This window comes from Plectropomus leopardus, chromosome 12, assembly GCF_026936395.1.
Source record: "Plectropomus leopardus strain MGB_pleo_1.0 chromosome 12, ASM2693639v1, whole genome shotgun sequence".
Taxonomy (NCBI): Eukaryota; Metazoa; Chordata; class Actinopteri; order Perciformes; family Serranidae; genus Plectropomus; species Plectropomus leopardus.
The window spans coordinates 5,213,449-5,335,344 of record NC_142187.1 but is presented as its reverse complement, the minus strand read 5'-3'; the positions used below and the strand labels follow the sequence as shown (position 1 = coordinate 5,335,344).

Sequence of the window (121,896 nt, the reverse complement as noted above, 5' to 3'; positions counted from 1 at the left end):
CATAAAACTTTGAGGTACTCAACACTTCCGCATTCACCATGGGGCTCTATAGGCTCAAATGGACAAAGGTAAGGTACAAATGTCCATCAGAATGGCCTACGACTTCTCTAAAAAGAGTTAAATGATGATTTGGTCATTTTGTTCAGGGAAAAATGTCTATCAGAATGGCCTGCCACCTATACAGTCAGTTATGTAAAAATATTGTTTACAAAAATCTTTTTTTTGATAGCCGTATTTATTTTGTCCTCACAAATATGCAGTTTGTGTATTGATGTGGCTTCATATCTTCTTCTCAAATTACTTTTCCAGTTATAATATCTCATTTCATTATGAAATCTTGTGCTGTGAAAACATTTATCATTAACTACTTGAGTCTTTTATATTCTATAGAGACACAACATGATAATGAGTCCAAGATGAATGACTAACTAAATGAACTCACTCACTGACCTTTAAAAAAAGGTCTATATGACACTGAAGACTCAAGCAGTTGCTATGTATTGCATGAAGATGTAAAATGCCAGTAATTCATTTGTAGGGTTTGCAAAAAAGCAGTCCTTGTATCTTAATAGTGTCAGGTCCGGTCAAGTTTATTTAAAGCACTGCCTTGATCCCTGCCATTTTTTAAAAATAAATTGTAAAAAATAAAGTGAAGATATTGTTTAAAAAAAATGAAAAAATAATTAGCATTAGTTATTTGGACAGCAGTAATGGTTTTATAAATGCTGGTGTTTTGATGCTTTTTCCCAGCAGTTTATCATGACAACGTCCTTACAGCATCCAGAAGCGTTGTGGATAGATGCAGAAGGTGACTTTTGGCATCAGGCTATTTGAAAAGTTCTGAGTGACAACGGGCTGGTTATTCATGCTGTATTACCTTGAATTCATGAGAACTGTTTACCTCACATTCTGCCAATGAACACCGTTGATTCAATGAAATAAATGGGGTTCACATTTACCAATTGCAAAATCATAACAAAAATTATGTTTAAAAACTCACACATCTCACAACGTCCCGGTCAGAAAGGGCTGAAGGCAAAGCAGTACAGTGTGTTTGGGAAGCTCTGAACAAACGACTGGATAAATCAATCAATTAATCAATCAAACTTTATTTGTATAGTACTTTTGTACTTTTCAAACCAGTGAACTATAACACCAAGTGCTTTATACAATACAACCAAGGTGAAGTATTCCTTTAATCTTCCTCTGTGCTTCCTGCTTCGAGCTTTTTAGTAGATTTGTTTTTATTTCATGCCAGCTGTACTAAGTAACTTTGTCAGGCAGACCTGGCAGAGCTGGAGCGTGGGTGAGATAGATGTTTGAAAGTACAATACTGCGGATTTAATTGAATTAATTATGAAAAGAAAGACAAAATTGTAGGAGGAAGAGGGGTGAGACTGAAAAATGGAGGTCCAGTATTATGGGCATATTTACATACTAATGAGTGATTACAGCTCTGATGACAGGTAGTCTAAAGGATATTGAGTGAGGATGTCCCAAGCCAATCCACAGGATCGTTACGAGGGCCAATCAGGGCTTTTTTTGTTTGTTTGTTTTGATTGATCAGCATTGGTTGCATGATAGATGATATGACTATGATGCATTTCTAATCTAAGTAACCTGAGCTTAATTCATTGTGCTCCAGGGACTCAAGCCTTTAAAGATTATCGTTTGTAGTCACTGGAACTATTTCCTTACACGCCCAATGCTGATTCAAGCTGTGAGCAAAGCTGCTTTGTGTTAAAAAGCCTCTTTTTGTCTATTTCAGCTACACTTCTCAGGTGTACTACAAATTGCATGAAGCAGTGCTCAAAGTATATTTCAGCTACAGTTTTATACTCATTGGTTGTCCAAATCATGTTCCTAATTTGAAATACAATGGTAAGTGACTTACATCATACTGTGGCAACTAAAAAGCCAAAACCGCAGCCAGAGCAAGGTGGACAAATGAACCTCCCTGCCAAAATTCCTTCTACAGTTGTACTTTAATTTGAATGGAAATGCAGTTCAACAGAAACTGACAGCATGATAAAAAGTAATACCCAGAACAGATACTGCTTCATCTCCCTCACAGAATGAAAGGCCCTGCACTACAGAGTAATTGAAATGTTGTTCTAAATTTTAAGTGCTTATTAAAGAGGATAAACATTTAAGGAGTGGGCGTCATAATGAGCTCCGCAAAGGAGGTTTTGTCATCGGTCCAATTTGACTCTTTTATATAAATGAAGTTTAATGGAAAATGTGACGTGTCAGAGCTAATTTGTTTTGGGTGTTTGTGGCACCATCATGTGGAATTCACTTGGCATGTAAACTCATAACTCCTGGAGTGGAAGGCTCACTGAGACTCCACAGCAGAAGCAAGACATCAGCTGCATGCACCATTACTGAAGCACCCATCTGGTCAATGCACACTGACCTATGTTCAGCCATCACTGTCTACAGTGCCCGAAGTCTTGTCACGGGCATGAGAGGACAGCTGGTAGTTTGAAAAATGCAGGGGATCCCATAGTGGCACATGTTACATGCACGTGTGTCAGGATGTGTGTATAGTTACATTTAAAGAAAGAAACCACTTTTTTTTTATTGTGTTAATTGCTGGCCGACATTGACTTTTAAAGCTAGAGTGATGATACTGGTATCATATTAAACTAGAACACCTAAGAAATCCAAAAGGGCTAGCAAAAGATAAGGTCAAAAACCAAAGCTAGGATCTAGAAAACGAGGAACAGTAACACGGGAAAGAATGTCTGAATGCTTGACATAAGGTGCAAAGAAGGGCTGGCACAGGGAGCACACAGACTAAATACACAAGGACAGTGGGGATGATTGGGCACAGGTGAAGCGCATCAGGGCGGGGCAGACAATTACAGAAGCGGGAAAACACACAAGAGCAGGAAGTGGCAAACTGAGATGTGAGGAGAGGTGGAGGAAATGAAACTAAATGTCGAAAACTATTTTAAAAAAAAAACATAAACTGGGTAACTTAACCAGAAAAGACAACGTCTTGCCCCAGATGTCTGCTGACTACTCTGCATCTCCTGAGAGACGGGCTGTTGGGTTTTGACAAGTGCCCTTAGGTCACTTCTCCTTTTTCCTTTTTTCAGTTTTCTGGTGGATGGCAACCAGCATTAATATGCATTGTACCTACCTAAAACTCAGATTACTGGTGTGCTAGGCAGCTTTTAAGGAAATCTTTAGAAAATAAACCTCCTTGAGTAGGTCTGGGTATCATTTAAGAAATTATGATACCAGTACCTTTAATGCAATGCCGATACCAATTGAGTATTTCATTCGATACCCATAATTTGAATTGATTGGTGTGTATAGGCGTCTGTCTATATGAGTTGGCCCTGCGATAGTCTGGCGACCTGTCCAGGGTGTACTCCGCCTTCCGCCCAATGACAGCTGGGATGCCTCCAGGCCCCCCGCGACCCTTACAAGGACAAGCAGTTACAGAAAATGACTGACTGACTGACTGGTGTGTATAGGCAACAGGCAACTTTCTCTATAAACATAAAAAAAGTTGGGTTTTATTGTGTGTTTGTTTGTTTTTTAATTAATATATCACATTACATTACATTTCCATCTTAAAAAAAAAATTAAAATGGTCTGTAATCTCAGTCCTCAATAATGTTTCTGAATATTGCTTTGAAGATGTTCTTCCTTTGTTCTCATGTAACATTGCAGGAATGTTTTATAAAAAAAAATTCTATGATCTCTCACCTCTCAACGTCACCTAAACATCCTCAGAACGCTGCAGTTGAAATGTCACGTCTTAGTCAGCATTTAACCTTACAGGAAACATTCTTTGAACAGTACATTAAATGTTTTCTTTGAAACACTATTGAAATTTGTAAGTAACATTGGACAATGTTGTTGGAACGTTCCTTTCTAGCTAGGATACCCCTTGGACACCTACAAGACTTTAAGCCTATGTGTTGAGGTTGAGCCCGGGACAGTCCCATCCCAATTTATATCCTGTATATACCTACTGTGATATATATAAATTCTGTCCATTATAACAGATACATAGGAGTGTATGGTAGCCTAGTGTCAAAGAAATTACATCTTGGATGATTCTGCACCTCATGATTCATGTTCAATGCTAGCACAGGCAGTTGTTTACCCTGTATCTAATGAGGCTGGAGTGTGAGTGAGGTTAGGGTGGTGAATGGTTACATAGCAAATCCAACCATTGCCACAGACATATTAAGAAAGCAGGAATTTTAAAGACATTGGTTAAAAAAAAAAAAAAAGTGTCTTAATCATCCAACACTGAAGTTCTTTTCAACATGGCAGGATTGTATGAATGCCTTTGATATTTTGGGCTTCCTACCGCATCAGCTTGTTTCTGCCTCTCACTTAGTCACTTCTACTTGGTTGTCAACATCATTTTGAATCATACAAAGTAATAATAATGATAATAATAATGATGATAATGCAGCACTTTGGAGGGAAACATCTTTTGTATTGAACCATTAATTTACATTCAGGTAGCATCAGCATAAATTCTAATGGAATCCTTTTTTAGTCTGGCAAAACAACAGCTCCATCTTTCGCATGTCTTTATGAAACTGTCAGTCTCTAATTCAGTACAGCTGCGTGCGTGTGTCTGCACAAGTCATGTCCAAAATGATAAACAGATTTCTGCCAATGTATTTTTCCATTGCCACAAAGCACATTAACGAAGCACTTTCTACTGGACTGGAGTACTCAGTCTAATTTAGTAGAACTCTCAGGAAAGCCAAGTGGCTGTTAAGTTGCCACTTGGCTAAAACAGGGAGAGAAGACAGGCGTTTTAATGTAAACCTACTCAATGAGTAATTTTTGCATATTTAGCATGTAACCAGATATAGCTGTATTACCACAGGGGCAAGGATTACAACTTGGAATATGTACTTTGCAATGCACTTGTAATTGTATTCAGAAAATGTGTTTTTCTTTACCACAAACCTCCTCACTCATTGCCACACGGTTGTGCTGCAGGTGTGTTGGCTTGGTTCAGGTTGGTGGAGTCGTACTGTTTCTCACCTTGGCATCTTACGCCGCTTTGTGCTCCTCCAGTTAAGGTCCATTGAACACTGCTGTTTGTGCTTGTAAGCCTTTCATGCCTTTGTATTTTGAAGAGATCATTGTTGTCCTCTCTACCACAGGGAGTAATGAAGGAGAAGCCAAGCAAAGGAGGAGGAAGGAGATCTGGTCTTTCACTTCACTGTAGTTGGAGTAGTGACGGGGGACATATTACAAGTTAGGTATCCCGCTGAGTCTGCTATTCACGTTATGGGCAACCTTGATGTAAACAAATGCACAGGGTGGGATTATGCTGCACATGCTTATGTTTAGGCAACAAAAGCACATGACAACCAACGTTGGAACGTCAACAAATGAACATGATGGTTAGAATTAGGGGAACGTGACACTTTATAAGGTGTAGAAAAACACCCACCACATTCACACAGGAAGCAGACTTCAGCATTAAATTTGAGGAACTCATCCAGTGCCCCTCCTACCTGTCCTTTAGGCTCACTCCTGCTGCTAATATTATGTCGTTTCTGCCAGCGTTTCAACCTGACCCTGTCCTGCCATGTTTCTTGAGCATGTCTGGCCTCTTTCTCAAGTGACACCACCAGACTCAAAGGACAAAATCTATTATTTTAGCTTGCTGAACACATTAGTTTATGGTCACTGAGTTTGTTTGTGTTATTGTGTGACTTTGGTTAATTCAAACTGAATATTTTAAGTGGTTGAGAGGGGAGAAATAAGCAGTGCAGTACCAAAATCTTGATTCTTATTTGATCAGTGCTGCCTAGTTTGACACACAGACCACAGTTCAAGGGCAATGATTGACATTATAGAGAACTGGGTTTGACCCTGCTCAGCTCCGACTGATAATTTTCACATATGATAGGGCCATTGGAAGCATTACAAGGAGGGTATTATAAAGAGGCATGGAATATGTGGGTTTGGGTTTTTTTTTTCGTACAATATCTGTCTAATACTGTGTGGTCAACTGTGTGGTTACTCTATCACAATTTCAGCAAGTTTGACAAGGAGTCAAAAAGTTATTTTTCTGAAAGTTACCAGCTGTAGCTTAAAAACTCACTTGTTCAGACAAGCATTTGTCTCAAAGGACTGCGGTGCCTGAGTACGGCCTCACAGAGCTGCTGCCGTAGCTGTACACTGTTTGTCTTGTTCATAAATGGTTTAGTCACATTCAGATCTTTGTGCCAGTGTCTCTTGTGAGTCTTACATTTTCAGTTATGACAGGAGTCTACAAATAACCTTTCACGGACACTGAGTTTATAACAGTCACCCCCTGAGCCGCATATATTTTGCTAACTGCTATTCATCTCAGCTGATTTTGGAAATATTATAATGTGTTTGGTTTGATTATGACCATCAAAGTGCCCCCCTTGACCCTGAATTACTGCATGTGATTCCTTAGAGAGGAACAGGGGAAGTGTTTCCCCAGTGTTTCCACAGGGGGATCAGTTGCCAGGGGTAACATTTTCATGTAAGAAGTCTCTCATCTCTGCTTTGACTCAGCTGCTCAAACTTCGCAAAGCCCTGCTGGGATTCACTCCTGTATGAGCACCAACACCCAAGGGACGCAGTGCTTGTGGGCTTTTCTCTGTTTGGTCCAGTCACAGCTGAGATCCTGAAAGTTGGAAATTTTTCAAATCATTTTTATGCCTTCACTCCAGCAATAGCCATGGCCAAAAGCATTAAGTTTTCAGGTTGTCTGTTCCATTCTTGTGAACGCGATGTCCCAGGGACGCTTTGGTGGAATTTTTTCGAATTTAGCACAAACATTCACTTGGACTCAATGACGAACTGATCAGATTTTGGTGATCAGTGGTCGAGGTCACTGTGAACTTGTGTCCCTCTCATTCTCATGAATGCAATATTTCAAGAACACCAAGAGGGATTTTTTTCCAAATTAGGCACAAACATTTACTTGGAATCAAGAATGAACTGATAAGATTTTGGTTGTCAAAGGTCAAGGTCTCTGTGACATTGCATCCATTGCATGATTGTGGAGGTAATATCTCAGGAACGCCTCGAAGGACTTTCTTCAAATTTAGCACAAACGCCCACTTGAACTCAAGAATACACTTAATACTGTTGCCTGTTGAGCACTGTTGCCTCACAGCAAGAGGGTCCCTGGTTCGAAACCCGGTTGGAACGGGGTTCGGTCCATGGGCGGGGGCCCTTCTGTGCGGAGTTTGCATGTTTTCCCCATGTCTCCGTGGGTTCTCTCCGGGGTCTCCGGCTTCCTTCCACAGTCCAAAGACATGCAGCACAGGTTGATTGGTGACTCTAAATTGCCCTTAAGTGTGACTGAGAGCGTGTATGGTTGTCTGTCTATATGTGTTGGTCCTGCGATAGTCTGGCGACCTGTTCAGGGTGTACCCCACCCTCGCCCAATGACAGCTGGGATTGGCTCTAGCCCCCTGCGACCCTTATGAGGACAAGCGATTATAGAAAATGACTGACTGACTGACAATTTGGTAGATAATGGTCAAAGGTCAAGGGGCCTCATGTGCAAAGACTTGTGAGGATTTCCTACTGAAGCATGACGTATGCTTAAATCCAACATCATATGCACAAAAAAATCCAGATGTATGAAACTGTGCGCACGCATGAATCCAAGCACATTTCCTTTGTACATCCCAATCAACATGGAATTGAGCACACCTGTAGGAGTACCTGACTCCTCCCTCTCATGCCTTCATTTAAATATGAAGATTCATTTAAATAAGCCCTGCACATAGGATTCGCCTCTCTGCACCATCAGATAACACAAACATAAGAAATGAGTAAAACTGGGAAGAAGAATTTTTCAGAATGCCAGTTGGAGATGCTCCTCAAGATATATTTTATGTGCAAAATTGATTTACAGTTTCCATTTGTTAATTTTACACACCACATACGTGGATCACATTCTATTGTAAATGAACGCAGCAGTGAGGTTGATCAAGTCATTTCAAACTTAATGCACCTGTTTATACACGATATGCTTACTTTACACACAGAGACAAACAGGGGCTTGCTGGAAAGCTCGTAATCTGTAGTTTAACCAAGTAATATGCTGTAAAGACAGGGTGATATTCGGAGGAGCACATGCTCAATGCATGTCAGGGGGATTAATATTAGGACAGTTAATCAAATAAATAATTTATTCACCAAGAAGCCACCCATCGGACACCATGCCAGCTTGTAGCCTGTTCCCAACCATACTACTCGTTAGAATGAATGCATCGTGCACTGATCCAGGCCACCTTGCCACAATGTTGCACAGTTCAAAGAGGATTGTCCTCACAAACCTAAAGCAGCTGATGAGCCAGTCATTGTCGTGTGCCCATTAAAACACATCTTTCCCTCTATACAATCAGCACAGTTTCAAGATTAGTGTCACCAATTCACTATTGCTCCATATTTCCTCTTCTGTTCCTGAGAAAAGAATTGTTGCATTATGTTATGATGTCACACTGCACTTGACCTATGACCTTTTGTCCAGTCCTATTATGTCCTGTTGGACATTTGTGTGAAATCTTGTCACAATTTGAGTTATGGCAAAAAACATGTTTTGTGATGTCACAGAGACCTTGGGCCTCATTTACAAAGGGTGCATACGCACAAAAACATGGCTTACCTCCTTTCCCACGCTAACGTTCAGATGTATCAACAGTGAAATGACTGTGGAAATGTGCGGTGCCCCCCCACAGTTCATGGGTGGCATACGCACGTTTCTACTGCTTTTGATATGTTGGCAAAACCTACAAATGATACTGGGAAACTGTTAATAATGTCAAAACAATTACTCCTTTGAGTGATATGCACATCAGAGACACACTGATGAACTTTTAACACGTCCACCTGTTGGCAATTAGATGAGTGGATATAAAAGCATGCGCAAAACGGTGCAGCATTATCAAGATATTGCAAATGGCGCAGTGTGAAGACAATGCATATTTAGAGACCAAGAGGATTTAAGACATCCATGTGTTCACAGACATGGATTTAAATTTGTAACTACAACTTCAGAGGTGCATGGAGGCGTACATGCTGCAGTAATTCTAGTTTCCTTGATTGTCTAAAAAGGGACAAAAATATGATAGTTGATGAGGTGGTTGATTAGAAATGACCTGTGTCCTTTTTGAGGTGTTGAGATTTTTGACTTTTCTCTAATATGTGAAAGGGGATAAACATTTTTGTCTGTGTGCTGTCATGAAAAGTGTAAGGATGTTATGGAACATAGTTTGTAATATGACAGTGGCAAGCTCTTCTTTACTGGCTAGTAAGATGTGAGACACTAGAACTGCGATATTTAATGAACGTTATTTACCTTTGCACAATCATACAGTCAGGGTAAAAACCTAATTATACCATATCATAACAGAATGAAGAACAATAGAAAAAGAGACGTTGTTACTTTTTCTATAATCCTCTCTCCTGCTTCCCACTTCAGTCTCAAGGTCAGCATCCAATCAATTAATTTAGAGAGGTTAAACTACGAGTTTGCTGATTTTTGTACTTTCTCTCCCTTTATCCCTGAAACCTAAAGAGCAAATAATACCAGGCATACATTGATTGCCATCATTGATTAGCCCAGTGGTGCTGCTCTCACATTGATATACTATATAATGTATATGAAATAAGAGACTACAGGGAAAAGAATTATTACCATAAAATACAATGAATAAATATCCATAAATTCCACCCGTGTTTTATGTATTCATAAAAAATAAAAATAATTATAATTTCAATGTTGAAGAATTACTTATAAAAGTAAGTTTACATGGGGCCTTAGTGACAAAGAATAATAAGTTATTCCAGTGAATGCCCACACTACTGAGTATGGTTCTCTTTAAAGTGACAGTTTGGGATTTTTGAAGTGGGGCTGTTTGAGACACTTATGTATAGTCAGTGTATTAATACACTGCATATACATAAGTATCTTATACAACCCCATACAGTAGCTGGTGGTGGGCATGCTCCCAGTTTGCATCATATTTCATCATAATCATAATCATAATTTAGCCACTTAAAAAAAGGCCAACCAAAAAAAAAAAAAACAATACCACACTAAGTGGGCGCCATATTTAGAATATTTTAACTGCTTTACCTCACCGTCTCACAGCCTTTCTTTTGGCACTATATTTCTCATCCGCTGCTGGTCAGCTGTTTGGGTCAGAAAGTGCTATTAGCAGCTCTTACGTTATTCAACTGAAATGAAACTTATATTGTATTTTTTAGGTAGGTTTTTGAAGTATCTAAATTACATTTTGATATCAACCCCTCTATACAGCATGGTAATGCTTAGCTATAAGATGTGCACCCTGTCTGTTTCTGCAAAGCAGGGCCGTAAGATCGCCAGCTACTGTATGTAATACACTGACTTTACATAAGTGTGTCATATAGCCCCACCTATAAAATCCTGAACTATCCCTTTTAGGTGTTAACGAGCACGCAAGCATGCCTTCATCAGATCCTTGATAACACACTCATTAACCTTTGGCATTAAGGCCTCGTCCCTTAATTAGATATGTGCTATAACCAAACTGTAAGTCAGTTTCATGGATGTACAGCATGTTGTGTGCCAGAGTAGAGTTGTTAATTTTGAAGACATAAGCTGACGTTGTTAAAAACAGTGAGAGCACACGTGTGATAAAAATGAGTGATGAGAGTACCTGAGCAGCAGAGGTACAGCGGACAGAAGCCAGAGCGATGATTGAGCTGCGAACAGTGAACGGGTAAGGAAAGGGGGGGCTATTCATTCAGCTCTGGAATCCAGGTCCCTTCTCTCATTACTGGATCAAAAATGAAACCACATTCTGAAACGATCCTCCCTGGTGACCTTGAGCCGCCTGGCGCTTCCCACCTCAATTTGTATTTATCGGCAATTGCTCCTAAGCCCGACCGGCAGTTACTTCGCACTACATCAAAATGGCATGTAGGGGCACAACACCTCATTCAACCACTGTGGAGTGCAGAGGGGATGGAGGTGAAACAGAGACAGAGTGAGAGGATGAAAGAGAGAGAGCAAGGTGAAAGGTGAGCCGGCAGATTATGAATATTGAATGCTTAATGTAATTTCCTTCATCTGAGCATGTGTGTGTCTACACTGTGAAGGGGATATCAGCGGCTGAAAAGATTCACAAGGGGCCCAGCTGTAGAAAATTGCTTGAGACCTTAAACTACTCCAACATGGCCCCTGCACCCCAACAACACACATTACTGCATGAACTGATGCTGTACAGTGTTGTGATTCATTTTACTGTACACCCTTAACCCTTCTTCTCCATTTAAGATTCTTTTTTACTGCATGCACCTTTCCACTTGAACATAGATTTCCTCATTTCTTGTCAGTACTCCTGTGTAATAACATCAGTGTGTGTTTCATAATTACCTTATGATGCGTTGAATTTAGGGTCGTCCAAAAAGAGCGTGCAAAATGGTCAAGGGAGCAATTCAAATCTTGGGTTATGCTAGCAGCATGGCTCTAGGGATGCTAAGGTAGGTCTTTCAGGAACAAACAAGGTAGCAGGAAACACACATCCAAAGGACTTCTACAGATGCAGGATCAAAAAAGTCAAACAAGTGTAAGAATCAAGCAAAAGATCCACACACTGTATTTAAAGCTCCCAATATGTTTTAATCTTGCAGCGTCTCAATCAGAGATCTTTATCAGCCATTTTAAAATCATGATCACAGAGCAAACAATATAAAGGCACAAGCAAATTCATTTCTCAGGTGATTTTGATCTGCTTGATTAAGAGACATTCCACTCTCAGGCTGAGACAATCTGATTGGGCCAATCAGAGCAGAGCTGACAGGCACTCTCTGAAGCTGGGAGTATTTTTGCCAAAATACACTAAATACAACCCATCAAAAGTACAATATACTGAATACAACACATCAGAGGTACAAGAGTAACAATACAATCAGATGACAGTGGAATGTCTCTCTTTTTTGAATTCTTCATTCACCTTACAGGGATGTTTTCTTCAGAAACTGAGGTAACTCACAGTTAGTAAGTGGTTAACAAATCGTTATTATGCATGTAAAGAATTTTGTTAAGCTATGTAAAGATCATTTGTATAAATGATACACAACAATGGTCCTGGTCAATTATTTTGAATGAGTTAAGCCACAAATGCATAGTTTACCTGAACAATATAATGCAGTCCAATACAATGCCCTTTCAATGGATCATATCATTGTAACTATGTTCTGTCATGTATTTGGTTTAATGTTGTTTTAATTTAAGAAGAATTCACCTCTATGGCAATTTTTCAAGTTAGCAGTTGTGACAACTGCTAAGGAGAGACATCTCCAAGGGAGACATCTGTAATTAAGGGCGAAGCATGAGAAACACACACTAGTGTTGCAGGAAGCGGGAGAGAGTTGTTACTTCCAGCCTCATCATCGGCTCAGTTTGTTGACAGACTGACCTACGGGTGCAGCTGCCGTCTCTCCTGCTGGTTTGTGCTGAGATGCTCCATGGCATGGATGTTAATGATGGTGATGAAATGACTTATGCCTTGCCCGAGATGCCTTGCCACCAGAAAAAATCAATGATTACCCTTCAAGCATTTGTCCATACATTTATTGACTTGACTTCAAGTCAACACACGGATATAGTGAGGTAACAGCAACTTAATGCTCAGCCTAAATAACTCCAAACTACGTAGATGTATAGCCTTACAGTATATCTTTACATAACAAATCCCCAAACGGTTCAGTATATACAGTACAGGAAGTATCAGCCACTGCTGCCTCTGGAGCTACAAGTTTGCAATAAACAAAATTTTATATTGAAAGTTGCGGTCAAGTTTGATCAAATACAGCAAAGTGACCAGTAAGGTATTCTCCAAGTTGAATTACTTCCCCAAAGTTTTTTACTGTGCATATCTTGTATACAAGTCCCCCCAAAAACGGCTTTAATAATGGTATTTGTACAGGAATGCACGCTGTGGAACACAGATGTATTTTTGATCCTCTTTGCAGGCTCTCAGAAGTGTGTTCACACACGCACACTTGTCTGAAAACCCTCTGAAGCCTCAGATGTTCTACACCACAGGGTTTGCGTGGGTATTTCTGGACTGCGAGGTGATAATTACAATTTGCACTCTGCAGGCTGCTGCAGAGACCAGTAGGAGGCGTGATAGCAAGCAAAATACAAGTAGAGATAACCACAGGGTTCATATGAAGGCCTGGGAGAGAAACAAGTACATGAAAAAAGTTGTTCTACAAAAGCTGTATAAGACACAGAATAAAAGCAAGCAATAAATGTGAGAGAATACAAGTGTCACTATTTCTTTTTCATCTGAACTTTCCAATGTGAGGTGTCTGAGGTAAATTACAATGGAAAAACTATTCATCAATAAGGGGGACTAGGTGTCATATTAAATTGTGTTGCCATCACTTCATTGAAAATCATTATGTCAATAGTTCTGCAGCCCCAATAAGACCAATAAAGGCATCAATATTTACAGCATCCCATTAAATGAAAATGCTGAGTACAAACCACATATTAATGTTTTTGCATTTGTTTTAGGGGGAGATCATCTAAATAAAGAATATGTTACATGGTGTAGCAAAGTTCAATCAATACTTGTGAATATGAGCTCATCTCTCAAAGCCGAAAACCAGAGAAGAAAGTTTCAAACTTATGATGTCATCAAGTATAAAGTCTGAAGTGGCTCCATAAACAATGAACAATGCGTTTCAGCTGTGAGTCACGTATGTGCATGGCTATAACACGTGACAAAGCATGTAATTGACAACCTAGGAATGAAAAATGCTGTGCTCTCAGTCTCATCTATAACATCTTTCCCAATTCGTTGTCAATGGAGCAGTTCCAAACTTTGCACCCGATGACATCACTGTTTTGAGATTTAGTACTCTAGTTTTTGGATTTGGGAAAGAATTGTTCATGTGTACTAATATGTGGGGATTTTTTTGGTCTTAAACTATAGGAGTAATATGTATAAATTCTGAAAATGGGTGCTTTTCCTCTTTGAGGTGTGCTCAGATTGAACCTGGAGTGGGCGTCAGACGTGACTGCATACAAAGTAAATGGGCAGACATGAGCTTAAATGGACATTAGCTTCAAGTGAATGTGCAAACTGAGGCAAAGGCACAGCCGTGCATGTTGAAAATGTTTCACCTCGAGTGAACTTGATGAATCAAGCATCACTTCAGAAACAAGAGGAAAACGAGAGACTGGAGACAAATAGAATGAAATGGAGTTTCTGGTGAGTTCAGAGCTGGCACACAAAACACACACCCAGGCATACACATTGTTGCCAATTTAACTGTCATGCTAGATTTAGGTACTTTTAAGGCCCCTTTGTTTAAAAAAAAAAAAGCGCCTGGTAACATATAATGATTTTTTGGAAGGACCTACATTATTTTTCCTCAAAAAGTGATTTGCTAGTACTATTCCATGAATCTCTACATTCACTCAGTTCACTTTATTTAAACTATTTAACATGAATGTTTATCTTTTTTTAAGTTTTATTTTAATTTTAACTTCTTTCTTGTAAAACATGCTGGACTGCATTTCTTTCTGTATGAAAGGTGCTATACAAATAAAGTTTATTATTTTTATTTATTTATTTTTAATTTTTTCATGTGAATCACTATCTACAGTTGACTTCCACAGTCAACTAACATTCGACTTCCACAATTAATTCCTATAGACAAGTCTATAGCCTACATACACACAATTTCACATCCATACAAAAAAAGTGCTTGTCTTTATTGAAGGTTGGGAAGACACAAAAGTAAAGCCAGAGCCTGGCAAACTTGCGCAGGTTCAGACTCTTGAATCCTCTCCACAGAGCTGACAGATTCATCTCGCATCATAACAGGAAACAAAGCTTTCTCTGACTTTTGCATCGCTGTGTGCAGTCACCAGGGGTAACTGCATAGACTGCATTTAAAGATGGATGAGGCATCTCCATATATTTCCACTGTACAATGCTGAAGCCAAAATCTGCTGCCAAGTTGCACTGGTGACATTTGGCGTCAGAGTCTTTGCTATAGCAGACTTACATAGAATCAAGTTCCTGCCATATACCTGTCCAACCAGTGGTGAAGCAGATGGTATACGCAAGTATACGAACCAACACTGAACGAAAAGGACCTGCATCCGGAAAGATCCAACAGTATACAAGTTTTGGATCTGTCAAATATCCATAACATTTTTCAGAGTATCCTGGAAGATCTGATCTGTAGCAGATCCATAAATATGATGTTTTACGCATATGATATCTTTGACATATCTGTTAGTATACCAGATTTGTGTATCACAAAGATTACAGATCTGGAAAAAATACCATCAACAGATTTTCAGGCAACTGCAGATACAAAGAAATTTGACTGTTACGGTGTTCTGAACCGAGGACGAGGGAGGACCCAGGAGCAAATACACAGACAGGTGGAAGGAACAATCAACAGGGTTTTTATTGGTTGTAATGAGTTAGGAAGGGAATGGTGATTGGGGAAGGGATCCAGGATTCGTGCAGGAGGAAGTGGCTGGTGAGGCTTGAAGCGATGGTGAGGCTGGTGAGGCGGTGAGTAGTGGATATCTAGAGGTGCAGGAGGAGGCGAGGGACTGAGCACGAAGGTGAGGGGCTGGGCAGTGCGACACAGGAGATCGGTGACGGGAGGCACTGGAGGAATACACAAAAAGCACAATGAGCAAAAATAGTGAGACAAAAAGTTTTCTAAAAAGCACAAGAAATAATCTCGAGAGAGATGGACCATCTACCACTTGTGAAGTGGAACAACAATCCGGTGCTGAAGAGACATGAGGAGTATTTAAGCCAGGCATGTCAAACATACGGCCCGCGGGCCGGACCCGGCCCGTTGGATGATTTAATCCAGCCCGGCATAAATTTCTGAGTATGTCAAAAAAAGAAGCGAGTCTCTTGCTCATTTCTATCAAAAGTTGTGATTTTACACTAAATGTGTAAAAGCGCTCACGTCCAGCATGCGGCACTGACACGAGTTAGTCACAGAAAATAAACATTCGCAACGTGATGTGTCCAAGTAAAAATGAAACTGGCAATCTTGCTTCACCATTCACCGCTACTAAACAAGTTATCGGTCAACACACCCTTCCCAAAATGGCACTGTCAAAAAAAAGAAAAGTGGACACGGAGTACAGAGTTTTCCAGGAAAAATGGACTGAGAAGTATTTATTCACAGAAGTGAATGCAAAACCAGTGTGCGTGGTATGTAATCAGCAAGTTGCAGTGTTCAAAGAGTTTAATATTCGGCGCTACTATGAGACTCATCATAAAGACAAGTATGACCTCTTGAAAGGACAAATAAGGAAAGACGAGATAAACAAATTGGTCGCTGGTCTGAAGAAACAGCAGTCTACTTTTACGCGCAGCCGCGATATCGCTGATGGGGGTGTAAGAGCCAGCTACATTATTGCCAACGAGCTGGTGCAGGCATTCAAGCCATTTTCTGATGGGGAGTTTGTAAAAACATGCATGCTGAAGGCTGCAGAAGTCGTGTGCCCTGAAAAGCGACCTGCCTTTGCCAATATTAGTCTAACGAGGAACACTGTCGCAGATCGGGTGACAGAACTCTCAAGTGACTTGAGCAGCCAACTGAAAGAGAAAATCAAGTCATTTATCGCATTTTCAATTGCAATAGATGAGAGCACTGATGTCACAGATATTGCTCAACTGGCTATATTCATTAGAGGTGTTGATGAAACTTTGACCATCACAGAGGAGCTGCTTGAATTGGTGCCCATGAATGACACCACAACAGCAGATGACATTTTCAGCGCTCTCGTTGGAGCGCTGGACAAGGTGGGAGCGGACTGGTCCCGTGCCGTGAGCCTGGCTACCGACGGTGCGCCATCAATGGTCGGGAGAAAGGCAGGCATTGCCACAAAATTCCGGACAAGAGTTTTGGGCATTTCACTGTATTTTGCATCAGGAGGCGTTATGTTGCAAAACACTGCAAATGGACCATGTTATGAGTGTGGTTGTGAAAACTGTCAATTTCATCAGAGCGCGCGGTCTAAATCACCGTCAGTTTGACACATTTCTCAGTGATAATGACATTCATGCTGGCCTACCATACCACACTGACGTGCGGTGGTTAAGCAGAGGTGCAGGACTCAAGCGCTTTTTTGAGCTACGAGGGGAAATTGGACAGTTCATGGAGAAGAAGGGACGCCCAGTAAAGGAACTTAAATGCAAGGAATGGGTGCAGGATCTTGTGTTTATGGTTGATATTACACAACACTTGAATACACTTAACACTACATTGCAGGGCCGTAACAGAGTTGTCACTCAATATTACGACAGCATAAGTGCGTTCAAGATGAAACTGTCACTGTGGGAGATGCAGCTATCCAACAGTGACACCGCACATTTCTCTTGTCTCACAGCTGTGCGTCCGAAGGCACCAGACCGTCCTGATAATGATTTGGATAAATATAAAGACAACATAACAGATTTGCTGCGAGAGTTTGAGCAGAGGTTTCAGGTATTCAGTGAACTTGAGAACAAATTTGGCTTTTTTCGCTCACCATTTACAGTGAAGCCTTCTGATATGCCAGCTGACATTCAACTCGAGCTTATTGACTTGCAGTGCGATTCCGCTATGAAGGATAAATTTGGGTCCGTGGGATTGGATACGTTTTATCAATATCTCGTGCCAGGTTACCCCAAATTAACAGCCATAGCTGCAAAGGTTCTATCCATGTTTGGGACTACTTATCTTTGTGAACAGGTGTTCTCCGTAATGAACAATAATAAAATAAAGCAGCGCTCAAGGTTAACAAATAAACACTTGAATGACATTGTTAAATGTGCTGCTACTCAGGATTTGACACCTAATATCGATGCACTTGTGAAGGCAAAAAGATGCCAAGTTTCAGGAGCCAGCAGCAGCAAGTAGACTGCAGGAGTGCAGTGAGAGAGAGAAAAAAAGTGTGATGACACAAAATTTGTTTGCACTCATGAATACAGATCATTAAAAATAAGATTAATCTGGTTTCATATTAAAGACAATTAATATTGTGCAGTATATTCTCAGCTTCAGTAGGCCCAGCCTAGTAGTTTGATCTGATGTAGTCTAATCTTATTGCCCATGCAGTGCTATAACTTTTTATTTTATTTATTTATCTAATTTATTTTATTTTATTTTGTATTTCTTTTTTTATTTATTTCAAAGCAGTATGACAATTAAGGTGAAAATATTTTTTTCATAGCTCCCACTTGAGTTTGTTTAGTGTGGTGAGTTGGTTCAGGTGTAAAACTGCATTCATTCAACTGTTAAAATAAACCAGTTGTTAACAGATTCACCGCCAAACATGAAAATCTTTTTTTTTTTCCATTGTTTGTGAATAAATGTGTTGTGCTTAGAAAAGATCCCTTGTCATCCGTGATTATAATATGTAGGGTAGGCTACAAATGTAGGCTGAATGATAAAGCATAGTACTGAAAAACAAAGCTAAATATTTGGAGTTGACATTCTTTTACTGATCCGGCCCACCTGAGAACAGAAAGTCTGGATCCGGCCCCAGAGCCAAACTGAGTTTGACATGCCTGATTTAAGCTTTGTTTGATTGCCGATGAGACGCAGGTGGGGAAGTGTGCCCAGAGCTCCAGCACCAGGAAGCCACGCCCAGTCCCTGCAACACAGAGGACAAAGAGGAAAAAACACCAAACATGCATACACACAGTCCCAAGTACTCCACAAAACAACATAAAACAACACAAAACACCACAGTACCCCCTTTCTAATATATACATATATATTCACAGATCTGCAATACTGTTTCAGATGGCCAAAATATCAGATCATCTATGGTCGAGTACAGATCTTTACACAAGCATGTTAGGCATTACATGTTAAACATTAAACTAATTTGTCAAAGATACTAATGTTGAAATAATTATCAATAGTATAATTTGTTAGAAATACAAAGTGAGGTTTCCCTTACCCCAAAAATCTTACAAAGACAAAGGCGATTACAGCTAGCCTGAAAGATCCATTAGTATACAATTTTATCTTTTACATATCCATAGATCATCTGTTGCATAAGCTTCTGGATCTTGTCCATATACATATCCTATAAGATACCAGTTATACTGTATATATATTTCATGAATATTGCACAGATAGATAGATGTCATGATTTTTCACGGTCCAATCCTGTTTATGGATTACATGCACAAAGTACCTATACACCTATATGCGTTAGTTGTAGAGAGATGTCAGAGTGATGGAGCTGACACATAGTCAGAGCTCCAGGCAGTTAGAGCCTTGGTGCTTTGCCGAAGAGCACCTCAGCAGTGTCGAGGAGGTGAACTGGCATCTCTCCAGTTACCAGTCCACACTCTGTAATGTAGTCTAAACTGGACTATGTTATCAAATAGTTAGTGAGATGCAGTGCTGGATACTAATGAAATATTTACTCCATCTTTTACTCTTTGACAACAAGTATATTATGCTGGTTTGCTACATAAGCAAAACATGGCAAGCTAATATTTGAGCATAAACATTAAATTGTATAGTTCAGGACTCACAGGTTGGTATGACATACAAGCAAACAATTTAAGTTGTCGCAGTTACAAAAGTTAAAATTGTCTGTTTTTTCAGGTAAAATGAATTGTTGTTTATACATTTAAAAATCTTAAATTATTAAAAGTTCTTTTCATCTATAACCTACAGATGGCTGAAAAGTAAGCTGGCGGATTCCACGCCATGACGGCTGAGCTACTGCCATCCAGCGAGATCTACAAGAAGTAAGTGTTGTTTTTTATTTTTTCTCAATCTCTATTCTCATGGGACTACCCATCGTGCACCAGATGTCTTTATTTTGGGGGGGGCTAAATCTGGTCCGCTTAATTTAGCCCCCAAAAAGACTTAATAAACTGGCTGGGTGACTTGGTCCTAATTTAGTCCAAAAATGGAGGTTGACAATTGAGCTGTGAGACTGTGAGACTACTTTAGACTGTCTGACTTTTATTTTATTTTCTATTTTGTTTATTTATTTACACCATTAAAGACAGTTAGAAACTCAACTGGGCTTGAGAAATACCTCACAGAAGGGAATACAATAAATTTCAATACAATAACTTACAATACTTGGTCCTAATTTAGCCCCCAAAAAGAAGTTGAAATTAGTAGAAATTAGTCTATGTTAAGACCATCTGACTTGGCCCTAATTTAGCCCAACAAAAGACAATGGAAATTAGTCTATGTGTAGGTTTTCTGTTTTTGTTCTGATTCAGCCCACAAAAAAGACATTGAAAATTGGACTATGGTCTGACTTGGTCCTTGTGTAGCCCAAAAATAGACATTAAAAATTGGGCTGTGTTTAGACTTTTTGTCATACAGCAATGAAAATAGGATCTCATAAAACAAATGTGGATGTTTTCAGAACATTTTGATTGCTGTTTAAATACTTAAATATTCAATATAAATATACACACTGCTTATGGCTATTCTCTGGATGACCACTTTAGCTCATTTTAGGTCAGTTCCAATGTTATACATTTATATCCAGATGTGTGTGTGTTTTTTTGTGGGACAAACTCAGACTGGCCCCGCCTACTGCGCATGTGGGTGATAGAGGGATAGCATCAGGCACATGCTGTGAACCGGCAGGTTTTGAACTTTCTGGAACTTTCTGGACCTTAGCTCGGCGGACCCTTAACTGTCTGGACCTTAGCTAAGTGGACCATTAGCTTTCTGGAACTTTCTGGACCCATTTACTCCTTAAAAAGGCATCCTTTTCATTTGGTGAGTATTTCAGAAGTTTTCCAACATTTTCGGTGTCATTATTGCGGTTAGAAAAGGCAGTATTTTTTTTCTTTTTATTACTGATGTATTTGAAGCAATAATGTTATACTTAGGTGAAAAGTGTTTCTCAGTAATTGGAAAACTAGTATATTTTGGACAACTTGAAACTATTTTTAGTAACATAAGTACCACTGACATGAGCCTGCTTGATGCAGTGCTGCGTCATGGTTAAGCTAAGGGTACATTGCTAGCTAACGAGCTACTGTAACTTTAAAGTACCATTAGCTAATAGTGGAACAAAAGGAGGGAGCTCTCTTTAAAAAAGTAATAGTATGGTATCTATCTGCAGGCTTGCGGGCAGCAGTCTCAGGAGGACCCTCGTTTTTTGCATTTTAACATTAGCCTATATGCTAACGCTAGCTTGCTGCCATGGACAGTTTAGGCTTTACTATTTAACGTAAGCTGATGACTTAAGACAGATCATGACACATATTTATCTTTGGAAATTTATGTGGGCTATTTGAAAAAATTAATTAACATTATAGTTACTGAATCAACAATTAATATTGATGATCTTGGCAAAATGAAGCTATGTCTTCATTGAATTACTTTAAACTATTGTCCCCAATATTTGTGTCTCATTTTAAACAAATTTAACTTAATTCATATTCAGTACTTATGGTCTGTTCACAGTCCATCTTTAACATGTGGAGTGAATAAAAGCCCATATCCAACAGCCAAACAGTGCGCATGTACGGAAAAAGGAGGGTCCTAGACCTGGGGTCCTGAACCTGCGGTCCTGCAAGCCTGCAGATACACCTTTCACCAAAAAAGTGGGGTTTGCCCTGGGGGCGTTCATGTTCAGCATGCCGGATGTGTGTTCCCATCAGCTGGCGTTGAGAGGCTCTCCTCCCTTGTTGGTTAAACTCACAAGCCATAACCTAAAACACTGTTTGTGAACTTAATATTTACCTTGACTCCATTAACAAACGTAAAAGAGATCTCATGCCCAACATCAGACAGAGATGATTTTGTAATTTTTTATGATCATATATTCATGAAGAAACACTCGGTTTTTAGAAGGTCCTCTAGAGGGTAGGCTACTTTTACCATGCAAACAAACCACAATCACTCTCAACTTCCATACACTCAATCACATATTAAACATTTATTGATAAGGTGAGGTTCACTTAAAATTGGTGACAAACTGATGTTGGGGTTTTATGATTTAAGCTTAACCAATGTAACGTATATTTTACCAAGCCTTTGTTTCCAAATGAAACCTGACAGTGTAAAGATAACTTCTTAACAGTTAGCTAACATTAGTTATTTTCATCTACGCTTTTAAGGAAGTAGGGGAATAAGCCCAGTCATGAATGTATTATAAATATTATGTCAAAGAAGCTTTTGCAAATTACATTGCTGGCTAAGTAATTCAATAACATTAGCTAATGGAGGTTATTTTGGTAAGCAAGAAGGCTGAGGAATAAATTAATAATCATAATATCAATAATATTAATACATAAATCAATAAAAGTCTTACAATAAAATAAAAAATAAATAAATAATGGACACTGACAGAAGCCAACAAACAAACCAAAAAATCACACTTATATCACATCACAGGGTTTCACCACATAAAATTTTGTAATAGTCCAAAAATATGTTGCTTTTTTCTTTATTTGTAAAAGCAAGAGAGTGAAGTGTTAAGTTTACATCCATCCAGTTAAGATTGAAAGAGGGCTATGAACCTATTTTTTTTTTTTATGGATAAAGAATTTCTCCATTAAAATAAAAAAACTAATAACACATTTCAAATCATCATAGATTAGATAGATTACATATTTAAGGGTAAATATAAATTTGAAGAAGAAATTCTCAATTTTTTTAAACAGACATCTTGGACCTGTTTTTTCTTCCAGTCTGCAGATGAAATCCATAATTGGCAATTTTGGAAATTTGACCATCAGTGTAAGTGAGGATGCAAGCTGCATGGCCACTTAATTAGCTACACCTACAATCTAACGCAATCCAATAGAACAACGGCTCTGCATAAATCCTGTCCTAAAGAGTAACAACAACCATTAAAAAAAAAAGAAGAAAAGGATTTTATTCAGAAGGCTATTTAACAGAGATCTAAGCAATTAGATGCGGCCAGAACGTAATCAAAGGCTAATTTTGAAGAAATTGATTGATTGAAAAAAAAAATGCAATTGAAATTTGTGACAGACCGCCTTATAGGACACGCATATGTGGGATATGCAGAGACTGAATAAAAATAAGTCAAGAAATAACAGAGGACATGAATAGGCACATTATGCAATTAAAGCAGGAATTTCACATATAGAATTGAGTCATGAAATGCTCTTAATGAGCTTGGTTTTATTTCCCCTTTTCATACTGTGAATAATAAACATGTAGCAGCCTATCATTTTAATTTTGAAAAAGCTTGTTTTTTACTTGGACTGACCATGTAGCAGAGCCTAACATATTCTGATAATTATTTGATATAGTTCTACTCTCAGAACTATTTCTTGGTATCGGTGATCCCACTCCTCACGTACAACCTAGCACTATTTTTTGTTTGTGTGCTGGAAGTACAATATTACGTTGTGTGCAGAATGAAGGTAGCTAAAAATTTCAACTGCTTGCTAGCAAGAGAAAATGTAACTCAAAAAGTCTAAGAAACTTGCCAGCGAAAATAGGGCATTCATTGAAGACTGGAGAGACAAGTGTACGTGCATCCTATCTGGATTTGTGAATGCAAAGCTGGTGTGTCTTATTTGCAGTGAAGCTGTTGCTAGGTCCAAAGAATATAATCTTAGATGGCAAGTTAATGGATGGTATCACTGCCTCCATGAAACAAGTGCCTCTTTCTGTGAAGTCCGCTACCTACTGCATAGACGTGCTGTCGAATGCTGTCCACGGAGTTATTATCAATGGTCTCAGTCAGGCCAATTACTTTTCCCTAGCTAGTTCATAACTCAGGGTAATCTATGTAGTCTGTATTTTAACAGTAATGGGCTATTTGTCAGATAATTGCCTCACTGTGTCATTTATGTCGGATTCAGCTTTGCTTGCGCAGATTTTGGTGTCAGTGTGTTTCATAAAAATTAAACTGAATGACCGTTGTTACTGTTCACACGTGTGGCGCCATGGCCCACAGTCACATAAGTAAAATACTGTTTAAATGATTGACTCAACTGGTGCTGTTTCTTTTATACCACATATCACATGTCGCTATTTCAGCACCAGGCGCTGGCCACTACAGTGCAGCCCACCATGTCTGTCATTCACTCTCACTCTCACTCTCAACATGGATAAAAATATAATCATTATTCTTCAGACAGGGGTAGATTGTCTGTGTGGACATTATAGCCTATTTGTGGGACTGTCAGTCCGATGTTGTAAAAAAAAAAAAAAATATCAGATTATCAAAATAATCTGGTGGGCCAGATGTTATTGCTGGAGGGCCAATGTTTGACCGTGGACTGGATGTTGCCGACCACTGCTATATAACATGATGGAAGAAATACAAGAACCTGCTCATGAATGCGCATGCCAGGAAAAAAAAGTTTTAAAAGGCACTGGATTAATTAATCTAAAAAAAGGGCCTTAATTGGTATTAAAATCTCTCCCATACATTGGCAGCTCACCTGTAACCTGCACGTGCGTTGGCTGGCAGTGGAGGCTACTACCCAAAAAATAAGTAATAGAATATGTTTTATGTTTTTTTCTTTTATTTATTTTGTTTTAATCAATTAATTTATTTTTTGGTTATATATTTAGTTGATATCCCCCCTTTTTGTTTTTGTGTTCAGATGACGTGATGGGGGGATACCTGAAGTTTTTGTTTTATTGTACATAGTTTTAAATAGACACATTTTGTTTGTTACATCAATAAATGTTTTATAAGTACTTCTTTATCAGTTGTCTCATTTTGAGAGAAAAAAATCAACCTCATTATCAACCATGAATTTATGATTATACAATTACTGTTACAAATTAAGTATTATATTGTCAGTAAATTTAAGTTAAACACAGCCATCGCTTATCCTGTGCCAATGCGCTCCATGAAACACAGATGTGGGGGGGTAACTTTGACATAACACGAGGTCCCCTAGGTAGTAATAGTTCTGTGCGAATGGGCCTTATGTCTGTGTTGTGTTTTTGGCCGCTGTGCCATGACTATCCCTCTATATCTCCTTATTCTTTGTCTTTCTATCAGTTCACACTCCGTAACATGGTCCACGCTGGACTTCTGGACTCCAACTGAACAACCTCTGATTCCCACACCAGACTGCTGCCAAACTAGATCTACGAATAGTAAGGGACATTTTTATTTTATTGAAGTCTGTGTTGTGTTTTGGTTGGCCGCCATGCTGACTGATCTGTTTGATTATTGATTGGCCACCGTGCCATGACCATCCATCTCTCATCTCTGTAACTATCCCTTATCTCTGTTTATTTCTCTCTATCTCTCTGTCTATCTCTATACCTCATCCCTCTTTATTTATATATGGCCGCTAGTGTCATAACTATGTCTCTATATCTCCTCTGTATTAGCTGTGAGATATAAGTGTCATTTACATTTTGCCACCTTAGAATTATGAGTTTCTATTAGGGCTGGGCGATATATTGATATAAAAATTATATCGATATATTTTTAAATGTGATATGGAATTAGACTATATCATATATATCGATATAGTTCAAATTTGCGCTGTGATCCTTGCTCTGCTGAGCTGATGACCTGGAGCTCTCTGCACTGCTCCGCGCGCCCCCTCCCCTGTCCCCGCCCCTCCTCTTTCGTGCACGGGGGGGGAGGGGCAGGGATAGACACTCCGGCACTCTTCAACAAGCATGGAGGAAGCAACAACGGCCGCAGAGCGCGCAAAGGAGGAATTGGCTAGTAAACGAAAAAGCAGTGGCTCAGTAATTTGGAGATGGTTCGGTTTTAAAGTATCAGATGAGCAACAAAATCACATTATATGTAGGGAGTGCGGTAAACAAGTTACAGCCAGGGGTGGAAGCACTACAAATCTTTTTCACCACCTAAAACAGTGGCACAAACTGCAGTATGAAGAGTGTGTGAAGCTGCGCGCTGCAGAAGCCCAAGCCGCAAGCCATCCACAACCCGAAAAAGCTCCAGCCCCGAAACAAAGCCCTCTGCAAGCCTCATTTTCCCGCAGTGTGCCTTATGAAAAGAAAAGTGACAAGTGGTGTACTATAATGAAAGCGGTGTCCTATCACATTGCTAAAGATATGGTCCCTGTTGCAACTGTGGAACAAGTCGGATTCAAAAAGCTACTGAAAACTATGGACCCGAGATATGAGCTTCCCAGGCGCAACTACTTTGCACGAGAAGCACTGCCACAAATGTACACTGATGCTGCCCTTACTAGGGTTTGTCATATTTTGTTCTTTTGTAATGTTCATTATGTGCATCTGTGGATTTGTCAGAAAGGAGAAGAAAATCTGTAATTTGATTTCAATAAGCCATTTATAGTTGTCAAACTAAAAAAAAAAGTTTATGGTACTTTTCTCATGAATAGATTTATTTCAGAAAAAGATTGGCCTATTTTATTTTATAGGCTATTTTCATTTAAGATATATTTTTATTTAAATGTGCACGGAGCTTTAATTTCAAAAAAGGTACTCCTGTTGTTATACAGTATTTATGTTTAAATTTTATTATTTGAACAACTGAGCATTTTTTTCATGAACCAGGTGAAGAAACCTGTTTATTATTTATTCATTTGATTTTGCCACTGTTCACTGACATAGCCAGTTTCAATTAAAATACTTGTGACATGTCATATTTAGCTTTGACCTTGACTGAACATTTGCTCTCACTTTGCGGAAAAAATATTGGGATATATATCGTATATCGATATTCAGCCTAAATATATCAGGATATGACTTTTGGTCCATATCGCCCAGCCCTAGTTTCTATCTCCTTTCTGAGCGGTTTTGAGATATTGAGTTTCAAAGTTTTGCATTCATATTTGCAAAAATTATAAGAATGTTTTTTGTTTTCTAAGTAAAAAGTCCAAAAATACATATGAATTTTATGAACACCTCACATAATGTTAAGTTGTCACAGAATAAGAATAATAACTTAGACAAAAATGTGATATATAATGCTGCGGTGGTGTTTTGTGTTGTGTTTTCTTGGTTTGATTATCTGTCACTGCTGCCATGCCAGGACTATCTGTTGTCTATCTGCTTGGATCTATTAGTTTAGATCTATATGATACAATAATTGTTGAAGTTGAATATTACACTCTGTTATTATTATTTATACACACGCACACATGCACACACAGGACCTATAGACATGCATGAGTTGCAGGTAGATGTTAGACTGATAGAGCTGAGACATACTCAGAGCTCCAAGCAGTTAGAGCGTCAGTGCCTTGCTCAAGGGCACCATGCTACAGTTTCCATGTCATGTCCCTGCAGACTGAGCTATCGCCGCCCAGCAGGATCTACAAAAAGTAAGTGCTATTTTGCCATTTTGATGCCCATTAGTTGCACCAGCGGTTGATGGTCAAAAAATATCTCCAGATCCTAGCAATGGGATCAATGCTTGTTAAACCTGAATGTCCCACTTTCTATCTCTAAAAATACAGATGGTGTAAACCGTGTGTGTCGGGTCTTTGAACTTGGTCAAAAGCACATTTGATGATACCAAGCAGTATAACAGAAATATATTAGCAACACATACAAAGTCAGTCAGCCCATACGAACTCTGTCTCCATAAGCCCACTCATAAATTCAGCAATTTCAGCACAGTAGACTTTTTGGACACCCTGAAGAGTTTGTCCATTGAAAAGCTCAGCAGCAGTTCGTGAACTTGAAAGTGGAAAGATGACTCAGACAGAATGAACTTTGCTGCTTTTGCCATTTTGCCAGTTGGACTTTCATGAAAAGATCATTTTCTTCATCTCTCCCTCATCCAGTCAAACACTCAAACACACACACTCACAGGCTATAGGTCACCTCATGAAGCCAAAAAACTGTCATGTTGCTTTCACAAGTCATCTGTTAGTGATGGGGAACAGACCCGGCTGCTCCACACTGCCCTGACTGCATCTGTAGCCTTCTTCCCGTCATCACACCATGTTTGAGTGTGGCTTTTATCACAGTAAGGCTGTGTTAGGTCAAGTATTAGTTGTTGATGGCAACTGAAATATACATAGTACACACTCTCCATCCATTGAAACATAGACTAATTAGCTTCTCAGCTCCTGGTTGTCAATATCAATAAAATCAAGATAAATCAAATGCAATGGAGGATGTATGTTTTAGATCCTATTTGCATTTTTATGCCTAAACATCACTGGCATCAAGCTTCACTGGCTAGCACCTGTCTTTTATGTGTTCAAATACACAGCTATTTTATAGCCCTTTTATATGCCCTTAAAGAGGCATGACAGGCATGGCATGACTAACACAACAGAGTTGGCCTCTAGTGTGACGTGCAACCTAGGGCTGCAACAATGAATCAAAATTGATTATAATCGATTATTAAATGTGTTTGCAATGAATAAAATCATTGATTTGTTGTGTTGTGCGGTTATTACGTCACTCGCTGTGTCGGGGGACAGTTCGTGTCATATACAGACGGGAGAAGCCGGTGTTTTAAAGAGGCACAGCGGAGGCAGAGAGAACGTTTTGTATGAAAACTTCAGAAGTTTGGGAGCACTTCATGTTATGCAAAACAAGGAAGTGTGTTAGCTGCAAAATATGCAAAAGTGACATGGCACGGCACGCAAGCACGACAGTTATGATGCAGCATCTAAAACGAGAGCGAAAGTGAGGAGGAAGAGAGCTTAACAGCAAGGTATGTCTCGACAAAAAACGACGGATGTTCAGTTTTAAAGTAAGGAAACATAACGGTATTTTGTAAAAGCGGTCAACATTTAGTTTTTGAATTGTTTCATATTTGATTTTGTAGTTATTTATTATTTCTAATTTAATATTATGTTGCTAATATATGCTGTTCATGCACTGCACTTTTTGCACTTTTGTCAACGATAATCTGTTTTTGAACAAAGTGATGGGAGAAAAAATGCTTATTTTATTATTTCTATTTCATTTTTAAATCTGATTCATCCATTAATCAAAAAAATAATTGACAAATTAATCGATTATCAAAATAATCATTAGTTGCAGCCCTGGTACAACCTATGCATGAGCAGCACTTCCTACACAATAGCAAGGGTAAAACACTGCAATATCAATCACTGTTCCTGTTATATGGTCAGATGTCAACAAAAGCACATGCTGGCATTTACGGTTCTGATGGACAGATAAATAGATAGAGATGATGATTAAAGTGAAATGAGGAGAGGTAAATGGCACTCAAAGAGTATGGTTCTTCACAGAAGTGAATATTACACCCAAACCCATTCACATAAGCTCACACAAACTGGGTGTGTGAGAGCCTTTGATGAATAAAATCAGTTATTTTGCCTGAGTTTGTAATTAGCCAGTTCACACCAAATGGCTTCAAATAACTTCCCTTCAGACAGACTGAGGGCCAAAAAAACAGGATTAAGATTCATTGGCTTTTAAGTTGTGTTTGCAGATGGGATAAAGAAAACACTGTGTAGAGATTCTGTTTGATACTAACAAATGGCTAGTAATCTGATAGTGAGCTATTCACACACAGGGAAACACACACATAGTTGGCAAAACCTTGTTTGATCAACTGTAGTTCAATAAATATAGACTGAGGATCTGATTTACATCTTTACCAAAGTGCCCGTGATGATCTAAACATGTCCATTGCATTGTCTTTGAAGATTCTGCCTATCTTATAACAGCAACATTTTTACACTCTAAAAACCTTCAACCGGTTCTCAGTACCTTAATTAAAAATCTTGTAGGTGTTTTTTGTATTTAACAGTTATGTGGTCTCCCAGAGAGGAACTGCCCATGGGTGAGATCCCTAAGATCTTATGGAATAAGTCCATACCTTCAAAGGCCTTTTTTCTGTTTGCATTCACGCTGCTATTACGATTGCTGAAGTGATGTAAGCTGGCTGGCTGGCAATTTGTCACTTTTGCTTCGACAGTTCAGATTCTGATCGATTTTGCATATATGCTCAGTAAAGCCTGGAATTTCCTGTCAGTCCACTCCACAAAATAGCTTTTGCAGCATTGGCTCATATGTACAACCCAGTGACTGTAAATCAATGGCAATGCATCTCTGCTTCCTCCTGTTTAACAAAAGTAAATGGTATATGGTAAATGGACTGTACTTGTATAGTGCTTTTCTAGTCTTATTGACCACTCAAAGTGCTTTCACACTACATTGTCACATTTACCCATACACACACTGGATGTATTATAGTAAAATCTGGATACAACTGTGGGGGCAGGGCCTCATTCATTCCTATGAGAGTTGCTCAGTGGTGCATGAAGCGGAGAAAGCTCTTTTTCTGGGTTTAGAAGTTTAGAAGTAGAAGTTTAGGGTGTGTAAAATACCCGGATCTACTAGCCCGTAGAGCATGCGTAGTAGAGATTAACGACAGCTGAACGCTGTCGAATGCTGCTGAGCACGGCGGAGCAACCGACTTCCAGATTAATGCCTCAGCTAGCTTGAATGGCGGACTAAAACATTTAATCTTGTGGCTCTTTTAGACTTTCCAAATGTTATCGAACCAGATGGTTTACATCCAGACAGGGATAGAAGACATTTTTGGGGGGTTTTGATGCTTACAAGAAATTATTTACTGATTTACAGACATCTCTTAAGCCATATGAGGAATGGGGAAAAGACTTTCTGGGCCAGTATTATCACGTGACCAACTCATACAGTGTAATTCCACTTTCAGCCACTATGTAAGTTTTACATCAACGCATGGTGCACTTCCTGGGGGCTTGACACACATTGGTGGCTGAGGCTACTGTGCAAGGTGCCACCTGCTACTCAGTAATTATTCACACGCCCTCACACTCCGATGGCGCGGCATCAGGAGCAATTTCAGGTTCAGTATCTTGCCCAAGGATACTTCGACATGTTGCCCAGACAAGCCAGGGATCAAACTACTGACCTTCCAATTAGAGGAGGACCTGCACCTCTGAGCCACAGCCGCTTCAAAAGTGAAGCCAAGCTATTGTGTGCATGGCATCTTGCACTGATGACCTAATTGTAGCCAGCGTGGGTGCAGTTGCAATCTCCTCATTATCAAGTTCCCGCTCACATACACCTGTCCAATCACAAACAGCACCATTATTAAACAATGAATTGGCACAGCTGTCGCTTACCATGTCAAAACCCCTTTTTGTTGCATCAAATAGTAATTCAAAACAAACAAAGGAACAAAGGAAAAGAACTTGAAAATACATAAGTGTAGTGGACTGCCTTGGCGTGGTCTTTACATTTTCCCTCTGAGGAACTCCAGAGCTCAACTTTCCCTGTACACATGGGGGACACGTCAAGAGAAACTGTTTTATGAACCCAGAGGAGTTAACAGAGGGTTCTAAATTAACTTTGTTGAGACTCCCCAGTTAACATCTGCAAACAGGTTCTGCTTTTAAGCCACTAAAAGTATCAGCCTTTGACGCTTTCCTCCTCAAGATGCCATGAGAGATAACAGTTTCGCGGGGTCTCTTCCAGTTAACACCAGGGTGTTAAGACATCCAAATGAACTCCTGAGGTCATTCAGACCTACAAGAACAGTGGTTTGTCTCTTGTCTTTGACACAAAGACTGAAGTTTAGTGTAGAGGACTGGAGACACATTCCTACCAAGAATTTGAGAAGGGCCCACAAGATTAAATGATGATCCTCATTCTGAAATTTAATCCTTTGTCTAACACATGTTCTCCCCTCTCATGTCCTCTTCCCCCCCTGGGATGACAAAGGCAGGACATGTTCTAAACTCATTCTACATTCTTTTGTTAAGACCAGCATTCAACATGACCACTTGGACAAAATTGTGAATTATGGTAAACCTAGTTCCCTAATCTTTCTCCTACGTAGGCCAAAGTTCATCTCTGTGTTTTAATGAGTAAGTAGAACCAACTCCCATGTCTGTATTATTTAATTTGAGGGAGTTAGGTAAAATCATATTTTATTCCTTTTCTGTGATGGAGCCATACTGCCATCCATTGGCCTTACTTATGCGTAATTTAATAATCAACTTTATAGTTCTATTGTGTTTTGCATTTATTGTATAATGTTAAACGGTAATCCCATATCTAAGTAATTACTAAGTTCTTTACGGTCCATTGGATAACGGTATGTTATGTATGATTACTTAATAAGGTTAAACCAAAGATCTTCAAAGCTGAGTGTTACATTCATAGTTGCCTTTAGGTCTTCTAGCATGTGTTCGTAATTATTGCAATAGGACCATAGTGGTGATGAGATACGTGACTTTATATGTGACGGATCAAATTGAGTAATCCATCACAAAGTAGCTACGAGAAATAAATCTCTCCTAAAACACGTTAGGTCTTCTAAAACAAAACGCCAGATGTGTGGTCGCTCGGCGCGAAGGTTTGCTACCCCACCTCCCATTCACACCCCAAAATTCATAGATTAAAACTTAGTGAGCTCTCAGCTCAGCCCTTCCTTCTACTTTTCCTTTCACAGCGGCGCTTCTTGTGTATCCTCGCTCGCACCTTTTTCTTTTATTCAATTTTACAAGAGGAGCCGCAATAGCTTACCAGAGCAATGCTGAACTTTACCTTTTGAAGCCATTTTCTTTCTAAATCTCTTTGATGCTTTTCTTTATACCAGTTTTTGGTCAGTAAAGATACTCTTGCAATTCGTTTTAAGTAAACTCCAATTAATAATTTAAAGCGTCTTTGTCAGACCAATGGGACTACTTTTATTATTTATGCGAGTTTTAATTCACTAGTACACTCGGCGATCCGCCGTCAACTCTGCCACGGATCTAGAAGCAACATCTGCTACACAAACTATCAGCATCCGTTGCCTGCCCTTAAAGACTTTGTTCATAGACTTTTACCGGTTCACGGAGGCGGACACCGAGGCCAGTTAAAGACCGCCACACACCGACTCCACCTGCCCGGCTGCCGCCGCCTTTCAGCGGGTCACCTCGTCTGGAAGACACGCAGCAGCTCTCCCCTGGAGTGACGCGACGGCCTGGACCTCCCCAGAGAAGTCTAATCAAGTTGGCAAAAGTAGGCAGAATAACATCTTCTAGTGATCAGAGTTGATGTTGAATAGCTAAGCTTTAATGCCAATTTCCTAATTCTAATCTACCGTTCAGTTCATCCACGCTTTAGACGGTCACATATTTCTACCCACTATCATCTTTAATTAATTATTTACATCACCTGAACATACATCACTTAGGTTCCATTTCATTTGCTCACTGTCCCTTATATGTCATACTACTTCCTCTATTTACTCATCATTTTATTAACCTAAATTAAATATTTCATTTATCGCCAAGTCGTTGTCTGTGGATATTATTTCATGAGAGAAACAAGATCACTGTATACAGGATAAACGGTACAGATTATGAGATTGATTAAATTGATGACTTGATTGAAACTGTGATGATTTAAAATTTAATTTTCTCCTAAATGGAGAATGGTGCCCCTTTTACTTTAATGAGTGCAAAATCCAAATTCTAACGTAGTTATTAATAACCGCTACATCAGTGTGATAACAACGACCTAAAGTGACAGAAACCATCTTTGAGAAAAATCTATTTGACAAGTACTTTGATATTTTAATTTGATCAATGTCCGATCTGCTAAGATGGAGATGTTTTGGCTTCACTTATGGGGAGCTGTCATGTCAGCCCGTTTCATCAAATATTGCTGCTTGGTCAGTGATATTGGCGTCGAACACAGACGCAAAAAGGCACCTTCCACAGCGTCAGTTACCAACTCTCACGGCGGTAAGATAGGACATGCGGGGATGTCAGTTTCTATGCAGCATGGTGGCACTTATCGCTGTGGTATGATACGCCCCTGTACACCATCTGTTTGGAACACGAAATGTAACAAAACAAGGAGCTAGAAAGTCCCTATAGGGAGGGCAGGGGAAGTGGATGGATCAAAGAAACCCTGGACTTTCACATGTTTGCTCTCAATATGAATATAGAGCCAAACCATAATGTTACTTTCAAAACCTAACCACCTGCTTTAGTTGTGCAATGAAATAAGCATAAATACAAGGTGGTCTACAAATGTTGTATGCTTATGTTTGCATCTAAACAGTAGACACTATGCATTTCCTGTGAAGACAGAAGTGCATTTTGAAAGGATATAATGCATGACTGTTTTAAGTTTTCTCCCTCACTTTTCAAGTGCAGCAGACACTTCATTCTCTTCCTCTACCTCTTCTGCCAAGCTCTTAGAAGCTGTCAAAATGGTCTGTTTGAGCTCCTCATCATAACAATTTGAGATTTTTTTCACAAGACAGGTGAAAACATAGATTTTTGCCTCATTTTAACCAAATTCATTCCCTTCATAGCAGCAAAATGCATTACACAATAAAATAACCTTGAAAAAACTCACTAGTCTAGCAACAATGATGCCACAAACAACATAATGCAGCATTCCCACTCTGTAATACAGTACTCACAATACAGTACACCAAGTTTAACTTTCAATACAATTTAAACAAAGTTTCTTGTGTCATTATGCTGAAATTATGTTGAACATTTGCAACAAAGTAAAAAGAAAAAAGATTGCCAAAACATCCAACTCTCAACCACTGAGAATGATTTAGTAATTGGCTTTGTCTTAAAAAAACAAAAACAAAAAACTACCTCTTTTGCATTTCTTTCCCTCATTACTGTTAAACAAAACAAACAATATTAATGATTGGAGCCAAAATATCAAGTAGTAAACAGAAATAAACATATTCAGAAATAGGCACATTCTAATTAACAGTTTACACCTTTTGATTACAGCAGTGGAGTAATTCTTCACTGCTGAGCTTTGGGTCTCTCTCCATTCAGACTTGGTCAGTTGAGCATTGGTTCAGCATAAAATAAAAATGTGTTAATGAAAGAATTTGTTGTAGAGGCTCTTGTTCTATCATCAAAATTAAACAAGTTTAATTTAAGTTTAAAGGGGTTTTTTGGACAAAAGGCCACTGATGGGCCGCACAGATTCTTTGTCCACAAGCAAAATATTCAGATCCACTCAACAGTTATGTCCATCATTCGGACTATCTGCACTCAGTCACCCTTTTGTTTTACTGTAAAAAAACAAAACAAAACAGAGTTTGAAAAAGAGTGGCACTGTACAGCAATGTTTGAATGAGCAGGTGAAGTTATTGCATGAGGACACACCTACAGGCTACAAAAATGTTATACACACTGAAAGCAGAGGGCAGTAACAGTTGATGATGTCCGAGGACAGATAGTATTATGTTGAAAAGTGGTGGTGTCTTTTTATTACAGATTTGCACAAGACTTAAGCAATGTTATTGAAATGTTGATAAAACACAATTGCGAGATGAGTGCGTAGTGTTGTAGTCACTACCATACTAACCCAGACCGGGACTTGACCCAGACCCGAGTTTGCTGTAACTGAGACAAGACCAAGACTTCAAGAGGTTAAGACCGAGTCAAGACCAAGAACATATATATCGGGACAGCTATACATACACCAGCTGTGAGTTTTAGAAGAGCAAATACTACCTGAGACAAGCTGGTCAACAGCTATCTGCCCAGTTGACTCAATCATAGACCATAAGGACTCATCAACTGCAAAACAATGCTTATACCACCTACAATGCATGACTGGGGGGAGCAAAAAGAAAACTGAACGAGAGAATCGCTAAACAAAAATATGCAATCAGCACAGGAAATGAAGACTACCCCATGAGTAGCTGGACTACAGTCCATATATGATGTAATGTAATAGTGTTCATCCCCCGATCCCTTACACCCATTGGTCATCTTTGTTTTCATTACAGGTCATTAGCATCTGTGAAGCGTCAGAACTAATACTCAGTATTCATGAACCCTTTACAAGTGTTCTGATTTTTACTTATTTATTGATGTGATGTGTATAATTATGCAACCTGTGTCCGATGTTGCTCATTGTGTGATGAATTTGCTGGTCTTGAGCACACTGGTGCTTTCTTGGAGTTGACCTGATTGGGTGCAAAGTAACTTCTTTGATTGCACCTGCGACAAATATCACATGCTCCTCTGATTGCCTGGCACCTGACATCAGCCTTGGTATATCTGTGAGCTCCCAAATGTTTTTTACGCCCTAAAGAAGGCTGTAAGTTGACAAATGAAGGCATCAAGCCCATTTATTAAAGGCTTTTTAACTTTTGCAAAACAGTGTACCTTGGAATTTTGTGGTTTTGACTATACTGCACGTAAAGATATGTGGTCTACAGTCACTAAATGTCCTTAGCTAGATGGATATTCGAATCTTCAGCAAGTCTATGCATAAAAAGCTTTTACTGACAATAAGGAAAACATAATTTTACTAAATTCTGAGCCATTAAATTGTCAGTGCTTCCATACCGCATGGCCTTGAAGATAAATGAATAAATGCAACGATACAGGAGCCAGAGCACCAGAGAAAGAAATAGCATTCATTTCACATTCCTTGTGAATACAACATTTATTAATCTGCTTCCTTACTTTTGAGGCCACAGCTATTCAAGGGAAATTAAAACTTTTCTGCTGATAATGAATAGGACTTTTATTCAAATTCAAACTCTTGACATTTTATTATTTCTTAGTGAATTCTCCCCCTCTTGGCAGATCTGCTGTAAAGAAAAAAAAAAGAGGAAATCAAACATGCCAATTTTAGTTAGATTGCGTTCTCGGGTGATGTCGCCCTCAGGCTAACTTTAAATATTTTAATATCTACTCATATGCCTCCAACTTCCCCAATATTAGGAAGTACACTAAGTGGCTGCATGTACTCTGTTTAAAGCTTTTAATATGACACTGTACTGCTGCTTTAGGGTTCACTTTAGATGTCTGTTGAACAAATGGGTTACAGCAAAGGAAAAGATGACGTTTAAATTCACAAAACATCTTTTAACGGACTTATCTGTTGTGTGCACATTTTGTGCAGCTCAGTCAAGAAGCAACTCTGATTCCTGATCAAATGATGAAGGGCAGAGGTAGATGAAAGGGATGAGAAAAGCAGAAATATAACTTCTAAAGTTTCATAATGTGTGTGTGTTTTGGATTTTTGCAGATCAGGGCACTGTGGCTCTCTGTATTTACCAGTGTTGTCAGTCAAACAGTACTCGATTGTCTATTTTTTGGTTTTCTGTCGGTAGGTGTTGTGATTTTCACTGTGAACATGCCAACTATTACTTCAATGTGCAAATGTAATATTTCAAATGTCTAAAAGAGCTCATTGTCCAGAACCACTTGGCCTCTTAAGGGTCACGGGGCAAGTTGGAGCCTGTCGCAGCTGCTACTGGGCAAGAAGTGGGGTACATCCATCCACATTGGCGAAGTGCTAAAAATGTCTGCCATTTAGCCGTACTTAGCCATACTCAGCCGATGTAAGTCATGAGTGCGCTTGTTCTAAGGCCTCACAGTGCGGAAGTAATGCCGATCATCCTCATATCATCCTGGTAATTTAATATGTGGCAGTTGAACAATTTTAGCTTCATGCCCCACTGAGCAACTCTCATAGGAATGAACTGGGCCTGCAGGTTATGGGTCCCAGTCAGCCTTTAGTTTGGCCTCCCTCCCCCCTCCTGCTCTGCCAGCATGTTTTCATCCAAACTCATCACATGGTGCCGCTCTTTCAGTAACCTTCTGCTTCTACATATGACACTTGAGGTATCCTTCTGCGTCAGCACTCACATTCACACTCTGGGATACCATTACTGTAATGTCAACAAATGCACATGTTGTGATGAAGGAACGTAGTTCTTATGTTTATACAGCACATGGCAACCAGCGCAGACCATCATGATGGTTGGGATTAAGCAACAAAGTCACAAATGATTAGGTTTAGGCAAAATAAGCACATTGCAAGGTGTAGAAAAAAAGAAACCACACATCTAAACAGGAAAGTCAGTTGTTTGTGTGTGTGTCCCCCTCCCCCCCCTTACAAGCACACTTGCACTCCTTAAATTATGTTATAATGCTTTATTACCTGATACTGTCCTTAAGCATTTCATTAGTATGCAATTGGTTCTATCCAGCTGCGTTCTCAAGCGAAGCCGCCTATGCCTGTTGCATGTGGACACGGCTGGAGCCGTCTGGCCGTCCACTGGTGCATAAAAACAACAACACTGGTTCTGTCTGACAGCATTCTCATCTGACGCTGTCCAGCCACGTTCCAGTTCAGCACCAAAGGTGGCTTTTGGTGTCATGCTTGTACACCAAAAGCACTAATAGAGCGGACATATTTGACCAGCTCAGAGTAACTGGCTGTTTGCTCAGATATCAACCTCTCTGCATCAACAGCATTCACTGACATTTCTTATATTGAAGGCAGGCTCCTTTGTTTTAACTGGACAAAAAATAATGCACTCAGATTCAAAGCAATGGTAGCTACAGTCACTAAAATAGTGATAAAGAGCTTCCACGACTTCAGCTGGTTTATTTGAAAGTTCTCACTTTAAGTTCATGCAGTGCTTCTTGTGAATTTCTACAATAACCACACTTGCGAGACACCACACACATTGGGAGGGATGTGTGACTGGCGAAACTGAATTGGATGCAGCTATTTATAATTACATTAATAACACCTGACCTTTGCTGCAATGACATGTAATTCTATGGTCTATTGATTTAACTGTCTCATTACTTTTCTCAACATCTCCTTCCTGACTGGTACAGAATTAGTAATGGCTCTTACTGAACTCACATTTGTGTATTCAGTATCTAGCGAGGATTTTATTCTGTTGTATATTTACAATATATCGAATTATTCCCAAAGAGTGGAGCTCTTTTTTAGTGATTAGTTTTGCAATTGACTTATCAAGCTACAGTTTTTGCCTTTGTCTCCTAAACTTCCCCTTAACTTCTGATTAACCCTCAAGATGTTACACAATTCATGTTGGGAGAGAAAAACTGCAGCAGCCTCAAACAGAAGCCAAATCAATCCTGCAAACTTGTGAACGCATGCAAACTTTCACACATAAGCAAGCCTAAATCTAACACTTTCCTCTGAATGTGGCAACCTTCACCCTACTCTCACTTTTTACTATACCTTTATTTACACATTGAGGTGAAACAGAAGTTAAACTACACCTCAATTTAGAAAAGAGCCTGGGGAAATTTCATTTTGTCTTTAACTTCCTGTTTAGAGAATTACGTTCCTTGAATGTTGTAAATTAAACTTCATGGTTCACTTAGGAATCTTGTTTAACCTAAAACAGAATGATCATCATATGTCTTGGGAGCACCAGTACACATCTCAAACCACTCAAGCAAAACTCTGACTGTCTTTCATTTTGACACCCGCATGTGTGGTTTGCTTGTAAAACCATGGCTACCTGTGAATCAATCTGTGACCTTCTTGATGCTGGTTTTGGATCAAATATTTTTCTGCCTGTGTAGTTTATCCTTGATGGTCTTTAATTATAAAGCTGTGGACATTTTAAACTCAAAGTATCAACATACATTTCTAATTGAGTGAATCAAAGGTCCATATAATTTAAACAATAGTGGGCCTATAGGGTGCTGTAGGAATGAGTCCTGAAACCTGGGAATGGTTCCTGAAAAATGAGGTCTGTGGTTAACACAGGCTTAAGACACTTGAAGGTGTATCCTACAATATCAAATATGTCAGAAAACACCTCACTTATGAATTTTAAAAAGTTTAAGTGTCTTTAAAAAACGGTTACTAAGAGCTCAATGAGATTACTGATCATTTTCAAGTCTCAGTATGGTAAGTCACGTGACATGTTTAGGTAGTTTATAACCTAATACTAGCTTTTTACATCTGGCAATTGTATCAAGGCTTTCGAATTCATAAAAGTGGCTCATTAGTGAAGATTATCTTTAAAAAATAAATAAAATGAATGTTTGTAACACATTATTTTCTGCAATAATCCAAATATTACAAATAATGTTATCTTTGCAGCACTCATGGGCTATAAATACTCAGTGTCACCATTATCTGAATACTAACAGGTTGTCATCCCAATTCGACACAAATTGCCTTGTCGGTGGACTTCCACATCTACATTTAAAGCTCCAAGTATCTTTCTGCGTAGAAAAAAGTGTCATGAAATATTTCTACATGCTACTGTATATCTTTTATGGGTTTTTTTTTTATTATGGTTGTTGTCTGTTACTTATCCTATACTGTTTATACAGGTCTCTATATCAAAATAGTATTTCACTAAAAAACAGTAACATCACACTCCAGATGTACACTGCCTGGCCAAAAAAATACACAAATACACATGGTCATACACTCTAATATTTCGTTGGACCGCCTTTAGCTGTGATTACGGCATGCATTTGCTGTGGCATTGTTTCGATAAGCTTCTGCAATGTCACAAGATTTATTTCCATCCAGTGTTGCATTAATTTTTCACCAAGATCTTGCATTGATGATGGTAGAGTCTGACCGCTGCGCAAAGCCTTCTCCAGCACAACCCAAAGATTCTCAATGGGGTTAAAGTCTGAACTCTGTGGTGGCCAATCCATGTGTGAAAATGATGTCTCATGCTCCCTGAACCAGTCTTTCACAATTTGAGCCCGATGAATCCTGGCATTGTCATCTTGAAATATGCCCGTGCCATCAGGGAAGAAAAAATCCATTGATGGAATAACCTGGTCATTCAGTATATTCAGGTAGTCAGCTGACCTCATTCTTTGAGCACATACTGTTGCTGAACCTAGACCTGACCAACTGCAGCAACCCCAGATCATAACACTGCCCCCACAGGCTTGCACAGTAGGCACTAGGCATGATGGGTGCATCACTTCATCTGCCTCTCTTCTTACCCTGATGCGCCCATCACTCTGGAACAGGGTAAATCTGGACTCATCAGACCACATGACCTTCTTCCATTGCTCCAGAGTCCAATCTTTATGCTCCCTAGCAAATTGAAGCCTTTTTTTCTGGTTAGCCTCACTGATTAGTGGTTTTCTTAAGGCTACACAGCTGTTCAGTCCCAATCCCTTGAGTTCCCTTCGCATTGTGCGTGTGCAAATGCTCTTACTTTCACTATTAAACATAGCCCTGAGTTCTACTGTTGTTTTTCTTTGATTTGATCTCACCAAACATTTAAGTGATTGCCGATCACGATCATTCAGGATTTTTTCTGGCCACATTTCTTCCTCAAAGATGATGGGTCCCCACTATCCTTCCAGTTTTTAATAATGCGTTGGACAGTTCTTAACCCAATTTTAGTAGTTTCTGCAATCTCCTTAGATGTTTTCTTGGCTTGATGCATGCCAATGATTTGACCCTTCTCAAACAGACTAACATCTTTTCCACAACCACGGGATGTGTCTTTCGACATGGTTGTTTAGGAAATGAGAAGCAACTCATTGCACCAGTTGGGGTTAAATAACTTGTTGCCAGCTGAAAGATAATCGCCCATGCAGTAATTATCCAATAGGAGGCTCGTACCTATTTGTTTAGTTAAATCCAGGTGGCGAATTTTTTTTTGGCCAGGCAGTGTATATTGTTGGACTGTATAAATCATCCAGTCAGGGCTCGCATTACCACTGCAGCAACTATCTCGCTAACATGGTCAAACTTCATGAACCTACAAGAGAATGGCGGACAAAGTTATAAAAAGAACAAGTCTGATGCAGTAAAATCCTCTGGTCCTCTAGGCATGTTTGAAGTGGATGGTATTGTTTGGGTAGAAATGCCTTCTGAAATGAACTATCACACTCTGGGAACATTGCTCACTCAAGAGCTGAATAGAAGAGTCTCAGTACTCCAGATATTGTTCCAAAATCCTCCCTTCTCTGTCTACTTGATTGTTTGTTTTTTGTCTTTCTTTAGTTTCTTTGTTTTCCACAAAATGAAGCCAACCCAATCACCAGGAAAAAATAACCAAGATTTTCCAAAAACCTATGTTTGTGCAAACTACGAATACATAACATTTGTACATTGTTATGTAGCGTTATGAGGCATTTAATCCTTATGTTTCTGATGATTGGATCTTCAAGAACTTGAAAGAAGATGCATATCAATTTCAACCAAATTATGAGAACAGTGAAGACTTTATTTTCTCAATTTACAAAACGATAAGTGGCGTCATTCCGGTGCATCCCAGCAGCATTACCATCCTGATGTTTTTGCTTAAATAACCCATTTTTGGGGCAACAAAACTGCATGGAAACGCAGGAATGCCTCACAAAAACCACTTTTCAAATTACTATCCTTACAGGCAATGCAGCCATGTCTCGGTTTTGAACTTTGGTCTGTAGCTTGGCAGGTGTCTCACATAAGTGTCACACCATCCACCATCCCATCCACCTCCCAATGACAAAGTCAACTCATATACTACATCACTTCAGAAACATTAATACGATATGCAACCTGCAAATGTAACTAATTTGTGGTTTGCAGAATTGTACAATGCCATCGTTCTCTTGTGGCATCTGGGCTGATAAAGCACACCTATTTGTGACATGATGCATTGGCTACATTCTGCTGTGCAAACATTCTGCACCACTCGAGAGTGCAACCTTGGTTGCATATTTCAGAGGGCAATTAATTTTGGATTAACAAGAGCTCAGTGGGAATCTCTCATCCCGAGGCCTCTCTCTTTAACTGTGTGTGTTTAAAAGGGGTTGTGTTATCCTAAACCACAGTGACAAAATCCACAGTTAAACTCTGGGGGGTTAATAACATGCAACAAAGTGTCTTGGACCTATTGTGGTTACCTGGCATACAACTTCCATTACCCAACCAGAAGGATAAACATGCTGACCTTTTAGACTTACTGATGAAATACTATAGAGGTTTGGTTTTGTGTTGATTCTATCATCACATGCCACATTATCTGTATAGAGGATGTTAATGTCACTGTAATAACTAACTTTAGTGGTAAGTGTGGGCTAAATTGAGTGGGTATATCACAAAGAGTCTTTTTAGCATTAAAGCCCCTTTTCATTGTAGCTGCTTGTAGGTTTGTCATTGTGACAAAACACTATCAATAAAGACACTCCCTTTCACTTTGGGGAAGCCTCTGTGTCATGTCTTAACCTGATGAGCGACCTCGTTGGCTCACATTGGGTGTGTCATCACTTTTAGTAATAATAATCTTAAACACAAAACCGTTTCCAAATACAAAGGCTTAAAGAATCAAATAAGATGAAACACGTGTAGCCCCTCCCCTGCCCCCTAATGACATAACCAAAATTGAGTATTGCTATTGAATTAAAATAGCAATACATGCAAAAACATACAAAAAACAAGAATGCAAGTTCAAATATACAGTTTTATAAATAAGTAAATAAAATGTGGAAAAGAAAATTAACCTCAGTTGAGCAGATAAAAATTAAGATTAAAATAAATAACCATATGCATAAGCAGATAAGATGCATCAGCATCTTATCTGCTTACTCATACACAAGGAATTATGTCATATAAAACAGGTTGAATGCCAAGAAAAGACCAAAAACTTTAGTATCGAATAGCAAAACCATACCTTTTTTTCTTATTAACCTAAGCTCTTAAACGTACAGAAAACTTTACACCTAACTGTAACTTCAGAGATAGTTTTGTATGTTTTGTGATCAGTAATTTCAAAATACACACATTTTTGCTGTACATTTATATGTATTGCCACTTGACTGGCCTTCTCTACAGATCTTTGACTTTTCAATTTTTGACATGACTTTTACCTGACTTCTGATAAATTCTCAAAGGACTAACAGCAAAAATTTCTGCGTGCATGTTTGAGCGACTCTTTCAATACCGATGAGACGATGACTTGTGAATGTTTAGAGAACATATACCTATACTTCAAAGCAAAATTTATTCTTTATTGATTTATTTTATTTGACTCTTGGGTCATTTTTTGTACCAGGCTGTAAACATGTTTATGTCTGCTGTTAAGTTGCAGTGTTGGACATAATAACTTGGGGGTCTATGGATATGTACTTTGTTTTGGAGCCATCCCTGAGTGGGGCTGGCTGCAAGCAAGAGGAACTGCAGTGGGTGATGATTTTTTTGGAGTTCATCACTGATTGACCCCCTTCACATTACTCATAGTCATTTGATCCATTGTAAATAAAAATAACATTGACTGGTGTAGCTTTAAGGAAAGTCTGTATTATACCTGTTCATGTATTTTTCCAAGGCAAGTGTATTGTTTCAAGCATGCTGATGTTTCACTATAATCTACAGTATAATAATAATATCCATTTTGTAATGCAAAGGAATTATTGCTTAGACCCAGTAAATGGTAATTGTTGTCTCTGAATCTGCATTTGTTAAATGGAGGCTGCACTCTGGAAACTTTGATCAATACCAATTACTGCCGTGGCACGTTGATTGATACTGTCGTTAATATTTAATCAGCACTGAGATACTCTTCTTTACATCCTTTATCTCTTTTATGTCTGTTCTCCAAAAGTTAAAGAGGTATGCATTCCAGGGTTATGGCTCTTCTACATCAATGACTGTCCATTTGAGATGATTGGTTAAAAAATAAAAGTCACTACATTTACCATCGCCCTATTCTCAGTGTCAACTGCTATAATGCAACGGGCCATAAAAATGCGGAAAACTCATTGCTCATCTCTTTTCTCCAAATGCCTCAACCTGCAGCTTCTGCAGTCCAGTTACACAGCGGGCTTTAAAGTATTTGGACTCAATATAATGGCACACATTGATGAGCTGAGGCATGTTTGTGAAATGATGGATGACAGACAGTGAAGTGGTTAGTGAGATCACTTCCCAACCAGAGAGCCTGGAATTGATGCCTGCTGGCAGACATATTAAAAAAATATATATAATACTCCCAGAATACCTACATGTAGGTGGTAATTCTCAAAACAGCAGACACATCTTCCTGATATATTGTTACAATTTCCCCTCATCTACATCTACTTTGTGAGTATAGATTTAATGAAGGAAATGGAGAGGAAAAAGAGATATTTGTCAGGAGTTTACTTTATTGAGTGTCTTCACTATATTGTCATTTCAGCAGATGCATAGTCCAATTAGCTGCATTAGCAACTGTGTGAAGCTGTTGGCACAGTAAGAGAAATGATAATGTCAGCATGCTAACATGCTCACAATTACAATGTCAACATTGTGACATTTAGTTGGTAATGTTAGCATTGCCACTATCATTGTTCAGGGTGTTGGTATTAGCCAACAGTTTTATGTGGGGCCCATGAAGGTAGTGAATTGGCTGAAAAATGGGCTCTATATGGGACTGTCCAGGAAGTAACCCATGTGGGCAGTTGGTATGGGGCCATTATGGAACCTGTGGACAATCCCATATAGGGTCCATTTTCATGCCCATTTACTAGCCACATGGGCCCCATATATAAATGTTGGCTAGCAACAACAGGTGGTGGGGAAAGGGGTAAGAGATATTGATTTAAAATTCATCCTGTGTGAAAAAAATGAATGCATGTACAAAATTACAATGCAATACATTTGACAGTTGTCAAAGACATTTCACTCTAAACCAAAAAATGTCAACCTGATGAAAAGTCAGGTATCATCTAGTCATCTGGTTTTATTATCTGGAGACTACAACGTCACCAATCAACATGCTGTCTGGGGGATGCACAGCACTGTTTAAAGTTACAGCTAATTCAATCACAGCTGCACTTGTTTCATAATTAAAGTTTCCAATTGGCAAACAGGCTTCTATTATGAAGCAGTTGCAGAAAATGCATTGTAGTCATCACCAAGGTTGGTGCTGGCTGCTATTATGCACCATAACTTTGTGCAGCAGTGTTTTTTCTCTTCTTCATTTGTTTGTCTAACAGGATAATTTTCAGATATTGCAGGCAGGATTAGTACATGAAGAAACTATTAAATTAGAGTAGTGTTTATGAAACTGGCTCATCAAAGTATACCCACTGAACAAAAATATTGTTGCAGCATTTGTGTTTTTGCTTTTTTCATGGGTGAAAGCAAAATACTTGATATTTTTTGGACACAAAAGGCTAAGGTCTCCATAACTTTATTCACAAATGTGTTTAAATTTGTGTTAGTGAGCACTTTACCAATATAATACATATTCCATCCATTTGGCACATCAAGATGCCGATAACACCGAATGATTATTACACAGGTGTGCCTTGGGCTGGTTACAATAAAAGGCCACTCTAAAATTTGCAGTTTAATCATGCTGACTTCGGGAATGTCCACCAGAGCTGTTGCCAGTAAACTGAATGTCCATTTTACCACCATTGTCATTTCTATGTGTTTGGTAGAGCATCCAACCAGCCTCAGAACTTCAAACCATTGTGTAACTACACCTGTCTGTGTCCTCAACCATCTTAACCTTTAAGATCATCTCAGACCAGCCACAGCAATGAGTGCTCCCAATAAAAGTCATTTACAGTGTTATTATACGCCAGATGGCACCTTTTGTGCCCACATGATATGCTGCATCAGGTTGAAATGCAGCTGGTAACGACGTCATACAAGGATGCAACGGGCCCTCTAGGTTGTGTTGGATCCAACACACCTTGGACTTTCATGTGAGAGTCCAGGGTTTGCTTCCTGTGAGAATGAAGAACCTAACCATGTGTCCTTTTTGCCTTTTTCTAACCGGTCACAGTGTTGTTATACACCAGCGGACAGCCTGAAAGCACCTGATGTGTCCGTATGATACACAGACAGATGGCGTCACTTGAGAATACGGTAATATAAGGTGCATGAGGGTGCCTATAGGGCGGCATGGAGGGATGGTGGATGGGACCAACAAACCCTGGAGTCCAGCATTCCCTTCCCGTCTTAATAAGAAGTTTTTTGTCATGTCATGATGATGGGTAGATGAAACAACTTTTATTGCCATAGAGCACTGCAGCTAGCATGGTTAAAAAGGTAAAGTTACACCAAGCGTTACACATACGCCTGGCAACAGCTCTGACCTTCAGCTATAGTGCTGTGCTACTTTAGAGTGCTGTCTCAAAAGTTTTCCCTCTAGTTAAGGAAACTCTCTAGCTGAGTTTATAATGTTAGCTACAGGCAATATTTCATTTGTTGCAAGCAAGGTTGGATTGATTGTTGATCAGGAGGCAGGGGGAGTCGGGGGAAAGCCACAATGAGGGGCACCTGTGCTCAATTAACTGTTTGCCTTGTTATCTGTGTCTCAGTAGATGCTGTTTTGAGGAGCTGCTGGACCAAGGCCATGTGCCAAAAACGCTACAACTAACATTGCAGTGTCAGACAGAGTGTTTGCTCACATGTGGATGTATTCCACAAAGGGGAGCAGTAACTCTTCTGCCTGCAGCGTGCACTTAAAGTATAATGAAGGACGAATGTTGTTAAAATGAAAAAAAAAAAAATTCCGTATTCGTGCTTATTTAAAATTGCCATAACCGTAGCCATCAGTACACTGTCTGAGCCTCACAGGAGCTACCAAATGTTTCTGTCATTTATGTCCCTTAAATACATACAAAACTGCTGTTACAGGTAAACATCCTGTGTCCAATTTGCCCAAAAAAAGAAGGACCTTGTGCACTGGTGAGCTACTGACAAAATTGTGGGAGTGATTGAAGTTTAGGGAAACTGAAACTTTTTAGACAGAGTTTTCGTACATACTGCAAAGGCTGGCATATGTTAGCAAGGAAAAAAAACATCTAAAGAAAAAGTTGTTATGTGGGGGCAGATTTCCGCAGTTGATTCATTCAGCAGGCAGTTGAGGTTAAGAAGCTGAGCAAAAGTCAGAGAAGTGTGACGAGGAAAAGCCCCCCCTCGATGCTCAGGCTATATACTGGGCCGTCACGGAAGGTTTCTTTGTATAGATGAGAGTCCGTCTGGGCACCTCTCTCAGGCAGACACAGATATCCATAATGCTGCAGCCACTAGCTGTGCTCTTTGGCTTGAAACAGCAGCCTGCATGCTTTGAGTAGATCCACTTTTTGTTTAGGAGATAATGAGCAGCAGCGTATATGTGAGTAGGTGGAAGTGTGATGAAAATGGAAACCTGTAGGGATTTAAAAGATGCAAGATGAATTCATTGGGGGAATTCAACAATATGCCATACCACTGTTTTCAATAGTGCATCAATCAGATTGATTTATTTATCAAGGACAGACACAAATATAAGAAAAAATATTACTCTGCCATTTCCATGGCAACATTGTAACTTGACAAACCAGTAGGCTACAATGCAGATGCAAAATGAATGGACAGGTGTGTGCCTCCTTGTGTTCAGTAAGCTGGAGCGCAGTCAGTTTTGTGATCATGGTGAAAATGATGCTTTTGAATGGCTTAACACCAAATAGTCTTCATGAAATGTTTTGCATACATAGTAGCTAAATCTTTCTACAGAAGAGAAAAACATTCAGCAGATATCTAAGATCTTTAGTAAAGGTTTAACTACTTCCTGAAGTAATCTTGGTTTCATTCAGCATGTTCTCATTCTGAAGTCGTCTTATACTGACACAGCAGCAGTATATGATGTCCATGAATTTACTTCCATGAAAACAGAGACAACTGGCCCAAAGAAATATTTTGAGAGCATAGTGCCCCACAGTATGAAACATTTTTAATGTATCCTTAATTTTGTTGTGCTTTCATTATTGACACAACAGTAATGCATATGCAGGCATACCTTCTTGTGTGTCATTGCTAAATTACTCAAACCTCAGTGGTGCTCTGTCGTCTTAAGTCCTAATATATTGACAACTTTGGCAATAGAGCATTTGTAAATTAAATCTGAATAAAAGCTGTCATTTAAAGAAAAAAAAGCAAGTAATAGTTACAAATTCAGAAATATACAGAACAGGGAAGATACCACAAAATTATATTTAGTGCTAAAATTGAAACTCTACCTATGCAGTCCGATGAGGAATATATAGCACTGGACTTCTCAGAGGAGCATGAGACAATTAAAAGGTTCCTTTACCAAATGCACCTTGGTCTTTGTTTGCTTGACATAATTTGTCACAGACATTTGCAGGGCTGTGTTTTGAACACGCACACTATTTTGAAGCAAGGTGGTAAAATGATGCTCTATTTTATTCTAAAAGAAAGTTTGGCATGCTGCCTTGACTGGACATTTGTGGAAATAAATATGGGCCACCTGGAAAGGACAAGATAAGTGAAACTGCATGTCTGTCTGCCTGCTTCACTAAAGCTTTTGATGACAGGCAGCCCAAATACCATCTAGCCAAAGCATGACCGAACTCTAGTTATTATACAATACATTATCATCCAGGCTCCATTTGGATGTTTTATGTGGTATTCTTCTCATTGTTTTGGATTAAATTTTAACCAGTCTAAAACAGCATAATGGCACATGAAGATATAAATGATGGAAATAGCAATGAGACCATTATTTTCAGTAAAAGTTGCATCATACTTCCACCATTTGACGCAGTTACAAGAAATGTTGTATTTCTGAGCGGCATGTCCAATTTTGCTGTTTTTTTCCATTACAGCCAGTATAGCCAGAGCTTAGTGGACTTTCAAGCTTGTTCTCCCAGCAGTGTCAACCACTTACCCAAGGAGGTGTTCCATAACATTTTATAGTCAAGGCACCCTGCCTCACCTAAAATAAAGAGCAGGGGAAAAACTCTGACACGGACAAAGGCTCTCACGCTTTTCAACCAATATGTTACCAAACTAACTGCAAGTTATTAAAATGGAACATATACAACCACAGTTTAACTTTCTTTAAGCAATGTGCGTGAAGACTTACAAATGTTCTTCCCTCAGGGTTAACTGTAGCTCTACCCACTCCCTGTTTGGACCGTTCAATATTACAAAAACTGTATACTCGACTCAACCCGACTCAACTTAGCTGCTGATACCAGCTGTTATACATACTCACTGCCCTCGACGCTTCCCACACATGTTGAACAACTATCCATTTGCCAGAAAATACCAAAGAGACCGTTTGGAAGCTTCGTTGCCCCCAAGATTCTTCAGCTACCACCAGACAGTAGACTCAATTCCTGTGAATATTATTCTTGCTGCTTTGACAAGACTTGATGCAGTTCAACTAGTTCTTATCCCAACTAGTCACATGGTACCACTCAAAATTCACATCCACATGCGAAGCGAACTCCAGGCTCCCGCACAAAAGTCAGTTGTTTGTGGGACCCATCCACCTCTTCTCCTGCCCATACTAAAGGTGCACTTGCACTTATTATATTACATTGTCCTTAAGCATTTCATGTGCATGCAACCGGTTCCATCCAGACGCATCCTCATGTGCGTTGCATTTGGATGTGCCTGGTGCTGTCTGACCGTCTGCTGGCATTTAATAGCAATGCTAAGGTTCTGTCTGTATGTGCTCTAGTTCTACGCGAAAGGTGGCTTCTGGCGTCATGCTTGTATTCAGAAAGCACTAACAGAGTGAAGGTTTTTGATGAGTTCGGAGTGAGAATGGGCAATGCTGTTTGGTTGCTGGACAACTTTTGGTGGCTGGCAGTCAACCCAGGCCAGCCAGGCTGATAGTCTTATCTTTCATTCTATCCTAATGCAGCATAATACAAGGTGGTAGATGTTTAAGTAAATGGACTTGCCCGTAGCACCTTTCTTGTAATCCGACAACTCAAAGCACTCTCACACTTGTCACATTCATACACTGTGGTAAAGGCTACCACACAAGGTGCCATCTGCTACTCAGTTAATAATTCACACACACACTCAAGCACCAATGGCAGGGGGTTGAGGTTCAGTATCTTACCTAAGGATTTTTCAACATGTGGACTGGAATAGCGGTTGATTGAACAGTTGATGCATGCTCCACCTCTTGAGCTACAATCACCCACAGTTACTGTTGCAGTTAGTGTGAAAGGTAATACACATGGAGCGTCAACACATTTATCACATAAGTAAAATAAAACTTTTGATTTTAAAAGTTGTCGGCTTTATCTAGGCTACATTCTAACAGATAGAGTGCACTGTTTACTGGAGGCCTCAAACCTAATACGGGAAAACTTTAAAAACTTTTTAAAAAAAGTTCTAAGTGACTGTAGTGAGAATAAAGCAAGTCAAATCAAGTCCCTGCTCTAAATCACGTCAAATAAAGTTTTGATGATGTGGTCAAATGTTGGCTTGGTCATACGTTAGCTTTATCAGGTTTGCAGGATAAAGGTCAAGCTAAACTTGGCATTAAAATCTGTATTTTTGCAAGGTAAACAGTTTGTGGGAGTTTTGTGGTCTGCTCGTCCCTCTATACACCTGTTTGGAAATTGATGTGTGAAGTAGCTATTCTATTGTTCCTTGCCCTAGACCAACCAATAGCTAGAGTAAATAATTTCCCACCAATGAGCACAGCCAAGTGTGAATTTGATGTGGCTAAGCATATCTGTGGACAAAATTAAAACCTGCTTGTGACTGTGACGTGAATAATGAATCAATTAATTATATTTGGGAACTTTCTATTACAAAAACAAGAAATACAAATATATGATTGGTAGCTTTAACTTTTTGTTTATTTCAACTTTCATAATGATGATTTTGATTGCTAAGTGTTAATTGACACACTACTTGTTGCAATTTTAGCAAAAATGTGTAATTAATTTAGAGGTAATTTCCTGAAAATTGTAACTCCTTTGTTATTTTTCCAATTATCATATAATCTCAGGTAATTACAGGCTTTACAGTGTTTGTATGCAGATCCAAAGTTAAGTACTGTAAAAACTTTCTTCCAAACACAATTAAGAACTTGTGTGATTACACTGTGGCTGAATTTCAATTCTCAGTAAAATAAGTTGTTGTCCTTCCTATCTTTGCTTAAAGGTCATGGTCAAATTCAGAACAGAAGTCTGAAGCTGGTAGGGATCCAGTGTCTTGCTCAAGGACACTTCAGGGGAAAAAATGCCTTATTCTGATGAAAATTGGATGACACTGACAAAGTTGTACATTTAGAAAGGCAGCTGTTCATATGTTAATGCCAAGGAACTGAAGACTGTCAGTATGGCTGTAAGAGTATCATACATTAACACCATCTCTTTTGTATGTCAAACTGGGTTTTTCATGCCCTGCAAGTAGGCAGCAGTGAACACACACATGCGGCCCCTCTATCACACACTTTGTGTTCTTGAATTTGCACTCAGGTAGAGTTCCAATTTTTTGCTGCATGCTACCTGTGGATTACTTAATCCTGAAAGTCCCTTTGAATCAAATCACTCAACGTTGCTGCTGGCAGGTTAGTAACAAACACATACACACACTGATAGAAGCATCACTGATTTCAGTGTGGGGACCAAACAGAAAAGGTGCGTTTTGAAACCCAGGCAGGATTCATCAACTGTGAAGGTCAGCTAAAGGTCTTTTCTATCACTCTGTGCCCCACACTGCTGAGACGCCTCATACCTTCCATTACTCACATGAAGTCACTTTGAAACGGATGATGGAAAGAGTGATAGACAGACCGATACATATTGCTCATGTCAGGTGACAGCCTTAGAAATGAAGTATTTTGCATCTCTGAGTTCAAAGAAAGATCACATAATCAGTTCTTTGGCTTTTAGAGCTGCACTGGATTAGGTCCCATGATAATCAAGCTAAGACAGCAAGGAGGCTCAGAGCCGACTGTATTTCCTAAAGAGGCCCAGTTGTTTGTCTGCAGTGTCATGCTGCAGGTGTTCTGTGCTTTTGCCGTGGGCAGTGTTCGCGTAAGCTGTGGTGAGCTAAGAGCAGCTGGCACCAACATGATCACCAACCTCGATCTGCAGAGTTTCATGAACAATACCTCTCATGCACCACTCACACAAATACCTAGGGAAAGTAATGCACCACCAATTTGTATATAATCAGGTAATCATAAACCAGTAATTCATGTATTACCCACGTAATTGGGAAACTGCAATCACATGAGCAATTCACTGATGGGAGTAAAGAAGTAAATAGGATTCAGGTTGGGGTGGTGGATGGGTCAAACAAACACAGGGCTTTCCCCAAGGAGACCAGTGCTGGGAACCATATGAAACCAAGCAAACTATGAGTTATTTTAAGCTATGTCATCACTATGTTTCTTTCCCAAAGCCAAAGTTATGTAACTTCGCACAACATAGGCCTATATGTTACGCAGGTAACACAATAATGCCATACATGTGGTGCTAATACGTTAAATTTAAAAATGAACCATTGTATGAATATGCTTGTTGTAACACGTGGTTAACTGTCACAGTTAGGTCAAGGCAACAAAACTACTTGCTAAGTTCAGAAAAACATAATGTTTAGGTTAAAAAAAGAATGCAATGTCATATATGGTAACATACATGACAGACGGACATAAGTGTGTTCAAATGGCATTGATTTGCGCAACATTACATTTAAAAAAAATCTTTTTGTTTTATATAGGACACAAACAGCGATCTCCTGGATGAAAGCCTTTGTTTGTTTGACCATCTGCCCCTTTCACTCTATATGGAATTTGGTTATCTTTATACTATTTAGGTCTGTGGTGTCAAGTAATGCATTGGTGTTCAGTGACGTATTAATGAGAACGAGCTGACTATCTTAACAATTTGGAGACCCAAGGCTTTTATCCAGCAGCAGACATGGAAAACTTGTCCTCCACTCTAAATGGACTGCACTTGTAATGAGCTTTTCTAGTGTTTTTCTACTCTACTGTCTACATTCATTCAGTGAATGAATAATCAGTATCAATAGGAGAGATCTTTGCTTCAGTAAATGGTCAGCTTTGCAGAAATGCAGGAAAGTAGGTTTTCTGGCATGTATTAAAGCCTGGATTGGCTCCATCACACTCTTTCAAAAGGTGAACAGACAGGGTATACGTCATGAATAAACGTTGGAGCTATAAAGTATTCATGTGACAGATCACCCTGCCAGCCGCACCATGATGGATGTCCTGACTGTGCGGGAGACATGAGCTTCACAGGAAAGATATTCATTTCATTAGCACTGTATTTCCACAATATGTCCATCTGCTCACCACGTCTTATATCTCTCTTCATTTTATTCCTCATCTTTCTAACCAACGGTCTTTCAGCATGGACATTTTTTCATGACCTGGATTGCTCCTTCCCTGCAGTGATGCCATGCTCTGTTGCCCACTGAAACAGCTATCTGAGCACTGGCTTGACATAAAGCAAAGTGGGGAATAATGGAAGAATTAAAAAACAGGAGGGATGACCACCTGTGGTATTGGACTGTGGAGACGCACTGAAATGTGGGCTGTAAGCTGTTGGCCTTTTTGATGATTGTTTTGTTTAATTGTCAAACACAGAATTAACCATATGCCAATTGTTATTCATAAATGAGAGACTGAGCCAAGTAATTTTTAATTTGAGAGATAACTGGCAAAATTTCATGGGTGTCACTAAGGAAATGAGTCAGTTTGTTATCAGTCAGTTAAGAGATGATTCTAAGGAGGTTGTTGTAGAACACTGCAGATTTTGTCATCACTGCTGGTATGCTTTTTATTTTATGCTTGCAAAATGTTGTGTAACATTTTGTATATTCTGTGTTAGCAACATAGACTGTGAAAAACAATGGACGTAGCTACTGTGACATCACTCATTAGTTTGTTGATTCCCATTTTGAAGCCTCAAGTTCTGCATTTTGACTGCTGCCAGCTTGGTTTATTGGTGCCAGAAGTGACCAAATTTGGGTAGAGGCTGGCGCTATGGAGGAGTGGCAGGTGGATCTCACTAGAAGACAAGGACGCTATCTGCTGACAGCCTGTCGATCAAAGCCCCTAATGGGCAACTTTGAGCCTTATTAAAATATTTAAAACGTAAAATATATAACGTGAGTTTAACCCCTGTACAGTCGCCATGAATGGGAAGATAAGCTATAGAGAGTGTTTATTTCTTCTGTGAAGATAGGCATTTTACTATTGGGGTCTATGGGGACTAACTGGCTTCTAGAGCCAGCCACAAGTGGCCATTCAAAGAACTGCACTTTCGTATTGGCTACATTTTTCAGCTGTAGAGGTTGCCAGCTGGGTAGCACTCATGCTTACAAGAGTTGCATCTTATTAAACCAAATGTTTCTCTTGTTTTGAATCTGAATTTGAAACTGGTTAGCACTGGTGCTTGGAAGGTAATAATATCTGCAATGTGACCAAGAAATGCCCATGTTAAGTTTAAAAACTTGCTTTATTTTGCAAATGCAGGTATTCCAGGGTTTTTTCCCTCTGTGTTGTATTGTAATCAGCTCTGGATATGATTTCGTTGTTGGCCTGAGGGACTGTGCGTGGTTGAAGTGCTGGCAGGACAACATACCCTCAGCTCCTGCACTTCACTCCAGAGGAGTGAGGTTGGCTCAGCTGAGACAGTCATTTTCTCCATGAGCTGTGTCAGCCTCTGCAAACAGACAAAACGTTAGTCATGGCAGTGTACCATAGCTCTGATTAATCTGGCAAAGATGGAAAACAACACTCACTGGCAAGCATTATACTGTTCTGCCAGTAGAGTTTGGGCAAATAGTTTGATACTCTGACTGAGGTCTGGCCAGGCTTCATTTCAAAGACAAAAAAGTTTGCCGTTAATTTCCACAATAGACAAACTTCTATTAATATTAAGCTTTTTAAGGGTGAAAAAGTTAAGATTAAAGAAGCCTGAAGGCAAGGTTTACCGTAGTATACCTATCTATATACAGATGGATAGACATGGAGCAAAATGACCATTTTGCATCATGTTGGCCTTGGATATCTTTAGGTATGTACAAAACACACAGAGCTGTAATCATCATTCAGTTGCACCACAAATGTTCAGTATGAGCTTGTAGATTCAGGTGCAATTACACCTGCACTGAAAACAAGGGGAAAACAATATAGATTATCTTTATTTATTAGCTGAAGCGTTGTGACAGGGAGTAACCAAAAACTTTACCTCACCAAAAAATATAATTTATTAAACAGTAATGCGAGTCAAATCAGATAAACCTCTCAGTGATTTTACTATTATTTTTATATGTGGAGATTGTTATGCAAATTAAACTGACAAACAATGCATCTTATTTTTAAAAAATTAATTTGCTTGCTTTCTATGCACAATACAACATGACATGCGAGATGAGATGAAAAGCTGTTGAAAAGATGACAGGCTCTGATTGATAACCTTTCTACTGCAAGCATTTTTTACCATTATTCATTGTTTGTCACAATAATATATGGTACTTAGCCCTCTTTGGTATGCATCACGATGATGAAGTGACCCTAATGGCCTAACTGTGATGAAAACAACCAATCAGAGCCAAGGAGTTGCTTGAGCAGCTGTTATTCATGTCAGTTACTGTGAATGTAAATACATAAAGCTTCCAAATTGTTTAAAATTGCATCATTGTTTAAATATGGATCATGATTGCCAATGTCTTGGCTAAAATGTTTTCACAAACATATTTTGGTGTACTGTTTGGCTGTAAAATGAGAACATTTGTCCACATTTAATAGCAGGGCAACTTGAGTGATAAATTGTCTGAAGTGCTCACTACAGTCTGTGTGTCAGAACCCTCGCTCCTTCGTAGCTCCACCCTCTGAGGGTGAGGAACGTGAGGCTTCAAAACGGCAGTCCACGAACTGATCGGTGATGCTGCGATGGCTATGTCCATTATTTATACATGGTCTATGATTTCCGCTCATGCTTTGTAAGTTGATATATTGCATAGCAGTTGATTGACTACTGATAAAAATGATCTGAATTAAAATATTTTTTCCTTAATATTTATGTATATTGCAAGTCTTCACAAGCACTTTAATTACAACATTGATGCCTTATGTCTCTTTTATATTGATCTTATGTCCTCTGACCTTCCTGTGTCACTCAGCAGCCAGTCAGGTGCATATTGCATATCCTCACTGCAAAATCTAGATAGTTTTGGACTTGCTCACTCTTATTTGCCTGTTTTATAGCTGTCCCATCAATAAGCTATGGTAAAAGTTGTTGTGGCAGCGATTGTTTTGGACCCTCAGTGCTGCCACTTGCTTGGATGACTGCAGTCTTCCAATTTTTATACTGACTGTATAAATAACATACAAAGTTCGAAACATGCTTGTATAGTTGTGAAATTTACTAGAAACTAGAAAAATCTCCAAAATGGCAGTGAACACTTTGAAAAGCATGGACGTGTGATCTGTCCAAACTAAGAGTTAGATAATTTCATGAATCTACTGTAAGAGGACAGAATAGGTATGTTAGAAATTAATAGCAACTCATGGCCAAATCATCATCAAAGGCAAAAAAGAAATCTGGTCCATAACAACTCTCCCCTCCTCCTCCAGTGAAGCCGGTGCTGCCGCGGTTACACCACCGTGGCTTCCTTATTAAAGCAGACGGTTGAGTGTGATAATGGATCTTGCCTTCCTCACACCTCAATTAACAAGTTTCTGCACACCATGAATAATTGGCCCTAATATAAGGTTCAATTACTTTCTCAAATTACTTGCTTTAATTACTTATTTGAAATTCAATCACATTTTAGATTAAACTCATTTTGAAGAGCAATATCAACACCATTAATATTATTAGGTAACATGGGGGAAACTGTGTGGCTTTCAAGCCTGCGTTAACTCGGTAACAAAATCAGAAGGTAATGAGAGCGTGTTTAATACATTTCCACTGTCTAGTTGAATTTGAGAATGATTTTCTAAACATTGGGCAGATGTGAAATATTATTTGCAATGCATGTTGAGAATGTTGTTTCTAATGACACCTGGGACAATGTTGTAGTCCAGTGCCTTTAAATAAAGACTGTACCAGATAAAGGCGTGGTTTTACGTATAAGAAACATGAACCACATGCTTGAGACTGGTCGGGTAAATCCAATCAGAGACGGCTACCGCACAGACTCTGGCTCTATATGCAGCTGGATAATTAAGACTTGGATTATAGCCTACTGCACACGTTATGTGAGAGTTTGCAAATAGATTTTTTCATATAGTTTTGCTGCTGTTGTTTTTCTCAGCAGTAATTGTAGTAGTAGTAGAAGTAGTAATAATAGTTGTTGTTGTGGTAGCAGTAATATTACAGAAACAAACAGGAGCTGATGGAGGTCTGAGCTGCCAATCAAAAGCACCTGTGTGTCTGTCTGGAAGTGATGAGTCATGGTCAGAGCTGATAAAACAAAGAAAACTACTGCTTGAAAACAACATCCTGCAGCAAAAGCTCTCAGTTATGTTGTTGAAATCTCTTCACTGTGAGCACACTTTGACTACTGTGTGTACTACTAGATAGACTGGGAGGTTACCAGGGGGAAGTGTGTATACCCTCCTCAATATTCCACTCAATATTCCACCCCCCAACCCACACACACACACACGAACACACACGCAACTCACCGTACAGTGAGTGATTGTGCACACCTGTGCTTAATGTGCTTTTAAACTTTTCTTCTTTTGTTCTGATGTAACACTGTGTGGGAACATTTTATAAAGGAACATTCTATGATCTGTCACCCCTTGACATCACCCAAACATCCTCAGACCTGTCACAGTTATAACATTATGTCTCAGTCAACATTTAACCTTTAAGGAGCGTTTTTTTAAATGATAAACATCCTTAACACGTTCTTTGAACATTAGAATAAAAATGTTTCTTTAAAACATTAGTGCAACTTGTAGGCAACGTTAGCCAATGTTTTGGGAATGTTCACTTTTAGCTGGGTTATTGCACAGACATCTCAAAGTCTTGGACTAACACTTTTAAAATTTGAAAATGTTCAACACTGGTGCCCCAGGAATCTACAATCTAAGAAAAAGGAAGGAAGGAATATCACCGCTTGTTTGTAGTTCACTTCCTGCAGCAGTGCCTCCACTTCAGAACTACTACAGTTCTCTTTGCATTTTGATTTCAGTGCTCCCTCTTTTTATATTTTTGGGTGGCATTTTCTCAACTTTCTCTTGAGATATCTCTTTGTGACTTTGGGTCTGCACACGATCCTTTAGTCTTATGCCCTTTTAAGGGCACTTGCGGGCATTTACTTATGCTAATTAGGGACAACTGGCACCCGCTTTCATTTTACAAGGAAGCTGGCATGCATCAATCTAAGAACACAGGTGCAAACAATTCTGCCAGTTAAGAACACGTTCATAAATCTGACGTAGAGTTTTCTTAATAACTTACTGAATGAGGCCCAGTGCTAACATGCTGATTAGATGTTTACCATGTTCACAAATTTAATTAGTTGGCATGCTAACATTTGCCAATTATTACTCAATTCAAAGTATAACAGGTTGATGAAAAGTTATAAGTTTCTGAGTTTATTTATTTGATTTGAAGTCATTCAGTGAGGACTGTGATTGTGTGTTAAATGGTAAATAAATAATAATAATAAATACTAAAAGAAAATACAAGTTAAACAAATGGATCAAGTAAAACTGTACTTTTTTTTATATGTTTACATGTTCCTTGAATAAATCTTTATGTACAGTACGTTAAGTTGATCGTTGCTTCTCTTTAGCTGTTTCCTTGAAACAGGCTAAATTATGGCAACTCCACAGACATCCTGTGTGAATAAATTCAGTGAGCGTACTCAGTCCACTGAATTACATTACAGTCTCTCCAAAGCAGATGATTAAAACATGCCCCTCCTGTCTGCAGATTGCTGCTGTATGCGGGTGGTCACCTCCAAAGTATCTGTGTGACCAATTTCCATTTTATGTCCCGCTGTGACACAAACGGGAATTACTGTGACCTCCTGCATTGATTGGCTGGGACATCATTTCCAGGCGTCCCGTAATTAGGATTGGAGTTAATCCCTCTCTGTCTCGTCCCAGCTGCATTTTTCCTTGCGAGAGCTGACCTCTGTCAAAGATAAGGAGCACACCTTCCTTGTCTCACTCTCGTGTTTCCGTTCACACGAGCACTTCTGAGCTGGGCTGATAAACCTTTCTTTTGACGAGACTTTTTGTTAGAACCTCCATTTCCCACTGGCTGGTTGTCTCTCAGTCAATCAGCAGCTAATTAAGAATACCTCATGCTGCTACCCTCTGCTGTTCTGCCTCCCTCTCTGTCTGTCTCCCTGTGGGAGTATCTCCTCTGAACATTCTTGTTCACTTGTGACTGTTGACAACACTGAAAGGAAGGTCATACACTGAACCTGTAACATGGTGAAATGTGGCTGCAAGATAAAAATTGCTGAGCTTGATTTACATCTGCGGTGTTGGGCAAGTTACTTTCATAATTATATATGTTGTATATTACTAGTTACACTAATTAAGTTACTTTGCAATATTACTGTCTATGTAGACAACATGTTGTCATCCCAATTCGTCACATGTTGTCGCCTTGCAGTGGACTTCAACGTCTATATATTATGCTCTAGGCATCCTTCTGCATGTGCTAGTTATGTTCCAGGATGTTGCGACAGTGTTATCGGTACAACCGCATGGTTGGATGCATGGATTGCCATGAAATTCTGCACAGACATTCATGGTCCCCAGGAAAAATTAATCCTGACGACTTAATAATCCTCTGAATTTTCAATTTGTATTATCAACCGTCGAACACGCTCTCATCCTAAGTTGTCACTTTTTACTGCTTTGCAGTGGACTTCCATGTCTACATATTACGTTCTAGGTATCCTTCTGAATCTGCTATTTACGTTATGTCAACACGAGCACATGGTGGGATAATGTTGCACATGGTTATGTTTAGGCAAAGCAAGCAAATGGCAATCAACACCAGATCATCAACAACTACACATGCTGGCATGGATGGTTAGTATTAGGAGAAGGAGGCTCATGGTAAGGTGTAGAAATAAAACATTACATTGAGATGGGAAGCAAACACCAGACTTCTGCATGAGAGTCCAGGGTTTGTTTGCTGCCCCACCTATAGTGACCTTTATGCTCCTTATATTACAATGTTACCAGCAACATTTCAACCTGCAATTTCCTGCGGCATGTCATGTGGATGCGACAGGTTCCATCTGGCTGCGTTCTTACGTGAAGCTGTCTTTCCATGTATTAGGCTGCCGCAGCAGGTGCCATCTGACAGCATATAATACAGCGTGGCCAGTTCTGTCCTGAGTTTATGCTGTCAAGCTGCCTATCATTTGGACATGAAAGGTGGCTTTTGGCGTTGGGATCTTACGCCAAAAGCACTGACAAAGCGAGGGTATTTGACAACTTCGGAATGAGAATGGTCTTTGGTGTGCTTGTTCTCTGGGACCAATGAAAAATAAGGTCAAATTTATATTTTCTTATAAAGATAAGATAAGATGACAAGATGATACTTTACTGTCTGTTTTCATGGAATTTTTTTCTTGCGTCCTCAAGATCTCAATAATCAACAGAATAGCATAAAAACAATTAAAAAAAAACACCTACTTAACATCTGTAAGGTCGCCCTCCAGCAGTCATCAGAAAAAAACTATACAATAAGCAAGCACATGCCCCTCCGACAAACAGTTATGTGAGAAAACACATTCACATTATAGACATCATATATTCATACTGCAAATTAAATCAGTTTAACCTCCACTGTATGAAGGGGGAGACATAAATCTTGATATCTGAAAATCAAATAAATTCTCAGCTATCTGCTACATACCGCAAAGAGTATTTTAGAAAGTTTTTTTTTAGTATTGGTGAACTGAAATCTTGAAATCAATTTGCAAGTACTTGCTTTAATAGTTTTTCATATTGCTGTGTTTCGTTAATACACTGAATACAGAAAGAAACATAAGTTTGTGTCACACATTGAAACACATTTCTCTCATCACATGTATTCACACATCACAAAATTGCCCCCCACCCTCCAACTGAAGTGTTTTCACATTTCATTAAAACAGCACTCCAACAGATGGGCCATATCACGGGAAAGAAAGTCTCATTTCTTGATCTGAAAAGGTGACATCTGTAAACATTTGCTGTGGTGTCAGACAGTGATGGAGAGGTTGCTGAGTGAGTGAGGAACAACTGCTGCTAATGGGAGAAATCAACAACTCGTGTATGTTGAGTGAGATGCTGTTAGCCTGACACTTCTCTCCATCTTTGACTCAATCAGGTTGTTTTGAAAAGCGTAGAGTTTTTAGTACTTTTTAACAAGCTGCCGAGAGTTTGATCTTTGCCTCGAGCTCCTTCTTAGGTTGATTGAACAGATGGGATATGTCACTGTAAAAAACAAACTTCAACTGTAAATCCATCATTCAGCATGAGCGACAGAACCATATCTGCCCTTTTCTGCTCAGATTGAAGCGTGTCGTTCTTCAGCAGGTTGGAAACCAGTTTTGCCCCTGTCTTGTTAGTCCTGGTTAAGTTCATTTAAATGATGGATTGTATCACTCCAAAAACAAATGTCAGACATAAGCAAATCAGGCAGCATGAGCAACAGATATGTGTTTGCTTTTTTATGCTCACACTGATGAAGGAAAGCAGCCAACACATCCTCCCTGACTTTTAGCTGTCTCTTTTTTCTCAGTTTTTAGTAGTATCCATTTGTAGTTTATTCTTTTCTTTCCTATCATTTGGTGGCAGTTTAGATGCTAGATGCTAGCTACTAGCAGCTCAAGGCATATATGTTTCCTTAATTGCAGCAGCACAGTGGCAGTAAATGTCTAACCTGTGCGCTAAACATAGCTTTTCTTGGTGCTGCAGAAGACTGCAAAGATGGACAAATAGAACAAATATGAATATGAAAAGAATATGATTTAAGGGCATAGGACCAGGCTACATAACACTGTCTTAGAGATGGTGTAAAGGAAATGTACCATAAGACATAAGAGATGTGGGTTGTCCCATTCCTCTCCATAATGCACCATTATTCTGTAGTAAATGATGAACACACTCACACACACAGCAGACGGAGTAGGTTCACTGAAATGATGAGGCAGGCAAAGGTCAGCAAAAGGTAGGCAGTCAAATTCGGCAGAAGTGCATAAACAAACAGGAAGAAAGTCCAGAATAGTAAGCAGAGGTCAAAAGACTGGGCAGGCAGGCAAACAGGCTGGTACAATGTGACTTGGAGAGCTCAGGCGATGACCAGGCAATGAGCTGGATGAAAAATGCAGGTATATATACTCAGAGGGTAATTGGGGAGTAAGGAGCAGGTTTGTGAATTGGTGTAGGCACTGAAACTGGTGGGAACACACTGGGGGCGTCTGCCAGTATAAGAGGGAATGACGGGATGTGGAATGGCAGGTAAGTGACTGGCAGGTTAAATGGACAGAAGAAAATGGGCAAAAATGAAGAGCAGCTGCGCTCCATTGGCCTCACTGCTTTAAATGTAGCGGCAAGGGCAGAGACACACACTTAAACAGAGTGCAGCTAGCATATGAGCTGGAAGTTATGATGTTGAATCCCTTTTCAGCTGAAAATCAAATAGCAGCACAAAGTGGAGATGCGGTGGTTATCTTTAATTGAATCTTTTCTCAGCATTTAAGTGGGTCCAGAGACAGTAAAGAACAACCTCCACTTTTGTACAAACATGCATGGTCCCTACTACTCCAGTCATCTGAAGAAAATGTTGGCACTGAATGTTACTGCAAACCACAAATATGTTATATTTACAAGTTTCCTTTGCATCACATTGACATTTCTAAAGTCAAGTATATGAGCTGACTTTGGCATTTAGAGGTGGAGGGCAGGACACCAGATACTTGCCAAGCTGCAGACCACTGATCAAGACCAACAAACGACAAAAATGGTTTTGACCCTGTGAGTCTTTGTTGTGTTCTTATGGCCTTAAAAGCCTACCCCAGTCGTGAATTTTGATGCCTTTACTTGTCTTAAGAAAGGCAGTTGCACGCAAGTGTCCAAATAACACCACAGAATGTCATCATACCATAGACTGCTTTACAGCCTACTTGGCTTTTCCAAAAACTGGAATTCATTCAGTACTCTATATCACTGACTGACATCACAACTAACACTCGATCACTCTTGTATTAGATATGATGAACGAAAAAAAATTAACCATGCATGTGTACTGTTTCTCCTTTTTTTAAATTTTGATTTGCCTTTATTTGCTCCTCCTTATGTATCATAATACGGTGCAAAATTATTAGAATGATACCCCATACTTTTCTATACACGTGTATTTTCTCTGTGTGTGTGTGTGTGTGTGTGTGTGTGTGTGTGTGTGTGTGTGTGTGTGTCTGTGTGTCTGTGTGTGTGTTCACATACAGGTGCATGTGTGATGTACAGAAGCATTAACCATCGTGTCAGATGTTGCTCCCAGCTGAGTGAGGATTTAGAGACAGCTTAATGAACACTGTAATTTCACTCCCTGCCCTGTCAGCACTGCACTCTGTTTCTTTTTACTGTCAGAATGACGCTGCAGCTACACAGAACTTTCTAAACTTTTAATCCCAGTTTTTATGAGTGCAGACATCCCTCTTATCCCCGACTTAATATGCTAAAGCATTGATTTTCCTGTATTAATTCCTGAATTATGGATAGTCTACCCTCCATAAAGGGACACTCTTTACCCAGACAGTCCAGTCATCTCTGTACAAGTTGATAGGCTTTTTAAAGTAGCCTGATTATGTAATAATGGCATAATATGTTAATTACTGGTGAATATTATTGACATGGTAACATTATGTACATGTTCTCAAAATGTGCTGGATTGTTGTGTGGGTTGTTAAATAACTTTGTGTGCTTCCAGCAAAAAATAAATATATTCAATATTAGACTACTCCTTCCATTAAAAGCAGAGTTTATTGGGCTGGAGGACATGCTGACATTGACAATGAGGGACATCGGTAAGTATGTCTAATATTGCCTCTGCCTCAACTTCTCAGACAATACTGGTAGTACAGCTTCAATTTTTGCATTTTGGAGCAAAATACTATCAGAAGAGCATATCCAAAGTCCTATGTATAGGACTATTGGGATGAGAACATGATGTCCTGTTCCTGCTGTGGGTCACTGATATAGACTTTTTAGAGACACATTGCCCGTGTTTGGGAGTAGCAACCATGTGCCTGTCTTGTTGAGGTCGGGATATGTTAACAGTTAAAGCATATATATATATATATTGTGTGTGTGTTGTAATTTCACCTTCTCTGTTGGTACGTGCATGTGGGGGAGGGTGGGGGGACTTTCTACACCTTACCATGAGCCTCTTTGCCTAATACCAACCATGGTGACAGTCCATGGTGTTGTGTAATAAGGGACCATGCTCCCTCATCCCTCCACCATATGCATTTGTTAGCATCATCGCCGCAGCATCCGGGAGCGTAAAAAGCAGTTGCACAACAATACCTAAAACGTCATAGGTTGACATAGAAGGTCTTGACAGAGCAGTAATATGTGACAAATCTTTAGTGACAACGTGTTGGATCTGTCGCTGGACAGCATCAGCTGAGAATGTGGCCGGACAGAGTTGCTGGGTTGTTATTAATCATGGCCGGGTGAACAGATGGCCAAACAGAATCTGCAAACAAACCCCAAACTTCCATGTGTGAGTTCTGTGTTCACTTCCTTTCTAAATGTGATGTTTTTATTCTACACCCTGCCATGTCCTTTTCTGCTGCAAAATATTCATCCATACCCTTGTTGCCAAATCCCAAGATGTTGACCCCTTTTCACCTCCCAGCATTTAAAGCGTCATCCCAAAACACCAGCAGGAGATGCAGAAGGATACCTAGAGCATAGTATTTAGACGCAGAAGTCCACTGACAAAGCGGCAACGTGAGGACTTGGGATGAGAACGTGATGTCCTGTTCCTGCTGTGGGTCACCGCTATAGACTTTTTAGAGGGGCCTGCAGGGGGGCCTGCAGAGCCACGCTGCCCGTGTTTGGGAGTAGCAACCATGTGGCCATCTTGTTTACGTAGGGATATGTTGACAGTTAAATCATTCTACAACCAGAAACCATTGATTACCAGAACCATCCACAAACATGGACAGTTATAAAGCAGCAGCAAACAATGTAAGAAGACGCTAAAAAGACTAAATAACAGTGCACAATTTTAAGGAGCTGCTGGGATCACATTTGACAAGAGTTGTAGCTTCATTAATGACATGTGATGAATAATAGATTGATTGATTGATAAATGACTGATTTAGTTGTTGTTAGCTGTTTTGTTGTTGATTTATTGCACCACATAAAATTATGCAAATTCAGCTTTTATTTTTGTGTTTACTTTCCCAATAACACACAATGCTGCTGTCATATGATTTTAAATTCAACTGATCAAAATGAAAATCTTTCGAGGTGTGTGGCTGTTGTCCTCAACTGGTGTGTGTACGTCTTCTGGACTTGGCTTTAGTCCTTCGTCTGTGTGATTGCAACATAAATCTCAGTTATTACTGACTGGGAGAAGAATCACTGCCCTCTAAGAATGAAAATACTTCAAATAAATGTGTACCCCTGATGGCGGTACAGCAGTCACTTGTTCGTTGCGTGGGTTCTTTTCATGTTTTGCTTCTGAACATTTTCAGTGTTTCTTTGATTACTGAGTTGAGTGCCTACAGCCTGTATCTGTTGTTCCACTGCTTAATAAATTTGGACAGATGGAGAGCACTTAAAACACGTGACTCTTTTACTGTTTCAAAAGTTTGATGTTCCTCTCAAAAACAGGAATAAAACAAAGTAGTTGGCTAGAAGTGTTCTCATTTTGCCTTTGGCAGATACAGCGATGTTTTGCGAGGCTGTTGCTCCTCTTGTTTCTGCATCCACGTGAATGCACCTGTGCTTGCACAGCATTCACAGCACAATAAATCAGTTATTCTCAAATGAGCTGTTCACTTGTACCATTTACACTGAATTAAATTCTCCAATAGTTCAGCAGAATTATTGCCCTTCTGCTGTCTGTCTCTTCCTCATGTATCTTTATTTGTCTCTCTCTTTGTCTTTCGTCCTCCCGTCTCCCACGACAGTGGGAGGAGGATAGGAACGATAGGAAACTAAAGCCCCAAAATAACTGAACGTGGAGTCATAAAAAAACATTGCATGAAATAAATAAATAAAAACCTAAAATAAATTTATATTGACATTTATTCATATATTTATTCATTTCAGGATTTAATTCCTAACAACAATTATTTTTTGCATGTATGTATTTAATAATGACTTAAATGGCATTCCATCGTGGCGGGGTTCAAACAGTTAATAAAGCTAATAAAATAAAAAGTTTCTTTTATGGCCCAACTTAACTGCAGAAATAAACATGTTTACAGCCTGGTACAAAAAAAGAACTGCTTTGGTCTCTATAACTAATTTCCACATCCATGACAATTGCATGAAAGGTACATTTGTTTATTGCTCCAACCTCTCGCTCCAATATGCCCACTTCTGACTAAAAAACACAAAACAAAACAAGAATGCAAAAATGCCAAACTCAAGGCCTTGAAACAGTCCACCATCCAATAGCTGTGTCCTATATCGATACAGTCTATGGTAGAAACCAAGTTACAGGCACGAATCATGAAATCTGGGTTTCTCATTTATTTGACATTGAAGAAATTGGTAGAAAGTCAACTGTAACGTGTTTATTTGCGTGCAAACACATCCACTATCACTGTTTTCCATGTTCCACGCCAAAACAGGGATTCTGATTTTGCAAATGAAACCTAAAAATCCCCTACATTATAATAATGCTCTTTTCTGAAGCAGTACATGCAACCCACTCTCATTCCAAACTCGCTCGTACATACAAGTGTGATGCCAAAAGCCACCTTTCACATCCAGATGTGACATGCACGGACGATGTCACTTGAGAATGCGGCCTGATGAAGCCGGTTGTGTGCACCTGAAATGCTGAAGAAAATTGTCAGATAATAGCACAGCCAGTAACCACGTAATATATGGAAGGTGTGCACTCATATTGTGGGCAGTTGGAGAGGTGGATGGGCCCTATAAACAACTGACTTTTGTGCAAGAGTTTGGAGTTCACTTCCCATGTGGGTGTGCTGGGTTTTTCTTACACCTTATCCTAAGCCTCTTTAGCCAAAACCACAACTATCGCCATCCACACTATCGTGTTAACACAGGGGCCGTGCTGCTTCACCCCACCACACGTACATTTGTTGACATCACTATAACGGCATCCTGGAGCGTAAACAGCTGATGCACAAGGATACCAAAAATGTCATAGGTTGATGTGGAAGACAAGCTTGGATTGAGAACATTTTGGTATATGATGTTAACTGAGACATCAAAATATATCTCCATGCTTAAATTATTTGCATAAATTCCATGCATTCTCCAGCACACTACATTAAATGTGACATACAGTTCATGCAGGTATATGGTTCAAGCTAAATCTAAAAAAAGGAGTGACAATGATTCCTTTATGTTAAAATGCTTAAGTTCAGAAGATTCTTTATATGTGGGTCTCTCAAAACACCTGTTATGCGTTTCAAGACACCATTCATTGTAATGACTGGAACACCGCTGTCAACCACTCTTTACCTTTATTAACCTGACACAAGGTGTGGATTTGTGGAGGTCCTGCTGAGGGGAAAGCGACTGCTGAATGCCTCTGTGTCCTCTTGGGTTGATCCCAGCAGTTACACAAGTGATACTTAGACACATCATGAGACCGTTTGGTCTCCTTGAGCAAAGGAAGGAGCTGGTTCAAGAACCAATTACAGCAAGCAGAGTGTTGTGATGGGGATTTTTGTGGCAGTAAATGTGTATCGAGGGAGCAAGAGGAGACTATAATTTGGTGAAATAACTACTGAAATGTAGAAGACGTGTGAAGTGTGATGATTCATCTGGCCATGATGCCGCCGCAGCCAGAAAAGTAGAGGCTGTCCAATTAAAACCAAGGTGCTTGCTGTCTGTGGGATTTTGCCTTCACAATGTAGAAGTGCAACTTTTTCTGCGAGTTCTGTCAATGTAAATCAAAAACAGGTCACATTAATGAGAACTGGCTGCACTCTGACAAAAAAGGACCTGTGAAAGATGGTTAAAAAGTTACAGAAGCTCCCATCAGCCCCTTATTACTGAAAGATGGCTGTGCTTTCATCACTCACGGTCACTCCCTAAAAGACCTCCAGCTGGTTTCTAAAGCATAGGGAGCACAGTTTAAATCTTATATTAACTGTATTTCAATGTTTCATGTGCAGTTTCCTTTAATTGGCCCTGGTGCCTTTAAATTTTTGGTGCATACACTTAGATAGGTTTTATGTTGCACTGCTGTTGCACAGTGTTTGACTGGGATATATGGAAGCAAATAAAAGTCATTAATATTTTGAGCTTGTGAAATGACAAATCACAAATTCAGGTTTGTAAATTTGTAATGATGTTTTGCAGTAACAGAAATATGTTGTGCGTGTGCGCACACAATTGGTTTGCATGAATGAGATGTTTTTGTAGCTTTAGAAATATTTTGTGTATGTGTAATTAAAATATGTGCAGGAATATTTTCAACAGCAGGGTTTCATAAAGGCAAATAAGATCATGCAAGTCTCCTATCAGTGAAAGAGCACTGTGCTGCAGTCCGTTATTTATTTTTTACTGTAGGAAAAATGCACTTGTTGCGTGAATGTGTGTGAACTGCGTGTGTCTCATGGTTGATGTAAGAGATTGCAGTCCTGTCAAGTAACCATAGGCCCATTCTTAATTTCTGCGCATGTCACACACTATCTCCATTAACAAAAATAAAATATATAAATATAAATATTCAGTCAGATTGAGAAAAAGTGTGCATTCAAACACAGCTTTGTTTTGGTTTTAGGGGAATTATTTCTTGTCCTATAGTCAGATACATCAAATGGGTTTGTGGAAATTTGATACCATCATACATGCACAGAGACAAAACGCTGTGCTCAATGCTATAAATGACACATATTTACATTATAAAAATCACACATTAACCCTAACCCTAACCCTAACCCTAACTAATTTAAGATACAACCAGGCAAATTCTGTTCCTTTGTATGCTAAGCTAAGCTAACCCTCTAGCTTCAGAGATCGTTATTCTTCTTATCTCAGTCTTAAGACAGGAAATATGTAAAATTCCCAAAATACTGAACTATTTCATTCAACAATGCCCTGCATTAGGTCTTATTCAGATTCAGTTCACTGAAACCAGCTCAACGGTGTCTTCTTCCTCCCACAGATTTTACATGCTGCCTTTAGCACTCTGAGAGGAATTAATCACTGAAATCTGTTTGGGTCTCACTGTGTCATCTGGCTCTTCCTGGCTCTTTTGTTCCAGCTCTGGGTGCTCTTTCTCCTGATTAACTTGGATATGTTTAAACAGTCTTTTTGGATTACAGCTGTAACGGACAGCCCTCCTCCAGATATCACATTGTTCTTATAGTTGTGGCTGTTTTCAGTAAGCCACTGTGGGGGCTGAGGGCTGCACACTGTGGCCAAACAATGGATAATCTCTTCTTGAAAAGTAGGAGGTGGTAATGCTGCAAGAATGCTGGCACAGTCGCTGCTCAGCACTAATTTAAGGAAGAAAAGTCTTTATAATTATCCGTGTAAAACAAAGTTTAGGCCGAAAGCTTTTTCATATAAAGCCTGCATTAATCCTACAAAAAGTTAAGTACCACAGTATTGATACTTTTGGTATCAATCTGCCCATCAAAGACAACAAGAATTAGTGAAAATAAATAAATAAATACAAACCTCCAACGCAGCATTGGCCCTCTTTCAAAGAGAATAATAACCTCGGCAGAATTGCTTGCAGCTTTTTTTTTTCTTTTTCTTTTTTAAGTTTGCCTTCAAACAAATGCCTGAATCTTTCACTTTGATTTTTATTGTTGGCTGTTTGTCTTCAAAGTGAGGGAGCTGCTGCAAGAGAAAAACACAGTTTGTGCATTGGTCCAGGCCATATTTGTGTACCGTGCATATAGGTTAGGAAGTATTAGCATATTGCAAGAATATTGTTGTTCTTCCTTATTCACTTTGTTTGATATTCACATTTAAGGGATGTTAAACTTAATGAAAGTTAGACTCGGCAATACTATAAAAGGAAACTCCATTGGCTTTACAGTATTATGTGTACTTTTGGAACTTTATATCAGTGAAAGTTAGGGTAAGCAGTTTATTTTGGCTTCATTGGACAAAAGTCCCTCAATAAATAGATTGTAATTTAAATTGTCTGAGAAAACATAGATTTTTTACACCTCCTTCAGTTCAGTGTTTACCATATATATCAAGATGTTCAATGAAAGTGCTCTTTTAGCATGTACATGCACAACGCTGGCCATTTGTCATCCATTGGTAGCTCAGCTCATTCTCAGTCCGAAGGTGTCACATACTGCCACTTTCTCAGTGATTTTGGTGTCTTGGCTGTATGATATGCCGCTGGATGGCGTCAGGTTGAAATGCTGCATGTAACAATCTTATATAGGAGCTGGAAGGTACCCCAGACTTGAAGGGAGCTGCTGTTCATTTCCTTCATAAATATAGAGCCAAACCATGATGTTTTTTTCTAGGTAGTTTGTTGTCTCTTCTATTATGTGTGTGCCCTACTAAAGCAGTATATCTAAGAGATAATACTGGACAAGATGTCCATCAAAAGGAATTAATGGCCGCTGTGGTGGCATTAACCTTTGTAAAGGTCATTGATTCCTGATAATGGACAACTTGAAGGGTATTATCCTGCTTATACCATGGTTTCTTAACAAAGAAAAAAAGCAAGATTATTCATTTACATTTTCATGCTTTTTGCAATCAGAAGTTTTTCACAAGCCATTATTGTTTTTCCCTGGTAACACCTGAGGGTTTACCTAATACCTGGAACAATCATTATTGCCCCATTAAACTCTTATGCAATCTTAGATATGACTTAACAATGGGAGATAATTAATTCTAGTCCACTCTGAATATATATAAACTTACATTTGTTTACGTTACTGTTATGAAATAAATGCACTTATTTTAAACCAAAACATATTTTTTTCAAAACGTATTCTAAGAGTGTGGTTGCCTTAACCGTACTTTGACCATTTCACAACATGAACCACGTGTAACAAGGTGTTTCAGCTGTGCATCACATAGAGACACTAGGTTACAGTGAGGAAACGTTTCAGCACAATTCAATGGATGTGCTTAAAATTTCAGCTGAGTAGGACGTACTGGTGATTTATTATGATTTTGGAAATGAAAACCCAGATTTCATGATTTTGGAGTTTGGAAAGAGAAATGTCTACAAATGTAGATTTATCAAGTCACGCTCACTTTAAGCAGTCATTGCCAAATTTTATGCTGTGACTGAGACATGACTAGATGATTCGAACGAGGTGTGAATTCATGTGGCTGAATGTGAAATAAACTGTTCGTTTTAGTGGCGCCCTCTATGGAGGAATATCCCAAGACTGAAAAACAAAGGTTGGACAGGTTATACACATATATGCACCAAGATTGGTTACAATTGCCCATTTTGATTTATTAGTATTTATTAGTGCTGGGCCGTTAACGGCGTTAACGTGCTGCGTTAATGCGGGATTCTTATCGCGCGATAAACTATTCACTAAGTTGGGTCTATACAGTGAGCAAGGCACCAATTTCACTTTGTTGTTTAAGCGCGGATGTATACCTGGTCGAATTACGGAGGGGCGTGAACAAGGCGGAAGCTGGTCTGCCTGAGTGACTGGAGTGATTGGCTCAAGCCGTGTCACAAAGCTGCTGACTGTTAATGGTCTTCTTCATGACCTCTAATGTAGGCCCACAGTTCAGTTAGGGTCATGTTATCAGAGGCTGCGCCCTCTGCTGTTCATTCCAGTTAGCAGGAAAAAGCTTTTTCCACATGGAGACAGAACCTGTGTTCCTAAATGTCTGTGTTTAACAAAATAAAAAAAAGTTAAACACCAAAGTAAATCTTATGGAAAATTATTTTTCTTTACCAAATATTATAGTAGAACAGCTTTCTCAAGCAGTTTGTGATGCATTTTCATCATTTAGATAGATAGATATTATTTTGAATGTCTTTGGCAAAATTCAAATCTATAATTTTAATCTAGATTCATCTAGATTAACTACAGGATTGCAGTGAGATTAATCTAGATTAAAAAAAATTAATCTATGCCCAGCACTAGTATTTATATAAAAGAAAAATTGATAAAAACTTCATAGTATACTTTGTCCTTTAAAAAATAATAAAATATGTTGCAGTGTAGTATGACCTTCCATAATAGATGAAAATGTCATCGTACAGTATGTTGTTCAAAAATGGATAAAAACGTCATAGTATAGTATGTCGACCAAAAATTGATAAAAACTTCATACTGTGGAATGTCGCTCAAAGATAATAAAAACATCATAGTGTAGTATGATGTCCAAAAATACATGAAACCGTCATAGTATTGTATGTCTTCCAAAATTGATAAAAATGTCATAGTATACTGTGTCATCCAGATATTGATAGAAAAAAAAAGCCATAGTATGGTATGACGTAAAAACTTGACAAAAACATATATAACATGTTGTCCTAAAATTGATAAAAACTTTTTAGTATAGACTGTTGTCCAAAATTAATGAAAAAGTCATAGGATAGTTTGTCATACAAAAAGTCAAAAAATTTATGGTATAGTATGTCTCCCAAAACGTGATGAAAACGTCATAGTATAGTATGTCGTTCAAAAGTTGATTAAAATGTCATAGTATTGTATGTCGTCCAAAAATCGATAAAAACATCCTACTATGGTATGTTGTTCAAAAACTGATCAGAATGTCATACTATAGTATGTCGTTTCATGTTTCATGTTTTCCAAAAATGTATAAAAATGTAAAGGATGGTATGTTAAAAAAAATCGATTAAAACGCCATAGTATAGTATGTTTTCTCATAGATTAAGTGAAACAATTTTTCACTTTAATCTTTTTTCTCCTTATTCACCAATGAATGTGTTCATAATGAATCCTTTTTGTTTTTAGTTGTATTGAATGTCCTTTTATACTGTGTTTCTTTTACACTTTGTCTCATTGTTTGTTCTGTTTCATGTCGAGCATTTTTTATTGCCCCGTTATAAACATCAGCTCACCATTCTTCAGTACGCAAACAAAGTCAGTCAGTATGTGCACATGTTTTGTTTTTTACAGTTAGGTTTCCCTAAAGTTTAGTTTTACCCTATGTAGTATTCTCAAAAACCTTTTAACACATCCTGGGCAGTAGAGGAAGCAGGTCCAACCCACAGTTCAGGACGGGTCATTGACTTCTTTCAGCTCTTCACACCCCTCACCCTTTGACTCAAAGGAAAGTGACATTCGAGAAGTGAAGCATCAGTAGCCTGTGTGAAGGTTAAAGGAGGATCTTGCTTCGCTGCATCTTCACCGCCCACAAAAAGAAGAAAATGTTCTCCTGTGCTGCCAAAAGAGCATTGGAGGAATTTATGGATGCAGGCTCAGGTTATTAAAGTACACTTGTAGGTGAACAGCGTGATGGCAGTGAGTTGTGTGCAGAAGCTTTGAAATATCAGGAACAAAGTTCACAACTCCATGTAGGGTTTCTTTTTATCAGATGCTGCAGGGATGATTTAGTATGTGAGCCATTCAGACAGAATGAAACTACACCATCACAATGACAATTAAAACAAAGCAAATTGTTTTTTCTGAAAATTTAATAATTGTCTTTTGTTTTTTGAGGTGTACCTGGAGCTGTTTCTGATATAGTTGGTTACAGAAAGACCCAAACTCAGGTGAAGATCATTGTTAATTCAATCCAATTCAATTCAAAACTTTATTAAAGACTCAGCTCAAAGACAGGTCCATAGGTAGGACATAAACAATTTTAAAAAATATAAGAATATATAAAGAGGAATGTAGGAAATAAAACATATATAACACATGTATATAACACACATTAACACACACACACACACACACACACACACACACATATATATATATATATATACATACAAATATACATAGCACAGTGAATCAGGCATTTACATACAGACATGAACGCCTGTGGCTCCAAATGACAAACTTAAACCTCACAGAGCTCAGCTCAGGATTGGCTAGAGCCAAAATAATGCCATTTTCAGATTTTTCCACTCTACATATATATCTATAAATCAGATTTCTTATTACAGCAGAATGAGTAGGAACACCAACATTAGCAAACATTTGGCTTGCACTGGAACTTCGAGCAGCTTTAAGCAGCAGCTTCATACTGTCATTATAGGCCACAGTCAGTCTCTGCAAGCTGACTTTTTTGTAGCGATGCCACAGATGGGCCGTATACAGAGGCGTACAGAAAGCTTTAAACAGACCTTGTGCGTATAACTTACAGCACCGTCTGAGTATATCCCTATCATCTGAGAGATCACTGCTGATGTAATGGCCCAGGTATTTTATCTCATCACACACCTTAAGAGCTGTACCAGATAAGAGGAAGTCAGGGAATACCAATTTTCTATCCTCCTTACTTCTGATAATCATGAGTCCAGCACAATACTGAGACAAAATGACTAAATCATCTGCAAACGTAAGGTGATAGATAGGAGAGCTACCTACCATACATCCATAGTCACATCTGTTTAACTGCATTGACAATTCCACATCAATATTAAATAAAAACAGGGATAAATTACCACCCTGTCGGACACCAATACTCACTTGAAACGGGGCAGATACAGAATGTCCCCATTTTATTTGCATTGTCGGATGTGCACACCAAAACACCAGGATTCTTATAAGGAATCCAGGAACCCCTCTTTGCAACAGTTTCTTAAATAATTTCTCATGATTTACACGATCAAAAGCCTTTGATGCATCACTAAAACAAACGAACACTGTGGAATTTTGCCTGGGATATTTATCAAGGATTTCCTTTATAGCAAAAATGCACATATCAGTGCCATGTTCACATTTAAAGCCAAACTTGATTATCAGTAGTGCAGATGTACTTCTCTAGCCTGGATAAGAGGATTCTCTCCAGCACTTTGGATAAAATGCTGGCTAGGGCTCCATAGCCTGTAGTTGTCTGAGCTGTTCAGTTTAGCAGATTTATCTTTGATAACAGGCACTAGTATGACAGATAACATAGTCTGGCAGGATTCCGTGGACTAAAAACCTGTGACACACAAAGCTAACAAAGGATAGTTTTAATAAAAGTTACCCTTGAAATATCATCTTACTTCATGCCATCTTCATTAGGGGTGTGCCATCTTAGGCACCTCACGATTCGATTCGATTACGATTCAGGGTGCTACAATTCCATTATTAAACGATTATTACGATTATCACGATTATCGATGCATCTTTTTCCCCATACAGGATTTCTTTTAAACAAGGTATATTTGTCAGCATCCATTAAATAATATAAACAAACAAATTTACCTCCATTATCTTTTATTTATATCACACCAAACGATCCAACACATTTCTCACAACAAAAAGCTGCTCAGAAAAAAGACTTCTTTTAACCAAAATTCTCTGCTTTTTTCACAGATTTCATTAGATTGCTTATTCTGCTTATTCAGAAATGATAAAGAAAGACTTCCAAACAAAATCCTTCACAAATTAACAAATGTTCATCGTGTTACCACTGTACTTTATTTTTACACATGGAGTCGCTTTTGTCAATGCTTTATGTCTTCATGTTCATAAAAACCGAAATGCCTTCACACGCTGGGTTTCAACCCTGAAGAGTGAACCACACGCTCAGTGACAGTAGCCAGCAAGTTAGCTGCCGTCATGTTGGCTAACAGTCTGTTATGAGTCCGTCCCTTAAAACTGTCCGGGCGGCTTTTTTCGTTCCGGCCAACTTCCGGGTGCTGTTGTGTTTTTTGTGATTTCGCTGTCATGGAAAATAATCGATTTTTATAATAAGAATCCTTATTAATATAATAATAATCATAACTAATAATCATTATTGATCTTCATGTGTCGCATTGCGATGCATCTAAGAATCGATGTATTGGCACACCCCTAATTTCCATCGTATTTGTAACCAAGCAACCAGCCACAGAGTATACAGCCTGCTTCCTGTTTACATCGGCACACGCACACCTAGTCTGTGTAAATGGTCGTATGAACAACTTTTGTATGTCGCTCCTCAAGCCCCCAATGTCTTTGGCGGAGGTGCTTTTAGTGTTTTCACTCTGTCTTCTTGGTGTTAGCTGCAGAGTCACCTTGACCTGGAGTCTTTTATCAGCCTGGGAGATTTTTAAAAAAATGATTAAGGACCCTTTGGACACTGAATGCACATGGTCAGTTTCTGAGCACAGCTAACTGGCCGTTTGTTTTAAATGTTTTGCCTGTGTCTTGTGTGTGAATTTTTATGCCGTTTTTTTTTTTTTTGACTTGTAATTTCTCATGCTGCTGTCCTGACCAGGACTCCCTTGGAAAAGAGATTCTGAATCTCAATGGGACTATTTGTGATTAAAAAATGTTAAATTAAAAAATACATTTCCAGGCTTTTTAATATAGTCAGAGATTATTTGTGAACCTGTGCTTAAACATTCATGTGTACAGAGATTATTAGCATTTTAAAACATTAAATATCATTATATCATTATCATTTATCGTGAAATTAGTGTGGATGTATCCTATGAGCAGTGGTGTAGTGGCAGTTGATGAGGTGTGTGTACTATTAGGTAGATGGGAAGGTCATGCTATATATTCCAACAGCTTTTTGGCTGGTGGTGGGTATACTGTAAACGTTTTACATCATCAATCTACGCGGCTGTAGTAGTAGGAAGGTAATTAGAAATGTAGAAGGTAGATTTTTTAGTCTACATCTTTGGAGTTGAAGGATGAGTGAGCCTTAATCACATTGCATCCACTTTGTTCTTCTGCAACCGTGCGTTAGCCAGAAGAAGGCTTGGTAGAACAGCTCTTGGTCCGTATCGGGTCAGCCTCGCCCTGATGCCGGCTCTGCTCCCTATCTTCATCCAGCTCTTTAAGTTTCGACAACGGCCATCCTTTTGAACCTCTCTCACTGTGCAATGCAGGATCATCGTCTTAGAGCCACGACCAAAGATATCGCCATGTTTCTTTCACACTGGTCATCTTTCGTATGGGAAAGCCCAAAAATCGCACAGTGTACACTGGGTTTAAGATCCCTCGCTCTGCCACGGATCTAGGCTTTTGTCAGCTATTATTTTTATACAGTGTATGGGAAAATCTCAAAATCACAGCCATAACTGAAACAGTTTCACCTCTATTAGAAGATAGTTTTACTTTATTTATTCAAACTATAAGCAGCTCTTCCAATGAGTAAAATAAAGATTAGCACACTCAAAAGTGCTTTATTACAAATACTTGCTGAGTTTGAGAGTACTTTATTTTGTCACTTTTCCATTGTGAGTGCTTAAAACATATTCAAACCCTGTTTAGAATGATGTAGACTGAGCTGTAGTCCTGTTTTCCTCTAGCAAGTGGCTGTAGTGCAGTGATGTTTTATTCATGTGTCCTTGAGATGGCAATGGAATGGCAAACTAACGGGTCAAAGGTTAAATCCCTTCATTTTCATTGTTTTTTGTACAGTTTCAGTCAACACCAAACACAGCTCAGGGCCACTGATGATCTACCTTCAGGGAAGAGTCCAACTGTCTGTTTGGAGCCTTTTTCATGCCGCCTCTTTCAACTCTTGTCAGTGTTGTGTGCTCAGTCCAGGGACTCACCTGCCAGCATCCGCTCTCCTCCTGATGACCCTGATCCAGTCCAGAGAGGACAGAGAGGATCAGTGTCATCAGGGGAGCTCTAATGATTTGTAATTATTGCCCCAGGACTCCACAAATGATATGTTGTTCAGAACAAACAGCCAACACTGGTAATTTTCTCCAGCATGAAATCCATGCTTAAAGGACCTGTGGTTTTTTGAGTTAGCCCTGACATGCCGGGGTAAACTCACCTAGCCTTTGTTTTAAACCTCCTTCCTACACTGCTGAAAGAGCTCAGATTATGAACAGGGATAAATGTTAATACTATCTGGAGTGCATTTTTATGAAGCTAACAATGGCTCACACAGCGAAGGGCTCCAGTTATCACTTATTTACCACACCAAAGTGACGTGACGTTTCGAGCACAACCACTCTTCTCGCTCGAAACGTCACTTCACTGTGGTGCATTAAATAAGTGATAACTGCAGCCCTGCAGTGTTTGAACCTATTTTTGCCTAGCTACTTGGATGGGGACTGAACCTTTCACTTTTTAAAAACCCAGACTCTCCCCAGTGTCAATATTTTCTTTAGAAGATCTATTGACTTTTAAAAACTCTAATATCTTCCTCCCAAGATTTCACAAGAGTGTAATAGTAAGGAACTGGTACAACTTCAAGATGATTGCCCAAACTTAGTCATCTTCCTAGTACAATTCTCCTTTTCACAATTCTAATAAGAACTCTAGAGGTCGAATCTGAAATTTCCTAATTTATGACCGATTAAAATGATATGATGCATTCTTTCTCCCAAACCTTCCAGCTAGGGCAATGTGGCTTAAAAATGATATTGTGATATTTTTAGGCTATCATGTAATACACAATCTGTATCTCCATATTTTGAAATCTCTTAAATGACAAAAAAATACTAGGGCTGTCAATTATTAATTGCAATGCGATTAATGCCTGTACATAATACATTCCTTTGTTTTAATTGCATTGATGGCTGGCCGACATTCCCATCTTTAAGAGGCTGTATTTAGCTGAGTTTTAGAATAGCCTGATGATACTGGTATCATATGAAACTAGAAGACTTGGGGGAACCCAGTGGTACCAGCCATATCATGCTTGCTTCTCAGTAAGGGGACTAAATAACGCTCCAACTTTAACCCAAATTTTTGCAATCAAAAACCAGCATAGTGATTTCACAGGGGTACCCATGAGTCTCCCCTGAACACTTTATGACATTCCAATGTAGTTTTTTTGTTGTCATTTGATTCCTAATAAAGACTTACCTTGTAAAAATTGACTTCAAAACTTTTTTGAAATTGCAAAATATTGTTCTTGAAAATATGTTACTAAAAAGTGTGATTCATCTTGATTAACTTTTGAAGTTCTGCGATTAATCTCAATTTTAAAAATTAATCGCTCGACAAAATTATGCAATTACTTAAGTTACAATGAAGGTAAATAAAACAATTATCATAAAAAAATTAAACAAAGTACTATTGTTATAAAATTGGGGGAAAAAATACTATAAGTATTGTTACAATTAAATACATCAAAGCGGAACTCATGGTGCTTTTGTTTTAAACACCTGGATTGTCTCGGAAGTGCTGATATTTTTGCTGTGGACTTGAAGCAGTCAACAGCTGCTTCAGAAAGTACATGAGGACTTATTCACTGTGGGATAGAAACAAACTAACAGCTTTCCAGTTCATATGAATATGCAAGTTGCACCAATGCTGTGTGGTCGCAAAATATAACTAAATAGGAGAGCAATAGGAGCTCTGCAGATGAAAAAACACACAGTCTCGCCTCCTCACACTACTGTTAAACTTTTTTAAAGTTAAATCGTTACAATTTTAATGATGCACTGCTTATGAGGCAGAATAAGGACTGAAAAGGTTAGTTAAAAAAAAATTGCTTGCATCTTTTTTAAAAAGGCATATCTAACTACTTAAGTAAGGCCTTTTAACCACTTGTTTGGTTGTTTTGGGGAAAATAAAGTCCCAGATTGTGTTGTGTTCTATCGATATATGCTTGCCACTAGGTGGCACTGTTGTAAAGCAGATACCACTAGAGACCCTGTGGCAGGGAGTTAAGAGAAATTCAAGATGGCGCCTTCTGAACGTGCGATGATGCCGCACTGCTGCTGAACTTATGCTCAACATAATAGCTGTGTCTCAATTCAGGGTCTGCATCTTTCGGAGGACGCAGCCTACGCGGTCTATGGAGGCAACACCTTCGGAGGCACCTCCAAAGGCTGTATTAACAGTTGTTAATTGGGACAGTCTAGCCTTCGGAGGATTTCCTGGTTGCATCACCAGATGTTCCCGCCCTTACCCCCACGACAGTTTATTCCTGCTGTCAAGGCTCGCCAGAGAGAGAGAGAGAGGGAGAGGGAGAGAAAAAGAGAGAGAGGCCGAGAGAGAGAGAGGGGGGGGATACTAAAGCAAAGAAATTATTTTATTTTTAAATTTATATATTTAATTAAAATTTTGCTGGAGGAGGAGGATCACAAGTGCCTCTGTCCGCGTCGGAAGCTGGTTTTTCTCCGGGCAGTAGAGCCTCCGTCAGCGGGCGGAGCACTCCTCTGCTGCAGGCGGCACAGCGGGGCTATAGCACCGAGCTGGCTCTACATTCCCACAGCTAGTATGCTAGGTGGCTACGTGTTAGCACTACTAACGTCAGGTATTGTGAATTAAATTATGAGATTTTAATGTCCCTCTAAGTTTAACATGTCTGGTGTTTGATACCCACATTAAGTTAAATCAACGCTCCGATCTCCGCTCTGTGCCGCCATTATGAAAGTTATTTTTGAAGATCGCGGGCACGCAAGGAATCTTGGGAAATGGAAGGCCGCGAAGGATAGTAGCGATGTGTCCTCCAAAAAGAGGGAAAAGAAGGCCGCATTTGTGGGCTGCGTAAGGAGGAGCCTTCGAATTGGGACCAAATATGACAGCCTTAGCGCAGCGCTGTGACGTAATCGGCCTTCGAATGCAGCCTCCAAAGGATGCAGACCCTGAATTGGGACACAGCTGCTGTTTACCCGTTTTAAGTAAACAGCATTTGTTCAAGGTTCCAGCATTCTTTCATTCATTTTCCCTCATTACAGACTGTATATGGAAAAACTCACCTTTAGGACCAGACATGGGCTCAGATACATCAAAAAGTATCTTTTGACAAATTATATGAATCTGTCTTTGTTAAACACTTTGCTGCAAAACCTGTTTTGCTTGTTAAAGTGCTATATAAATGAATGACGATGAATACATAAATGAAATAAGCTTGAACACGAATGAATTATAGAAGTTCACAATGAGCATGTTGCTGGACCTGACATGACATGTCACATGATTCACTTGCATCAGAATCTGATTACACATTGCTTTGTTTTTCCTTCTTCTGTCCCATGTCTTCTTTAAGACTAAAACTACGTTAATCAATAGAAATAGAGGAATTATTCTTTATTGTCAAATGTACATTGAACAGTAAAATTATCCTCTGTATTTTATTGATTCACTATGGAGCAGTGAGCAGCCACCTGCAATGCTTGGAAACTTAACTCTGGTCTTGGTGAGGAGCACCAACAGGTGTATTAACCTAAAGTACATGTTTTTTGATGGTGGGGGAAACCGGTGTACCTGGTAAAAAACCCATGCAGACACGGGGAGAACAGGCTAACTCCACAAAGAAAAGACCGGGGACAGCCAGAACCTTCTTGCTGTGAGGCAGCCGTGCTAACCACTGAGTAACCGTGCCATAAATATAACATATAATTTATTATATACATTCAGTATTTTGTACAATAAATTATTAAATACTTTACTACAAAAAATAGTAATTAAATAAATTGAAATTGAATAATAATGAAATTATGTATTTCATCGAAAATACTGATATAATTTTATATGAAATACTAAAATAAAATACTGCTCACTGCTCCTGATTTGAATCAAACTAGCATTTTTCCCAACAGACAGAGCATCATGCCAGCGAGCACCATCACGATCCATTGACTGTCCATACTCCACCTGCACACAAGAAGAGAGACACGAAACATGACTAACATCATTTGTGAGAACACAATTATTGTTTTCATCATCTTCTGATCAGTCTTATGTACATGGGTTGAAAAATTAACTCTAGAATAGAGACATGAGGGGAGGATATTGACTTGCATTGATTTTCAGATAAAAAAGATTTTTCTTACTGTCCCCTGTTAAGACAACCCATTTCCTTCCCTACAATTTTACAGTAAATGTTGGAAATTATATGAAATGAGGCTTTTAGAGAGAGACAAAAATGGCAACAAACACAAACTCAGGTAAAGGACTTGCATCAACTCTATCCCCTGGGATATGGATGACTAAAACCAAAAAAATCAAAAGTAAATAAATAAATGTGTCGATAACTAAAAACGCCAGTATTTATTTATTTATTATCCTATTTAATTTTCCATTTTATCTATCAATTTATTTATTTTCCCATTTGATTAAGCATTTTATGCTTCTGTTTATTTATTTTTATATTTATTTGCTTATCTAATTATATATTATTTTCCATTTTGTATATAAATTTGCCAATTTATTTAATTTTCCATTTTCGTTTCCATTTTAAAAATCTATTTATTCATTTTAAATGTACTTACTTATTTGTGTAATTATTTATGCATTTATTTATGTATTAGTTTGGGTTTTTTTACAATTGCTGGCAGTTGGCCACGAGAAAGAAACTCCTCTTTTGAAAACTAAAATGATTACTTCTAGTCTAATTTCTCAAGGTGATTAGCAACAGCCTTTCATAGGAGCTCAGACACCAAACGTCAACTCATGTCCACGGCTACACATTTGTTCAGCACCTGCCAGTGTTTATATTTCACCCTTTGTGGATGTAAACATGATTAAGTTTTGCAAATGTTGGGTTTTGTTTCCGATGATTACAAGCAAATGTCATTATTCTACATTTATTCTAGATGACGCTGGTATGAGATGTTGGATTCTGGTTACTCAACAACACAACATAAAACCAGCAAAATATTAATGTCATCTGTAGTCAGTATTCTACATCAAACTGAAGTTGGCATTATGCATTGTCCTGACACTGAATTTTGGTCACACAACGGGATAACCTAAATGCAATCAAATATCAACATCTATAGATACCGGTGGCTAGCTGGGAAAGAATGCTTCAAATTCAAACTTAACATTTTTAAAACAAATGTTGCTGATGTGTTCCTTGACAAATGTTTCTTGATTCATGGGTTTATGTGAAATGTATTGATTATATACTGTATTTGCAGTTATACATGGCAGTCAGATAAATTTGAATCCATTTCCTGTAAATGTTAATTCTATTTGACTTGATTTATGTCTGCAAAAGGCAATTCCAAGCAGCACTTGGCTTCCCAGGTCATAAAAGAAGACAAAATAAAATATGGTCCTCAGGCAGGAGTGAGAAGTTCGGAGCCTTTGAGCATTTTAAGTAATTAGCATTTCAGAATCTTTATCACACTAATGGCAGCCTCACTGGTGAGTGTGCCTGCACTCTGCTCTTCCACTGCTCCATCCAAAGTCTTAATAAAAAGGACAGACAGAAAATTATCAGACTGATGATGATGAGTTATCACAGACTAATACACCCTTCTTATCTTTGCTACCATCCTCCTCTGGTGTCATCCGCCTTAATAAATGAACACCCCAAAATATTGACATCCTATGCATATTAATGAATACAAATTAAGTGCAACAAAAAAAAACACCTCCCAAATGCAGTGCAAAATGTATTCAGGCTGTAAATTATTAAATGGAGGTAGCAGCAGGTGAGAGTTATGCAGTACTCATCCTTTTAATTCTCATGGCCCAGCTAATTATCTTCCTGCTTGACAAATTCATCCAGCACACATCAGTGGCTGACAGGGGGTCAGATGAATGGAGATTGTGATGAAGTGTGCCATTTGCTCATAGTTTTGTTTGGTCTGTCACTCACATTAATGTTTACTCTTTTTAAAGTCATATTAGCAGCTATTATAAAAGTGATGGTTCAGCTTATAGGGATCAGTCCTCAATATTACATATGCAGACAGAGATGAAGCGTTCTGCAGATATTGTTTTTCATTTTATCCAACTGTTTGCACACTTTCCAAAAGCTTACAAATCTGTCGTGTCTGCATGATACATTGATTGTCAAAATCAGATTGAAAGACTGCTGGCAACATCGTAAAAAAAGGAATTTTAAGGCCAGTGTAAAACGTCGACCCTTGGGATGAATTAGATAACACCAAGTTTTAAGTGATAAAATGAACCGTTACGTTCTTTATACTAAATGCATTCGCCAATAATGTGTTGCTTTTGGCTGGACCTGTGAATACTGTGAAGCACAACATTAACACTGTACATTATTAACAATAATATTGTAATTACCAGGTCAGTTGTTGCCACCAGCCGTCATCTGTCTATGGGGCCTGAACACAACGTTCTCATCCGGGCTGCGTGTCCTCTGAAAACAGCAGAATTCTGATTTTTATTAAACTCACATGGAGAAGATTTTTTTTTATACTATTATGGTTGTGTATAGATTTTTTTGTTCCCATTTAACTGAGCTCACACCAGTTAAATTGCCTGCAAATTGGGGCAAATCTCTGAGCTGGTGGTTGGCAACCTGGAGGTGATGAGATGGGATGGCAAGATAAATCAGTGGGATCGTTAGATGGTTATTTTTGCAAATGCTTCTCCTATTCACTCATTTTCTTTTTTGGTTAAGGAGGAGGTTAGGAGTATGCAGGAGTGAAAGTAACAAATTGTTGCATCTACTCTTGTTACTACTGTATAACAAAGTTGTTTGTGTGTGCGTAGGTGTATTTATATCTCAAGTTTTTTATGTTTAGACTCAAGTTTTATTTTTAAATGCTTAATGAAAGGATTGTACTTTGCGATTGTATTTGTGACTTTTCATGTGACATTTATTGTGTACTATCACTAGCCAAGTGTCACAGAGTGTGATGGGTATGTGACAAAGGTTGCATCCAGACAGGAGACCGGGCCAGTAATTAGTGAATGCAATAGAATTATGAATCACCTTATTATGTGTTAACATCAGCATTATCATACCTCTGCATTGTAAAAAAAAAAAAACACTGCATCTATTTACTGATTTAATGCACCACCCAGTGAGCAATCAAGTATGTGTGTGTGTTAGTTTGTATATGCATGAAACTAAAACAATTCAGTGTGAGTACATATAAGATATACATATGAGTCGCATTAAGACCAAAAGAGAAAAATACTTATACTACTAATTATGACAATTTAGCACTGTTTCCATCACAGGAAATCAGCAACCAGTGACAAGAATTCAGAAGTATATTTCTTGGGGCCATAAGCCAAAAATATTGGGGAGTGCTGCTCTGAGCGATTATAAAACACACAACAGGAAAAATCAGCAGGTACATTTAATGCATATTGAATATGTGTACTTACAGAAGTGAAGTCATACGTTAGACCACCAAACACCACTGATCTATAAGAAGCAGCAGGATCAGTCTCTTGTATCTATGATGGGAATGGTGATAAGCAGAGAGTAGGACTATAAATACTTGGTTTACAATTTAAAATAATCAATATTTCATGGTCAAATACGAAGTCTGCAGCACTAAAAATGTTTAAATCTAAGTGATCCAAATCAAACACTATGCTAAAGTGACCAACAGGAGCATGCTAGATAACATGCGAAAGTACTCATGGTGGCTCCTCCAGTGGTTAATTTAGCATTCACTTCAGTACTTTAGTCTTTCAGTGAGGTGTGTGAGGCCTTTCTGCAGTTTGTGACAATAATCTCTGTCAGTCTGGTGTTTCTACAGAGCCTCAGTCAGCTCCAAGTGTTCAAAAACAACTTTGTGGAGAACATTGGAACACAGATACTGAGTGAACTGGTTACAGTGGGACAGACACACTGAGTGAACTGGTTATAGTGGGACAGAGATACTGAGTGAACTGGTCATAGTGGGACAGAGATACTGAGTGAACTGGTTATAGTGGGACAGAGATACTGAGTGAACTGGTCATAGTGGGACAGAGATACTGAGTGAACTGGTTAGAGATACTGAGTGAACTGGTTAGAGATACTGAGTGAACTGGTTATAGTGGGACAGAGATACTGAGTGAACTGGTTATAGTGGGACAGAGATACTGAGTGAACTGGTTATAGTGGGACAGATACTGAGTGAACTGGTCATAGTGGGACAGAGATACTGAGTGAACTGGTTATAGTGGGACAGAGATACTGAGTGAACTGGTTATAGTGGGACAGAGATACTGAGTGAACTGGTTATAGTGGGATGGTGAGACTTGTTACAGTGGGACCAAGAGACTGAGTGTATAAGTTAGTAAGTTAGACATTATGTCATGGCTAAATGTGTCTGCAGTGTGTGTTTGTGTGTAAAAAAAATATCCAGTGTTACTATTCAGAAGATAAACTAGAGTACAACATTAATACCAAAAGTGAAAAATAATTATACTCACAGGAAGAGACACCTCCTCTGGTTGTATGATTCGACCCTGAGTGTGAAACAGTAGGACAATGATATATTTTCTGATAATGTAGATTCTGTGGATTATTTTTTACTTTTACTTGAGTACAATGTCTTTAAAGTAACACTACTTTTACTTGAGTATGGTAATGTTTTTTAAGGTGTCATAGGCCCAAAAAGTTTGGAAACGCTGCTCTGAGCGATTGTAAAACACACTGAAGGAACAATCACCAAGTTGATGCTAATTTAGTGTGTGTACTTACAGAAATGATTTCATAAGTCCGATCACCATACACCACAACTCTATTTAAACCATCAGGGTCAGTCTCACATTGGACCTACGAAGGGAACGAGAAAGAATTAGAGAGTAAGAGTATACATGTATTTTACTCTGATATATAATAACCAGTATTTTGTGGTTAAATATGAAGTCTGCTGTGCAAAAATCGTTTACAGTGTGTGTGTGTGTGTGTGTGTGTGTGTGTGTGTGTGTGTGTGTGTGTGTGTGTGTGTGTGTGTGTGTGTGTGTGTTTACATGACACTGAACATCAGAAGAGAGAAATAATTGCACTCACTGGAAAAGATAATTCTTCAGGACATGTGACTCCAGCCTGAGTAGCAGGACATTTTTTTGACATTAAAATTCATCATTTCACGAGTGACCTAAAAATATACTAAAAACTAGCCATGAAAACATTTTAAATAATTTAAATAAAAGTAAACACTAAAGCATAAAAAAACAAATAAATAAAATGATATTTGTGTCCTCATAAAACTTACAACAAAATACAAAAAACACACAGAAAATGGTTTTAATGTTAGTCTTTGTCTTTTTCAGTGTGGTCAAATTTGTCAACACGTCATGCATGTGAAGCATCTGTTTAGTGAGACTGATGTCTACATGGCTGTGGCTCAACTGACTTCACAAAGCATTGTGTTTTTATTGTAATAACTGCTCTTAACTTCTTATATCTTGCCCCTAACCAATAAGCCATATTATAATAATGATTTAAAAAACAACAACAAAAAAAACAATGAATCCTGGAACTAATAAAACTAAACTGAGATTAGCAAACCACCCTTGAACCAACCAGAAACAAAACGTAACTGAAAACAAAAACTGAAAAACTGAATAAAATGACAATAACCATAAAGTAAACTGGTTATAGTGGGACAGAGATACTGAGTGAACTGGTTATAGTGGGACAGAGATACTGAGTGAACTGGTTATAGTGGGACAGAGATACTGAGTGAACTGGTTATAGTGGGACAGAGATACTGAGTGAACTGGTTATAGTGGAACAGAAATACTGAGTGAACTGGTTATAGTGGGACAGAAATACTGAGTGAACTGGTTATAGTGGGACAGAGATACTGAGTGAACTGGTTATAGTGGGACAGAAATACTGAGTGAACTGGTTATAGTGGGACAGAGATACTGAGTGAACTGGTTATAGTGGGACAGAAATACTGAGTGAACTGGTTATAGTGGGACAGAGATACTGAGTGAACTGGTTATAGTGGGACAGAGATACTGAGTGAACTGGTTATAGTGGGACAGAGATACTAAGTGAACTGGTTATAGTGGGACAGAGATACTGAGTGAACTGGTTATAGTGGGACAGAGATACTGAGTGAACTGGTTATAGTGGGACAGAGATACTGAGTGAACTGGTTATAGTGGAACAGAAATACTGAGTGAACTGGTTATAGTGGGACAGAAATACTGAGTGAACTGGTTATAGTGGGACAGAGATACTGAGTGAACTGGTTATAGTGGGACAGAAATACTGAGTGAACTGGTTATAGTGGGACAGAAATACTGAGTGAACTGGTTATAGTGGGACAGAGATACTGAGTGAACTGGTTATAGTGGGACAGAAATACTGAGTGAACTGGTTATAGTGGGACAGAGATACTGAGTGAACTGGTTATAGTGGGACAGAGATACTGAGTGAACTGGGTATAGTGGGCTAGAGATAGTGAGTGAACTGGTTATAGTGGGACAGAGATACTGAGTGAACTGGTCATAGTGGGACAGAGATACTGAGTGAACTGGTTAGAGATACTGAGTGAACTGGTTATAGTGGGATGGTGAGACTTGTTACAGTGGGACCAAGAGACTGAGTGTATAAGTTAGTAAGTTAGACATTATGTCATGGTTAAATGTGTCTGCAGTGTGTGTGTTTGTGTGTAAAAAAATATCCAGTGTTACTATTCAGAAGATAAACTAGAGTACAACATTAATACCAAAAGTGAAAAATAATGATACTCACAGGAAGAGACACCTCCTCTGGTTGTATGATTCGACCCTGAGTGTGAAACAGTAGGACAATGATATATTTTCTGATAATGTAGATTCTGTGGATTATTTTTTACTTTTACTTGAGTACAATGTCTTTAAAGTAACACTACTTTTACTTGAGTATGATAATGTTTTTTAAGGTGTCATAGGCCCAAAAAGTTTGGAAATGCTGCTCTGAGCGATTGTAAAACACACTGAAGGAACAATCACCAAGTTGATGCTAATTTAGTGTGTGTACTTACAGAAATGATTTCATAAGTCCGATCACCATACACCACAACTCTATTTAAACCATCAGGGTCAGTCTCACATTGGACCTCTGAAGGAACGAGAAAGAATTAGAGAGTAAGAGTATACATGTATTTTACTCTGATATATAATAACCAGTATTTTGTGGTTAAATATGAAGTCTGCTGTGCAAAAATCGTTTACAGTGTGTGTGTGTGTGTGTGTGTGTGTGTGTGTGTGTGTGTGTGTGTGTGTGTGTGTGTGTGTGTGTGTGTGTTTACATGACACTGAACATCAGAAGAGAGAAATAATTGTACTCACTGGAAAAGATAATTCTTCAGGACATGTGACTCCAGCCTGAGTAGCAGGACATTTTTTTGACATTAAAATTCATCATTTCATGAGTGACCTAAAAATATACTAAAAACTAGCCATGAAAACATTTTAAATAATTTAAATAAAAGTAAACACTAAAGCATAAAAAAACAAATAAATAAAATGATATTTGTGTCCTCATAAAACTTACAACAAAATACAAAAAACACACAGAAAATGGTTTTAATGTTAGTCTTTGTCTTTTTCAGTGTGGTCAAATTTGTCAACACGTCATGCATGTGAAGCATCTGTTTAGTGAGACTGATGTCTACATGGCTGTGGCTCAACTGACTTCACAAAGCATTGTGTTTTTATTGTAATAACTGCTCTTAACTTCTTATATCTTGCCCCTAACCAATAAGCCATATTATAATAATGATTTAAAAAACAACAACAAAAAAAACAATGAATCCTGGAACTAATAAAACTAAACTGAGATTAGCAAACCACCCTTGAACCAACCAGAAACAAAACGTAACTGAAAACAAAAACTGAAAAACTGAATAAAATGACAATAACCATAAAGTGAACTGGTTATAGTGGGACAGAGATACTGAGTGAACTGGTTATAGTGGGACAGATACTGAGTGAACTGGTCATAGTGGGACAGAGATACTGAGTGAACTGGTTAGAGATACTGAGTGAACTGGTCATAGTGGGACAGAGATACTGAGTGAACTGGTTATAGTGGGACAGAAATACTGAGTGAACTGGTCATAGTGGGACAGATACTGAGTGAACTGGTTATAGTGGAACAGAAATACTGAGTGAACTGGTTATAGTGGGACAGAAATACTGAGTGAACTGGTTATAGTGGGACAGAGATACTGAGTGAACTGGTTATAGTGGGACAGAAATACTGAGTGAACTGGTTATAGTGGGACAGAAATACTGAGTGAACTGGTTATAGTGGGACAGAGATACTGAGTGAACTGGTTATAGTGGGACAGAAATACTGAGTGAACTGGTTATAGTGGGACAGAGATACTGAGTGAACTGGTTATAGTGGGACAGAGATACTGAGTGAACTGGTTATAGTGGGACAGAGATACTAAGTGAACTGGTTATAGTGGGACAGAGATACTGAGTGAGCTGGTTATAGTGGGACAGAGATACTGAGTGAACTGGTTATAGTGGGACAGAGATACTGAGTGAACTGGTTATAGTGGAACAGAAATACTGAGTGAACTGGTTATAGTGGGACAGAAATACTGAGTGAACTGGTTATAGTGGGACAGAGATACTGAGTGAACTGGTTATAGTGGGACAGAAATACTGAGTGAACTGGTTATAGTGGGACAGAAATACTGAGTGAACTGGTTATAGTGGGACAGAGATACTGAGTGAACTGGTTATAGTGGGACAGAAATACTGAGTGAACTGGTTATAGTGGGACAGAGATACTGAGTGAACTGGTTATAGTGGGACAGAGATACTGAGTGAACTGGTCATAGTGGGACAGAGATACTGAGTGAACTGGTCATAGTGGGACAGAGATACTGAGTGAACTGGTCATAGTGGGACAGAGATACTGAGTGAACTGGTTATAGTGGGACAGAGATACTGAGTGAACTGGTTATAGTGGGATGGTGAGACTTGTTACAGTGGGACCAAGAGACTGAGTGTATAAGTTAGTAAGTTAGACATTATGTCATGGTTAAATGTGTCTGCAGTGTGTGTGTTTGTGTGTAAAAAAATATCCAGTGTTACTATTCAGAAGATAAACTAGAGTACAACATTAATACCAAAAGTGAAAAATAATTATACTCACAGGAAGAGACACCTCCTCTGGTTGTATGATTCGACCCTGAGTGTGAAACAGTAGGACAATGATATATTTTCTGATAATGTAGATTCTGTGGATTATTTTCACTTTTACTTGAGTAAAATGTCTTTAAAGTAACACTACTTTTACTTGAGTATGATAATGTTTTTTAAGGTGTCATAGGCCCAAAAAGTTTGGAAATGCTGCTCTGAGCGATTGTAAAACACACTGAAGGAACAATCACCAAGTTGATGCTAATTTAGTGTGTGTACTTACAGAAATGATTTCATAAGTCCGATCACCATACACCACAACTCTATTCAAACCATCAGGGTCAGTCTCACATTGGACCTACGAAGGGAACGAGAAAGAATTAGAGAGTAAGAGTATACATGTATTTTACTCTGATATATAATAACCAGTATTTTGTGGCTAAATATGAAGTCTGCTGTGCCAAAATCGTTTACAGTGTGCGTGTGTGTGTGTGTGTGTGTGTGTGTGTGTGTGTGTGTGTGTGTGTGTGTTTACATGACACTGAACATCAGAAGAGAGAAATAATTGCACTCACTGGAAAAGATAATTCTTCAGGACATGTGACTCCAGCCTGAGTAGCAGGACATTTTTTTGACATTAAAATTCATCATTTCATGAGTGACCTAAAAATATACTAAAAACTAGCCATGAAAACATTTTAAATAATTTAAATAAAAGTAAACACTAAAGCATAAAAAAACAAGTAAATAAAATGATATTTGTGTCCTCATAAAACTTACAACAAAATACAAAAAACACACAGAAAATGGTTTTAATGTTAGTCTTTGTCTTTTTCAGTGTGGTCAAATTTGTCAACACGTCATGCATGTGAAGCATCTGTTTAGTGAGACTGATGTCTACATGGCTGTGGCTCAACTGACTTCACAAAGCATTGTGTTTTTATTGTAATAACTGCTCTTAACTTCTTATATCTTGCCCCTAACCAATAAGCCATATTATAATAATGATTTAAAAAACAACAACAAAAAAAACAATGAATCCTGGAACTAATAAAACTAAACTGAGATTAGCAAACCACCCTTGAACCAACCAGAAACAAAACGTAACTGAAAACAAAAACTGAAAAACTGAATAAAATGACAATAACCATAAAGTAAACTGGTTATAGTGGGACAGAGATACTGAGTGAACTGGTTATAGTGGGACAGAGATACTGAGTGAACTGGTTATAGTGGGACAGAGATACTGAGTGAACTGGTTATAGTGGGACAGAGATACTGAGTGAACTGGTTATAGTGGGATGGTGAGACTTGTTACAGTGGGACCAAGAGACTGAGTATATAAGTTAGTAAGTTAGACATTATGTCATGGCTAAATGTGTCTGCAGTGTGTGTGTTTGTGTGTAAAAAAATATCCAGTGTTACTATTCAGAAGATAAACTAGAGTACAACATTAATACCAAAAGTGAAAAATAATGATACTCACAGGAAGAGACACCTCCTCTGGTTGTATGATTCGACCCTGAGTGTGAAACAGTAGGACAATGATATATTTTCTGATAATGTAGATTCTGTGGATTATTTTTTACTTTTACTTGAGTACAATGTCTTTAAAGTAACACTACTTTTACTTGAGTATGATAATGTTTTTTAAGGTGTCATAGGCCCAAAAAGTTTGGAAATGCTGCTCTGAGCGATTGTAAAACACACTGAAGGAACAATCACCAAGTTGATGCTAATTTAGTGTGTGTACTTACAGAAATGATTTCATAAGTCCGATCACCATACACCACAACTCTATTTAAACCATCAGGGTCAGTCTCACATTGGACCTACGAAGGGAACGAGAAAGAATTAGAGAGTAAGAGTATACATGTATTTTACTCTGATATATAATAACCAGTATTTTGTGGTTAAATATGAAGTCTGCTGTGCCAAAATCGTTTACAGTGTGTGTGTGTGTGTGTGTGTGTGTGTGTGTGTGTGTGTGTGTGTGTGTGTTTACATGACACTGAACATCAGAAGAGAGAAATAATTGTACTCACTGGAAAAGATAATTCTTCAGGACATGTGACTCCAGCCTGAGTAGCAGGACATTTTTTTGACATTAAAATTCATCATTTCACGAGTGACCTAAAAATATACTAAAAACTAGCCATGAAAACATTTTAAATAATTTAAATAAAAGTAAACACTAAAGCATAAAAAAACAAATAAATAAAATGATATTTGTGTCCTCATAAAACTTACAACAAAATACAAAAAACACACAGAAAATGGTTTTAATGTTAGTCTTTGTCTTTTTCAGTGTGGTCAAATTTGTCAACACGTCATGCATGTGAAGCATCTGTTTAGTGAGACTGATGTCTACATGGCTGTGGCTCAACTGACTTCACAAAGCATTGTGTTTTTATTGTAATAACTGCTCTTAACTTCTTATATCTTGCCCCTAACCAATAAGCCATATTATAATAATGATTTAAAAAACAACAACAAAAAAAACAATGAATCCTGGAACTAATAAAACTAAACTGAGATTAGCAAACCACCCTTGAACCGACCAGAAACAAAACGTAATTGAAAACAAAAATTGAAAAACTGAATAAAATGACAATAACCATAAAGTGAACTGGTTATAGTGGGACAGAGATACTGAGTGAACTGGTTATAGTGGGACAGAGATACTGAGTGAACTGGTTATAGTGGGACAGAGATACTGAGTGAACTGGTTATAGTGGGACAGAGATACTGAGTGAACTGGTTATAGTGGGATGGTGAGACTTGTTGCAGTGGGACCAAGAGACTGAGTGTATAAGTTAGTAAGTTAGACATTATGTCATGGCTAAATGTGTCTGCAGTGTGTGTGTTTGTGTGTAAAAAAAAAATATCCAGTGTTACTATTCAGAAGATAAACTAGAGTACAACATTAATACCAAAAGTGAAAAATAATGATACTCACAGGAAGAGACACCTCCTCTGGTTGTATGATTCGACCCTGAGTGTGAAACAGTAGGACAATGATATATTTTCTGATAATGTAGATTCTGTGGATTATTTTCACTTTTACTTGAGTAAAATGTCTTTAAAGTAACACTACTTTTACTTGAGTATGATAATGTTTTTAAGGGGTCATAGGCCCAAAAAGTTTGGAAATGCTGCTCTGAGCGATTGTAAAACACACTGAAGGAACAATCACCAAGTTGATGCTAATTTAGTGTGTGTACTTACAGAAATGATTTCATAAGTCCGATCACCATACACCACAACTCTATTCAAACCATCAGGGTCAGTCTCACATTGGACCTACGAAGGGAACGAGAAAGAATTAGAGAGTAAGAGTATACATGTATTTTACTCTGATATATAATAACCAGTATTTTGTGGTTAAATATGAAGTCTGCTGTGCCAAAATCGTTTACAGTGTGCGTGTGTGTGTGTGTGTGTGTGTGTGTGTGTGTGTGTTTACATGAGACTGAACATCAGAAGAGAGAAATAATTGCACTCACTGGAAAAGATAATTCTTCAGGACATGTGACTCCAGCCTGAGTAGCAGGACATTTTTTTGACATTAAAATTCATCATTTCATGAGTGACCTAAAAATATACTAAAAACTAGCCATGAAAACATTTTAAATAATTTAAATAAAAGTAAACACTAAAGCATAAAAAAACAAATAAATAAAATGATATTTGTGTCCTCATAAAACTTACAACAAAATACAAAAAACACACAGAAAACAACAACCAAAAAACAATGAATCCTGGAACTAATAAAACTAAACTGAGATAAGCAAACCACCCTTGAACCAACCAGAAACAAAACGTAATTGAAAACAAAAATTGAAAAACTGAATAAAATGACACTAACTGAAGTTACTAAACATTTTTAACTGTGTCTGGTGTTAGCATACAACCTCTTAAGCTGTACCTGACCCACTGATGGTCCACAAGAACGCAGAAAGATAGAAATTTAGATAAAAAACCAAAGGTTTCAAGACTTGTTGGATAACAGAAACCAAAATCTTTCATGCTGACCCCCCTACATGAGTGCTGGGTTTAGCTCGTAAGTGTCATTGCCATGTGGCCTATTGCGCCTCGCGGGGAACAAAGCTCTCCACTCGACATGGCGGAGAATAATGTCGATTTGGCAGACCTTCATCAAATGTGCCATGTAAATAATGACACTGCCCCAACTGACTGTTACTGAACTAGAAAAGCCAGTTATTTTATTTAATAGCTGTCATTCTGCCATGAAAATAATTGGTGATTGGTAAGGCTATCATCGGCAACAAGCTAGTTAGCTTGTTGCTAACTATGCTAACCAACTAGTTGGTTTATCGACAAAATAAACAACATGTGTTATTACTGCTATCATTTCAGTCCTTAAAGGTATGGACAGACATTTTAAACAATTAGATAACCAATGACCTTACCATTGTCAGTTATGAGTCGTCTGTGGCTTAAAGTTCTTTTACTTTGCTGTTTTACATCAACGTCACCACCCAGCTACACGTTATGCGCAGGCGTGTTGAAGCTGTGCATCAGTTCAGGCAGGTAACTAAAGGCCATTTCGAATCCCTGAGGTCATCGCTAGACTGGATTTACAGTATAACACATGTACACCAGGTGGCATTTATGAGCTGGTAGTTCTTGTGTTGTGCTTATGTCCATTCATGTTTACAGCCATCTCTGATTTTAAAACCATTTCGTGTTAGAGTCAACACATTTCCCACCAAATCTAATTGTATATTCATCTGTAAGAACTGCTTAATTCCTTAATGTTAATTTCTAAAAAAGAAATTTAAGGACAAAGAGACACTTCCTAATAAGTAAAACTAATCTACTGTACATGACAATGATTTCCTCTTACCTTGGATGTTCAGATGTATCTCTTGTAAAATTAATCCAGTAATCCTGTTTCATGTCAGCAGAAGTTGTCTTAACCACAGCACTGGAGGTTACTGTTATGATGATCATCGTTTCTATTTGATATCACTGCCCCACTGAGCTGTGTTGCAATGACTTTGATTCCCAGAGTTAACTGTTGCATAGTCTTGAAAACAACTTAGGCAATCCTTTGGAGTATTGTCCGGATTCAGTATGATGTCATGGAAGATGCAGTCAGGTACTGAGGTGTTGATCTCCAAAATCCCCTCACAAACACACTTAAAAGAAGTGTAGCAGCCCATTCCGTTTGGTCCCATTCTGTATTAGAATGAAGCGGATGTTAAGTTAGTTAGAAAAATGTGGTAACCTGACTGTAAAATCCTTTAACCCCATCTTAAGCCAAACTAACAACATTGGCTGTTAATGGTTAATGTAAGCTGGCTGGTTGTCATTCAGCCTCCTGTGTGACTTCTGGTCACAACACCTGCTTGTGGGTAGATTTTGTTGATTTACTGTTAGCCGTTTGTTGACTGAGTATAGTGTAGCCTTTTATTCGCCCTCTGTTTGCTCTCATCGACTGAGAATCACATTTGAATATACAAATGTGTCCTTGCCTGAGACTGGTGCTGGTACTAAGGTTATTTTGCTTACATCTGCCTAAATCACCTCGCCTATCTCTTGAACTATGCAACTGCACATCCCCAAGAAGAGACAATAAATCTATTTAGACCAAGTATAGAGAAAGGCAGCTGTGGGGGTCAAGTATCTGACCTCAAGGCCTCTTTTAGGCCTGGTACTGACCTAATGTTTGCGTCACCAAAAGTTGTGTATCCTCAACTATGTGTACCTACATCTGCACGATGTAAACTTAGCATTAATACAGGTAGTTGAGCTTTTAGAGGACACTTAAATCGACATCGTCTGCATAGAATCTTCACTGACGCAACTTTCTAAGCCAAGTGTGTCACCAAGTGCAGGTTAGATGTGTAAGATTTACATTAATTCTCAACCCCATGGTTACACAGCTTCACTATTTACTTCACTATTATAATGCATTACCAAAACACAACAGCCAATCAAACTCAACGATATAATCACTGTCATAGAATTCAAATAAATTTAAACTGTAAATTGTTCAGTAGTGATGAACTGTTTAATTCTCTGTATCTTGCATTCTAAAAACAGAAATAACAGATACACTCACTAAAATGTCCTAAAGAATGACATAGAAACGTACCTTACTTAAAATATAAATGATTTACCTCACAAATGAATCCCATTGGCATTTGTCTTGTGTCTTTTTCCCGTCTGTCTTCCCTCTTGACTGTTGGGTTTGGCACAATCATCACAGATAATCACACAGCATTCCTCCCACAGATGGGTGAGCCAGTTTCCTAAACTGTAACATGCCATTCCCTTTAGAAGTTTTTGCCACACCCTGCTCTGTATTTTTTCATACTCACATTTTAAGTTTTCAAAGTAAACAGTAAAAATCAGGAATAGGCTGATCATCTGCATGCGGCATAACACTGTATGTTGAGGAGGTGGCCATCACTGGTATCTTCATTAAGAATGAATTCTTATCAGTACATCCATAGACATATTTTTTAGGGGGATTCAATTAAAACATGAAAGTAGAAGCGAACATTTAATTTGTTAAAATTAATGACATTTCCACCATAAATAAATGCAGAAAATTTCACCAGAATGCAGGAACTGCTGGAGGTGGACCCTAAACCCTCAGTTTCATGTGTGTCACCCCAATTGTAACCTTCGCCCTTGAATACACCCCGCCTTAACGACGCACTATGGTGCAATAAGTGAATCACGATGCCAAACTAGTTGTCTGCAATTGACAAGAACAAACCTGACTGCTTTCAGTTGGGTAGTTTGTCAAGTTTTTCCTCATCCATTGCCATAAAACACACCATATGACAATTTGCCAAGGTAATGTCTCAGCAGTGATTTTTTCAGATCATGATTAAAAACTGCAGATTTTTTATTGCTGTTTAAACAGAGAACGTAGATATTTTGGTAGAGTGAGAATTCAGAAAACTATGGCGTTTGTTTGGCATTGGGATCAAACTTAAATTCTGCTATCTTTCGTCACACCACTGTCTATGTCTTCTGTTACTGTCTACAATGGCTGAACTTTCTGCCTCTATCATTCTTTGACTGTCATTCACATGACACCCATTACAAGCATGGCATGCTGTTGAAACTATGGTGTTGTGCCTCATTCCACACAGTCCAGGCCTTGTCTATCTAAGATGTGGCCATTAGATCCAGGTACCGTGGTTGTGAGAATTCATTCATAACTATCTTGTGTTGATACGTTGGTCACAGAAACTTCAATAATTGGATGATAGTCAGCAGTTGTGTTGGAGGTGTGTCCATAATTAGACATAAACCATAACTCATTCAACCTGAGATCCAGGTCCTTGTTCATCCCCAAAGTTTGTCTTCAGTGATCCGGTATGTTTTTGGTATGCTCAGCACAGCAACACAGTTGTTGGACATGGTGGTTAACGTGTAGTGCCTCTATGCAGTATTTGTCTACCCTCTAAAGAGTTCAAAGGCATGAGAGGAAGAAGGCAATGAGCAACTTTATTGGAAATTGCCAAAGAATAAATAATAAATGTATTAGAAGTAACAAGAAAATTACCTGAAAATAAGCAAACCAAAAAGAAAAGGAAAAAAAAAACAAGTAAAGAACCTCAAGGTAGTGCTAATAAAAAAAGAAAGAAATATAATTATTATTTTTTCTGTAAGACAATTTTTCACAGATATAATGATAAGATTCATAAATGCGATGTATGGTTTTTTGATACACCCCCCCAAAAAAAACTAATTTTCAGATAATTTCTCATAACTTTTTACAATTTTGCAATTCCTGTACAGCTGTTTTCTGGCAAGTTGCTCATTGCCTTTTTTTTCCCACAATGCTTTCAAAATAAACCAAAGAGACTGCGAACACAGAGGCGTCTGAAAACAGCACAAGGACACTGATGACGTTCCAGGTGTTAAAGGCTTAAGCATCACTGCAATTATAGAAGTCATTTTAATTGTAAACATCAGTCTTAAGTCAAGCGGTGAGATTTATTGAAATTCTGTTTACCAGAATAAGACTAAATTTCTCAAATACAGAAGTAATACACACAGTTATACTGCTGGTGGAAATCATAACTATCATCCATATTTATGATTTCCACCAGCAGTATAACTGTGTGGAAATGTTTAAAAAATGTTTCTAAATATGTAAGTGCACACTGATTATGGTTACTTTGGTGAAGCTGATGAAATATTGACTATGGCAGTGATGGTTATTGAGAACATGAGGCTTAATACGGGATGCTGCCAACTATTTTTTTCACAATAATTTATGCTCCGGCTGCTTCAGTGATAGAGTTCAGAAATAACTCCAGATTGCGTTCAGTTACAAATTCATGTGTTTTTCTTCATGTGCAAGGACTGCCTAATTGATATTTATCAACTTTCTCACAGTTGGAGACCAGAAGGGTTCAACCTGTGCTCTTATCTGCCATCTCATTACCTATTCTCTGTACTCACTCCACGTGGTATCTATAGAAACTCACAAACGGATGCTCTGAGGACATTTTCATATTCAGGAGTTATCGGGCTGACAGAGTCAACACTGTGTGGGGATAAAAAGGCAAATATTTGTTCATAGCCAAAAGTATTACAGCAGCTTTTTAAATGACAGTCTTGTCAGTCATTCTCACACACATACACACACACACACACACACTGAGTGGACGAGAGACCTTAAGGAGCCTTTAGTTCAGCATAGCATGATGTAGCATCTGCTGGACAGTTATCAGATTGTTTATGTGGATGAAAAGTTAATTAATATAATTTTATCTGTGGAAGAATTTCTGGTCTAAGATTGTAGAGGTTTTAATAAAATCTTCCATAATGAAGGCGATGTATTTAAACAGGCTGTTTTCACAAAATGTTGGTGTGTTTCCTGCAAAAGTAGTACACCCAAATTCATACATATTCCCACATATTTTGAAAGGCTGCAATCAGATGACCACTGTGCTGATGGGGGTACACATGGAAGTAGTCCCCAGCAGTCTTGTGAAAAGGCAGGTTGGGGTCATATATGTTTCACAAATATCAAGAGTTTTTGGGACTTTTAGTGAAGTATGAGTCAATTTAAGGTACGTCCTCATAGTGTTTCTTTTTCTAACCTTAACCACAATAACGTTACTTGCCTAAACCTAAAGACACCAAACCATGTTTCTTTTCCTAATAGTAACTTTTGTTGCCTATACCTAACCTACGTAAATATTGATTACGTAACTGTACGCTAAGGATGTTACATAATTCATGTGGCACTAATTCGTATATCATACAAACTGTTGTACGGGCATGTTTCATACGATATTATACGACCAGTTCAATGAGAATATGTTTATTTAAAATGTTGGGAATACCCTTAATATACAGTCAATAGTAACTACTCGAAGTACTGATACTATCATGTCATGTAAAATTGGAGGTACTTATCTAATTAGAATATGACCTGAAATAACCCAGTATTGCAACCAAATCACATTATAATAGTAAACGTTTTAAATTATTAACACTCCAGCTGCTCTATCTGCGGTGAAGATTGCAGCTGAGGAATATCATGTTTGCTGATGAGGTCTGGTTCTGTCTCATGTGGTGACATGCTGCTCACTACTATTCCAACTATTCCAACATTTGATAAACTTCCATAAAACAGCTGCACTTATACTGAATCAGTTCAAGATTCAGTATACCCGGGGTCAAGATAAAAAAAAAAGAAAAAGGAAAAAGCTGGATACTTTCCTCTTATGCAACTCAAGTAAAATATGTTTTTGTTTTTTTTTTTAGTTGAACTCTTCCTTTAACTAAGGCAGACATACAGACATACAGTGTGTTTTGTTGTTTTGTCACTGGTCTGTGCTAATTTAATGGAAAATTTGCACCACTGAAATACAAAAGGAGCTATGATAAGGGCGTTAATACTAACTATATTTCTTAGAAAATGATCTTGAGGCCCTCTTTTGCAAGTAAGTCCCTGGATAAAATTCCAGTTTCCAGGCTTTCATAAATTCAATTTTCTGCTTATATATTGCATATTACTTAATTATTTTGTTATAGGGTGCAAACCTGGGACAAGGTACTACTGCTGTTTAGAAAAATGGCTTGAATTACATGAAGACTGGGAGGAATGAGGGTTAGTAGAAGGCCCAGCTGCTCACATTTGCCATTTAATAAAATACCACTGCTTAATGTTACAGCTTCAAAGCTTTAGCACTGATCTTGTCTTAAGAAATCACTATCAGTGCCAAAGAAATGTAGCTATTTTACAGTAATATGTGTATGATAAACAATGTATGAGGAAAAAGGTACCGCCTGCAAACTTACTCCATGCCACACCAGTTTATTTAAGACAATATTTCTATCCTGCCTGGATCTTCGTAATGCACACCAACAGGCTGATGAGCTCTTTGTTGGCCGGTATGGTTAACAATCTGAACCAGTAAGGGAGGAAAAACAGTTTGCAATCAACAGTTATTTATTAAATTAAATTACATAGAAAAAAGTACATAGGAAAAGAAAAACAGTGATGTCAAGGCCATAGTACAAAACAAACATATCTCAATTGATAAAAAAACATTTTATCATGATTTTTTATATCCAAATTCATCTTTAGATCAAAATATTTGCCATAATCAGTCTACATCTACATTTTTACTTGTTAAGTATCTATGAATTGTGAGCATACGCGCATGTATGAATAAAACTGTGGTGCCATATGACCAAGTAGGCACTCTTAAATTACTGTATAGGTGTGAATATAAGAATTCCATTGTATCCTCATACCAAGGTTTGCATGATTTCTTACTAAAATGCACACACAACTGGTAAAGATATATATATATATATATATATATATATATATACATATATATATATATATATATATATATATATATATATATATATATATATATATATATATATATATATATATATATATATATATATATATACATATACATACTGCTCAATACTGCTCTATTTTAACCACATACCCCAGGTAATCAGTACTGCTATTCTCCATGTGCCATTTGTCTTTATGTATTGTACTTATATTACCAGACTTCTAGAATCTTAGAGTAATTTTTAATGCTTTTGAAGCTCAAAAAGATGAGAACTGTTTACTGTCTGAGAAAGCCATTTTAACAGCTTCCAAGAGCCTGACAGGAGAGAGTGAGTATGTGACTGATAGACAGACCATACAAATGTAGGATTTATGTTCTGCTTAAGTAATGGAAGTATTTCAAGTTTTACTTTCGCGTCATATAACCTGACTTGACTAATATTCAGGTCAGTACCCAAGCTTTCTCCTTTGTGCAATGGCTCAATGTGGAATGAAAATACACGACTACTTAATCCATCTAAAACATGAGTGAACATCACTACTTTCAATATTAAACGAACTTCAAGTAGCACTTTGTACAAGGCAATCAGAACTATATCTGCCTACAAACATGATGATGAAGTCCATGAGATGTGGTTTTATGATCCATTAGTTAGATTTTTTGTCATATAACATACATACATATAGGCTATACTGTTACACATGTATTTTAGGGATGTAACGATTCGCTCAACTCACGATTCTATACGATTTACAATACTGGGTTCACAATACGATTTTCTCATATTTTTTTCCTAAATACAAAATGAAATTACAGAACATTTATGACTGAAAAATATTCTATTGATTATTTCAAACAAAAATTACACAAAATACAGCATTTTTTCTTCTTTTCTATATCAAACTAAAGAATCTCTTTTTATTTCTGAGGTAGGGTATGAATGCAAAACACAAACTATGCAAATTAATGCATTTCTGGACATTCACAAGGTCCCTTGTTGATACAGAAAATCCGTTTCACTCGAGACAGAGGTGGCTGATGTGGAAAGGTTTGCTGTTGCTACAGGGAAAAGCAAAGAAGGTGGTTTGAAGAACTAAGTTGGCCATTTGCAACTCGTGGGTGATAAGTTGGATATTTGCAGACTGTTTATGTCTTTTCTGTTATCTTCTCACCTGTTTTGAAACTGAAGGATGCAGAGCCTTTGGTCTGTCTTATTTACGTTGGCAAGCTGTCTCTAGTCTCGGACATGACTTAGGATGTTGAACACCTAACATGGCACATCAAGCAAGCAAAGTCAAAAGCAAATTACACCTTCTGCTGTCCAAAAAAAGTATTACAGTTTTTTTTTCACCTCACCGATTTGAATCTCACATACTTTCGAATCGATTTTTAACTCCCTTGCTATGCATCGTTACATCCCTTATGTAGTATGTACGTGTACCACACTGTGACTAATTACCGGGGACAACCGAAATAATTAAATAATTAATAAATAATAATATCTGGCTGATGTCCTTACTAACGTTTAAAACATGAACCACTTGGTTCCATCATGATTTCAGCAGTGTGCACCTTTGCCGCAGATTTTATGAATGATATATAGGCAGATTAGTCTTTTTTTTTTTACTCCTCCCATCTCTGAAACTGCCGAAAGCATTTTAGCAATCAGGTCATTTGGTTTCATGCTAAGGTAATGGACCAAAAATGATCTTACACTCCAGCCATTAGGGAACTCTGCCAAGTTTTCAGAACATCTTTCTGTCCTACTGTAAGTCAAGAGGATTAAATTGATGGTCACTGATACACAGAGTGCTTGGTGCAAATCAAAGAGGAGGAATGAGACAAAATGAATTTCTTTCTGTCTCATCTAAACCTAACAATGATGAGTATGTCTGTATATATGGTCTCTGAGCCAACTGATGCTAAAAGATTTCGAATAGGAGATTCACCTTCGGGTGAATTAACTATTGAAGCCTTTTCACTTTTATTGAGAGGGCTGGTCACCTAAGTTAAACTGACTGAGACCAGCAAATCCTTTGTACCAAATGAGAGCACAGACGGCTTTGTTTGAAGCAGGGAGGTGATGGGTCCCACAGGCTAACTTTTGTGCAGGAGTCTGTGAGAAGTGTGTTTGGTTTTTTTCTCTACACCTTAACATGTGCTTCTTTTGCTTAACCTAAACATCTGCAAATGACTGGAGTGATTACAATTAGTCAAATAAAACCCCAAGAATTAAATCTAGTCATTTTGAGGCATGTTATTTGTTATTTGCATGTTATTGACTTTCAAAGGTATTTACACAGGTAAAAGGGGACTGAGTGGGCTATAATCTGTCTAATATGTTCACTCTGAATGGATGTAGTCCTTTTGAGGAAGAAACAACCTTTCTGTGGCCAGATAGCAGCTGCAATCACTGCAATCAGCTGCAAGTTAAAAAGTGCATTTTACTTCAGTACTTCAGTAAAAGTACTAAGAGACACTGCTGGTTTCTGGTGACCCAGGCCAATGTGCTGTATGTTTGTTTGTGATATATATCTATAATATCTACAATATAGCCTAATAATATATGTGTGAAAGAGTGCACCAACACTTTGGATTGTTAAAATCACAACACACACAAACACACACACACACACACACACACACACACACACACATACATATACATTCATATTCATTTTTTGCTCTTAATCTCACTGTAGTTTTGTTTCTATTTTGAATAAAACAGACATTAGATGACAGGGTATTAATCAGACTAAGTCCAGTGATCAGCCACAGAGACATAAAAACCATGATGTCCATATAACCCTTTTGAAGTATAAATACTGTGCACGAAGATGAGGTTCGCCTGGGAGAGGATCAAATCCCGGCATTAGCAGCAATTATATTTGATCATACCGACGGTCGGTCTTTGCCGCTTTTGTACTTGAAATATTTCAAATGCATCTTGCATCAGCTGTAAACACTTTACCCTAGAGAGGTAATTAATTTCATCTGTTCTTATTTTAAAAAGCAACACAGTCAAACACATGGCTTTTTTTTTTTCGACACTTGCTGTATTATTTGTGCTTCACTGGAAGCTGAGGCCAACTGCTGGACACTGCTAATGTACTAATGTTATTTTGCAAAATTAAGATTTGTGAGTTGTTTCAGGCACATGAATATTACATGAATAAATACATGTTTTCCTCTAGTTTGACATCCTTTTTTCCTGTTGCCAATTAAATACTTTATCTCAAGTTAGTTAAATTTAATAACTGAAAAACATCTATTTTAACTGAGGCTGTCCTTGCAAGGTATTGTATACTGTCACATTCAAACAGTTTTATGGGGTATGTATGGTCTGTGGTATTAACAACAGGAGAGTTCAGCCCATTATGAGTGGAAGCTGGTGTGCTGTACATGTGCTTATCAGGAAGTGTCTGATGTTTGCAGCTAACTCAGAGTACAAATCAAAGACTTTGTTCACAAGTTCTATCACTTGTTATTCTGTTGTACTTCCTGCCAAGCACCTTGAAAGCAGCATTTACAAAACATCATGCAAGTGCAGCTGTGAACACATAATCCAGTTAAATGTAATTTAGCCATGACGTAGTTTCAAGATATACAAGAGCCAGACTTCTAGGTTTCTGGAGGGCTGATGCAGTCCCCAGGCTTCAACACCTGCTATTCCGTAAATAAGAATGAAGACACATAGGCATTAATGGCAATCTGGGACCTGTCTTCTCCCCTAAAGACAAAGTTAAGCATAGCAGCCCTACGAAGGAAACTCATTTTGGCCGCTTGCATACGCGACATTCTTTTAGTTATTACTGAAAGCTTGTGACCATAGGTGAGGGTTGGGACATAGATGGACTGGTAAATTGAGAGCTTTGCCATTCTTTATTGGCACATTCTGCAAAACATTTGGGAGACTGTACATGCATAGGAGCTGAATGAAAACTCTAAGTGACTCTCAGCAGCCAGTCTCTGGAAACTTAATCTCCCCATCTTTCCTTGGCCATTCTCTCCTTTTCCCCTTTTATCTTTTATCGTATTTATACCTGTTTACTTTCCTTTGTATCTCTGCCGCTTCCTCTTGACACGGCAGGGATTCAGTAGCAGCCAGTGTACACACAGACAGTGGGAGCTATCTCTGTTACTCCCATCTTGACAGACAGAAGTAAAGACAAACACAGTTTGACAAGTTTGGGAAGATGCCTTCTTCAAAGGGCGACGTTAAGGAGCAAAGTGTTTCTCTTCTCTGAAAAGAAGTCCAAACTCAGAGGAAGTGAACATGCAGGAGTGTTGTATCTGTCAAGTCCCCTGGTTACATACAGTGTATGTGTTTGTTAGATAACCCTGAGATAACCCTGATGATATCTGTGGAGTCTGAATGTGGGCTCTTATGGAGGGCCTAATGAGAGACACTGATAAATAAGGGGGGAACTATATGATCCAGCATTTTGGGAGATTCCTCTATCTGAGGACTAATAGTCAAAATATCTTCCTCTGTGCTGCAAAGATTTCTTTTTTAATTATGTATCTTAACCCCTTTAAACCTGTGCAAATTAGCCCAATGTCCTTCATAAACATGGGTAGAGGGTGATGAGCATCCTAACAGGAAATAAAAAAAAAAATACCTGGAAAACCTTTTTTTTAAAAAAAATACAAGGAAATGGCCTTAAAAAGTGCCAAACAAATATTTATAACATAATTTAAATGTAATATTGAGAGAATTATAGAAAAAAAGAATGTTTTTGATAATAATGAATAATCCCTCCATCTAATTTTCAGATCATTTATTTTTTGCTATTCTTTTTTCTTTTCTCAGTTTGTTTTTCTTCTTTAAAAAATCCTACCCATTTTCTTAGATTTTAGAGGGCTTAATGCTAGTATAAGGCATCTAAAACTCTCCAAACGTTATTGAAGTGCAATACAAAATTGAATACCCCACAAATAGTTCTATGTATCATTACAATTCACTACATATTTGGCTCTGACTGAATGAAATGTCAAGAAATGCTTGATTGAGTAGATAGCTTTGCTTCTGATTATTATATAAGGACACTTCCTTATTGATGTTGTAACATGAAATCATTAAATATAGTATCATCATCACTTGCCTACACTAATTTATATAATGAGATATCTGCAAATGTATGCAGAATCTGTAGACATCGGGACAAGATTGTGGTATCAGAAGTGTTGTTTCTGTTTGAAGTCCATGTGGAATTGACCAATCATGTTTGAGCGACCATGGGCAGACTATGAAGAGCAAGAGAGGGCGAATATTGGCTGATATGCAATCTCAGAACTAATTTGCAACAATTTGGCTTTTTATTAGCTTTTTGACATTTTTTTTATACATTCATATGCAGATATCTGGTTACAGAAATTGGCAATGGCCAGGTAACCATGCACATTTTAACCTTCCTATCAGCGAGATGCAATGACGGGCAGTCCCAAAATAGTGTCCGTCTCTGACCAAGTAGCTCTCAAACATCATTTGGAATTTATCCACACAGGGTTAGAAAGAAAGACTAAATAATTAAGAGACATGAAACATTTTTGTGTTACTGTTTACTACCCTGTCCATGATGCCGAACTTGACACACCAGTAAAAATCACGGGAATAAATATTGCAGTTTGTTACAGTCGCTCCGAGAAAGTAAAAATGAGCACTAACACCAGTACATAAGCAAGAATAGCAATATAAATATGTACACATTATATCATTTCTAACATGTTCCATATGGCCAACATTCAAGAGTTAAGGAATATTGCACATTTGAGTAATTGCATAGATAAATCCTGTGGTTGAAATAGTAAAAACAAACAAAAAAATAAAAACAGAAAGGCATGCTCATCTGCTGCAGAGCTGTGTACATGGCTCTTGTCAACTGGCAATGGGATAGGAGTCTATAGCCTTTTTTAGCAGGTTTTCTCATGTTTTGTTTTTTTAAACACGCCACATGCATTTTTATAGCCACTGCCTCGAGCTGACTCTACCACTGCCATCTAGAGCTTTTAGAGCCATAAATGCTGCATTGGATGACTTGTCCCTTTTACATAACGAACATGGCCAGTGAATTTTACTGCAAATAACTTAATTTTGTCAATTTTACGAGGAGTTACTTGTAAAAATTACACTTGGGGAGGCACTTCCATGTTTACACTGTTTTGCCTGCTGGGTTAGGTAAGAGAAACTAGTGTGTGTTTGTAACTTTATGGTTCGTTTTATGTGTTTTTTAATAGTTTTTGGACAACAATAGAGCTCTGCTGCATGACAGAACGCTTTATTAGACTGTGGCTACACATACAACACTTATGTTACTTTTTTCATTTGTGTACAATGATTACAAAAATTAAAAAACAGCATTATCAGCATATTATTGTCTTTAGAAACAGCTCAGTTTCCCCATCTTCATTTCCCTTCCTTCTTCTCAATCTGTGATCTGTGTGAATGTGGATGGAGGAGGAGGATCCAGCTGAACTATTGGATCAGAAAGGCCAGATGGGAAGGAAAGTACACAGAGAGCTCTTGGGGAATTTAAATGAGCGTTTGGGATTTGCTCCTTTGTAAAAATTCAAATGTTTTTTCCCCTAGCTAAACATCGATGCAGACAGATGGAGGGAGCTCTGCAAACGCACACTTAATCTGAGAAACATACATCCGCACACTGGCTTGATGCCCGAGTCCTTTGTATTGTTGTTTTTACTCCAACATGAGAGGCAGCTATCCGTCAAAGCTGCTAGCCTGCCCCGCGGTGCTTCAGAGGACGTTTGATGGTGTGAGAGAGTGCCGGAGTAAAAAGGGCAGAGATGGACTGAGAAGAGGAGCTTGTTTGGGTAAATTAGTCACGATGTCTTTGTCGGAGATAAAAGTGCACAAAGTCGCCAAACTGTCTGAGCCCCGCTTGACTCTGTCTCCTTCTTGTCGTGGACACGGTTAATTGCCTTATTTACTGTTTATTTTGGAAAAAGTGAATGAAAGGTGGAGGAAAGAAGAAATAGGAAAAGATAAACTGGGAGGATTTGTTCATGAGTGTGGATGTTTGTCTTGAGGGGATTTACAGGCTTGTTGGGATAACAGGTCTAGGTGCATAAACAAGCAGAAGCAATCACTTCAATACTTATTCTACCCAAGGTTCAATCTTTTCATGTTTATTTTTTCCCACAGAAAAATACCTAGCATGTAGCAATCATTTGATGGCACCAGCTTGGCTGATGAGCGGAGCGATGTAACACCAGCTGAGGCTTTAAAATCAGGAGTTCACAAACCAGTGGGTGAAGTCAATGTAGTGGTTTAGCCCCTTTTTCACTGCACACACACACACACACACACACACACACACAGAAGAAAAACACCCACTAACATCTGACTTTTGGAATGGGAAAGGTTGCCATTCATTCCCAGGAAAAAATGAAACTCTACAGTAATAATGGATATTTATCGGTTGCAGTTCCGATCACCAGTGATAGAAAAACAACACTCAGGTGGACGCAAACATTTTTGCCCCCTTCCCAGTGCAATGCTGTGACATGCCACCACAAAATACTAGGGGTGGGGGGAAAAAAATCGATTCACATACGAATCTCGAGTCTCATTTTTAACGATTCAGAATCGATTCAAAAATCCAAGATTCCAGATTCAAAAACTTTGATTATTCTTAACCCTCTAAAATTTCTATCATTGTGATAGATGATATAATGATAGCTCCGATATTGGGTGTCTCCGTCCATATTTTATCCATATTTCGATGATAAAAGTACATTTTTTTCATGGAGTGGTCAGAGGTTTGTTTCAGTCTTGTTCACCAATCGAAAGACGATTGGACGCTTTGTATCCGCTTACGTATGCCACACGTCATCTGGAGCAAACTGCACTGTGATTGGCCTAATCCTACTGTATCTATCGCTCAGTGTTACTGGTAGTGCCTCGTGCATTAGAATGAACTCTGGTAGCCCTTATAATAATAATAATAATGAGAAAAGGGTAAATCAGGAGACAGTGTAACAAGCAGCAGGGCCTCATATGGATGTAAACTCTGTGTTGACTGCAGGCAGAGCAGGCAGGAGAGTCAGGCCCCTCTCTGAAGTGTCAGGAGTGTGATGTGGCCTCTGCATCTTCACAGAGAGGAGCTGCTTTGCAGAATGGCACAGATAATGGGATACACAAACAACTGCAAAAAAATCATGAGACCTTTTTTAGAAAAGTGTGTCCATTTTTTGAACTAAAAAGCTTATACATAATAAAACCTCCATAATTTCATACACACTTTGCTTTCATAACATAATATGCCACAGGCAAAACAGACTGGAGAAGTTCCTGAAATTACACCTCCTATATTTTGAATCGGAAATCGTTTTGAATCGAGAATCGATTCTGAATCAAATCGTGACTCCAAGAATCGAAATTGAATCATGAAATACTGAAAGATTCACACCCCTACAAAACACCATCAATGTCTGTCCAAGCAGCACCCGAATGTTGGTCAGTGTCAGTCAGCACAAAGTTTGAAAGGGCTCCAAGCACCTTAATTAACCCTGTTTTCTAGCATGTTTCTAGCACATGACACCCAATGTGACACACCAGTAAAAGAAACAGAAAGACAAAGTCGTCTACTGCTGAACTGTGTGCGCTACTCTGGTCTATTAGCAATGAGAAAAGAGACTGTTGCATATCATTATGTAGGTAGGGAGGGAGGAAATTTGCATGTCCCAGCAGCTGTTAAAAGACTAGTCAGTGCTGATCATACACCCACATGTGTATGATCATACTTGATCTACCAAAACTGGTGGTTACTTGAACCTCTGGCTCTTTGTGGTACTTGCATTCAAGTTTGATCTGGGGTGATGGTACATTTAATTATTGTTGGATTACCTGAATTTGGTTCACTACTTTACTAAATTTTAGGAGAAGTTCTTAAAACAAGGTAAACTTATTGGATTTTTTCTTGAACTTGCACTGATACAGACTGTAAGATGCAGTCAACTCAACAAATGGAAAAACGTAGTGACTTGATCTTAGGTTAAGACCAATATGTCAAACCACTGATCCTAAAGTCACAAGAGACCGTCCGTGCTCCCACTGATGTACGTTCGATAGCTTCACTACAGTGTTTGCTGTAAAATATGTCTAAAACTCATATATATAGAGACAACACTCTTTCCACTGCAGCAAACTCTCAAGCAATCAGTTTGAGGTAAATAAATACAGAGTGGGAAGCAGCTGAACAAATAAGTGAGGTGAAAATTCACTTGAGAATTGTTAACGGCAAAGAACCTCTTTCTTACTGAAGGTTTTGAGGTTACGTCTTTGTGTGTGTGTTGGATCTTTGTTTCTCCTACGTGTATCTTTGATTTAGATGCAGACACAACAGGGGGGCTGTATCACAAAGGGAGGTTAACTTTGATAGAGAACTGGCTGTCTTTAGGTTGCCTGGCTTCACTGAGCCTAACGATGGAGATCCTGGATAACTAGTGTCATGAAGACAATTATCAATCGACTCTGTTAACTCTTTTCTAATCCAGTTTTAAATGTCCATGTGAAAGAGACAGAGTTGTTGATTAAAAGCAGAATCATAAGAGCCATGAATAAAACACCTAATATAAAAACATCAACAGAATAAAATAATAAGCTGTAAAACCACTTGGAATAATAACCAGCTGTTAAAAGTAATGCTAAGTCTATAAATAATTGATATGATATAAAGAGAGCAAGTGTGTTTTTTTTCTTTTGTCTGACAATGAACAAACTATGATAAATATGTGATGCACATCAAAAGTTAGACTCAGGTCAGACTGTTTATACTGCCGAGGAGAGAAGAGAAAAAAAAGGTTAATTCCTAATGAGGTCTAACTGACAAAGATGTTACATTTACAATCATGGGAGTTAATTAACGGATTGTGGATTTTTTTTAAAATTTGACAAAAGAATTTATTTCCAATTATCACAGAGTCGCCTGATGTTATTCTGAGCTGCAGTGATGGAATAAGAATGGAAAAACATCAACAATCTGTCAAAAATTCCTCCGGGAGTAGAAAGAATCTTCACAATTAGATTAAAATGCTGCTCTAAACATCATCTTCTGAACAAAAACTGCACTGGAACAGTTTAACTCAGCAGAACAGGTTACTGTGGTGATCTATCATGGTTAAAAATGAGTTAGCAATGCAAGTCAGGAAAACAGGAGTTAAGCCTGAAGATGTGCGGTGCAAGCCCCTGGTGTAGCAAGATAATGAAAGTTAAGAGATGATAGTTACTGTGAGTGAGCTAAAAGTGTCTGTGCCGAGGCTTTACAAATAAAGCTCATCCTGCTTTACCTCTCGGTCAAATGTCACATTTTCACCAAATTAATTCAGGATTTTTGTTCTGCATTCTAAAAAAGGTGCACGCAGGTTATAATAAAGTAGGAACATCCGCTCAGAGCATGGGCTAACATGGCCACGGAGCTTGCCAAAGCATGCACTGCTATATTAGGCAAATCTACTCATCCAGGTGAATCACCATGTTTTTAGGAGATCCTGCATAAGAGCCAGATATTTCCTTTAACAGTTGGTGGAGACCAAAACAGAGCTTAAAGCAGAGGGATACCGTGGACTCCAAATCAATGCTAATGTTTCTCCATGTCATTCGAATGTAGCAACTGTATGCTAACACGTTCATCATATTAACCCCTGAGGGCCCGCTTTGATATTAGACACACTCGTATCGCTCTGCGCACAAAACAGTTCTTTCAAAATCAAGCTTCAATATATATTGGACATTAATATTATTCTTTACTTTAACTGAATTATATTTAAGCAACATTAGTCCTAATCATAAATATCAAATATTCATATCTTTTTTTTAATAATGCTAGGTTTTTGTCATGATGCCACCATGTTTTTAGATAAAATAAAAACAAAAATAATAAATTATTTTCAATATACTATCATAACCAGGGATATGCTAGTGATTTGCAGCAACATTGACTATAGCAGTACACCTAGTGGAAATAGCATGTATTTTCTCTATATGCCAAATATGGTAAAAACAAAAAAATAGGGTGGAAAATAGTCAAAATTACAAATTGACACTCTGAAATAATAACATGGATGTTTTTATGCTTTGATGGCTGTGAAATTAAAAATTGCATTTTGAATGTTTCGGTGGTGCATTTTTTGCACTTTATTATATGAATGTAACAATTTTGTCTACACAGTGTATTTTAGACTTATTGTGGGAGCTGAGCTGGAAATTCCAAGATTAAACAAAAATACACAATCTTGTGTATTTTGTTTACACCTTTTTTTTCAAAGACCAGTTTTAAACTTATGAGATATTTATATACAATAAAAATTGCAATGTAGCATAGTTAGTTTCTGTTCAATTACCTGCATTTGTATGATATAGTGTGATTTAACTATAAATGATAACCTACATCCCTACTGATTAGATTCTGAACAGGACACATTGACAAGATTTTTGTTCACCCTGCTATTCACTAGGCACACACACACACACACACACACACACGCACTCGCGCACACACACACACACACACACACACACAAAACATTCAACCACAGACACCTGAGTGCCTAAGACACTTTATCCTTTCCACTCTGTAGGGTCAAAAGGCTGAAAGTGGCCCTTCAGTGTGGAGAACAAGAACAAGAACAAGGCCCTGTCTACAGTGTCTGTGAGTTCAAACACTGGCTAAAGGCAATTACCCCTTCAGATTTCAGCAGAAGACAGTGTTTCAGACACACACACTCCCTCTCTGAAGGTTTGGCAGATTGAATTACACAGGCCTGTGGGGAGGTGTCACTATGCCACTGCTTATTTTTTTAGGAACACACACACACACACATTAAAAAGTATTGCTTTATCAATACTTTCCATTAACCCTCAAATTGCACAAATTGAAATTGGGAATATAAAAAACATGTCAGTTTCGAGAGAGAAAAAATTGTGGCAAAAAAAACTTTTTATGTTCCCATGAGGTGGTATTTCAGGTGATTTGAAAAAGCCATATTTTGCAAAACTGCAATTGAAACACTGCATTGAAACTTTTTTTTTTTTTTTTTTTTTTTTTTTTTGCTTAAATTTGAACAGGACAAATCAAGTGGGGCTAAATGAGCAGCAGCAACGACTTTAAAGAAACAACAGCATCATTTTGGTCCAAGACAATATAGTGAAATGGAACTGGATTAACCTAATTAGCAGGAAAACAGCAGTGAGTGAACGGGGGCTTTAAAAATCTCACTTAAGAAACACTGGCTGGCTCCTCGAGGAAAATCAGTATTTCTGCTCTCTACTGTCAGTCGATTCCTTTTTCCATCCACAATGTTGGATGCAGTGCAAAACACTCTTTCACTTACAGCACCAGTTTGAATGCTTTCCAAATGAGACTGGGCAAGTTTGAAGTGTTTCAAAATGAACCACAATCTTGTGTGTATTTTAAAAATCCATTTTAGTGGGACTAACATAATAATTAGACTTTTTCTAACATCATGTAAATGTGTTGAATGTGAAGTGAGATTTAGAGATATTTGGTTTACATCCAAGGTCCACTGAATATAGAACACAACTGTAAAGCTCATGGACTCAAAATCTTTTACTGTGTTGCTAACTCTATGCGGTTTTCCATTAACCCTCAAATTGCAAGAATTAAAATCACAGATTTAAAATATGAATTTGAGCAAACACCTATGTATTGCAATAAAGTTTTTATGCTTGCATGAGGTGTTATTTCAGGCGATTCAAAAAAGCCATATTTCGCAAAAGTGCAATGGAGTCGCTTTTTTCACTTTTATAAGTCATGATGCTATGGCCATGTGCTTGTCAGTAGGAACTGGCTCTCATGATGCAGCCGGCGCTACAAAAATTGAGTGGATCACTCAGAAGTTTTGAATCCACAATTCCTCTCTGAAATCATGGACTATCACCTCCCAAAAATCTGTCATACGTGGCATATAAGGGGCTCCATTATTGCATGATACTGAACCCCAAATTACTCCTGATGCCGCGTCATCGGAGTGTGAATGCCTGTGAATGATTACTAAGCAGCAGGTTGCACCTTGTACGGTAGCCTCGGCCACCGGTGTGTGAATGGGTGAATGTGACAGTGTAGTGTGAAAGCACTTTGAGTCTTTAATAAGACTAGAAAAGTACAGTACGAGTACAGTCCATTTACCATAGCATGCCTACATCATGATTGGAAACAATGACGGCTAGTGCAGTGGCTGCAATATAAATAAACCTGCTGATGTTTTGAACAGCCATCACCATGCTTCTTGGAATATTATCATCAGAGGAGAAGTCACAGAACATCACTCAGTAGCAACGCAGTCATCCTACAATTGTGTTTTATCGATATTTCGAATATATCGCTTGATTTTTGCACAAATCTGTAATGGAAACCCACCTTGTGAAACTTGGTAGTTCAACTATATTTTCAAAATGGCAAATCCCACTTGATGCTGTTCTTTCCCTTCTATTTCAGTAATTAATGACCATTAGCTGATCAAGCTAATGCAATGCAGTGATTACACTCTGTTTCTCTTGCTACTGCAAATCTACTTGCAGCACTTGAATGTGAATTACCTGAACCTGATGTGGCCTGAACAACCTAAAACACTGGAATTGCCAGGATCCACTAGGTTTGGGTCGGGCTGCAGAACTCTAGAGGTCAGTCCATTATTGATTAATTTTAGCAGGCAGCTATGTGTCAGTGGTCAGACCAACCCACATTCATGCACCACTCCATGACATTTTGTCTGGGTAACATCCTGGCCAGCTCATGATGAGAATGGGTAAAAGTATTATTTTTGTGATTTTGTGCTTGAGGGGCCTTGCTCGTTCTATACAGAACTGTGAAGGTGCTCCAGTGTAACCCTGACTTGCTCCCCTGTATTGCTGCCAATGGCTAGAGCAGACACAAAACACAGTCTGACTACCAATGTGGCTCAGCTTTGGTGAGGTGAAGTGCACTGCCGTCTACTGTAAAATTAATGGCTTATTTTGGTGGGTCCATGAAACATTTAGTACATTCTGAATTCATTCAACATTAATTCAGCATTCCTGCCTGTTTGTGTTTTTTTCAGCAGACTTTCACACACTTGATCAACTTTCACTCGCTCTTTAACTTTATAAACTTTGCCGGATTAAAATTTCCCAGAAGCAACTACTTGTAAAATACTGAGAACGCCCACATCCGCCCCCGAACACAACACATTCAATACAAACACATTCTGTTGCGCATAACTCATCCTGCGCTTAGGTCTTTGTATGCTGGACCATTTCTGACCACTTTTGTGTCCTTGGACTGTGTGCTCTGTATAATTGATTCATTTTGGACACAGTTGATGGGTTTTTGTTAGATAAATAAATATTTAAATGAATACAAAATGACTCCTGCATGGCACCACTCCTGGCTGGTGGTACTTTCTACCAGACCTAAACCTAATTACCTGTCACCAGGGGTGAACAAAGCCCAGCCTTAGAATTTACTTATTCCCATACTGTGTTTGCAGCTGACTAATTTGCAGAGATCCAAAAATACCCGAAATGAACAGAGGGAGGAACTCTTTGCAGTGTAAAATAGCCTAATCCAACAGTAGGCGGCTTTCCATTAACTCTCAAATTGCACAAACTGAAATTGTGACTAAAAAATGTGCTAAATGGAAACATGCAGACAACAACAACATGCGTCCAGACTGCAATGTTGTTATGCTCAAATGACGTTTAAGCACACCCTCTCGTGTAATGTTGCTTAAATAACACAGCTACCGGTCCTGTCTGGCCACATTCCAGCAGCATTTCATGTGCAGGCAAAAAGCTTCTTTGGGTGTTTTGCACTTCACGCCAAAATCACTGTTAAAGCTGCACTATTTTACAAGTTTGGAATAAAAAAAAGACTGGAAATGCATGGCTTTGCATCACAAGACTTATTCTACAGGCAGGTAACCCTTTGAAACCTGGGCAAATTGGCTTGAATACCTCCAAAAACATAGGACAAAGGCAATGAGTCACTTAAGAAGACATCACCCAAAAATTAGCAAGAAAGTTTTAAAAACAAGGTGGGAGAGTTTTTGAAAAGGGGAAATAGCCTGAAAAGTGCTTAAAAATTATAAATATACTTTTTCAGTAGCTAAACTACCAGTTATTTGCAAATTGCATGATATTTCTTACCAAGTTGCTCATTACCTTTTTTTCTATGTTTTCAAAGAAAATAAAAACAAAGAATCACATACTTGTCAAAGGGATTTGAAAGCAACACAAAAAGTGCCCAAGTTTTAAAGGGTTAATGTAAATAAGATAAGATAAGATAATCCTTTATTGATCCCCAGAGGGGAAATTCAAGTATTGCAGCAGTACAAGGGTAAAGGTCAAGTAGAATAACATATATTTGGTAGAAGATCAATATGCTATACAAAAAATACAATAAAGGTACAAAATAAATATTGAAGTGCAGATTCAGTGTCAGTGTTTGGATTGTGGATTGGGGGAATATCAGTGCAGTGACAGCATATGGCCTCCGCTGCTGTTATACAGTATATGTGTAAGCAATAACCTTTATCACAGTTTAAGTCAGCTCAGGTCTGTTAAGATTTGGTATGGTACATGCTGAGTCTGGCTCATCATTAATAACACTTATGATTCCGCCTGTGTATTTCCTGCTGTGTCAAAATGACTGACGCTGCTTTGCATGACCGCTGTTACATGGCAGAGTTATAGCACCGTATACATGCTTAGCACATGATGAAGCTGGAGATTGAGTATCATTGAGTATCTCACTAATCCTGTATGAATAGGACTTCAGATTGTTTCTAGGATGGCAGACTCTTATCATAATAGTCTACTCTGAATACGAAACCCAAGACAAAACCTGGCACTTCATCAAATGCACCCAATAATTCAACCAATATATTGATGTCTACTCTGCTGCATGTTTTTTTTTGAGTGTGTTTTGAGGAAGAAACAGAGCTTTTCCTTTGAGATATGGAGAAAATGTGTGCAATTTGAAGATTTTCTCTGCAAAAACAATGCTTTTGCAGACTGTTTCCATTTAGTTAAGAATTTTTTGTGTATAATACTCGTGTTTCATTACCTTGTTTGTAATGATACTTTAAAAGGCTTTATAGGACAGTCACCACAGAAAGCAGTACAACTACAGCTTACACCTTGCTCTTCAAAGTGCAACTGGGTGCTCTGCAATAAAAAAGTATAAAATCCACTGTAAGGTACTGACTACTGCTGACTGTGTGATAGACGTGTGTTGTAAATATAGAATTGCTGTATATTAAACTGTCTTCAACATTATGAGAGCTACTTTGACATCTGGGATCACATTACACTGAGAGAGTTAGTGTGGAGGAAGCAGCCTGACATGAAATTATAGCCGCAGGGTTTTGTGATCACTCTGTGTTCACAGAACTTAAGTAAAACAGGCAACTTGATAGAAACAGTGACATTAATAATCCAGTCTGGAAAAAGAATGTGATATTACTATTCATCTTGAGTATTCATGCCTGAGGTACCTTTTAAGGCAGCATGAAATGTTTTGGAAATAGCAAAGCAGTGTAGGGCATGTTCACACATTTGCCCCAAATAACAGCATGAGGTATATGATTTAAAGATGTGAATGGAAGAACGCAGAAATAATTTAACATTTAAATATTTTTATTATCACTTTATTATAAGTATGTTGCCTTCATAGGAAGTCAAAAATATGTAATACCTAGAAATACATGTTGTTCTTCACTTACCAACTGCCCCCCAAAAAACATGAATATCATATTACAAGTTACAACACAGATTCATGATTTTACTTAACTTCAACAGTTCTGTTGGTCTATTATTATTTAAGATTGCTGCTGCTTTAACACAAGTTGTCATGCATTCCTTTTCTACTTCGCAAAAGAAAAAAAAACACTAAAGCTGTGACAATGCAACTCCGCATGACATCTGTCAAAACATGAAACACATTGGTTTCACAACAGCAATCATGAGTTAAGGGATGTAAGATTAAACAAAAGTCTACACATTTAAATCTCAGTGTGTTAAATCTGGGGAAGGAGGGATTTGTGAGGTTGTGAATGTCACTTGCCTGCATCAAATCCCCTGATGCAAGGCATTTAGCAGCTCCCAGATGTGTATGTGTGTGTCAGACACTTATTTATAAAGGATTTGAAATATGTGCAGAGGACTATGTATAACAATCGCAACGTGACGAAGAAAAAAATAACAATAATAAAGACCAAAGATGCCAAAACTATTGTCACAGATCGCAGCTGGCCTCAAAGCTTGGGGCAGCAGTGCGTACAGTGTGAACAGCCCCATTGCTCAATATGGTCGCCAAAGGAGGCATGCAGTGCTTCCTGATGCTTCTGCATCCAGTGTTAAGCATGATAAGGCATGATAAGTGAAGTGATCTTCTGAATAAGTTCAGGTGATTTTTGATGAATCATCCACTCTCCTCAAAAACATTTAAAAAGGTAAAAACAATAAATAAGTTAACAAACAAAAAAAATTCTATTTTTCCAATGCTCTTGTTGCAGAGGGGCTGCTTTCTTCAGTGGCTGGTCCAAAAACTTGATTGGCCCTTTCTAGAGCCGGTGTTTGCTTTGTCCGTTCTGGTCTACAGTAGAGACATGGCTGTCTCTGTAGACGAGGATCACCTGTGCTTGTACACGGTGTCCATTGTAGCCAATCCTTGACTTGCAAAGAAGTCCAATAACATAAGAACAGTCGGGTTTAGATCAGGCGGGCTGTTCCTCCCTATCACCCCCTCTAGGTTTCTCCATTGCTGCCCATTGTTGAACTTCTGAGTCCCTGGTTGGTACCCCAGTCATCCCCCTTGTGGTCCAAGTCCTCCACCAAGCCGTTGCCAAGTTTTCGATGACCTGGTAGATATTCCCACCCATGAGCGTGCTACCACAAGTAAGCAGTCAAAGCCCGTAAGCTTCTTCTTGCCAATATGTGGCAAGCAGGATCAAAGAAAATAAAAAATAGTCTAATAATCACAAAGCCAATAAGAAGGAAAAGTCATATGTGACTTGCAGCAATAAGGGGACATAATGCATGTCTGCAGTGGCTTCATGAGCCCGGTGGAAAAGATAATGGGGTAATTGACAATGACACCTTCACCTGTGAGGACTGCCTGATTTTTGACCTGATGGATTGAGGGTCATTTTTGCCTCAATCAAATGATGTGTTCATCAAAGAGCAAGAAACAGAGCAAAGTTATAGCCTGTAAACTTTTTGTATCAAACTCCTCAAAGAAACCCAAACCCATTTGCTTTTTGCTGGCGTAGTCAATATAGTGACAGTGATAGTTAATGGTGTTTGTGTATATTTGTCAAAAAGACAGAGTACATTACTGTGTGGGTATTTTGGTTCCTGAGGCTGTGCATGCACATGTGTTTGTGTATGAGCTGATGAAGTAATGACACACAAGACAAAACCAATCATGTCAACCCAGAAACAGTGACGGACACACAGCTGTCGCTCTCTAATGACTGTTTAAAAAGAATAGATGCTGAACATTGTTTGACTGGCTTGGAAATTTATGAGATGCCGTTTGGAAATTTTCGTTGAGGAGTAGCTTTTTCAACGAACATAGATGAGTTCTGCTGCAAGGAGAAAGGAGTCTTATAATGAAAATGAGGAGGAGGAGGATAAACAAAACTGCGACAGCTATGATTAACCACTGTTAGTATATTATTAGTGAGTTCGGAATAAACTGTCCTTGTCAAAAATATTCCTCTTTGAATTCAGCTGTATTAAAAGCCTGTGAGGTGGTTCCAGAAGCCTTCCGATAACAGTTTAGGACCTCGGAAAGACGGAGATATGTGGAGTCATCTTGAGTTTGCACATGATCTTACAACTCATTTCACTCGGTGGTGGTCTTCAGATGTGGATCGTTGTGAAGGAACTTATTGTGCCAGAGCAATTTTTAATACATCTGTCCCTGTGCATGTTGCATTGTACATCAGATTCAATTTGTGTTATGTAGTGATGATAAAAATGTATCAGCAGCGGTTACAATATTGGCCAGTAAGTAAGAAAATTGATTTATTTATTGTTCCAAAAATACAATTTCAGCCATTCGATAACGCAAAGCATGGCAGTGAATTAGAGATGCTACTTAAAATCCATCTCTGAATGAGTATTTTTGCCTCTACGTCTTCTTCTCTCCTTCCCTCTGCGTTGGTGCCTGCTTGCACACACACGCACACACACACACAAAAAAAAAAATACACAGTAGAGCAGAGACGATGCAGAATGAAATGGACTTGAGGTTGCTCGTTATCCATAAATGCAACACAATCCACCAGTCATGGAAACAGTATTGTTATGATGAAGCTTTTAGTGAATGCTTAGTTAGTCACGTCTTTATCTTGTTAAACTGAACAATGTGTAGCCTGTCTCTCCTCACTCCAGCTGTACCTGCAGACTGTGTTTTCACATCAGCACCAGAGGCCAGGTCACTGAGGAGAGGATCAATGGCTACCGTTACATGCACACAAATTTTACCCTGTTATTCCAAATATGGCAATATTCTGAATATGATGTGAATCATATGAACAGCATTATACATTTAAATATTCCGATTTAGACCTATTTCTGAATTTAGCATTTTTCAGTTAAGACTTG

At 38.5% G+C, this 121,896-nt stretch overlaps 1 protein-coding gene and 1 pseudogene across 1 annotated transcript; one reads left to right on the top strand and one right to left on the bottom strand.

Moving 5' to 3' along the window:
• The first annotated feature begins 16,142 nt into the window (after positions 1-16,142).
• On the top strand, positions 16,143-78,349 carry LOC148188033 (general transcription factor II-I repeat domain-containing protein 2 pseudogene; annotated as a pseudogene).
• A 3,347-nt stretch (positions 78,350-81,696) lies between these two features.
• LOC121951694 (uncharacterized) lies at positions 81,697-95,006 on the bottom strand. The gene is made up of 18 exons (XM_088085498.1): positions 94,944-95,006; positions 94,666-94,740; positions 94,397-94,432; positions 93,483-93,518; positions 93,195-93,269; positions 92,924-92,959; positions 92,013-92,048; positions 91,721-91,795; positions 91,451-91,486; positions 89,626-89,661; positions 89,319-89,393; positions 89,048-89,083; positions 87,347-87,382; positions 87,035-87,109; positions 86,764-86,799; positions 85,723-85,794; positions 84,667-84,742; positions 81,697-82,278 (listed from the first exon to the last, which is right to left on the bottom strand). The coding sequence occupies exons 1-17, from the start codon at positions 95,004-95,006 to the stop codon at positions 84,671-84,673; spliced, it is 906 nt and encodes a 301-aa protein (XP_087941624.1). The 3' UTR covers positions 81,697-82,278; positions 84,667-84,670.
• Positions 95,007-121,896: the final 26,890 nt, after the last annotated feature.

What these genes read in the sequence shown, in the direction of transcription:
- LOC121951694 (XM_088085498.1), bottom strand. Translation starts at nt 95,006, where the DNA reads ATGTCAAAAAAATGTCCTGCTACTCAGGCTGGAGTCACATGTCCTGAA. An exon ending in GGACTTATGAAATCATTTCT is followed by an intron (nt 92,960 to 93,194) that starts GTAAGTACACAC and finishes TTTCACACTCAG; the next exon opens with GGTCGAATCATACAACCAGA. An exon ending in CTGAAGAATTATCTTTTCCA is followed by an intron (nt 87,110 to 87,346) that starts GTGAGTGCAATT and finishes TTCCCTTCGTAG; the next exon opens with GTCCAATGTGAGACTGACCC.